The 127,316-nt window shown below is 40.6% G+C and overlaps 2 protein-coding genes and 2 long non-coding RNA genes across 6 annotated transcripts in view; 2 read left to right on the top strand and 2 right to left on the bottom strand.

Moving 5' to 3' along the window:
- Positions 1–23,802, top strand: part of LOC111825023 — a 30,190-nt gene extending 6,388 nt beyond the window's left edge. Inside the window, exon 3 of the long non-coding RNA XR_002828130.1 lies at positions 23,556–23,802. This is a non-coding gene — a long non-coding RNA (uncharacterized LOC111825023). The remainder of the gene's footprint in view (positions 1–23,555) is intronic.
- A 14,493-nt stretch (positions 23,803–38,295) lies between these two features.
- Positions 38,296–56,297, bottom strand: IL22RA2 (interleukin 22 receptor subunit alpha 2). 2 transcript variants are annotated; one of them, XM_023750203.1, is made up of 6 exons: positions 55,066–56,297; positions 50,970–51,105; positions 48,468–48,646; positions 40,795–40,964; positions 40,534–40,580; positions 38,296–38,568 (listed from the first exon to the last, which is right to left on the bottom strand). In XM_023750203.1, exons 1-6 carry the CDS (start codon positions 55,124–55,126, stop codon positions 38,517–38,519), a joined length of 645 nt encoding a protein of 214 aa, XP_023605971.1. In that variant the 5' UTR covers positions 55,127–56,297; the 3' UTR covers positions 38,296–38,516. The 2 variants fall into 2 exon arrangements, with proteins under 2 accessions (XP_023605971.1, XP_006084563.1); XM_006084501.3 differs by lacking the exon at positions 40,534–40,580 and having other exon boundaries at positions 55,066–56,286.
- Positions 56,298–68,619: 12,322 nt separating this feature from the next.
- Positions 68,620–94,993, bottom strand: IFNGR1 (interferon gamma receptor 1). Of its 2 annotated transcripts, none has more exons than XM_006084425.3 (7): positions 94,859–94,993; positions 83,185–83,299; positions 81,389–81,552; positions 78,145–78,314; positions 74,679–74,868; positions 71,101–71,228; positions 68,620–69,702 (listed from the first exon to the last, which is right to left on the bottom strand). In XM_006084425.3, the coding sequence occupies exons 1-7, from the start codon at positions 94,941–94,943 to the stop codon at positions 69,130–69,132; spliced, it is 1,425 nt and encodes a 474-aa protein (XP_006084487.1). In that variant the 5' UTR covers positions 94,944–94,993; the 3' UTR covers positions 68,620–69,129. The 2 variants fall into 2 exon arrangements, with proteins under 2 accessions (XP_006084487.1, XP_023605970.1); XM_023750202.1 differs by lacking the exon at positions 94,859–94,993 and adding an exon at positions 85,337–85,355.
- On the top strand, positions 81,510–94,859 carry LOC111825022. The gene is made up of 3 exons (XR_002828129.1): positions 81,510–81,583; positions 93,184–93,271; positions 93,980–94,859. It is a non-coding gene; the product is annotated as an uncharacterized LOC111825022 (long non-coding RNA).
- Positions 94,994–127,316: the final 32,323 nt, after the last annotated feature.

Here is a 127,316-nt window from a genome sequence, read left to right as displayed (position 1 = left end):
CCAAGCCTAATCACCCCTAACCACCTCTGCCTGCCAGCCTGATCGCCCCAACTGCCCACCCCTGCTGGCCTGGTCGCCCCCAACTGCCCCTTCCCTGCTGGCCTGGTCACCCCCAACTGCCCCCTTGCCAGCCTGGTCGCCCTCAACTGCTACCCACCGCTGGCCTGGTCACCCCCAACTGCTCCCCCTGCCAGCCTGGTCGCCCCATGCAGCCTGCTGTTCAGTCGTTTGGTCGTCCTTCACTAACCCCCCTGCCGGCCTGGTCACCCTATGCAGCCTGCTGTTCAGTCGTTTGGTTGTCCCTCACTAACCCCCCTGCCAGCCTTGTAGCCCCATGCAGCCTGCTGTTCGGTCATTACTGTTACTGTGACAGCGCCTGGACAATTTGCATATTCCTCTATTATTAGTATAGATTTCCAGAGGATTCCCTCACTCTCCTTCTCAGACCTCTCTAATATAGGGATCACTATTTTAACTTCCATTACCATTTGATTCATTTTGACTCTTCTTTACCCTCCAATTAATGGAACCATACGGTATGTATTCTTTTGTGTCTGCCTTTTTTGTTTAACAGAATGTCATTGAGGTTTCTTCATGTTGTTACATGTATCAATAGTTTTTATCATTTTTTTTATTGCTGGGAGTGTTCTGTGATATGTTTTCAGTATCGACATTTGTTCATTTTTATGCTGAAAGCAAACATGAGGTTTCTAGGACAGAGATCAGAGTTATACCTTTTTCATCTCATGGCACACATAAACTAATTACTAAAATCCTGTGGCACACCAAAATTTTTTTTTGCCAATCTGACAAAAAATAGGTATAATTTTGATTCAGTCACACCAGACAACTATTGTGTTGGATGTTGTCATTTTTTTTTTTTGTATTTCACAAATGAAAGGAAAAGAGGTCAGTGACTGACTAAGTAGGTATTGCATGTTTTAAAAATTCTCGCAGCACGCCAGTGCAGCACACCAGTTGAGAACTGCTGACATGCAGCAGTAACTGTGTCAGTTCTCCAGGCTCCATTCTTTTCTCTGTGATGTGATGAGAGCCACGTGGATGCTGTGCATGCACCACAGCCGAGGAAGCCCCAAATCAGGAATATGGAAGTTTTTACAGGCCACTCACTGCTTAGCTGCCACTCTCACTTTCTGAGAAAGGGAGGGAAACTGTCTCCCTAATGTCAACAAGTACTTTGGAAAATCAATGAATTCTCATCGCAGGAAGGCAAAGGGGAAAGTCCCTGCCCTGGATTGCAAACATTTGGCTTTGGGGAAGGTTAGTTTTATTATCCTTTGAGTGGGAACATATGACCCAAGTCTAACTCCCTTGCAAATGTGAGGAGCAAGGGAGTCTGGGGAAGACTTGTTATAAAGTTACAGTAAGAAAATGTGATAGACTAAAAGATTAATGAAACAATAGATAGAGTCCGGCATTTATGGACGTTAGGTAAATGACAAAGGGGGTATTTTAGATTAGAGGGCAAAGAATGGGATTTTCAGTGAATTATGGAAAATTGGGTATTTACCTTATTTCACACCACATACAAAAATAAGGTGCATTTAAGAGTTGTTATGGGTTAAACGATGTCCCCTCTCCCTCAAGTTCATATGCTGAGGTCCTAACTCCCAGTTGCTCAGAAAGTGACCTTATTTGGAAATAGAGTTGTTGCAGATGTAATTAGTTAAGTTAGGATGAGGTTATACTGGAGTAGAGTGGGTCTATAATCCATATAACTCGTGTCCTTAAAAAAAGGAAAAATTTGGATGCAAACATGCACATGGGGAGAATGCCATGTGAACAGAAAGGCAGAGATTAGGGTCATGCATCTACAAGCCCAGGAACACAAAGATTGCCAATAAGCACCAGAAGCTAGGGAGAGGCATGGAACAGAGTTCCCCTCACAGCCCTCAGAGGGAACCAGCCCTGCCAACACCCTGACTTCAAATCTCCGGCCTCCAGAACTGTGAGAAAATAAATCCCTGTCAGTTAAGCCACTTCGTTATGGCACCCCTAACACACCGATTCAGGAACTAAATGTGAAGGCAAAACTAGAACAATTTTAGAAGACTATATGTATAGAATATTCTCTCTATATTCTGGATACTAGGCAAATTTTTAAGAAAAAATTTTTAAAAAATATTTTTTATTGATTTCAGAGAGGAAGGGAGAGGAAGAGAGAGATAGAAACATCAATGATGAGAGAGAATCATTGATCAGCTGCCTCCTGCACGCCCCACACTGGGGATCGAGCCAGCAACCCGGGCATGTGCCCTTGACCAGAATCGAACCTGGGACCCTTCAGTCTGCAGGCTGACACTCTATCCACTGAGCCAAACCACTAGGGCAAGAGCATTTTTATTTTTTTAAAATATATTTTATTGATTTTTTACAGAGAGGAAGGGAGAGGGATAGAAAGTTAGAAACATCGATGAGAGAGAAACATCAATCAGCTGCCTCCTGCACACTCCCCACTGGGGATGTGCCCGCAACCAAGGTACATGCCCTTGACCGGAATTGAACCTGGGACCCCTGAGTCCGCAGGCCGATGCTCTATCCACTGAGCCAAACGGGTTAGGGCAAGAGCATTTTTAAGTAAGGGATTTGTGATGTTGTTTTGATCATTTCTTTTGTCTTGTGAGACTGAGAACTACTATGGAAAATGGAAACAACACTCTTAATAAAAACAATGGCTTCTGGAAGGGTTTATAAATAGCCACAGAATTTACTTCAATCAGTACTATAAAGAATAGTGGTAATAAAGAAGATGAAAATCCTTGCAAATGTTGAATGACCTTGGCATGCATGATCACCAAAATAGTTCTCAATGCAACAACTGTTGCTGTAATAATTCAGCTGGTGGTTGCACCTGCCAGACATGCTAATTAGCCAGAGTATGTGAAAAGAAACTAAAGAGTCCTGTTTTCTGGTAAGAAAGACAACACTACATTAATAATCTACTTTGGTCCAAATCTGGAGGTAGTTTGGCTTTACTCTGTTGTAGCATAGTTCCCTCTGCTGGGTAATCTAAGGAATTTAGATCTGAAGAGTATGCTACTATCCACATTCTTGACTCTTTGCTTTTACATTGAAATAAATTATTTGTAAATAGTGGCATTTTGTAATTATATGACACTATTTTTACTTTGGGTCTGAATTTCTAAAGCTTGACCGTAATTAACGTATGCACTCTCCTGTCTAAAGTGTGAAAGTTGAGCTTAGGCTCATAACTTCTTTTCATCTTTAGAAATAGAATTAAATTGCTTTTATATATAACGAGAGGCCCAATGCATGAAATTTGTGCAAGAGTAGGCCTTCGCAGCCCCAGCTTTGTCCGGAAGGTCATCTGAATGATCCTCCCACTGTTCGGCCATTTGGTTGATTTGCATATTATGCTTTTATTATAATAGATAGATTATTTTTATGTAACTACATACAATCTTATTTTTAATTTCCTCTGGAATCTTGATTTCACACAATAGTTATCTTTATCACTTGCATTTCTCTGAGTTTGGAATTTTCATCCCCTGATATATACGTGATCTGACCCCTCAATTCAGGTTTTTGTTCAAATATCCTCAGAGAGACCTTTTAAGATCACCATTCAAAATAGCACCAATCCCTTTGTCAAATTCTATGCCCTTACCTGTTTCACTTTTCTTTTTAGCATTTACCATGACTTGGCATTAAGGGATGTCTATAGGTGTGTGTGCATACATGTTTGTATACATTACTGTTTGTCTTCTCCAATAAGAATGTAACCTCCAAGAGGGTCAGAATACCTCTTTTGCTCACTGCTGGCACCTAGTAGGTACACAATAAACATGTATTGAATGACTGACAAACTTTATTTTTTGAAATAAGAACTTTATTATTTATTTATTTTTAAATTCTTTATTGTTGAAAGTATTACATATGTCTCCTTTTCCCCTCATTGACCTCTCCCAACCCACTTCTGCCTCCCAGCACAGGCCCTCACTCCCCTATTGTCTGTGTCCACTGGTTATGCTTATATGCATGCGTACAAGTCTTTTGGTTGCTCTCTTACCAACCCCCACCCCCACCTTCCCTCTGAACTTTATTTTTAAAACTACAATGTAATTTTGCATTTTCTCAGATGTTGAACATTATCATTTATTAACATTTATGATGCAACTTAAAACAGTGCAACTCTAGAGAGAGATGATTGTCCTGAAAGTAAAAACCCAGGAGAGAATATGGAAGGATATTGGTAGAGCCTGGTTAGTCTGAGTTCAGAATCTTCCTGGAGTTTCTAAGGGTTCCCAGGCTTCGAAGGACAAAAGCAGAAAGTCAGGATCCAGAGCATTGTGAGCTCCATTCATTCTTCATCTGTGTGCCTGGCCCCTCAGAAGTGTGCCCAGCCAGCCACTGGATGTCACTGTTCTCATGCTTCTGAGTCTGGGTGTCCTACAGGGCCTATCCACATATGAGTATGCCATGTCCCAGTTTACAACCCCGACACAGGGTGCAGGCCTCCTCAATAGGGGATCACTTACTTTTCCCCCATAAAATTGATTTTCAGATCTGAGCAGCACAGAAAGGTTTAGAAGAGATGAGTGATCTCAGTTTTAGTCTCCGCCCTAGGACAGTGCTCAGAAGGAACACGGAGCCATTTACCTTTCAGTCAAGAGTGACTGACTCACTCTTCTGCAGGCCCAGACCTGTAAGCAAGGACTGGAAATCATTGGGGTTCCACAGGTGGGTTAGATTACATTCAAAGATAACACCAAAATCCTTCCACTGAAAAAAAAAAAAAAGAAACCAAGAAATGAAAAACAAGGTTTAATGACCAAAACATAAGAGTTGCTGTCATTTTGAAAGAACTTCTTAACCACACAAAATTACAGTTTGACTCAGAATTATATCTTTAGCCAGTCCCTGTAAGATTTTCAACCTAAGGCATTACCTGTTCATCTCCCATACTTAAAATATAAATGTCAATGTAATGAAGTAAGCAAGTTGCCACAGCCTCCTTCCCCATTGCTTCTTCCCTGCCCGCTTTGGGCATGTGCTCACATTTACCATTCATATCAAGGTATGAGTGATCCATAGGAACTCTCTATACTCCCATTAGGAGTACTTCCTTTAAAATTCAATGATTCAACAATTATTTACTGAGTACCACCTTCTAATTACTGAACTCTGCGTTAGGAGCTGGGGACACAGCAGTGCCACACCACATAACATCCCCTTTACTGTGGAGCTCGTATTCTAGTGTTTAAATAGAAATTAAGATTTTAAACTAAAGGGAAAACTCCCACATGGTTTTGGTAGCACGGTGAGTAAATAAGCCTCTAGTGAGTGCCACGGCATCCCCATGCCAGCTCCTGCAGCCGCCTTGAAGAGGCTGTTTGCTGCACGCCCATGTTGGCTCTCCAGTCGGTTCGCAGCTAGCCAAAGAGAATTTTTTTTAAGGCAAATTTACCTTGTAGCTTTCTTGCTACAAGAACTGTGTCTCATTACTCTTATGATAAGAGCCGTAGTCTCCACCATGGCTGTGATTTGGCCCCTGCCTGTTTCTCCAGCCTCACCTGGCACCATCCTTCACCTTGTTTCTTCTCCACTCCCTAGAGATCTATTGGCCATTTCTCAGTTCCTGTGCTTGCCAGCCACTTTTCCTCATCAGAGCTTCTGCAGATGCTGCTTCCTTTGGCTGGAAGCTTCTGTCACCATCCCTTCGTCCCCTTCACATACACACGCACCCTTCATTGTCTGCTTAAACTACAGTCACTTCTGCAGTGAAGCCAGTCCCCTAGATTGATCAGGTTTCCCCTACTCCGTAGCGCTGATAGCAATGATGTCCACTGTACCTCTCAAATGCCTGAGCCTGTGAATTGCTTCATGTTATCCTACCCCACTTCACCATTGTTAAATGTTTTGACACTTGTTCCCTAGAAAATGCCAGCATGTCACTTCTCCACTTAGCACCCTTTGTGGTGTCCTTATTGCAAACTGGTCAGTGGTTAGTCTATCTCCAGAATCCCAGCTTAGAGTCTGCTTGCTAGGACCAAAGCCAGTTCTCAATCAATTGTGTACAATAGGTGGATATCAGTTTATTGTTATGAATTTTTCCATTTGTCCCCCCTCCTTTCTCTTACCTAGTCATCTCTGGAAGTATCCTTTGAAACATTAGGGAAGCAACGAATTATAATTTAACATCTCTTCCTTTTGGCAGTGCACTTTACCTTGTTTCCCATATATGTTTTATTTTATTTTAAAATTTATTTTATTTTTCACCATTTATCCCCTCTGTGCCCCCTTCCACCACCCCCTGCAATCACCACACTATTGTCCAAGTCCATGAGTTCTCTTTTTTCTTTTTTTGCTTAATCCATCCACCCACCCCCAACTCTCCAACCCCCATATTTGTTTTAGGTCAAGAAATCTGAACCTGAAAAAGCATCACTGCTGGTTGTCTATATTTTTCTATATCAATTTTAATCCTTAGGAGGAAGAAATTGATTTGAGGATGCATCTCACAGGTCAGTTCCAGAAGGTCAGGTGGCACAAATGAGCTGAGCTGTTGATTCAGTTGAGGTAATTTTGATGAGCACATGCTTGCATGTGGGTCTGTAATGCAGTTCATCTCAATAAAATCGCAAGCTTTATGGGTTTGAAAGCATTAACTCACATCTTAGGAACATCCCACATCGATTATTATAATTCTTGTTGTGCTGCCTGAACATCTGCTTACCTACAGGAATTACAATCAGATGGAATGGCCCCGCTCAAATCCAGGCTCAGAAAAGAAATATGAGAATATCTGAGTCCTTTTCTGTTTCATTGAAGCAGCACTTTCTTTTTACACCTTGCCTAGCATAATAATAATAAAAAGGATGTTAGTTTCTGACTTTTCTTGCTTCAAATTGATCTTGTTGTTCTATGAGAATATATCCGTGATCTCATGCAGCATGTCTGTAAGTTAATGATATTTAAATGTTTGCTGCCTTGTATTCTATCAAGTTGTCTACTGAGTTTCAGTTTGCAGACTTAGCTAAGTCACAGGAGAAAATATACAGCAGTTTTACTGGGTCACCTAGTCATCTTTAGAGGCAGAAAGGGAAAGTGTGAGGCAGAATGACCAGATTCCCTTTATTTTCCTTGTTCCCTGATAATCTAATTTTTTAATGCACCCTGGTAACTGAATGATAACTGACAGGAAATGCCCATCAGGCCTCTCCCCTCTAGTTCTCCAACAGCCCACCCTAGTTACCTATCAGCATTGTTTAAAGGGGAGAGGCCTTGTGGTGCTGGGGCAAGGCATGTCAAAGTATGGAATGAGTTGGCACAAGCCTCAGGGCCCAGGGTTGGGTGTATGAGATTCTGGTACTCTAAAGTTTGGCTTTGAGGTGTATCTTTGGAATTTATTATCAGTTGTTTTTTTTCTCCCTCATAGTTTATTTATAGAAGTTTCCCCCCAAAAGTATTCTGTAAACGTGGGGTGTTACATGAGGGGAAAACTCAAAACTATCCATGGTCAAATAGGTTTCTTTACTGACAATCTTCTCAGAAATTTTAAAATCCAAGGCACATTGTGCATTACCAAGAGTGGAATCAGACAGTGTGTATTCAAATTTACTTGATGACGAACCTCTTTTTAATAGAACATCTTACAAGAATAGTATTGCTTGGAACAAAGTTTGGGAAACACAGGCTTAGATTAATTTGTAAGTTAATTTATTTTCTTGGGGCTACCAGGGGATGGCAAGGAAGATTTCATATATAGAGAGTAACAGAGAATAAAATGAGTCTGTTAGTAAAGTGTTGCTGTAGATAATTCAGAAAATGGCTAATTTATATGGACAAAATCACTGAGCATTGACAGTTGCTATTATTTAATTTCACAGTGGAATGGTGAAGATGGGCACTAGTATAGTTTTTATATATACTGTGAAATTTGTTAATATAAACCTAGTGCTACGTATTTTAGAATCAATTATGTAAGGTTAGAAGCATCTTAATTTCATTTCTTTTCATCCATCAGAGTTGATTTTTTAGAAATTCTAGACTCACTCATTTCATTTAAATATCACTGTTTTGTGGCATTTCCATCCTTCTTTTACTGGAAGTGAATTTCCTAGTTATGACATGGCTTCGTTGGAGATGAATAAATGTGAACTATAACTGAATGCTGCATGATTTCATAACTCTGTAAAAATATACCGACCAGTTTGAATTGGTCTATGAAGATCCCTTTCTATTTATTTCAATATAAGCTTCCCTAATTATTTTAGCTTCTATGTTCAGTGGGACTTTATGGTGTCTCTTTGGATTCTAGCACATGTTATAATTCAGTGCCAAATTCCATTTCCCAGTTTTTATTGAGAGCTAAAAAGCACAGTTTTTCTCTCTGACATCTGGGGGAAAAGTTTGCCTTCTCTGAAACTAGATTCTTCAATCTATCTTTATCATCTTTTCACTCATTGTCCATATAGTAAGAAACTTAATACAAAGAAGTAGAAACATATTTCAAGTACATAGTACTATTCCTATTTGAAGTTAAAAAGGGGGGGTCCCAGCTCACTCTAAAGAGTGAAGGTGGGGGGTTTCTGAGACAGTAGAATTGAAATGAATGGGTTTTGATTTAGACATCAAAATTTAAAACTGTAAAACCTTGGTCATAAAGTGTTTCTTGGTTATAAAGCATTTGCAAATAATGACACATTGTCTGAACATTAAATAATAATGAAAGAGAAGTGGAGCTTAATATCACCTCTGTCCTCGAATGTTCTCATATCAATCCAGCTCATGGGACACACCTCCTTATTGTCAGATTGGATTTCACAGTCAGTTCAAAAGTGAGATTTCTTCCGTTTATTTATTTATTTAAAAAATAACTATCAGTGGAATATAATTATAATATTTTGACTTTGAGAATGTAAAGAAAATCAGATATTTATTTAACAAATATGGATGGTTGGGTATCTTATACATGGTATTCTCTTCATTTTTCTCTTATCACTGACCCAGGGAAACATCTCCAAACATCCTCTTGGTGTCAGGATAGGCAGGTGGCTGACTGAGTAGATGGTTTAGAACTGTGATTTGGGAGAGCTGTGATTCACAGAAGGTGGGGGCTTAGCTATTGGATATTAATGCCGGTGGTCTTAATCCAGCATCTAGAAGGGTTCAGGAATCTGGAGAAGGCGCTGTGCATAGATTAATCAAGAGTCCAGAGATGAAACATAATTTTGAAAGGCATTTGAGGGGCCAGAGGAGCTTGGCTAAAGAAACCACGTTCTCCCTTGTCTCAGGACCCCTTGCTTTTTATTAACACAAATTGTCCTAAGGCAAGGTAGATACACACATCAAAGGGTAGGGTTAGGTATACAGAATCCATTGTCAGATTGGGGAAACTGCCTACGGCTGTTCAGGTGTTTGGCCAGTAGGAGGCAATAACTGTAGACTGAGATGCCCTTAGCTGTCTGGCAGTAAGCAATTATTTTAATGCATCCTGAGGTTTGGGGAAATGCCCTCAGCCATTTCCAGATGATTCATCCCTGCTGACATGCTGGAACTGGCTTCCGGCAGATATGATTATTAATTCATTCAGTATAAACTGAGCACCAACTACATACAATGTCAGCACCCTAACTAGTGCTAAGTCAAGCTGAGGTTGCAGCTGTTATTCAATGCCAGGAAGCCTGGATGTTGCCTCAAGGGTGGCTTAGAACAATAGAGCTTTTATAATAATGATCTAACTGTTTTAGTTTTCCTTTGTTGTTGGGACTTCTATTTAAAGAGCTGGTACTTTCTGCACTGGGTACACATTCTATTACATTGGGATTATAGTTGCCGTATTTCATGGGCAATTTAGGATAATACTATTTCCTATGGTTGTTGAAACTTTATACTTTAAGAAGAGCTCTCAGGAATTAATTCATTTAACCCATATAATGCTGTAACGTAGAAGGCTGTGACCTACCTTCTTTCAAAAATTACTGATGCAGTATAGAGCAGGAATATCTGACCATGTGACCGTTCTCATTTCTTTCCCCTGCGTGCTTTCTCAACCCTTCGAGAAGGGATCAGCAAACTCTAACTTGTGGACCAAATCTAGTCTCTGGGTACAATCAAGCTATTTTTGACTAGCCCAAGAGCTAAGGATAATATTTGTATTTTTAAACGATTGTAAAAACAAAGATTATGCGCCAGAGGCAGTATGCGGCCTGCAGAGCCTAAAGCATTTCCTATCTTGCTGCCTTAGTCCATTTGAGCTGCCGTAAAAAAACACCACAGACTTGGTGTCTTAGAAACAACAGAAATTTATTTCTCATAGGTTTGGAGGCTGAAAGTCCAAGATCAGAGGTTAACACAGTCAAGTGAGGGCTCTTCCCAGTGGCAGATGTATCCAGGTGTCCTTACATGGTGGAAGGGGTGAGCTAGATTTCACAGCTTCTTTTGTAAGGTCACTGACCCCATTCATGAGGGCAGCACCACCTTCATGACTGATCATCTCCCAAAGGCCCCACTTCCTAATATCATCACCATGGGCATTAGATTTTCAGCATATAAATTTGTTTGGGGGGACATAAGTATTTAGGCCATATAGTACTGGCCCATTACAAAAATGTTTGGCAGCCTTTGACTTAGGGCTTATGTCTGATCTTCATGCTGTCAAAAGACTATCAGTATAACTCACTCTGAAAAATACTTGAAAAAATTATTAGGAATTCAAAAACTTGTCAGATAAAACAAAATTTAAAACAAAACAAAACAAAAAACTTGTCAGAATTCCTATAACATATTTTTAAAATCAAAGCAGTTTAGGCTTACTCAAGAATCTGTAGAATACCAGCTTAAATATGGGTTATACATGACCCTGGACCAGTAATATGTCAGAACCAGTTTGTAAGAGTTGATTGTTCATATATCTTCCCAGATCCAGGTTGAGTGATGTCAACCTGGTAGCTTGAAACTGGCCATAATGGAAATAGCTACACCACAGAAATTGGCAAGATCTACAAATTGGGCCTTTTCTCCCAGAAAGCTAGTTTTGAGATATTTACCAGTACACCATTGAATATATGTCATTTCATGTCTAAAGTCATTTATTACCCAAACTGATGTACTTATTCTAGTTAATAAAGATAACTAAAGTTTGTAATTTCATAGAAGATAATTTTTGACATTGTATTGATAGCTTTTCTTAGAACCCAAAGCCAAGGGCATATATGGATACATATTATCTGTATAAGGGGAATAATGAAATTAACTACATTATTGGGTTGTTGTGAGAATTCAATGTTAATACTTGTAAATTGTCAGTAAATTTTCAAAGGTAAAACATTTAAAGCAGTGTCAGGACATGATAGTTATTCTATCATTGTTAGTCTTTGTATACTCATAACCAGATTCAAGTTCTATGGAGCAGAGCACATTCAAACCTAGGTCCCATCTGGAGATAACTGGGGGCCTGGAGTCAGAATAATGAACTGTCCACCCTTTCTTGCTCCGCCCTTTACCACTTTGCATCTTAGGCAAGTCAACCTCAGTGTGCCTGACCATCCCCATAGAAGAAGCTTAATGTCACCCACCTTGCCAGTTAGTGGGAGGATGAGACAAGATAATAAATGGGAAGACACTTTGCTAATGGTAGCACACCACACAAACATAAGGTCTTATTATCTTACAACAAGATGATCTTGAAATATATGTGGTAAGACTCGGGCTGACATTCTGTTGAAAAGAAGAAATGAGTCACATTTCCCTTTGCTTCTCACCCTATTCTGTCAAATGTGGTGAATCATGGCCAAAAACGTAAATGAGACTCTCATAAAGACTCATAGGAAAGTGTTTATTCCACTTGGAGGAGCGTTGATGACCCTCTGTGTTCAGCAAAACTAAACTATGAACTGGAAACCAAGATACTGTAGAAAACAAACATAAATTTGTTCAATATAATTTATCTATTTTTCTATTATGTAAAGTATTTTGCTGTCCTTTTAAAATGCAAGTTGTGCTATGAACTTACACAATTGTTTTATATTTATACAATTTTATTACTATTGCAAAAGTTCGCAGAGAAATTTGTTGTAAGGTACAATCCAAAACATAATTCATAAGTTAATTAAAATGATTTTAAAAAACAATGAAATAACTACAAATTAAACTTATAATGTAACATTGAATTGGGAGAAAGCAATGCTTGCTCTTGTTAATATTTGCTACTAGCTCTCTAGAACAGGGATCCTCAAACTATGGCCCGCGGGCCACATGCAAATACAAATATTGTATTTGTTCCCGTTTTGTTTTTTTACTTCAAAATAAGATATGTGCAGTGTGCATAGGAATTTGTTCATAGCTTTTTTTTAAACTATAGTTCGGCCTTCCAACGGTCTGAGGGACAGTGAACTGGCCCCCTGTTTAAAAAGTTTGAGGACCCCTGCTCTAGAGCCTTGCTACCCAAACTTTAATGTATGTATGAATCACCTCTGGGTCCTATTGAAATGCAGATTCCACTGCAGTTAGTGTGGTTGGAGCCCAATGTGGTGCACATGTCACAAGCACCAGGTAATAGGCACGCTGCTATTCTGCAGACCATATTCTGAGCAGCGGCAGAGGCTGTGCGGTATTCAGCAAGAGGGAAAAACCTTCTTTGAGACTCTGCTGATTGCAGATTCTATTTAGGCTGCCAGTTGGTGAGGTCCTCAAAAGATAATGCCCTCTTTTTGTATAAGTTCTAAATTAGTTGAAAAGGAAACCAGAAGGCAAATATTGAAGTAAAAGTAACACCTTCATTACCGATGAGTCTAAAGTGGAGGGTGTAGCATCATCTGGGAGCCAAATGGGCTCACTATGAACCCACAGGCAGGCTAACTTCCCCATGGCCTGAGCAATGCTGGACGGTGGCAGACTCCTAGGAGCCAGAAGCCGAGCTGAGTTCCTGCTCTCAGACTGACTCACTCCCAAGAGGAAGAAAGGCAGAGTGCGACTGAGAATGTCTAGTTATTCTTCCTAGATTGACCAGTTAAAGGGACAGAGAACAGCCTGCTTCACAGGAAGTAAAGAAATAGTTCCCATTAATATCAGAGACTGCGTCAACTCTTTTTGTAAAAAAGAGTTATTTACTCCGCCCCTCCCCTCCCACCCCCCAGTTTACTACAATCATCAAATTTCTTTTACTCTAGAGTGACCCACAAAAGTTTGAATCAGGGCTTGATCCAGGTAATAAGTAGAATTTAAATCACATCAGAAAGAAAAGAATTATGGGGGAAAAATCCAGAAGAGATGCTCAGAGAGTCATGAGAATTAAATGGAATTGATAGATCAGAGATTGAAAGTAAGATATACCAAAGAAGATGCAGCAAATAAGCATGTACAAACACACTCAGCATCATTAATCATTAGGGAGATGCAATCTAAAGACACAAGGTACAACTACACATCCATTAGAATGGCTACAATAGAAAAAATGGCACTGTCAGCTATTCCTGAGGAGGATATGGGACAACCAGAACTCTCTCACACTCTTGGTTGAAATGTGTAAAGTTATATCACTATGGAAAATAGTTTGGCAGTTCCTTTAAAAGTTAAACATATACTTACCATAAACTCAGACATTCTACTACTCCTAAGAGAAATGAAAACATATGTGCATACAAAGACATATGGTCATGGCAGATATATTTGTCATAGCTCCAAACTGGAAATAATCCAGTGTCTATTAAAGGATATTTAGGAGACTAATGTATTTAGAAGAAATATTAGTTTATATATTTGGACACACAGTGTATAAAGATTTAATTTCGTAGCATCAACAATCAGAAGGGGTGGGGATAGAACTGTAAAGGAACAGTTTTTATGTGTTATTGAAGTTAAACTGGTATAAATTTAAATTAGAATGTTATAATAACTTTAAATGTTAAATGTAATTTCCATGGTAACTACAAACAAAATAGTTATAGAATACACACAAGAAGAAATGAGAAAGAAAAGTGTTTCACTGCCAAAAATAAAGACGAAATAAGACAGTTATATAAGAAATGAGGGACAAAAAAATTATAGGTGTATAGTACACAAATAGGGAAGTGACAGAAGTAAGTTCCTCCTTATCAGTAGCTACTTCAATGCGAATGGATTAAAATCTCCAATAAACAGATTAAAATCTTCATACAGAGATTGGCAGAATGGATAAAAACATACCATCCAACACTATGCTATCTATAAGAGACTCACTTTAAATCCAGACACAAATAAATTGAAAGTGAAAGGATGGAAAAAGATGTTCCATACAAATAGTAACAAAAGAGAGCAGGGGTAGTGCCACAACCTTTTGCAGCAAGGATTCAGAATCTGGAGAAGGGGCCACACGCAAATGGATATACTAGATAAGAAACATAAATTTGGAAGGCATTGGGGGAACCATGACGAGGCCCTTCTCTAGTGAAATGGCTCTCTGAATCTCCTGACCCATAGCTTTTTATTTACTAGAATATACATTTGCCCTTTAGCAAAGCAAACAGACATCAATGGTAAGGTTTGGTAAACAATAAAGGATTATCAGGTTAGGGGATTTCCTTCAGTCATTCAGCCAGCAGCAGGGTAATACAATGCTGATTCTCAGCCCTTGCTGAATATCAAAGTCCATCAGCCTTCTGACAGACTGCTCCCATTTATATGTTAATTACTTGTTGGTCTTTGCCTCCAGCAGGGTAGCTATGCTAATATCAGATGAAATAGACTTTACATCAGTACAAAGAGACAAAGAAGAACATTATTTTGTCATCTAACCTAGATGAAATGAAGAAATTCCAAAAACAAACAAACAAAACAAAACAAACAAACAAAAAGCACCACACAAACCTATCAGGACTGAATCACAAAGAAATAGAAAATCTGAATAGTAAGATTGAATCAGTAATCAAAATTCTCAGATGAATTCCACCAAACATTTAAAGAATGAGTATCAGTCCTTCTCAAACATTAAAAAAAATTGAAAAGGAGGGAATGCTTATTCATTCTATGAGTCCAGCATTGCTCTGCTGCCAAAGACAGACACTTTAAGAAAGAAAACCACAGACTTATATCCCTTACAAACATTGATGCAAAAATCCTTAACAAAATACTAACAAATTGAATTTAGCAGCATATTAAAAGGATTAAACACTGCCCAGTCAGTGTGGCTCAGTGGTTGAGCGTCAACCCGTGATCCAGGAGGTCAAGGTTGGATTTCCTGTCAGGGCACATACCGAGTTGCGGCTCAATCCCTAGAAGGGGGCATGCAGGAGGCAGCTGATCAATGATTCTCTCTCATCGATTTTCTATCTCTCCCTCTCCCTTCCTCTCTGAAATCAATAAAAATATTTTTTTTAAAAAAGAATTGAACACCATGAACAAATGCATTTTATTTCTATAGTGCAAGGATATTTCTATCCATGTAATAATACAGGCATACCTTGGAGATATTGTGGGTTCAGTTCCAGACCACTGTACTACAGTGGGTATCAAAATAATAAAGTAAGTTGTAATCTTTTTATTGGTGGAAGGTCTTGCCTTCAATTTGTAGAAAATGCAATATATGTAAAGTGTAATGAAGTAAAGTGCAATAAAACGAGGAATGCCTGTTCACCACATTAACAGAATAAAGAAAAAAGCCCACATGATCATCTCAATGGGTGCAGGAAAGCATTTGACAAAATTCAACAGCCTTTAATGATAAAATCACTCAAACTAGAAATAGAAGGAAATTACCTCACCATAATAAAAGCCATTTAGGAAAAAACCCATAGCAAATATACTCAATAGTGAAAGCTTTTCCTCTAAGATCAGGAACAAAACAAGGATGCTCACTCTTGCCACTTTATTAATCATAGAAACTAGGCAATAACAATAAATAGTATCCAGTTGGAAAGGAAGAGTTAAAATAATCTGTTCACAGGACTGTGAGAGAGGATCTGTTTCATGACTCTCTCCTAGCTTCTTGTGGTTTTCTGTCAATCTTTGGTGTTCCTTGGTAGCAACATAATGCCAGTCTTTACATGCTATGCAACGTGTGTGTGTGTGTGTGTGTGTGTGTGTGTGTGTGTGTGTGTGTCTTCACAATGTGTTCTTTCTATAGGGACACACTCATAATGGATGAGTGGCCCACCTTCCTGCAGTATAACCCCCATCTTAACAAATTACATCAGCAATGACCCTATTTCCAAATAAGATCACATTCTGATATATTGGTTGTTAAGACTTCAACATGTGAATATTTTGGAGACACAATTCAACCCATAATGACTTTTAATTAACTGCTCAGTGCCTTAGTTTCACCTGTAAAACAGGGATATTAATAATACCTACATACCTACATTGTGGGGTTGGTATAAAGATTCAAACAGTAGAACATGTAAAGCATTTGAGATGTCCCATCCCCAATACACAGTGAGCAATTGGCAACTTTCAGCCATCACTATTGTCCTCTCCTACATGTGCAGATTCAGCCCCTGGAAGATGATCTGTTCCGGATTTACAGACCCACACCCCTCCTATCCAGACACCACCCAAAGTTCTTACCAGACACGTAAAAATAATACGAAGCAGAATATGCTGAGTACTAACGTTCTGAGTGGGTGTGGTTTCTGTATGCCAGGCAGTTATGAAACCTTCATGGAGATGTTAGCAGACCTTGAAGATGGGGAAGAAGATGTGAATTATTTTTTCAAAATCCCTTTTTACGTTCTTTGAACTTCAATTATCTCATTTATAACATGGGGATAACAATTATTGCAATGATTAAATGAGACAATTTAGGTTAAACATCTGTCAGAACACCCAAATATATATAATAGGTGCTCAATGAATGTAAACAAACAAAATACAGAGGTTGTGCTGTGGGTGAAGGATTGGGCAACTCAAAAGATGTGGACTGTGGCTTTCAAGCAGAGCAAAGCTGGGCTTATTAGCTCAGCACTTCCACATTCAAGTACAATGACTGCCAGCTTCCCAAAGATGACACAGGGGCACAGGGAACATCCTGCTCAGGGACCTCTCCAGCAGTTGCTGTTTGACCCTCAAAGGAAGCTGGTGTTAAGTGAAGATGGCACCTTGAAATACAGCCACGGGAGGTCAGTAGTGCGCTGTGTGTCTACAAAGAGGCAAAAACTGAGCCCCCTTTGCTACCTTCAGTCCATAAATTCCTTATTCTAAGCCAGGAGTGCTGTATTCCTTCCATACACTCAGATAAATTGACAGGTTAGCTTGAATAAAGTATGTCTGCAGCTTACAAAATAGAATAGGCACCATTGTGTCTGGAGAAACGCTATTTTTACTCAACATGTTTTGGTTAACACCCTCGTGTTACCATATTTAGACCTCATATTGAGATCACAACTTTTCAAGGAAAATACGCTCAAACACATCTATCATTAGAATGATAGTAAGCTTAATTTCATATTTCTTAGCTCTTCAGGATGGCACTTCAGTTCAGAGGAGTTGGCTGGGCCCTGGGTGGCTTTTTCTTCCAGTTTGAGAGGTTGCACCCAAGCTCAGTTTCCCATGGGACCAGTGACTTCCTCTCTCATTCCCTAACCCCCTCCAGACCTAAATGAGATTAAATGGAAATCCCTGCCCTGACTGGTTTGGCTCAGTGGGTAGAACATCGGCCTGCAGACTGAAGGGTCCCAGGTTCGATTCCGGGCAAGGGCATGTACCTTGGTTGTGGGAACATCCCTAGCAGGGGGTGTGCAGGAGGCAGCTGATCAATGTTTCTCTCTCATCGATGTTTCTAACTCTCTATCCCTCTCCCTTCCTCTCTGTAAAAACTCAATAAAATATATTTTTTTAAAAAATGGAAATCCCTCTGAAATCCTGGTAAGAGAGCAGCAGAAACATTGCATATGCTTGTACACATGTGTACATGTGCATGTGATCGTGTCTGCATGTGTAGGTAGATGTGTTTCAGTATTAATCACAGATTCCTATGTGTAAATCACATAACAATAGCATATGGTCACTAGCCTTGTATCAGAAGGTAGTATTTTCTCTTCAGATGATATTAGAAAGATCATTTGTTTAGTTTGAAAAGTCAAATGTCATCTATATTTGAAATTTTCATTGTGATTTAAAGCCAGTAACTAAAAACCAACAAAACAGAATAAAACCCAAATCACTGCTCTTGGTGTCTTCAACTGCTCTTACTGCCTGACATCTCACTCATCAGGACAGTTTTCTTGACAGGGGAACTTCCATTTGCCCCTTCCCTCCCTTTCTCTCTTCTGTGTGGCGAGTGTATAATGTTGGGTTTAAAAGCACCCAGCACTTGGAAAGGTGAATTTTTTTTTCTCCTTGTATTACCTGCTCCCCCTTCCCTGCCCTCCCCCCACTACTTTGCCTGGGAATGAGAAGAGGTCAGAGAGAATGATCTCATACATGTTTGATGAAAATGGGTGTGCCACGCCCCATAATACTGGAAGACATTTGTATCATCTGTATTCTAGGTTGATGAGAAAGCCATCTTATACAAGTGGTTAATTATTTAGCAGGGGTTCAACTGTTTATTATGTTGGAAAAGTGGGGTTTTGGTGGAGGAGTGAGGTGAAGAAATTGATGTTAAGGGAAGGCTCAATTTGTAGCTTTTATTAGCAGTAAAATCTGAAGCCTTGCCAAATCTCAACAGTGCCCAATTACATAAAACCTATTTAATGTTTTTTTTTGCACCATCAATATTTAAAAGCCTCTGGGTGGGCCGTGTTGGCACACCTATGTTTTGAAGAATGTGGAGAAACAGCTGTGATGACCTTTATAGTATCCCATTGAATAATGTGCTTCAAATTCAAGATGTGCAGTTTCAAATGTGTCATGTTTACTGACATGCTGGCACACAGAGTACCTAAATGAGGTTAGTATGAGATAAAATCATGGGGAAAAGGAGGCAGCTCATTTCCCTTACCTCCTTTGCATTTTTAAAAACCAAATCTTTGAACTTAATGCCTCTGCATGGTGGTTCTTTCCCTCTAATTCTTAAATATTTTCCAAATCACTTTAAAGTCTTAAATGACTCCTTTCTGTACCAAGCAGACACACACCTTGCAGCAGCCCCATACTGACATAAGCTCCATACTAACATAAGTCTGCAGTGTGGTCAAAGGGATGACGTCTCAAAAATAAAGAAAAAGGGAGGTAACAAAATCTAACAGAGAGAATGCATTTATCATCATGGTTACTTTTTCTTGCATCACTGCTGTTTATAGGTCACTAAGTGAGCGATTTTGAGACACCCCTGTTCGTAGCATGCGGATTTAACAGCTGGGTCACATTTGTAGCATTCCACTCAATGACATGCTTCAGTGTCCAGGTTTAGAGTTTCAGGTTTGCAATTTATAGGCATGTTTGCCTCCAGATATCAGAAGTTTTTTTCAGTTGGATGAAGTCATAGAGAGAAAGGCATAACATTCTACTGCAAATATTTTGGCCCTTTAAAAAAACTCTCCTTTTGCATGTATTGCTATTGCACGATAGTACTTTCTTTTATTGCTTTATTTTGAATAGTCTGAAGATCTTAAACGATCCCCCTTTGTACCAATCAGCGTCATACTTAATTTCCATACCTACCCTGAAGTCCAAAATGCCCCCCTCCATACAACTGAAAACAACTTTTTAATGTAGAATATTGTGTAATTTCATGATGAGTCTTGTTGAATCTTCTGGTCTTGGGATCATAATGTGTTGGGAAGAACGTGGTCTGTGGAGCCTGACCAATCTGTTTAAACAGCAGTTCAGTTAGACACGGGGCTTGACCTCACTGAGCCTTGCTTCCTTTTTTGATGAGATGAGTAAAACAATGCCAACTTCACAGAGTTGTTTCAAGGATTAAAAGAGAATGATGATAATACATAAGAGTCATGAAGGAATTTCTATGTGCCAGAAACTATTGAGCAGGAAAAATTTTCCTCTACCCTCTTATGTTCAGTGTCTGGGGCCTGTGAATTTATCTGACAAAAGACCGATTAACAGGAGTGAAGGAGTACAAATGTATTAATATTTTTACATGCACAGGAGTTCACAGAGAAGAAGTGAAATTCCAAAGAATGGTTAGATTTGGGAGCTTATATAACATTTTAACAAAGAAAAGAGAATTTGGGCTTCAAGGCCTATAAATTGTGGGGAAGTAAATAGGAAATATATGGGAGAACTAACGGAAGAGGAAGTTTATTTGAGTAACATTTGTTTATGCACTTGTCTTGGTGCTGACTCTTGTTTGTGGTGATAAGTGTGCCTTTCTTCATCCTGGTACAGGAGAGCAAGGAAAACTTACACCACTTTCACAAAGGCATTTTTATGCCTGCATGTAGGCAGATAAAGGGAGGGCAGAGAACTCTTCCTGCATCTGTTGATTCTTTTTTAAAAAATATATTTTTATTGATTTCAGAGAGGAAGATGCGAGGGAGAGATAGAAACATTAATGATTAGAGAGAATCATTGATTGGCTGCCTCCTCCACACCCCACACTGAGGATCGAGCCCGCAACTCCTGGTTCATAGGTTGATGCTCAACCACTGAGCCATGCTGACCAGGCTGTCTGTTGATTCTTAATTGCCTTTAGCTCAAAATTATCTTCCTGCCACAGTGGCATGGTTTGGGGTAGCATTTCCTGATCCCTTCAGTTTGATAACGTTACATAGAACAAACACTTCATGCAAATCTAGTGTATGGAAAAGGTGTCACATTAATTAGGCAAGAGAAATGTGAATTTATTCCACCTTCTTATGCATTATAAATTCTTGTAAGAATGACTTTAATGAAAATATAATAGCCTAATGAACACATCCTAATATACTTTACCATTTCTCTATAGTTGAGCATTTAGATTGTTTCCACCCTTTCTTTTGCTATTACTACAGCAAATCTCATTGTGCCTGAATTTATATTTGTGTTTTGAAATTTTCACACTTAGTATAGAGACCCAGTAAAACAATTACTGATTCAAAAGATACAAATACTTTAAAGCCAAATTGGTTGTCCTGATTTATCGACCTCATCCCATTGTTGGTACTACAATTTAATCTTTTTCTAGTTGATGATATAGAATGGTACTTTGTTTTAATTTAAGATTTTAACTTTACTAATGAGTTGAACAATAAAACAATTTACTGACAATTTGTATTTCCTCTTTTGAGAACTGTATATTTCTGTCTTTTTCCTATTTATCAGTTGCTTTGGTGTTTTTCGTGTTGATCCCTAAGAGCTCTTTCATCTATTAAGGTTATTAACTCTTCATTATCTGTTGCAAAAAAAAAAAAATTACACCTTGCCTTTTTGGTTTTTAATTCAGTTTATGCTAAATTTGAAGATTTAAAATTTTATGGGGTAAAATCTATCAGTCTTTTTCTATGACAACTACTTCCATTGTTTTTATCATCTAAAACTTTTCACCACCCAGAGATCAGAAAAAAAATTGGTAAAGCATTTTCTCCTAAGTTTCTTTTTGGTTTGAGTTTTTCAATTTAATTCTTTGATTAATCTAAAATTTGTTTTGATGTGTGTGGTGAGAGGAAGATCAGAGTATCCTTTTGACTGTACCACAAAGAAGGGCCCACATGACTTGGGTCCCATGGAAAAGAAACGAATAAAGACATCTAAAGCAAAACATCCAAAGGCAAGAAATCAATGAATGGATTTTCTTCTTGGAAAAGATGCCTTTACAAAGGAAAGAAACTTAGAAAACTTGTATGTATCCTCAGGTTAAGGCCAAGATTTTTAAAACACAGGGAAATCTTTTTTCTTTTTATCTTAATTAACCAAGACATATAAGACATTACATCTACCTTATTCTAGAGTACAGGTATCTGGTTCTCTTGGTATATAAAGACTTTGAGAATTTTGTATCTATATCTTTATGTGTGTGTGCATGCGTGTGTGCATGTGCGTGTGTATGTTTGTGTATTCCCCATTTGGCCGCTACTTACCTCCTATGCCTTGTGAAAATAAAAGGATCTTCCAGGGGAATGAGGAACTTACAGTTGCAACACAAAGGACTTGCTGGGTTTTTCTCTGCCACACTGCAAGTCCAGACCTCAGGGGGGTATTCTGATTGAGATTGAATCGTATACATAAATAAATCCCCAGCCAATGCTTGATTTGAATAGATATATGGAAGTTTGGGACAGAATTGACCAGATGCTGGACCATATGATAAACACAGTGGGTCATGGTGTGGTATAAAAACTGGGCATTTATATGGTACAGCTGTCCATGCATAATCTCCTACTAATTTATAAGGCAGGAGCATCTGCTCTCTAGCTGCCACTCTTTCCAATTTTCTAACGGCCTTCTCCTTGAGTTTCTTGTTTAATGGAGCAAACCCCACCCCATGCTGTGGAAAAGAAGGGGCGTCACCATGAGGGACAATGACATGGGCCAGAATCCTGCCTTTCAGGGAAGAAAGAGAGAAATACCTCCAGGAAGATTATTAGTCTCATTCTGAATAAATTTCTTTTAAAAATATATATTTTATTTCAGAGAGGGAGGGAGAGAGGGAGAGAGAGATAAAAACATCAATGATGAGAGAGAATCATTGATCAGTCGCCTCCTGCATGCTCCCTACTTGAGATCGAGCCTGCAACCCGGGCATATGCCCTGACCAGGAATCGAACTGTGACCTGCTGGTCGATGCTCAACCACTGAGTTCTGCTGGCCGAGCCTGAATAAACTTCTTTATTGGATGGTAGCATTTTGAAAATGCTCTTCTAAATGGGGCATCTTGGGATGCCATCACTGGCTGAGATCTTTCTCTATAAGGAGAGATTTCTTTTTGCCCCTTAATTTATCTAAGAGGAGAATGTAGGCCAAAATTAAAGCCTCACTTTGCTTCCTTTTTTTAATTTTTATTTTTCAGTTTGCTTTCAGCCAGAACTAACATTAGTTTCTGTTTATTTCGAACAAGCTAGCATGGCTGGGGGCCACACGGGTAAAACTGAGAGGTGGAATTATGATGCCCTCCTCGCCCTACAACTCCCCTCAACGAAAACCTTTGAGAGGGCCCATCTCCCTACTCACTGGTCTTTCCTTCCATTACCATTTTATGGCATGCCCTTCGTTACCTACTCGACTAGGCCTAGCTTTCTACTACCCCTTTGTTTAGCCCCACTGATGTATTAGTTGAAAGAGGCTTAGAATATTTTGATTTTAAAAGGGACTCATATCACTGATATTAAAAGATGAAAAGGAATGAACATCTTAATAACAAAATTTTATTTTCTGGGACATGTCGATAATATAGTTTAAAGAGAAGGACCACTTCACCTTCAAATAATACCGTTTTGGAAGAAACCCATTGGGCTATGGTTTAGAAGAGGTTCCTATTCTGCCTCTAAGAGCTTTGTGATATTGGTCAGGTCACTTTGCCTCTCTGAGCCTATGTTTCCAAAACTGCACACTGGGTATAATGACCTCTAACTTACTTTATAGAAATACCTTTTAATGTATAAGATATTAAACAAAAATAATAAGTGACTGTGATTATATATCCATGGACATGTGAAATGTTAGAGCTGTAAGTAATTTATCTATTTTACATACATAATACAATTTATCATCCAAACTAGGATACTTCTGAGAGAGAATGGGGGTGAGGACTGCATAGGAAGCTGGGATAGTAGTGAATTATCTGGAAAACCTGGACATATGGTCTCCTTGGCCATTACAAGCTCTAGAAGCCATATGCTCTAGTTACTCATCAGACCAGCTTTGTCCCTGAATGCTATATATGTAAGAGAGGATGTAAAAATTAATAAAGGCCTTTCCACTGATATGTTGATATGTGTTTGGGGAAACCAAGTACATTCAAAACAATAAATGAATGAAACATTTGATGACCTTCTATTATTTCCCTTTGACCTTCTGCCCTCCCTCGATAGTATTGATAATGTATAAGGAAGCATGCTAAGCGATTGAGATGATTTCTGCAGTGCTTTGCACATAGTGGGCAAGGGTCAAGACAAGACTGTGACCCTGATGATCCCTTCGCACCCCCTCCAGCTTTACCCATTTCTCCTGGGGCTTTCATGCTACCCATCAATGTCCATGATCTCCCCATCATGTCCTGTTCTAACCTGAGACCATATGTACTGATTGTACACTAAGTTTTGATGTAATAAAGTTTCCCAAACTCCTCTGGTCACGAGAATAACCTGAAGTGCTCTCCTTTTGATTCTGAGTCAGTGGAGCCTGATCCTTGGGGTGGGGCCTGCTTATCTGTATATTTAACCAAATTCGTAGGTAATTCTTATGATCACATGAGTCTTAGTTACATGGGTTTGAAAAATATGAAAACAGAAAGATGCCCTCGAGGTCTTTTAAACCAGTGGTTCTCAAAGTGTGGCTCTCCAACCAGCAGCATCAGCAGTATTTGGGGACTTATTACACATGTAAATTATTGACCCTATATTGCACTGGAACTCAAGAGTTGGGTCCAGTGACCTGTGTTGTAACAAGCCCTCCAGATGATTCTCATATAAAGACCCAGACCACTAATATACACCAACTCTTTCTTGTCGTCCTTCATTTATAGATGAGGAATATTGGCACTCTCTTCTCTCACTTTGGAATCTTGGATTTGAAGTTAGAAAGGGACAAGTGCTACAACCCCTAGATGATTGGGAACAGGCTGGAAGACAAACGGTAGGGGGCCTTCGAGGTTGTGGCATCAGTGGGCACGGTCCGCAATTCCGTCTCCCTACTTCTACGGTGAGGGGTCTTGTCTGTGTAGATAAGGGCTCAAGTATGCTAAGGGGACTGCTGAAAGACACAGGCTTCTGAAGAGCCACACCCCTGTGGTAAACCAGAGTCTGGGTGTTAATAGTGACTTCTCACCAAAGAAATCCCCTGAGAACCCAGACACCAAGAAACCCCAGTTTCCTCCAGAGAAAGAAGTTTCAGCTCTGCTTTTGGTGGTTAGACTCTGCTTATTCTCAGGGTGGTGATGAAAGACTCTTCTAGTTAGTGCTGCATAAGGATCATCTGAAATTGTAACCTACAGGGCGAGACTGCTGTGGTTGGATCACACGTCTTCCCCTCGCACTGGTGGGGAAGAATGCGTGCTCAGCAGATAGTTCAGATGTTCCTCGTTATACTCAAAACCAGTGTTCCCAAATTTCAGTCATTGACTACAGTTTTCCCAATGTTTTCAATATTCAACTACAACATGTACTATCACTTATTCAATATTTTTCATTTACTCAACTTAAAAAATACTCTATATATTAAAATATTTTTAAATTTACCAAACATTTTTTGAAGATAGTACAGAGATTTCCTGTATATCCCATACCTAGTTTCATCTATTATTAACATCTTACATTAGTAGGGTATACTTGTCACAATTAATGAACCAATATTGATACATTATTATTAACTGAAGTCTATACTTTATTCAAATTTTTTTAGTTTTTACCTAATGTCCTGTTTTCTGTTTCTGGATCCCATCCAAGACACCACATTAAATTTAATCATCACACTATGTTTGGGTCTTAACCAGACCCATTGAACAGTGAACCAATGCAACATGATGGTACTCTGGCTGCTGCTGTTGCTGTGAGTATTAAAGGCCTTTGTCTCTCACCTAGAAGTCTCTTGTCTTCTGCTAAGGGCTAAGAAACTTTTACAGGCTAACTTATCAGCTTCCAAGGAGGATAAAATACCAGGCCCCTTACAGCTCTTAATAATTGTTTATTGTACAGTTGAAGTACTCAAAGATAATAGGGAATATATTAAATTCATAAATATTTAAAATAATTCAATTAAATTATAAAAGCCCTTTTAAACATGATTGTTAAAAGTTTCCAGATTTATAAACACAGTAATGAAGCTTATGAGTTGAATTAAAAAAAAACTCAATGAATTTGAATTTGTAGTTTTCATTAATTATCAATTGAAAAAAATGACAACATTCCCTGAATAAATTTTTTTCTGGCACAAAAGCTATTGTTAAGGATGTTGTATGTTCTTGAGCAGAACTCACAAGTTCTTGGGTTGCACAGTCCAAGACAATTCAAATCTAAGTTTTGATCATAGGCCGAGGCCACTTCATAAAATCATTTTCACTTGTTTCATCATGGGACTCTCAGATCCCTGCCTCTTAGGCAGACTCTCAGTTTTTGACACATTCTTCAAATTTTGTAGCCTTCAAGTTTTGTGACACTGGCTGTCCATTTTGTTATATAGACATTGACTACTGACATTTTTTAAATGTAAGTATTTACCACTATCTTATTACTATCATTAGTAGTTTTCCCCTCCTAGAAAAGGAGAGATTGAGTTTGCCTGGGTAGCATTCCTCATAGAACATTTGGTGAGTTTATCCTTTTGCAAGCTTCTCTCCAACCATCTTTGTAATTGATCTCCCTGGGTAAGTACTGGAGCTAATGGCTGCCAGGCCCCGCACCGCCCTGACTGTTGTGAAATCAGCAGAGCTGATCAGTCCTTTCTATTCTTGGTACAGTTCCTGCTTCTCTAGAACTGTTTGGCTGGCTGACATGTTTTTATTCACCCTTTCCTGCTTGTGAAGATAGAAACAAATACATATGTATACTTTGAAACGTATAGCAATAAAAGAAAAACTCCATGAATGTCAACATTTGCCTACATTTAAATGTCAAGAAAAATGAAAATAACCTATTTTTTTCTTTCTTAGTATTACAACTATCTTTTGTGTGTTTTTTTATACCATCTTCTCCCTTCAGAGCTTTGTTTTGAAGTTAATCTCAAATAGCTTGGCTGTAGGGAACCCTGCTGCCTTCCACTTCATTCTTCTATCTCTGACCCTGATGTTTTATAACAAAAATGGGGTGTTCCAGACCCATCCTGATATTTTGGGGGGTATATCTACTTGATATCCCAAAAGAGATATCAAGTAGACACTTGGCTATATTTACTCCTTTCCCTGTAAAAAGAGTTCTTTGGTCAGAACAGTGTTGTGTGGTAAAATATGGTGGTGAATAAGACATTTAGTAAATCCATAGGTGCTGGACAAGCCAGAAGCATGACGGGTAGGAGAGACAACCTAAATCTAGATGTGGAGGGAGGAGGGAGATAAGGAACTCCATGGGGGACAAATCACTGCCCCCTCCAAGATGTGTGTACAGCTCGCTTGCTGCTGTTGCTCTAGGGAACTCAGATTGGCAGTAGCCAGGTCAGCCTCAGTCAGAGGAAGCTTGAAAGCACAAGCTGTCCTACTGAATGGACAGCTGCTCATGAGCACATTCAGAAAAACTGTTGTGTCTGGGAAAGCGGCTGAGAGGTCACATGTTCCAAGAGTGGGTCATCTTCTCTGTTGATTCCAGAGGTCCTACAGTTTATTTGTGCTATAAGAAAACGTTTGGGTCCAGTCTTGATTCTGTCCCTCTTGCCTCATGGCTTGAAATGGTCCAAGAGAACACCCATTTGTGATTGGAAGCTCTCAAACCCAGAGACCCTGGCTGTGTTCTATTATTAAGGCTTGTCGCAGACTTCCTTCTTGGTCTCCTATCAAGTGTTGCCTTCTCCCATGCATTGCTCATGTGATAGCCAGAGTGGTATCTCTAAAACTAAAATCTGATTACAGCTTTTGCTTTTAAAAAATCATTAGTTAGCCCTAACCGGTTTGGCTCAGTGGATAGAGCATCGGCCTGCGGACTCAAGGGTCCCAGGTTTGATTCCGGTCAAGGGCATGTACCTTGGTTGCAGGCACATCCCCAGTAGGGAGTGTGCAGGAGGCAGCTGATCGATGTTTCTCTCTCATCAATGTTTCTAACTCTCTATCCCTCTCCCTTCCTCTCTGTAAAAAATCAATAAAATATATTTTTTAAAAATCATTAGTTAGCTCAATCGCAGTGCTTTAGCTCATGTACAATGAACACCAATTATGTGCCCATTCTAGGTCATGAGGAATCAGCAAAGACCAAGATAGAGGGTCCTTGCTTGTGGTATTGCTGAATCTAGTGGAGGATGAGGAGAATTGAAAATAATGTAAACAAACAAAATAGTGAAAAATGAGAAATAAATAAAGTCTTGTGATACATATTAATGTAGGGGTGGGGAGACTTATTCTAGATGGAATAATGAGGGAAGGCCTTTTGAGGAGACAGCATTAAGCTGAAACCTGCAGGACAGGAAGCCGGCAAAGTGAAAAGGGAGGAAGGACATTCCAGGGAGAGGGAACACAGTGACTCCCGTTCTCTCATTCTGCAGGCTGGGAGATCAAGTCAAATAGACCATGTGACACAAACACGGTCTTGTTTTATAAGCTGGGGATTGTGTTCCGCTATGAGGAAAAGGAACCCAACTCCAATGGCTTAAACAGATTGGAAACTGAAACTGCTATCTAGAAATTTAGGTTCCTCATGCTACAGTGTGAGCCTTTCAAATGGGCTATGGTTGCCTGAAGTAACTGATTCTGACCTTCAAGAATAAATATAATTGTTCTTTCCGATGCAATCATGGATTAATATATCTGGTACCCAAGACATTCTCTGGGGTTTCTCCCAATACTTCCATGTTCAGTGGTAAATGTTAAAGAACAGCTACTGGAAGGTCTGGTCAATCACCTGTTACTCGTCCTCAACAATTTCAGAAGATAAAAACAAAGAGAACATGGAATGGGTATTAGAGGAGGGAAATCATGATTACCTACTACTGTCTCATCTCCAATGTCAAAAAGATAATTGTGGAGTCTTTTTCTGAGTTTTGCCTTCTGTGTCATCAAAGTTGATAAAGTTGAAAAGTTACAATTACCAACACTTTTTAACCTATAAAAAGTGGTGAGGAAAGGAATAGAAAAGAAAGAAAATGTAAAAAATAAACATATGCACATGTATTTATTAGACATAAATATACATATATATTTATTTTTTAAATTTCCTTTTTTCTTCTATACCTTTCCTTACTGCTTCTTGTAAGGTGCATTGGCAATTGTTAGTTTTTAGCTTTGTCCACAAAAATGCAATGAATTGCTTATTCTGGGTCATAATAGCCAATTAGCCGAGCTGCTTGTATTATGGCTTGAATTGGCTAGAAAGCCATCTCCTGTTTTAGGCAAACTGAAACTTTTCAATTTATCTAGTAAGCTAGAGGCACGGTGCACGAAATTGTGCACAGGTGGGGTCCCTTGGCATAGCCAGTGATCGAGGCCTATCAGGGGGCTGGCCAGCCAGGGGGAGGGGCCGTGGGAGGTTGGCTGTGGGAGCACACTGACCACCAGGGGGCAGCTCCCGTGTTGAGTGTCTGCCTCCTGGTGGTCAGTGTGCATCATAGCGACTGGTCGACTGGTTGTTCCACTCGTTCCAGTCGTTTGGTGTTTGGTTGTGCGGTTGCTTAGGCTTTTATATATATACATGCTGAGGAACAGTGAACTGCAAGTCTTTTCATTGTCAAGCAGGCTCATTCTTGATGAACTAATTACTACTTATTACGATATTTTAGAACTGCAGATAGTTGTTTACTTCTAGAAAATTGAATGATGTAAATTATTCTCTCTAGAGTAAGGCAAATGATATTTTTCCTGTAGAGATAAAAATGATTTCCAATAGAAAAGATAACCCTGAAAGTTATAGTTTTATTGACCCGTAGGACATTAACCACATTTGTATCTAAATTAACATTCTTTCTTTCAATGACTCTAAATACTTCTCATGCTCCTATAATTCTTTGTGTAAGTTTTACCATTCTTTTGGTTCCCTCATTAATGAGTTAAATCTTAATACATGCTCACTTAAACACACACACATATACACACATGCACACACCACAATGAAATATGACTGTATAGCTACCAGTATGGCTAAAATTGAAAATAACAACAATACCAAATAGTTATAAGGATGTAGAACAACTAGAATTCTCTTACATTACTGATAGAAATGTAAATTGAGACAATTATTTTAAAAATGGATTTGTTAATATCTACTAAAGCTAAACATATCTACTCCTGGGTATATAGCCAACAGAAATCCTTAGTATTTCTACCAAAAACATACATAAAAAAGTTTATAGAAACTTTATTTGTGATAGCCCCAAACTGGAAGCAACCCAATGTCCATAAATGAAATAGATAAATTATAATATAAATATACAATAGAAATCTACACACTAATTTTTAAAAACGAACAACTGATACATGCCACCACATAGACCTAACATTAAAGGAAAGAAGCCAGGTACAGAAAACTATACAATGTATGATTTCATTTATATGAAGTTCAAAAACAGGAAACGCTTGTCTCTGGGATAGAAATCAGGATTGTAGTTACCCTTGGTCGATACTAAAAGGGAGAATGGACTCACAAAGAAGTGTTCAGCATGTTGGAACTATTCTGTATCTTGATCTGGAATACATACAGAATACACATGTTAAAAAAGTATTGACCTATATATGTAAGACTTGTGTACTTTTCTGTATCTTATAACAATTTTAAAAGAAAAAATAAATGGATTTTGGATAACTCACAGGCTCTCCAGGGGGTTGGGGGTGGGGCGGGAAAGAGAACCAGATTTGAGGCTGTAAAGCCAGGAACAGTGTCCCAGTTGAGTCACAGACTGGTCCATTAAAGACTCTTGTGCTACCACTGGGCACAGCCACCATAGCTTATGTATCTTAGAGCTCTAACGCTAGACATTGAATACTGCCAGCAAAACCACAGCCACACCTGCCTCTATACCACCTTGCCAGTACCCTGGCCAGAATGGATTAGGCAAGACTGCCCATTTATGACCAAGCTTACAGTTCAAAGTCTGGGGCAGGGTATCAGATCGGCAGAGCCTCAGTACTTACCCCTTAGTTGCAAGGGAGGTTTAGAGAGAGGGCACCTGCTATTATTTCATAAACTGGGAGATTCCTCAGATATAAGATGGGGATTCCAATATGAAGCATCCTGAAGCATAACACATGTCTGTCATAACACATGTGAAGCATAACACATGTCTGCACAAGGTAAGTAATTCAATTTGTCCACAAATACTTGCAGTGTGTGCATGTGTAGAAGCCATTGTGTTACTGAAGGAAATCCTTGGGTTGTCTTTCTATTAGATGGTTGTTTTTCTCACTTAATTGCAGGAAGGGAAGGAATTTGTGCTCATTCAGGGTGAAGCTGCTGAGAGACTAGGTTCAGATCTTAAATAGTACACTAGTTTTTTTTCTTTTCAGACCAACATGAGTTCACTTTTCTTTTTATAGGTTTATGAAAGGCAAGAGTAATGATCTTAACTACCTATTTCTTATAAGAAAATGATTTATTACTTTTAATAATGAAATTGAACCATCAGAATACTTAATAATGACAGTAGGTTCCAGCTTGTGGATGTCTTGGCAGACCATTAGTGTCTTGCCTCCACAGCTCCATTCTTGCCACATGGCCCAAGTTCTATGCCCTGGGGTATAGCTCAACAACAAAAACAAGAACAAAATGAACTTGGAGGCTGTTGTGCTGATGAGGAGTTGACAAGCCGTTGGTTCTGGAAACATTCCTCTTTGATAAAGTTAGTTTGAGAAAACAAAAAAATGACAGATTAATTTTAAACAATGCAAAATATTGTTTTTCATGCAAAGATGGAAGATAGCGGTGAAGTCAGGTACTGGTTGGAATTTAGCCAGAATTACAAAGCACCTTTTCAAAACACTGGAGATGACATGCTAGGAGCCTATAATAATGGCAGAGAGCCGGGGGGGGGGGGTAGGGCAGGCACTATAAGCATTTGAAACAAGTTCTGAAGGCATTGTAGATGTGGTTTATGGAATCGAGCCACTAGCACTGCCCTGGGTATATATTAAGATGTCAGCAAGTACTTGTGCCTGAACTTAGAGCATTCTAAAAGGACTTTCCTACCTTGAATATTATATTAATAGAACAAGAAGAAGAGATTGGCTCTTTGGTTATAGTATTCATACAGCTTTATGCTTTCTGTAGAATATTGAATGGGACCTGGATTTGTTGTAAAACTGAGTACTCATAAAATTCCACATGTATTTAGAACCAGTATAGCAGTGAATTGAACCAAGGGATATAGCCAAGATGAGAATTCTCTGAATGCACAAGGTCTTGGCTAACAACATCTCTGATAAAGCCCTGACCAGAATCACGGACACATTTCTGTAGGGCTTTTCTGAGCTCAAACTGCATTAATTGTATCATCTGTAGATATAGAGACTTTCTAGCAATGTTCTTCTCAATATTTAGAGGTTATAGTAGGCACAAAAAGTTTACTTTTGTTAATACTGCACACAATTCATGCCACACACTTTTTTTTATTCTGTTAGTCAAGGATCTTTTGGTTGAAAGTGATAGAGAGTCCAGTCAAAGTAAAATAAGGAGGAAGGCAAATAATTTGCTCACTTAAAGTGGAAGTTGAGAAGCTAGGCTAGTTTTCAGCACAGCTGGATTTACCAGAAGACATCTGTCTTTTTCCATCTCTGCTCTCCTTTCCTTTGTGTTCCTCCTCTAATGGGTTTTCTCTAGCTGGTGGGAATATTGGCTGGTTTAGCTCCAAGCTTAGTTGGTCCTTATAACGCATAATCCCAGAAAGAGCAGAGAGAGCAGACTTCTTTCTTCTACTCTCAGTATCAATATTTGAAAAGAACTCTGACTGACCTAGCTGAGTCAAATCTCATCAGGTGATTGTGCTGTACATGTGTGTTGGGGAGGTGGGGATCCCTTCGATAAAGTGACAAAAGGGAAAAAGAAGGGAGACAGTGAGCAGAGCTCTGGGGGCTGTCATATGGGAATCCCGGGCTTGGTGAGTGAAATGAGGGGTTAGTGTGAGGAAAGAATAAATGGTGCAGAGGCCACATTAGCTGCCATTACTGCCTCTTCTCCCGCCTTCCTAGACTTCCTAGATGAAACACACACATCTCCCAGATCATTGGCCTTGGACAGAGTATGATTTGGGGGGCAGGGTAAAAGACCTTTCTGTTTAAAATATTTATTTCCAGTGGCACAGTGTGTGTGGAGTGAGTTTCACTCATGGCAAAGCAATTCAGTCTAGGTTAATCTGTTACAAGTTTTAAAAAAAAAGCCCCAAATGCAAATAGTCTAATTCGTGGGAATATCAGTCAAGCATAACTGACTGCTTTCTGTAACCTTCTGGAGGTCAGAAAGGAGGAAGGCCCAGGGCTCCTGAGAGGGGGAAGGAATACCCAGTGGACTAGCCCCTGCCCACATTGGGCAGAGGAGCTATGGGTTAAGAGAGACTAGCTGTTGTTGAAGAAATACTGAAAGGAATTGAGGTCTTAGCTTAAAAGAAAAAAGTCCACTTAGGGGCACTGGGGTCAAGGTCTTTGTCATTGGACTTCCCCTATTCTGTAGAGATCAATTTCAGTAGTTCGGTCTGGGCAACGAGCACTTGGCTGTGTAGTGAGTTTTTTCATTATTTAGACTCAAAGGCCTACTTTCCTTTCCAGGGAACACGGTCTCAATTTGCAGGATAAAATAAACAAAAGAAAATTCATTGTTCTATTCTCCAAGTTCACTTATGTCTCCGGGTAAATGGCACAGAAGTAAAGGGAACCCTATAGTGTGATGGAAAAATTTAAAAATGCTTATAATTTTAAAAAGGTTGTCTAGAGCTCATCCTAAAGCAGATAACAACTTATCAGGGTTTTTTGTTTGTTTTTTTGCTGATGCTGTGTTGTTGTCGTTGTTTACCTTGAAAACATTGGGGGTTCAGTTACAAAATACATTTCTGAATTTTTGCTTGAAAATCACGATACCATAGAAATGAATGACACTAGCTTTCAGAGCAACTTGGAGGTAGAACTTATCAGTTAATGAATGTTTGCCAATAAATGCATGGAGTTAGGGGATCTTTCAGTGACTAGGGACCTCCCAACCATGCAGGACAAATACATATTGTTGGTCACTGCTCCTATTTGTCCCTGAAAGCAGTAGCCACCTGCCATCTGCCTAGCTGTCCTGTCAGATTTGCCTGCCCTTATGCTGTCTTGTTTCAAAGGTCAACACTTGCCCTTCAATATCTTGAGTGACATTAAAGAGAAAAAGAAGTCCCGAAACTCAGCATGGCAAAACTAATATTTATGAAAGGAATTTTACTAAGGGACTGAAGGGACAGCCATAGGTACAAAAACCCAGAGGAATTTCTGGAGGGTCTGATAATGTGCTTAAGCTACAACATTAGACTGATGTGGTTTCTGACCTTGACAAGTCACAACCTCTCTGAGGCTAATCTAATAGAATAGGTGACTACCTTTCATGATAATCATAACTACTTTGTGGGCAAGTCTGAGGGTTAAAGAAATAATGTCTGTGCAAGTGTAGACCTCAGACAGGCTGAAGCCTGGACCTGCTGAGGGATGTGCCTGAAGAAATAACCATCTCTTCGCCCAATCTCACGGCCAGTCCTCAGGATTGGACTGAGCTAATTTGTCACTATTTGCTTGTTCCTTGTGATCAGGCTGAATTCTAGCCTGGCTTCTCAAAATATAGATGAAAGGGGAACCTGGGAGGGTGTCAAATCCCTGTGAGAATGGCAAAGAAGGCCTCTCGCCTAGGAGAGTCTTGTTCTGAGCAGTTGGCAGTAGCTACAGTCTGTGTCAGTGTGGGGCAATGTAAGACTCTGGGGAGTTAATGCCATTCTGGTAGCCCTGTGTTACCCTTCAGTGTTTAACCACTTCCCAGATTTCCTTATCATTTGACATTGAAGAAGCTTTCAACCTTGTGTGTCCATTGGAATGTTTCCTCTTTTCTCATCACTATCATATGGACACCCTCAATGTATAAATGCTTGGCAAATCCAGAAGCACAATGGAAGTTTGTTTCTTTCTGTAGCCCACTCTGTCAGACACTTACCCAAGCCTAAGTGAAGTGGGTTCACCTGCAGAAAGGGTATCCTAGTTTCTCATGGCTTCTTTCACTTACCTCAACCTTGTCTTGAGAACACTCTCTAAAATCCCTTCTCATCAATGTGGATGTATCCTTTTCACATTCCCAATTTCAGTCCCTCTCTCCTTTTATTTTTTTATTTTTTATTTTTTTTTCAAATATATTCTATTGATTTCCTACAGAGAGGAAGGGAGAGAGATAGAGAGCCAGAAACATCAATGAGAGAGATACATCGATCAGCTGCCTCCTGCACACCTCCCACTGGTTCTCATGGCTTCTTTCACTTACCTCAACCCTGTCTTGAGAACACTCTCTAAAATCCCTTCTCATCAATGTGGATGTATCCACCGAGCCAAACCGGCTTCGGCTCTCTCTCCTTTTAAAGAAAATCTGAGACGGGACTTCTGGGCTTGACCAGCAGCAAGGAAAACAAATGATGCCTAGGAAGCGAGACTCAGTTGGAGGAAGAAACAGTTATTCTGGAGTAGCTAGCTCTCTGCTTTGGTGTCAGAATTGTCCGAGATCTGGTCTCCACTCAACTCCATCTCTGCATCTCCATACTCACCTGCCGAGGAAGATGCAGCAGCAGGTTGTGCAAAATAATAGGAAAAACCTCCCATCCAGTCCTCCTCACTCATCCCTCCCATGTCCTCTTGATTCACCAATTTATACAATAAATGTTGAGTGTCTGCTATGTACTGGTACACTTCTAGATAATGTGGGGGGAAAAGGGGACAGACCTGCCTTTACATTCTAGTCAAAGAGGGAAGGACAAATGATAAACAAGATAAACAAGTAACTGTAGTGTGTCAGGTGGTCTCAGTGCTATGGAGAAAAATGAGGAGTAGAGAGAGTTGCAGGGGATAGTCTGCAATTTTAAATCAAATTTAAAACAAGCCTATGGATATCTAGGGGCACAACTTCCTGGAAAGCAGCCAGTACAAAGGCCCAGAGGCCAGAGCATTTGTATGTGAGAGCCAAGCAAAGGGGCCAATGTGCTGAAGTAAAGTGAGCAGACCAGAATTAGGGAATGAGGTCTGAGAGATCGGGAGCAAAGGGATGAGATTATGCAGTGCCTTGGAGGCCACAATAAAGATTTGGGTTTTTAATCCATATGAGCTGGAAAGCTAGGAGCACAGGAGTGTCATGATCTGATTTGTGTTCAAAGGGTTCGCCCTGGCTACCCTGCTGAGACTAGATTAGGGGGAGGCAAGGGCAGGGCGGGGAGACCTGTAAGATTGCCATAACCATTATCCAGATGAGAAATGATGTTGGCTGGGAATAAGGTAGCTGTGAGAAATGTCATATTTTCAAACTCGATCCGGTAGGATTTATTGATGGATTAAATATATGATGTGAGGGAAAAGATGGAGATAGAGATGGCCCCAAAGCTTTTGGCCTGAGAAACTGTAACAGTGGAATTGCCATTCGATCATAGAACAAGATCACTGAATGCTTGGAGTCCTGCTAAACACTGCTCCTTATGGCTGGATGTATGGTGGGTCTAAAAAGTCTAATTTCATCTGAGAGACTTACCAATTTTATCCTCCTCTTAAATAAACCAAATTACAAATATGTCAAATTGCAAAGCAAAAGATTTATTGAAATAGGATGACCGCATATGCCTAACACAACGAAGAATGTGACAATTCTTATTTTTTACAAAGTATTTCATTCTTGCCTAAGCGTGTCTAAGTGACTTGCCTAAGCATGAAAGCAAAACAAATAAACCCAAAACTTGCTGCTACCTATTAACTTTCATGAGGCAACCATAGCTGTTTTTAAATCGAGCTTCAGAACTGCTGAATTGCACAAACTTAAGTGCTCTTCGCCAGATGCAATCCCTATCCCTCACAAAAGGCAAAAAAGATAATAAGGAGGAAAAAGCATAATTCAAAAATATAGGGTAAAGGAATTTTTTGTCTCTAGGTCTATGCTCACATTCATCTTTTTCTGACCATAGGGCAAAGCAATGGAACCAGTTCTCTAGCTCTTGTGTCTCTTGCTCTCTCCCTCCATACATTTTTAAATAATTTTTAATCCATTTATCATTGTGTATAACTGTATGTGACCAGAAGCATTGAATATATTTTTATCACATTTTGGAACAATTTTCATGAGGAATTGTGCAAATGTTCTCCAAAATATACCTCCTCACAAGAAAGACAACCTTAAAAATGTAAGATAAAGCCAAAAGTGAAGAAAGCAGCTTTCTGTTGATTACACTGAGCCTTAGGCTGCGTACCTTTACTGGGGGGCAGTGGAGCTGCTAGGAACTTGTTGGGGGGCTTTAGCTGGCCCTATGATCTCTGCCAACACCAGGCCCTCTCCCGAGTTAACCTGTCACCCACTGAGTGCTCTCAGCTTCAAGCCAACATCTCCACCTGGTTCTCAGCCATCCCACATGTCTCCAAACTGTAATTCATAAGATCCTTGTACATAGGAGTTCCTAATGTGCAACTGGCAAGAGACCCTTCATCGGGAAGGTAGACTAGTGAGGGCGGTATAAATTGGAGTTAAGGTTTCTTTTTTATTTTGTTGCTGAAATATATTATACCTGATTTTGAGAATAAGGTTGAATTCTTCTAAGGCAACATTAAGAAACAAAATAAAAACAGAAAAGAAAACCTTAATATGAGTATGTGCTAAATGAGAAAAATTGTATTGAGTAGACATCCTTCAGTATTTAGATGTTATTGTGGATAATCTTAATCTAGATATTCCTCCAGAGATCTTGAGGTTCTTTGCAAGTACTATTGTTATTTACCTAGGTTAAAAAATTGGTTCACTAAGTGGAAATAATTTATATAGAAAATAAATGTATGCAAAAATATCCTATATAATAAAAGGGTGATATGCAAATAAACTGGCAGAACGACCACCAATGGGCAGACGCTCAATGCAGGAGCTGCCCCGTGGTGGTAAATGTGCTCTCACAGAGGGACCACTGCTCAGCCAGAAGCCAGGGAGCCTCTCCCGCCTCTGCTGCAGCGCTAAGGATGTCCGACTGCTGGACACCCCTGAGGGCTCCCAGACTGTGAAAAAGGCACAGGCCAGACTGAGGGACCACCCTCCCCCACCCCCTAGTGCATGAATGTCGTGCACCAGGCCTCTAGTATTTATATAAAATAGAAATATATGGGAATATATTCATTCATATAAAATATTCATTCATATAAAAGTTGGTACATCTATCTCAAATTGTCTCAATAGAGAGTGAAAAAGGTTGCTTGTCTATAATGCTATTTGTCAAAATTAATTCAACAACAGTTTGTTAAATTCCTACTATTCCTTGGTTCTTACATTTTTCAGAACAGTGGAGATTGTTGTCAGGGATGTTACATTCAGAAGTAAAGCTCTATATTTCATAGAGCCCTTATTCTCTGCGTCTTTAAATTCTAATGTGTTGGAAGTGGACATGTTCCTTAAATTCAGTTTACAAATGAAATATAAAGGAAGAAATAATGGATAAACAAAGAAGTCCCAAAAGTGTGACATTGCTTTAAGAAGAATAAAAACAATTTTCAATGAGATACTTCAAGCACGAGCCATCCCATTCCCAGAGAGCTTTTGATTTCCATGTTGCAGAGCACACCACACCACTTCAAGGACATTTCACACATCTCTCTTCACTTCTCTGACTTCTTCTGTCTAGCATGGGCTGATATATTTCAGCCACTACACAGTAACCAGTGTGAGGTGTTACAGCTCCAATTTCAACCACTCTGTGAGTTCCTTCATATACCTTTCGTTCCTATATACAAGGGAAAAGAGAAGACATGATAAATGGTTTTCAGTAAGTCACTGGTTTGCTCTATTTTTGATACAATTAATAAGTTGTTCCTGGTCACAGTAGTAGATGGGCTGTAGGGTTTCTTCCTAGACACAGCCTCTTTCTCCAGAGTCCTGGAACACAGCCTAATACAGAGGCAGGTCAAGTGACTGTGTAGGTACTACATGAGGGCTGCTGATTGACCCAGTGGTCAGTCTCTTTGTCAAGAATTTAAATTGTGCAGTGAGGAGAATTGAGTAGATTTGGAGACAGCTGTAAACATGCAACATGTGACCACAGAGAGGCAGAATAGGGTTCTTGAAGACTTGCTTCTCCATTTCTCCTTCCCAGCCATTACAAAGCTGAGCAGCACTTTACTCTTGCTTCTGGCTGTCCCTAAGATTGCTTGTTATTTCCTAACTAGAGGCCCGGTGCACAAAAATTTGTGCACTCGGGGGTAGGGGGTCCCTCAGCCCGGCCTGTGCCCTCTCACAGTCTGGGACCCCTCGGGGGTGACCACTTGCTGGCTTAGGCCTGCTCCCCGGGGGATTGGGCCTAAGATGGAAATTAGACATCCCTCTGGCAGCCCGGCAGCCCTCGGGGGATGTCCATTTGCCAGCGGGGAGCAGACCTAAGCTGCAGTTAGACATCCTTAGTGCTGCTGAGGAGGCAGGAGAGGCTCCCACCACCACCGCTGTACTGGCAGCCATCAGCCTGGCTTGTGGCTGAGCAGAGCTCCCCCCTGTGAGAGTGCACTGACCACCAGGGGGCAGCTCCTGCATTGAGCATCTGTCCCCTGGTGGTCAGTGTGTGTCACAGTGACCAGTCATTCCCAGTCATTCTGCTGTTAGGGTCAGTTTGCATATTACCCTTTTACTATATAGGATAGAGGCCTGGTGCACGGGTGGGGGCCAGCTGGTTTGCCCTGAGGGTGTCCTGGATCAGGGTGGGGGTCCCGCTTGGGTGCCTGGCCAGCCTGGATGATGGGCTGATGGCTGTTTGCAGCTGGTCACACCCCCTTCCGGGTAGGGGTCCCCACTGGGGTGCCTGGCCAGCCTGGATGAGGGGCTGAGGGCCGTTTTCAGGCTGAAAGGCGACTGAAAGCTCCCAACCTCTTTTTTTTTTCTTTTTTTTTTAAATTCTGAGATTTATTTACCTTCTATAGCTGTCACTGGAGCTGAGAGCCTGCTCCAGCTCTAAGGCCCAGCTCCAGCTCTGAGGCCATGGCTGGCTGAAAGCAAGTATCTGGGGTTTGTTTAGCTTCTATAATTGAAACATTGTTGCTGTCCTGCTCACTCCAGCTCTAAGGCCGCGGCTAGCTGAAAGCAGGTATCTGGGTTTGTTTAGCTTCTATAATTGAAACTCTGTTGCCATCACTGGCGCTCTAAGCTCTGAGGCCCCGGCTGGCTGAAAGCAGGTATCTGGGGTTTGTTTAGCTTCTATAATTGAAACATTGTTGCTTCCGGAGCTCAGAGCTGGGCTGCGGCAGGCGGGGAACCTTGGCTTCCTCCATCACTGGAGCAAGCAAGCCTCATGTTCACTTCAGCTGCGTGGCTGCCAGCCGCCATCTTTATTGGCAGTTAATTTGCATATCCTGCTGATTAGCCAATGGGAAGCGCAGCGGAGGTATAGTTAATTACCATGTTTGTCTATTATTAGATAGGATTAAACTCCTCCCCTCCACTAACCTACTTTCTACTTAACCAGTTTGAATGGGGTTCTGTTCCTTAGAACTTAAGGAACCCTGTCTTAGAAGGCCACACAAAAGAAGGAACATTCAATTAACCACCAAATCAAAATAAAGGCACTGACAATGAATTAAAATATCATAGCAAAATGACACAAATATATAATGCTCTGACTCAAAAGCCACTTAAAAACAAGATCTGCAAAGTCTATAAAAATGAATATTTGTGGCAGTCAAATGGAATTAAATATTGTTAATACCAATCTTTAGATGTGCAGGGAAGATCAAGTGGAGACAAGCTGAGTGACTGAAAATATACAAACACACATGCACAGATTCTTAATTTAATGCCAAGCACTAATTCCTCATCAATAAGGGTGAAGGTGAGAAGGAACTAAAAAAAAATCTCAGGAAAAATGAAAAGGAATAGAATAACAAGAGAGAAGACATATTTTATGACTGAAATGTGAGTCAAATGAACAACAACAACAAAACAGACTTATCTATTCATCTGAACTTACCTTTTCTAGTGAGTTTTTAATTATAAAGACTCGGTATACTAGCTCATAGTAATTTTCCATTGATACATTTTTTCCTTTTTGGTTTCTATATGGTATCTTTGGAGGATGGAGAATCACCAACAAGGATCCATTGACTTGGGTTATATTCATGCTTGGAGGACCTATTTTTGCTGGAGAAAGAATAGGAAATTTTGATAAGTCATTTAAAAAATGTAATATTCCACATGGATACATTATGCATAATAAATAATTATTAAATTTAGATATCTGGCAAAAATCATTATGAAGAGATACTGTTGATACCTAAAATATAAATATCTGAGAAATATCTTTGAAGATAATTTTTTATTCTCAAAGACTAATAGATTCTATTTCAGCTATAAGAATACATTTATCAATCATTTCCACATGCAGTGATTGTTTAGGAAAATGAAGTCTAAAGTTTTGTTTATTATTTTTTTTTTTAAATATATTTTATTGATTTTTTACAGAGAGGAAGGGAGAGAGATAGAGAGTTAGAAACATCGATGAGAGAGAAACATCGATCAGCTGCCTCCTGCACATCTCCCACTGGGGATGTGCCCGCAACCCAGGTACATGCCCTTGACCGGAATCGAACCTGGGACCTTTCAGTCCGCAGGCCGACGCTCTATCCACTGAGCCAAACCGGTTTCGGCAAGTTTTGTTTATTGGTTATGTTTTTATTCCCTTTGTTATGTCATTTAACTTATTTTAGCTGCTTTCAATATTACAATACTTGAAGTGCTGAATGGGTCAATGTTTGTTGCTTCCAAACTTGCTTCTGTCCATCTGCTTCCTTGTGCTTTTATTGTGAGCACACGTTTAAAAGTTGATACGTTCTTTTTGTTGATTTGGTTTGAATTTTGTAATTTTAAATAAACTTTTTATTGACCTATAAAATAGATCTAGACAAAAAATAAATCATAAGGCTACAGCTCAACAAATTGTCTAGGTACCACTCAGATCAAGAAACAGGACATTACTAGCACTCAGAAACCGCCTCCATGTTCCCTCTAAGTAATTAACCCCAGAAGATAACCACTATTGTCCTGACTTCTATTTACATATACATTAATTTTTAGAATCATGTCATATATACTTTTTTGTGTGCCTGGCTTCTTTTACTATATACATATATAAAATTATGGGCTGAATTATGTTACCCGCAAATTCATGCGTTGAAGTCCTAACCCCTAGTACCTCAGAATATGACTGTAGTTGGGGATGACATGACTTTAAAGAGGAAATTAAGGTAAAATGAAATCACATGGATGGTATGGATAGGCCCTAATCCAAAATGACTGGTGTCCTTATCAGAAGATGTGGACATGTGCAAGCACAGAGGGATGACTATGTGAGAACACAGCAAGAAGATAGCGAGCTATAAGCCAAGGAGAAGTATCAGAAGAAACCAACCCTCTGACACCTTGATCTTCAGAACTGTGGGAAAATAAATCTGTTGTTTAAGACCAAGTCTGTGGTATTTTGCTATGGCAGCCCTAGCAAATATAATTATAATATAATATAATATAATAATATAATATAATATAATATCTACACTAATAAAAGACAAACATGCAAATTGACCACACCTTCGCTACTCCTTAAGCCACGCCCACCAGCCAATCAGAGCGACTATATGCAAATTAACCCAACCAAGATGGCGGTCGGCAGCCATGGAGCTGGAGCAAGCAGGAGGCTTGGTTGCCCCAATGATGGAGGAAGCCAAGCTTCCCACCTGCCACAGCGGCTCTGAGCTCCACTCAAAGCAACAAAGTTTCAATTATAGAAGATAAAATAAACCCCAGATACCTGCTTTCAGCCAGCCATGGCCACGGAGCTGGAGTGAGCAGGAGGCTTGGGTTGCCCCTGGCGATGGAGGAAGCCAAGCTTCCCTCCTGCCCACCCTGGCCAGCTCTGAGCTCCTCTCAAGGCTACAAAGTTTCAATTATAGAAGGTAAATAAATCCCAGAATAAAAAAAAGAAAGAAAAAAAGGAGACGCTGGGAGCTTCCATCCATCTCCCGGGGGGGCTTGGCCAGCCTGAAAATGGCCCTCAGCCCCTCACCCAGGCTGGCCAGGCACCCCAGTGGGGACCCCCACCCTGAAGGGGGTGTGACCAGCCTGCAAACACCCATCAGCCCCTCACCCAGGCTGGCCAGGCACCCCAGTGGGACCCCCACCCTTATCCAGGACGCCCTTCAGGGCAAACCAGCTGGCCCCCACCCGTGCACCAGGCCTCTATCCTACATAATAAAAGGGTAATATGCAAATTGACCCTAACAGCAGAACGACTGGGAATGACTGGTCACTATGACACACACTGACCACCATGGGCAGATGCTCAATGCAGGAGTTGTCTCCTGGTGGTCAGTGCACTCCCACAGGGGAGCTCTGCTCAGCCACAAGCCAGGCTGATGGCTGCCAGCACAGTGGTGGTGGCGGGAGCCTCTCCTGCCTCCTCAGCAGCACTAAGGATGTCCGACTGCAGCTTAGGTCTGCTCCCTGCTGGTAGTGGACATCCCCCAAGGGCTCCAAGGCTGCTAGAGGGATGTCTAACTGCCAACTTGGGCCCGATCCCCCAGGAAGCGGCCTAAGCCAGCAGGTGGACATCCTCCGAGGGGTCCCAGACTGCAAGAGGGCATAGGCCGGGCTGAGGGACCAACCGAGTGCACAAATTTGTGTGCACCGGGCCTCTAGTAATATAATATATATGTAGTTCTTTTGGTTGCTGTGTGGTATTTAATTGTATGAGTATCACAGTTTATTGTGTTATTCACTAGGTTGTTTCTAGTTTTTTAATATTATGAGTAAAGTTGCTATGAGCATTCTTGTACATGTCATTGGGGAAATATGCATTTTGTTGGGAATATAACTAAGAATAGACTTGCTGGGTGATAGATGTTGCCAGTTTTCACAGTGGATACACCAATTTATATTCCCTTCAGTATATGAAAGTTCCAGTTCTTTACATTCTCTCTAACACTTAGCTTTATTATCTTAACATTTTTTAATTTTAGCCATTCTGGTAAGTGTGTGCACTTATTCTTTGTGTTTTTAAATTACATTTCCTGATGACTAATGGAATTTAATGTTCATTGCATATTTGGATATTTTTGTGAAGAGTCTGATCAAACTTCTTGCCCATTTTTAATCTGTTGTCTTTTTATTATTAATTTGTACGAGTTCTTTTTACATTCTAGACATAGTCCTTTGTCAAATATGTGCATTGTTTATATCTTCTGTCTGTAGGTTGCCTTTTCATCACTTTCATGGTATATTTTTAAAAATAGAAGTTTGTAATTTTAGTGTAATCCTATTTATTAGTTATTTCCTTCATCACTAGTACTTTTGAACTCTGGTTTAAGTATTTGGCTCTGTAACCTGGTACAACCTCAAGTTGATGTTTACTGAAACATGAAAGTTGAATATATTTGAATCTCAGACCTTTTTGAACTTAGAAAATTCTTGATTCCTAACTGAGTCAAAACTGTAACATACACCTTTCATTGTTGTTTCTCTTCTTTGATGGCAAGGCTTTCCCGAGTCAGCTCTTTTATAGAGAACTGTTGGTGCAGTGGATTGGGGTTGAATTTCAAGTTATTCCAAAAAAATATGTGCTGGATACCATGGATTGGTTTGCTTAGTTTTCATTCCGCTCCTGCTAGTTGAAGAATTAGAAAACTAAACATCTAGCATTTTGGCCATGATCCAATTAGTTTGGCTCTAATGGGACATAGCACCATCTAGATCATTAGGCAAGTGAGGTAATAATGCTGCAAGTTGTAAGATACATCTTTTATACTTCCCTGAGGGTAACTGCAAACTGGAGAAAGATAAGCACAGTACAGACCATTTGGCCAATAATGGACCCTGATTCTGAGCTGATAGTAATCGTTGGGGACTCAGAATGCACTGTGGGTTCTTGTAGCTGTCAGGTAATAAAAGCAGATTCAATGAGCTATACATACCGACAGGATCAATGCCCATTTTGGTTTTCTGAGCTGTGGCATGAAAGTTATTATGGGATGAAAGGCCAAATGGAAGCCAGTGGAATTCCTCCTCTGAACAAAATTGAAAATCAAAAGTACTATTGTATCCCAGGGGATACAGCAGAGATTTGTGCATCAAAGGAACACCTTGGCTCTAGCTGGTTTGGCTCAGTGGATAGAGCTTTGGTTTGCGGATTGAAGGGTCCCAGGTTTGATTCCAGTCAAGGGCACATGCCCAGGTTGCGGGCTTGATCCCCAGTAGGGGGCGTGCAGGAGGCAGCCAATCAATGATTCTCTCTCATAGATACTTCTATCTCTCTCTCCCTCTCCCTTCCTCTCTGAAATCAATAAAAATATATTTTAAAAAACACTTTGAATGATGCAGAGGTAGTAAGATGTATTACTTCCCCCATTTAACTCATTTTTTTGAATTATATCCTCTTTTTTGCCCCCCACTCCCCCCAAAAAAGATGGAATAATAAAAGGGATAATTGTAAATGCACTCAGGTGGTGACCATGGTGTGACTCATTATAGTAACCGTTCTGGAGCCAATCAACACAGCCTTTAATATACAGTTACTACTTTAGAGAATGACTCTTTTCCTTCCTTTGTCCAATAGTTAGAAAGTATCAGAAAAGTTCTCTTTCACTTGGCTTCCTTTCATTTTACTAAAATGTTTTATTTTTATTTTTATTGATTTCAGAGAGGAAGGGAGAGGGAGAGAGAGATCGAAACATTAATGATGAGAATCATTGATAGGCTGTCTCCAGCATGCCCCCTACTGGGGATCAAGCCCACAACCTGGGCATGTGCCCTGACCAATAAGTCATACTGGCCAGGCTCACTTGACTTTCATTGTCATCCTGGCTGTCTGTCACAAATAATCTGCAGTCATTGATCTTTTCACAGGATATCCTGTTGGTCCACTAAATTGATCTTGTGATACTGATTACATTTGGTGTGCCTAAAGTACTAGGCACTCTAGATGCTTTAGTAAGATACATAGAAGCAGAACATTGTCATTAAATTTCCTCTGCGGTTTGTTGGAGACATTTCCTCTCAAGTGAAGGACAAGTTGCTTTACTTTTCACCCCTTATTACTAAGAAACATTCGCTGGGCTTGCTAGATGAATGAAACATACCACATTTACTTGTGCTATGCATTTTCAAAATACCCCATGAAATTTTGAACTTTTGAGCTTTGATTTCTCCACATTCTCCACATGTTTTGTAATAAAAAAAAGTCAGGTAAGTGTTTCTGAGAATGTGGATAAATCAGAACCTCATACACTGCTGAGGGAACTGTAAAATGGTACAGTTGCTTTGGAAAACAGTCTGGCAGTTCCTCAAATGACTAAACATAGAGTTACTATGTAACCCAGCAATTCCATTCCTAAGGTATGTGCCACAAAGAAATAAAAACATATGTCTACACAAAAACTGGTACATGAATTCCTATAGAAGCACTATTCATAATGGCCAACAGGGGAAAACAACTCAAATGTTCATCAGCTGAGAAATGGATAAACAAAGTGTGGTCTATCCATATACTAGAATATGATTCTGTCACAAAAAGACAGGAAGTACTAAAATATGATGCAATAAGAAGAACCTTGAAAACATTATACTAAGTGAAAGAGGCCAGTCACCAAAGACCACATATTATATTATTCCATTCATATGAAATGCCAAGCACAGGGTACTTTGTAGAGACAGAAGTAGATTAGTGGTTGCGTAGGGCTGAAAGGCTGGAGAAGTAGAGGAATAGGATGGTGATAGCCAATGTGTATGGAATTTCTTTTTGAGATGGTGAAAATGTTCTAAAATTGAGTGTGGATGATGGTTATACATATTTGTGAATATACAAAAAATTGAATTGTACACGTTATAAGGAGTGTGAATTATATCTCAATAAAGCTGCTTAAAAATCTAGGTGCAGGCAGTGAAGGCCCACTTCCCTAGTGTCCCATACTTGCTTGATAGGCTCATGAATAAAATGGTTGTGTGAAATGGATGGAGGCTATAGACTCAACCATATGGACTTCCTCTTGCCAAGGCTGGACTGACACTGCTGAGTCCAATTTCCCAGTAAGATGAACCAACCCTAGTACATAATTCATTTTATATAGTAGATATTTTTATCTCTTTCCATGGGGGTGGGGGCAAGTGGCATTGGAATAGAAGCTGTAGTTATCAGCAGTCCCCCTGGTCACCCCCCACCATGGAGGTAATCATGAATGCCTCATGCATGAGCATGGTACCCCACTCTACATTGCTTATGACAGAAGAGCTAAGTTAATGTGGAAGAAGTGAAGCCTTACCATATATTCTATCTCAGCGATGGGGCTTTATATGAAGTAAAGTGGATAATTGAAAACTCAGTTTGGGAGACGACACCTTGGGAACTTGTCTAGGAATCCATATTTGCTCTAATCTTGAGACCAATATATGGCACTATACCTTCCATAGACAGAATTCACTGGGTTAAGATACAAGACATGGTGGTAGGAGAAGCAATTCTCATAGCAACTGACTCATGAAATGGTTGTTTCCCATACACTTGATCCTTAATCCTTCTGAATAATAACAACAATAGTTTCCAATACTTAAAAGTTAAGGCTGCCTCCTAACTGTTTGAAGCTCTTGGTGCCATTTAACCAACAAGGCGAAAATAAGGTCCATGTGTTGTCTGGGACGATTGGTTCTGATTATCAAGAGGAAATAGAATTGTTATAGATACACCGGGGTCAGGGAGAAGTATGTCTGATATCCCTTGAGGTGCCTCCTAGAACTCTCTATTCTGTGATAAAAAATGAATGTAAGATTATGTCTAGCTTATACAAGAAAGACCAAAAGAACTCAAACTCCTCATGACTGAAGAGCTGAGTTGCTGGCTGGAAAGAAAGTGAACATTGAATTAATAATGAGAGAAGAAATTAAAAATATTAACTACAGCTTCATGACTAGTTGCAATTATGAGAACTATAATATGTAACACATTTTCTTTCTTGTTTTATTATACATATCTTTGTATATATGCATTAAACACTCTTTTTTCTTTCCCCTTTGTCTACTCCTTTATATAAGGTCTGTTGGTAATGATTTATTTCATAATTTACATATTTGATTATAATATTATTCTTGGATTATGATTAAATTAGGAAAAGAATATACATCATGGAGATATGGATAAGAGAGCGAACTTTTTGTCTCCCCTTTGGGGAGGTAGCAAAAGTCTTAATTTCCTCAACAGAAAATTCTTCTAATGAGTATTTTCAGGAATTTAACCCCCATTATTAGGAGGGGTCTAGGGTGGTACAACTCTTTTCTGCTATCTAAAACTCTTTTTTTAATTATTATTACCTAGGAGGTAACAATCTGGCAGAGCGACAGAGTGTCGACTCTGCAGTCAGATGCAGCAGAATTTGAATCCTGATCTGGTTATACAAGGCTGAGCAACTACTGAAGCCTCCGTGCCTTGATTTCCTGGGCTGTGAAGTAAGGGTAGTGACCGCCATCTTCTGGTGTTGTTCTGAGTATTTGATCAAGTGAGATGATGGTGTGGACCTCTGCAAAGCACAGGGCCTCGCAACTAGACATACTCTAGGAAGGCTACTCAAGGGCAGGAAAAGCAAATGCAAAGAAACTCCATGGACTCACTTTCCCACCAGGGAGTGAACCGCCGTGTCATGGTCCAGGCCGAGTGGGTCCCAGCCACAGCCGTCTTCACCCTTCCGTAATAAGCCTCCTGAACATCTGAAGTTTCATTGGTAAGGTCACAAAATAATTCCGGAATACCCCAACAGTCCTCTTTATTTTTCCATTGTCTCTGTCCATAGCTATAAAAGGGAAAAGACAAATTTGAGTGTCTTCTTTCTGTTGAAGGAGTGCGCAGTTTTCTCAGTCTATTAATATTTTAGACTGGTTGGAAATTGTTCTCCAATATCAGTACTACTATAAAGGCTTATGGCTACTCTTAAGTATCCTTAAAAAGATTTCTTCTTGTCAACCAAAGTATTCTCTTGATAAAACATAAACTCAAGCCTGACACCTTCTGTATCACTAACCTAGAGCTTGTTTTATTAAACATACTTTGTGAAGTTTTTCTTCTGGTCTATGGACCAACTTTTATTTTTGAGAACTGGCTCTCCACATCCTTAATGCTTCTGAGGATTCAACTCTGTGGTTTTCTTCACTTCTCATCAGCTTGCTGTTGAGTAATGTGGCTGATTCTGAGAATTTGCTACTACTTTTTATCTCAGGTGATGCTTACCCAGCACATACCAATTTCTTTATTGGAAATAGAGTGGGGGTTGTAGTGAGTGCTATGTGAGGAGCTGGAAAAGAGAGAGGGGTAGCCATAAAATTGTTCAAAAGGTAGCAAGGCAGAGACAGATAGGCTGATTCATCCTGAGACTAGGGGATGGTGTAACAGCAAAGGGGAAGATCAGTGCTTACTTCCTTACCCGTCATAAATCAGAGAAAATGCAATAAGACAACAGTGGGAGCAGAGCACGAATTAGAGGCCAGGAGAAAGGCTTCACCGTATTTGTTGAAGGACTTGAAATCTGTGACTTTCTAGCCATAGGAATGTTGCTGATATCTTTACTTTGTAAACTATATGACAGCAGCTTCACTATATCAGAAGATACCATAAAAAAAAAGAACCAACATCATAGATTAAGCACGATTTAATGTTTTTTAATTGTTATTTATTGATGAGAAATTGTCTTTGCTCGCTGAATTTAGCTGTAATGACTGGCCTCTCTATTAATGTGATACCTTATTTTTTGTCCTACCCCAAATGGGACAGATATCACTTATAGACCCATGTGAACTGGATAGAACCAAAAGGAATGATTTCAAAAATATAAATCTGCATTGTGCTGTTGAAAATACCACAGAGCTAAGAAGGGATCCAGGTAGTCTGAATTTTATACACGTTTGGGAGCCTTCGTTAAGAAAAAGAATTACAAATATAAAATTCTTCTATGTTGCCTTTAAGTTTAACCTTCATTAGTATCATGATAAAAGAACTCCTAATCCACCTTTTATATTGGACCACAAATAGGCCCACTTTGGACCTGTTTATACTGCCTAAGGAGGAAGGGCAAGAACACTCCTCCCAACTCCCTACATGCTGGAAGCATCTCCAGCTACTCATCTGTTTTTGAAATGGAGGAATCTTTATAGTAAAGCTTTGTAAATTTTACCCAAATGTAAGAAAAGCTGCGGTAGTTACAGACTGAAAAAATTCCAGAAATATTTCTTCTGAAGTTAGTGAGAGGTTAATGAGTGGAAACATTGGACCTTGGACCTACTCCATGCTGGAGAGACATGAATTTACGGAATAAAAATTGTTATTTTGGTCCAGAGCTACACCTGGTTTCTAAATTTATGATGAAAAACCTTCAAAATAAAGGGTCGTATTTCCTGTCTCACGCTCAGTCAGCACTGCAAACTATGTAAGAGAGGAAAGAGCCTCAAAAATACCCCCAGGAAATGCTTGAGTGGGAAACCTGCCATGTGCAAATCAGGAACCTCTGTTCCAGGCCTCGGTCCAGGAAAGGAGCTGATCCTATCTGAGGTTTGGCAACGATCCCGCAGAACTAGCTTGAAGCTCACACGAGAGGAACATGCAGCAGCACGTTCCAATTCGTGTTCATGCTTACAGGAGTCATTAATTTTTGAAATGCATTTTCTAAATAGCAAACACACTCTAAAAAATGACTTTTACATTAAAAATATATTTCACACACTGACCTCCATGTGACCCACAACTTCTTTTTCAGTATGAATAGTGTCAACTTAGTGAAGTGACTGCTGTATGCTAAGCAAGCTGTTTCCAACACTCGCTTGACAAATAGTTATTTGAGTGCCCACTGTGTGCCAGACTGCTGTGACGCCAAAGGCTGAGCCTGCAAGGTCTTGGTGCTGGTTTTTACGGGATGACATATGTCCCCAGCATTTTGCACCACATCATCCATTTTGTGTCACCAGGCGGCCTTCAGGGGAGACAAGACAATCCTGTCCCTTACCTCTGCTTTTTCTCAGTCTCTCTGACACTGAAATAATGCTCAGATTCTTACATTCCATTGCAATTCTAGAAAATGTTCTCCCCGTGGCCATGTCTATCAGTTGGAGGAAGCTCAAATCACTTACATTTTATATTGTACAAAGTAGATACTGCTGCTGCTGGCAGAAGCCCTCCCAGGCTGCCAGTGCAAAACGTTGTGAAAGTTCCGGGACTGAAAATGTACTCTCTGAGGCTTCAGAGACTCATGGGCTGGATGAGTTTCTAAAATAATAGAGAAGGGAAAACACTGAACATTATTAATATGCGCACCATTGTTATTTTTTAAATATATTTAATTGATTTTTTACAGAGAGGAGAGGGATAGAGAGTTAGAAACATCGATGAGAGAGAAACATCGATCAGCTGCCTCCTGCACACCTACTGGGGATGTGCCCGCAACCAAGGTACATGCCCTTGACCAGAATCGAACCTGGGACCCTTCAGTCCACAGGTCGATGCTCTATCCACTGAGCCAAACTGGTTAGGGCACGCACCATTGTTATTAATGTAGTTTTCAAGGTAATACCTGAGGTGGGATTCCCTAAAGAAGTTGCTGTCAGTGCAGATAATGGAAGTGGAGCCCAGAAATCATCATTTTGAATCTTTGATGTGATGATTTTTATGCATGCTGAAGTTTCAGGACCATTGTGTTTCAGACTATCAACACCTAACTGATATCCTCCCATCCCATTCCCAAACCGTAGAGGAAGTAAAGAGCAGTGGGTAAATACTGTCCTTAGTCCCTTCCCTGAGGGTCATGGAATGTAAGGACTGAGATGAAAGACCCATGCCAAGGCCACTCTCCCACCTTCTTAGGAGCCCTGTATTACGGCTCCTCTGATAGAACATTTTGCCTTGGATCAATTTTGGCTCTAGGACCTCAGCCCAGCACTCAGTTCTTCCTTTCTCAGGTTCTTGCTCAATCTCTGGGTCCTGCCTCAGTGTCCTCCACCTCTCCCAGAGGACCCACCTATATTCCAGGTAGGCCGGCTTTGCTGTCCCACTCCTGAAGGTCTGCACTGATTGGCCTGCGTCCTGGCTTCAAGTGTAAGTGCTCAGCTAAACTGGCCCATGCTATGAAGGGAGACCGCCCAAGACCCTGCCATGGGCCCAGTGTCCCTGAGAAGGCTCTCAACAGCAACCATGGCAGGAAAGGATAACTTTGCCCTGACATGGCTTGTACTTTCCACCTCAGGTCATGTGACATGGGTGGTGCAGTCTCGCCTGTTCTTAGTCCCATGGAGGCAAGAGACCTTTGACAATATTTTATTCTAGAGTCTGAAGAAAGCCAGAATGTGTCACCCCAAAATATGCCTCTTTTGACATAAAAAACTTATTTTGAGCTGAAAGCAAGTAAGCAATGCAGGCAGGAAAAGCCCCCCCCCCCCCCCGGCCGCTTTTTCTGACTAAAGGCAGTCTATAAATTCTTCTTTTACCGAGACTGACTCTTACCCGCCCAGAGATGGCACCAGAAGAATCTGCCAACAAATCGCACTCCATTAGTTTCCTCTCATATATTTACTTTTCCATAGTTTCCCACCCTTGCAAGCCTAAAATTGCTTTCATTTGTCCTGCCATGTCTCTACAAATGTATTTTTATTTATTTTTTTGCTGAAGATGCTACATAAGCTCGAATTCTAACCCACCGTTTTGCGGTACTCTGTTTAGGTTTCTCATTTGTGATATGCTCTGTATGCATTAATAAGCTGTTTTTCTCTTGTTAATCTTTCTTTCTATTAAAGAGCTATGAAACTAAGATGGGCAGAGGAAGAGCTTCACCTCCTGAGCAGGTTCAAGGTTTCTGAAAAGGGCTAGGACAGTGGTCGGCAAACCGTGGCTCGCGAGCCACATGCGGCTCTTTGGCCTCTTGAGTGTGGCCCTTCCACAAAACTCCAGGTTCAAGGTTTCTGAAAAGGGCTAGGACAGTGGTCGGCAAACCGTGGCTCGCGAGCCACATGCGGCTCTTTGGCCTCTTGAGTGTGGCCCTTCCACAAAACTCCAGGTGCGGGCGCGCACGTACAGTGCGATTGAAACTTCGTGGCCCATACGCAGAAGTCGGTTTTCGGAAAGGAGATAGGCGAAACAAGTATACAAGACGAGTGTGGATAGGAGAGTTGGAAAGGGTTGACCTCAGCGAACGTACCTCAATCAGATTGAGGACGTTTTTAGCAAAGGCCAGCTTAGGAGTACCCTAATTAAGTTAATAACAATGTATCTACCATATAGTTTAAGTTTAAAAAATTTGGCTCTCAAAAGAAATTTCAATCGTTGTACTGATGATATTTGGCTTTGTTGACTAATGAGTTTGCCGACCACTGGGCTAGGAAGTTGGGCAGATGGAGGAGTCAGGAAGCGTAGCCCCTATTTTCTCTGACCTCATTTTCTTTCTCCTGCTCCACCTGTGGGTGTGGTCCCCACTGAAGGTCTTTCTCTTTTCCTGACTGCTCCTCCCTGGATTTCCACATACATCAAGTCTTTGCTCAAATATCATTGAGGTGGAAGCAAGTAATCCTAAACCCATAATCTCAGCTCTGAACATTCAAGATGTGTTATTTTCTAATGTTTGTTTATTTTTACCACCCAAATAGTGTTAATACTCTTATTAAGGGGGAGGGGGTGTTTTTATTTTTTTGACCTCCTTCAGTGCATCAAATGGTGGTGTGTACTTGGAAAGAATCTATTGCCACCATTAATTTTGCTCACTAAAATGCTGCGTAATCACTCATATTTAGTACATAAAACTCCCCTGAGTTTTTGGGAGATGACAGGCAGAGTCCTGAAGCCCTTGCCTGGAGTTGATTTGCTGCCCTGAAGATAGATGATTTGGGTTCGCTTATCTGTCTGTGGATTTCTTCTCTAATTTTTGTAAGACAATCATCAAAATAATAGCAAATCACTCTGTACCAGACACTGAGGGGCTTTTATCTGCATTAACTCATTTAATCTGCCCCACTTTTCTATGAAAAGTGGACTATTGTCATCTTCCTCTCACAGACTAAAAAACTAAGCCTTGTTGAGCAGAAGGAACTTGTGCAGCAGCAAACTCCAGAGCCTGCCTGTCACCATGGAAAACCAAGTACAAAGCCTCAGGAGAGAAGAGCTAATGGAGAAAACCAAACAACAACAGGCTGGAGATATTCCTCCTCCTCCTCCTACCCTTCCTCTTCCCAGCTGACATTCATTGAACATGAATGTCTATGAACATTAAACATGTATCAGGCACGGTGCCCAAAGCTTTACATCTTATTTCATTCCCAAATCACCAAATAAAGCAGGTATTTTTATTACTATATTTACAGTAGGGAAGCAGAGACTTAAAGAAGTTGCCTATCTTGCCCAAGGTTACAGACCCGGTAAGATGCAGAGCCAGGATCATTTGGGTAGCACTGAATTCCTGCCATATTTTGCTAAGTTAGTCCTTGGTGTTACAAGGAGCAAAGGCATAGTCTACACAATTGCACACATTTCTGGGAGATGGAGGCTTGAACTGTTTTTATATAATCAGTCACTGGGCAACTGTGTAGTTTTGGGAAATTTACTTGAGTCACTCACATTGAGAGGTACCCATCTGTTAACTGGGGGTCCTAATGGCCTTGCTCAGAGGTATGTTGGGGTGATGATGGTTTCTGCTCTGGAAGAGTTCTCTGTGAATACCGAGAGCAAATTCGCACATGTTCTTTACTGTCTCTATTCTGTGCCAGGCATTGCTCCAAGCACTTGGCATATATTAATTCATTTAATCCTCACAATACGTACAATTCCCATTCTACAGATGAAGACATTGAGGCATGGGAACGTTAAGTCAATTGCCCAAGTCTTCCTAAAGAGTAAATGGCAGAGCTGAAATCCAGACTCAGACAATCTGGCTTAGAAGACTTTTTCTACCCACTAAGCTGTCATGTCCCCTGAAGGCAAAAGAAATGCTAAGGAGACAGAGGTGGATGTGCGTTGGTCCTGTATGAATTTTGCACCCACTAGAGTAGCTACTCAATAAGTCCACGTGGAGTTAGTTATTCAGGTTGCAGATAAAAACTGACCCCACATCTGTTCTGATTATTTCAAGACAGAAGAAAGCTGGAATTTTTACAAAGCCCGGAAAAGCAGCATTGCCATTTCTAATAATCCCTCAAGCACACTCAGATGACAAAACTGTGAGCAATTAGAAAGAAATGAAGCACTTACCTGCAGCACCAGTCAGGAAGAGAGTGACGAGGAAGCCTAGAAGGCAATGTTTAGGCGTCATGGTTGCGCGTGTGACTGGTCAGGCAACCAGCGATCCCCTGAATGAGAGCACAGCTCTGATCAGAAGAGGAAATTGGAATCCTCATGCAGAGCACCCTCTTCTGAGTTTAACAGTGGTTCCGTGAATGCGTTTTATTAGGGAAATTATGCAAGTAAAGAATTGCTTCAAAACACATTTGCTGTAAGTCACTTTGATGGGGAAGCTCAATTTTGTAGGGATTGAGGCTTCATTAACTGTGAAAAGGGAAAAAAATTCACTGAGGATTGGCGGACTGGAGGGCAGGGTAGGGCAGGAATTGTGCAAGGTGCTCGCAGGTGAGTGAATGGAGCCACTCATGAAATCTTAAAGGAACTTGGGCCCTGGAGGCAAAGAAGCTTATAGTGGGCGTGAGTTTGAGTGATGTGCTTGGCAGTTACAGCTATCAGAGCCCCTGGCAGTGGTTCAAAGCAGGTGGGGTCTCTGACTGTTTTTCCTTTTCCTCCCTTATTGGAAGCTCTCTGAGTAAACTTCTTGGTACATCTCGTACCCTCCACACCCTCTGGCTCCCTGCCACGCTCCTGCCATACTCGTTGGTCTGATCCCCACTCAAGTAATGCCTGTTCCTTTCTATTCCCAACCTCAGTTCTTATGAATCTGATATTTTGAGTGATTTCTGAGTAAGTCAAACCGAATGAGTCTTTAAAAGTGAATCTGGAGAAATCATTTTGAGCTACATTAGATCTTTTTGGAAATTTGATTGAACTAGGTTATCTGTTCCTTGTCCATGGTTTATTATGTCATCTTTCTTGCCCAAACAATTTTTATCACATGTTTTTAGAGACACTAAATTAAAGCACAAAAAAGTCAAAGGTGTTTTTTTTTTTAAGAGGCTTAAAAGAGGAAATAGATTCTGGCTTCCTTTTCCTTTTATGTAGTTTCAAGTTCTTGGTGGAATGGTCTGTTTAGTAAGTAATAGTGATGGTTGCTGAGCAGTACTCATTCATTTGTTTGTTCTTTCATTCATTCAATAATTTAACATGTATTTACTGCACTGTCATGTGCTAAGCATTGTTCTCAGAAGCAAGGCTGCAGCCCCTACCTTCCCAAAGCCAACTTCTAAAAGAGAAAGCAGACACTGCAGTATCTATATATATAAAAGCCAAGTGACCGGAACGACCGGTTGCTATGACACACACTGCAGTGGCCAACTGGCCTGATCGGCTCCCCCAACCACCTGCGGCCCCTCCCCATGGCCGGCCCCAATCGGCCCCCTTCACCCTGATCAGGGGCAGGGCCGACTGACCTCCAACGCCACCCCCTCTCCCGCGGCCGGCCCGGCCCCAATCAGCCCCCCTTACCCCAATGGGGGATGGGGCCAGCTGACCAACCTCCTGTGTCCCCTTCCCCCACACTGGCCCAGCCTGATGGCCCCCATTGGGCTGGGCCAGCCGGACCCCACCTATGCACGAATTTGTGCACTGGGCCTCTAGTGTGAGGATAACACTGTTACCGATTGGGGTAACAACACCAGCTTTTCCAGTGCTTCCACACTGTCACACTTCTGAATCTACACTCCTTGTCTCCTTCTTCAAGTTAAATTTCTATTGCTTATAAGCTAACTTAGCTCTCCAAAAAGGGAATTTGCATCACATAATAGATTCGTTCCCTTTGCACCTTCTTGGTGCTCCTTGTCTTCTAGTCTTCTCAGCATCATCCTTCACTCACTGGCTGACATTATCCTCTGAACTCTAGACTTTGCAAAAATGTTGGTATTTAAAGGGGGGATGATTATGTGAGTTTGCACTATTTTTTTTTAAATATGTTTTTATTGATTTTTTATAGAGAGAAAGGGAGAGATAGAAACATCAATGTGAGAAACATCGATTGGCTGCCTCCTACACACCCCCTACTGGGGATAGAGCCTGAAACCTGGGCATGTGCCCTGACCTGAAATTGAACTGGTGACCTCTTGGTTCATGGGATGATGCTCAATCCACTGAGCCACACTGGCAGAGCTGGATTTATACTATTGATGTTCAATAATTTAAACACCAATATCTCTTGTTTTGAAGCAATCAAATTGCTCCAAATTCCAGTTAAGAAAAAAAGAAAAATATTTGAATTCAAAGTTTAAAAAGCAGAGCAGCAGAGAATAAAATTGGGGTTTCTGCTGGGTTACTGACTTTGTAGAACAAATAAAGGGAAATTAGGAGGGAAAGGGAAGAAAGCATAGACTATATTAAAACCTGAATTCTCTCAAATGTGTGAACTTTTGTGCTATGTTAAATTTCAGAAACCTAACCAGTTCTGTGAGCATTCAGTGAGCTCTCTAACTGTGTGATATCATACCTGCATTAAAAGCCAACACTGACAGCAATGCCTCAAAGTAGATGAAAAGATAAAATTAAATTATAAAATTCTACCAATTTGGAAGCAGAAGAATTTTACAGAATTGTTTCAAGTGAAATGACATTTGCTTTGGGAAGTAAAAACATTAAAGAAAATGGGGGACCCCTGCTCTTCTTTGGTCCAGCCATGAAATGCTGGCTTCAAACTCATTCCCTAGCTGTCCCCCTCTGTCCCTTCCCCTCCCCAACCCACTTCCCCTCTCCCGTCCCCAACCCTCAGTAGGAAGAGTCCACCTTGACAGTGAGAGTGGATTCCTCCATTGTGTTGGTTTGGAGAGAACTTGCCTAAACTTTGGCCTTGGACAGACTTTATTCTCTTCCTCTTTTCTCCTTGTGGCTTCCAGCGGGCCAATAATTCATCTAATTAATGGTTCATTATTGATTATTTTTAAGTGTGATATGGGATTTGGGTTATAACTTTTTGTTGTTATTTTTAGAGATGCATATAGAAGTATTACAGATAATATGAATGATGTTTGGGATTTGCTTCAAAACAATCTAAGAGGTTGGGGAAGTGGGCTGTGAGCTGATAATTGTTGAAACTGGGTATTGAGTACATGGAAGTTCATTATGCTTTCTATTTGTGTGTGTGTGTGTGTGTATATATATATATATAATATTTGGAAATTTTCATAACAAAAGAAAAATACAAGTTTATAAAGATGCCATCTTTATAAAACTCCTTTTGATGATTTTAAATGCCATTGTATTGTCAATAGTAAGTTAATAAAATTATGGAGCACTGGATTAATTTCTTTCCATGCATTATCTATAATAATAAAAGCATAATATGCTAATTAGACAGCCAAATGACCTTCCAGATGTCATTTTGGACATCATTCCAGGTGGTTAGGGGCGATCAAGCCAAGGCAGAGGTGGTTAGGGGCGATCAAGCAGACAGGCGAGCAGTTAGGGGTGATCAGGCAGGCAGAGTGGTTAGGGGCCATCAGGCAGGCAGGCAGAGTGGTTAGGGGTGATCAGGCAGGCAGGCAGAGTGGTTAGGGGCGGTCAGGCAGTCAGGCAGGCAAGCAGTTAGGAGCCAGTGGTCCCAGATTGCGAGAGGGATGTCCAACTGCCAGTTTAGGTAGTTTAGGCCAGATCCTGCAGGGATCCTGGATTGTGAGAGAGTGCAGACCAGGCTGAGGAACCCCCTCCCCCCGCCCTCCTGTGCACAAATTTCGTGCACTGGGCCTCTAGTCTTAGATAATCGTCACAACAAGCCCAGGAGGTTGTTATTATTACCCTGATATTACTGATAAAAAAACTGAAATATAGAGAGGCTAAGAGAAACTGACCAGGCTCTATAGCCCATGTAATGACAGAGTGAGGGGTGAATTCAGGTCTGGCTGACCTCAGGCCCTGATACCTATTATAAAATCACTATGTATTGTTCTTCATTTGTAATATTCATTCCATAAAGTGATAGACTGATGTCAAAGAAGATTCGGCCATGTATTCCTTTAGTTGATGTTTACTGAGGATGTGCTGTATGCCAGGCATTGTGCCAGGCATACAGCAATGAGCAAGATGGCAAAGCCAGTCCTCATGGAGCCAACATCATTTTCATCAGCCAGGTCTTGGTAGTGAAAGGCCACATGGTTCTTATTCACCTTCAGAAAAGTGTTTAAAAACTGGTCTTCTGGACTACTTCATCAGGGTTTTATTCAGTGGTCAGTGGACTAGGTTTCTGCTCCAGGCCCTTTCCCTTGTTCTGTGATTTGATTAGCAGATAGCTTTTTAAAATTCTATAATGAATCATAACTTAAACACCACCCTTCTCCCACTCTGACCAATAGACAACCATAGCACCAATAACTGGGAAACTATTTCCTCTTTCTTTTCTGCTGGACACTCAGTAACTCTTTGGAGTAATACTTATGACCTTTAAGCAGTTCTGCATTCTGGAAATAATTGTCATGCATTTCAAAATAGTTTATGAACTTGAATTAAAAAAAGGAACCTCATTGTCAAAACAGGCAATAAGCACAATGACCAATCCGATCAAGTTTAATTTTAATTGATTTCTAGACTATGAACAGTAATATATTATTTTAAATCTCCATTCATAGGACTTAGGGCTTCATTAAGATAACTTTCTCTCCTCTTCATTCATATTGTTATGGATAAAAGATGCTCTTAATATTGTTTTTGATTGTCCTTGACCAGGATCTTTCACTGATCTTGAAAACCCTATTAGATGATTAATCCTTGAGCCTCTACCCCATATGCCTATATATTGTTTTGACTTTAGAAAGATTTTTATGGCATAATCTGGTTCCAACCAGTTGCCAGCCCCTCCGCTGCAAGCACTTGGGTCATCACTACCATCATCTCTTTTCTGATTTGTGGTTACAGCCTCCTTTCCATTTTCCCTGCCTCTGTTCACTGCTTTAGTTAGGATGGTGCTGGGCACAGAATAAACACTTAATGCATATCTGGTGAATTGATGAAAAGGAATGATATTAGCAGTGGGTATGAATTTACAAGACTTAAGCTAAAAGAACAGGAAGATGCTTCTCTGCTTTTTTTATGGTCTGAGATGGTTGTCCCGAGGGGATTCTCTAATCTGTGAGGTCAGTAGGGTTCAGTCAGACACACACGGGCAACACTGGCCTATGCGACATTGTGTAGTGCCACTGCCAAGTCTTCAGTTGGACGAGTTAATCTGTGTGACCTGGGAATTAGCTGCTTCCCTAAGATATTTCCTATGTGCTTTTCTGGGGCCACATGGGCATGGCATTTCTTTGGCAGTTTTCTAATTCTAATTCTCCTATGATCATTTGTCTGTTTAGATTTTCTATCTCTTCCAGGTTCAGTTTCTACAAAATATACTGTCTTTAGAAGAGTGTGCATTTCATTCATGCTTTTAAATTGATTTTCCGAGTTGAGCAAGTTATTCCCTTACAAGGTATTCAATTTTCCCTGCTTCTGTGGTTTCCCTTTTATAATTTCCCATTTTGAGTAATAACGTTATCTCCCTTGTTTTCTTACTTTTTTAGTTAAGTTAGTTAGTTATCTTTCATTTTATTCAAGGAATCAGATTTTTAAAAAAAATATTTTATTGATTTTTCACAGAGAGGAAGGGAGAGACAGAGAGTTAGAAACATCGAGAGAGAAACATTGATCAGCCACCTCCTGCACATCTCCTACTGGGATGTGCCCGCAACCAAGGTACATGCCCTTGACCGGAATCGAACCCGGGACCTTTCAGTCCACAGGCCGACACTCTATCCACTGAGCCAAACTGGTTTCGGTGAGGAATCAGATTTTATAATTAGTTATATATTCTACTTTAAATTTTTTTTTGTCTCTTTTCAGATCTTCTTTTACTTTTTCTTTCTGTCTTTATTGAATTTGAGAAGAACTCTTGAGTCAGATGTTTATTTTACTATTTATCTTATATTCATACAAGTATTTACACTAGGAATTTACTCTGAAATGTATACCATAGGCTCCCCCTTTGGCTCTTAAATGAGATATTTTCCTTATTTTTTTCTTCAACAATTTGCAGTTTAGATTACTTTTCTGATCCAAGTGTTTTTAAAAGAGAGAATTTTAAAAATAACATTTCCAAGTGGAAAGGAGTTTTAATTTTAATTCTCAATTTGCTTTTTCATGCTTTCCAGATAAGGAAAAGATGCTGACTTATGCAACCATGCACCATGTAGAAATCCCCTCTCTTACAGCTTTGCTTTTTGGGAGTTGAAGGGCAGGCAGAGAGATAGATTAGTATTAATTTATTCATGAACAAAGACAAACATGGCCAGACAATGTCATATCAGTCCAACAAGATGTACATCTCTAAGCAAAATTTTAAAATCCTCATGAAACTGAGAGTAAGGGAAATACCTTTTGCATTTTAAAATAATGACTTTTGGGGGGGTCTTCTTTTACTGTATCATTTTGTGTAACCATCATAGTAACTCATTAGAGTGTATTTCCAGCTTCATTGAAGGCTATTTTTGGAGGTAGTTGCCAGGATGTCAAAGTTAAAGTATGCCATATATTCAGAGAAGTGGTGACTAGAGTTAATAATATCTATACTAATAAAAGGATAATATGCTAATTAGACTGGGTCGACCGGCCATCTTCCGGACATCCAACTTCCTTCCGGACAAAGCCATGGTGGTAGGGGCTGAGGCAGAGGTAGTTAGGGGCAAACAGGCCAGCAGGAGAGGGTAGTTGGGGGAGAGATCAGGACAGCATTGGAGGGCAGTTGGGGGCGAGATCAGGCTGGCAGGGGAGGGCAGCTAGGGGTGATCAGGCAGGCAGAGGCAGGGGTGATCAGGCAGGCAGGCAGAGAAGTTAGGGGTGATCAGGCATGCAGGCAGAGGGATTAGGGACAATCAGGCAGGCAGGCAGAGGCAGATAGGGGCGATCAGGCAGGCAGGCATGTGAGCGGTTAGGAGCCTGTGGTCCCAGATTGAGAGAGGAATGCCCGATTGGAGAGGGTGCAGGCTGGGCTAAGGGACCCCCCTCCCCCGTGCACAAATTTCATGCACTGGGCCACTAGTGTATTGTATATTTGAAAGTTGCTAAGAAAGTAGATCTTACGTGTTCTCATCACAAGACAAAAAAAGTTACTATATGAGGTGATGGGTGTTAAGTAGACTTATTGTGGTGATCATTTTGCAAATGTGCTATGCCAGTTATATTTCAAGTTTTTTAAAAAAATCCTATATTCCCAAGAGTAGGGGCTCTACCTTAATACTGCAGAGGGGAAGTATTGGGTTGGGAACATAAACTGGAAGCTGTAACATCTCTGTTTAGGTTGTTCCTTATCTGGGTCAGTGCAAAACAAAGCCATTTATCTTTTGCCTGTAAGTGGCAATACTCCTGAACTGTGAGGATGAAAGGACAGTTTGAAATGGGAGAGAAAGAAATGGAATTACAGTAATATCCTTATGTACATTAAGATATGAAAAAATTTTTGCAGCTCAGGATCCTACATTCATTGTTCCTTAGGTTTGGAAGTTCCTTCCCAACTCACTCTCTCGCAGCCACCATTTAATTTATGCTTAAATGCCACTTCCTCAGGAGGCCAACCTGATTCCCAATCTCAATTAGGTCCCCTTGTTATGCTCCAGCTCCAACCCATGCTTTTCCTTCCTTACATTTGTTAGTTTTGTAATTAAGAACTTGATGATTTGTTGTTTCCTTCCCACACTTATGGTAACTAATTTATTAAGTGCTTCCACTGGCCAAATATTATGTTAAGGGCTCTCTGAGATTATCTCATAATCATATTATAAGTAAAGTCCTGTTATTACCCTTGCTTCATAGTAAACTGAAGGGAAGTAACTGGCTCCAAATCACTTGGTGAGGAGCAAAGTTGGGGTTCTAACCCAGGGCCTGACTTCAGAGCCCCTACTCTTAATTAACCACTGCACTGCACATACTCGGAATCAGGACCACCAGTGTGTGCTTGGCTCTTACTAGGTGCTGAATAAATGCTGACTGAAAGAAGAGATTTCTTAGACCACATAATCATTTCGAATTGATCCATCTTTGAGGTTTTGAATTTAAAGCACCCCTTCTCCAGCTATGATCTTTACATTTGGGTGTTTAGTGAAGTCTTGTTGCTCAGGCTCACAGGCTTCTCCCCACTTTTGTGTGCGACATGCCCTTCTTGATCTCTTATCAGCAGGAGAAAGGGGCCAAGCCAACCTACTCAGTGGTGCTCTAGATTTCCTCTCCTTCCAACTTCTGGCAATCCCCAATCACATCCCTCATTTTGAAAAAGTGGCTTTGCACTGACCAGTTGTGTGACATGATGGAAGTTACTCTTCGCCTACAAGCCTTAGTTTCTTCACTTATAAAAAACAGGCAATATGGAGTTTTAGCCATGAGGTAGCACAAGTGAAGCTCTTAGCATAATGCCTGCACACAGTAAGGACTCAATAAATGTTAGCATTATTTACTCCTCAGCTCCCTGGTTTCAGAGCTTACTAGAGAATATCAAAGTATCTCCCAAACGTAAGCATTAATCTTCAGTGGGGCACTCAGTGCAACCCAGCAAGCAATCCTTCTTCTATCTCCTGTTGGCATGGATAATCATCAGATAGCTATCGCTGGCTTTATCTTCCTCTATCTGCTTACTTCCTCCCCCCTTTCCTTTGGTTTTTAACTATCTCTGAAATATTTCTACTTCTATAATCTTTTACCACAGCTTAAGCATCCTGGAATACATTCTCTAAGATCTCTTTACCACCAAAGATGCAAATTAAGACCAACAGGCAGCTGATATTTACTGGAAAAAAGCAATGAGGCAGAATCCTCATTCCATTACTCATTGAGCAAGTCACTTAACTTGCTGACTCATGGTTTCCTCGTCTAAATGGGAATAATAATTCCTCTTCACAGGGTGTTGTAAAGATGAAGTGAGATGGAGTATTTTTAAAAACAGTTTAATAATTATATATTTGTTCTTTTGTTTGTTCATTCATTCCTGATTGGTAGTTCTCATAGAAAGTGGCCAAGAGTCCAAGATCCAGAACATAGAGGCACAGAAAGGGAAAATTTGTACAGTAAGTATGGCACCTCATAGGTGAGGCTAATCACCCTACAAAGTTGGAGTTTATTATCTAACTTATCCACTAAAAACCAGTATCTTAAGTGTGTTACAGCCAGTATTCTTAGACAATTTATCTTGGCATGGAATGATGGTGCAATGACTCCAGTATTTGGTAACCAGTAATAATTTAGGGAAAATATTTAATAAGCAGGACTGTTAGGAAGAGGATCCCTTTGTTAGGGATAACTTCCTCCTAGAGCGAACAGATAGAGGTTTAATGCAACTCCTATGAGGCTAAGTGATTTACCCACAGTCACCATCTTTTGACTAATTTAGTAGGTATAAACTGAGTGGCCAGATTATGACCACCTGACGTTTGTAGGCAAATTAGCTATAATTTTGTGCTGACGTTGCTAGATGGCCAGACCATTATAAATAGGGAAGCAGGTTGTTTACGACGACAGAACTGATTTTTTTCTGAAGATATGGGTAAACAACGCGATTTAACAGCCTTTGAACATGGGATATATATACACTGAGTGGCCAGATTATTTTACCACCCCATCAGTACTTCGTTGGGCCACCTTTTGCCTTCAATACTGCGGCGATTCTTCTTGGCATTAACTCCACGAGATGTTGAAAGATGATGCGAGGAATCTGACACCATGCCTGATGAATAGCACTGTCCAGTTCTGTGAGATTTGATGGTTGTGGAACCAGGTGCCTGATGGCTCTTTTAACTTCGTCTCACAAATGCTCAATTGGATTGAGATCTGGTGATTGTGGGGGCCACCTAAGCAAGGTAAAGTCTCCCTCATGTTCTTGAAAGCACTCCTGCACAATATGAACACCGTGGCATGGCGCATTGTCTTGTTGGAAGAAGCCATCTCCATTGGGATACGCCATCAACATGATAGGATGAATCTGATCAGCAATAATACTTAGGTATGTTGTGCTATTCAGACGTTGTTCCACACAAATTAAAGGGTCCAAATCATGCCAGGAAAACATGCCCCAAACCATAACACTGCCCCACCAGCTTACAGGGTCGGACTCATGCATGTGGGGTGCATGCTTCCATGCTGTTTCCGCCAAATTCTCACTCTGCCATCTGCATGATGCAACTGGAAACGTGATTCATTGGACCACATGACTGTTTTCCAATGCTCAACTGTCCAATACTTGTGTTCCTGTGCAAATTGGAGACGTTTTACCTTGGTAACTGCAGACAGCAAAGGTGTTCGAACAGGCCTTTGGCTTCCATATCCCATACAATGCAGTGTACGGCTAATTTGCCTACAAATGTCAGGTGGTCATAATGTGGCCACTTATGTTCAAATATATCCCACGTTCAAAGGCTGTTAAATCGTGTTGTTTACCAATATCTTCAGAAAAAAAATCACTTCTACTGTGGCAAACAACCTGCTTCCCTATTTATAATGGTCTGGCCCTCTAGCAACTTCAGCGCGAAATTATAGCTAATTTGCCTAACACATCAGGTGGTCATAATAATCTGGCCACTCAGGAAATTCTACAACTAGAAGGAAAGAGAAAAGCATACCGAGACTCAGAGGAGGCGCAGTGCGGAAGTAAAATACTAAGGTGCGGAGGTGCATGTGGAGCGGGCTGGCAGCTGAGGGCGTGGTTGTCGTTTTCAATCGGGAGGGAGTCTCAGGCTCTGAGCTCCAGTTCCGGGCGAGTCTCTGGGGACCCAGACTCATACGGGAGAAGCAGGACTGTCTGGCATCGGTCAGAACCCGAGGGCAGCTTTCTCTCCAAGGGGCCTGCAGCGATTACCAGGACACAGAGAAGCAGAGCCTCTGAGGGCAAGACTGAGAGCAGCCATAACTGCTAGCCCTGCCCTGTTGATCCCTTGGGACCCGCCCCGCCCAAGCCCTGCAGGGAGGCTTTTGCTGGATAGCCTCAGGCAAAGGCTAGATTAGCACCTCCCTAGAAATCCAGGAGCCAGGAAACCCAGAAGTCAGAGTGGGACCATCCAGTTTGCAGCTCCGTGGAAACATAAAGGACACACTCAGGGGGCAGACTCAGTGAGCACCAAAGCCCCATCGAAGCAAGTCTTGCCCCAGAGGGGTGTCTCCAGCACAGAAGTTCTCCCACTGCAGACACAGCTGATTCTCACAGCCAATTGGCCTGGAGGTCAATTCCTCCCAGTGATAACTACAACAATCAAGGCTTAACTACAACAAGACTGTGCACAAAGCCCACAAGGTGGTGCACCAAGAGTGTCCTCCTCAGGTAATTGGGAAGGCTGAACCACTGGGTCCTAGAGGACACTCAGCACAGAAAACCACTTTAATCAACACAGGGAAGCATAAAAAATGCCAAGACAAAGAAACAGGACACAAATGACAGAAATGGAGGAAAGCAAACTGCTGGATATAGAGTTCAAAACCATACTTTTTTAAAGGTCTTTAAAGAACTGTCTAGAAGCTGCTTATAAATTTAGGAAGGCCCTCGAAAAGACTGGTGAGACCACCGATAAATGTAGTGAGTTCCTCAAGAAATCTAGTGAGACCCTATGTTGTGATAAAGAACCAACTAGAAATTAAGCATACACTGACTGAAATAAAGAATATTATACAGACTCCCAACAGCAGACCAGAGGATCACAAGAATCAAGTGAAAGATTTGAAATACAAAGAAGCAAAAAACACCCAACCAGAAAAGCAAAATGAAAAAAGAATCCAAAAATGCGAAGATAGTGTAAGGAGCCTCTGGGACAGCTTCAAGTGTACCAACATCCGAATTATAGGGGTACCAGAAGAAGAGAGAGAGCAAGATATTGAAAACCTATGTGAAGAAATAATGACAGAAAACTTCCCCTACCTGGTGAAAGAAATAGATTTCCCAGTCCAGGAAGCGCATAGAACCCCAAACAAAAGGAATCCAAAGAGGACCACACCAAGACACATCATAATTAAAATGCCAAGAGCAAAAGACAAAGAGAGTATCCTAAAAGCAGCAAGAGAAAGACAGTCAGTTACCTACAAGGGAGTACCTATACAACTGTCAGCTCATTTCTCAACAGAAACTTTGCAGGCCAGAAGGGAGTGGCAAGAAATATTCAAAGTGCTGAATACCAAGAACCTACAACCAAGATTACTTTATCCAGCAAAACTATCATTCAGAATTGAAGGTCAGATAAAGAGCTTCACAGATAAGGAAAAGCTAAAGGAGTTAATCACCACCAAACCAGTATTAAATGAAATGCTGAAAGGTATCCTTTAAGAAGAGGAAGAAGAAAAAGGTAAAGATACAAATTATGAACAACAAATACACATCTATCAACAAGTGAATCTAAAAATCAAGTGAATAATCAATCTGATGAACAGTATGAACTGGTGATTATAATAGAATCAGGGACATAGAAAGGGAATGGACTGACTATTCTTGGGGGGGAAAGGGGTGTGGGGGTACGGGAAAAGACTGGACAATAATCGTGCACCTATGGATGAGGACAGTGGTGGGGAGTGAGGGTGGAGGGTGGGGTGGGAACTGGGTAGAGGGGAGTTATGGTGGGGAAAAAAGAGTAACTAATGTAATAATCTGAACAATAAAGATTTAATTAAAAAAAAATAATCTGGCCACTCAGTGTATTGCTTGAAATGGAGAGCCTCAAAAGTTAAAATACATTCCAGTATAAAACTATAATAATTAAAAGAGTGTGATATAGTACTGAGAATTTGGCGTATGATGTGACATTTGAAATCAGCACAGAAAAGTGGGATAATTTAATACTATTGGAGCAACTGATTTATCAGATGAAAATATATTATGAAATTGAATTGTGTCCCCTAAGAAGATAGGTTGAAGTCCTAATCTCTGGCACCAATGAATGTGATCTTATTTGGAAATAGTGTTTTTGAAGATCTAATCAATTAAGGTCAGGTCAATACTGGGTTAGTGTGACCTAATCTGATGATTAGTGTCTTTACAGAGAGAGATTTGGACACAGGAGACACACAGGGAAGAATGCCATGTGACAAGAGAGATTGGAATGATGCAGCTGCTGTCAAGGAAGACAAAAATAGCACCTCATTTTAATTTGAACTTTTAAGTGAGAAGAAAAAGTTTTCCATAATCGTTAATCTACTCATGTAAATTATATTTTAAAAAAATTTTAGTCAGTTAATTAATTTGAATCTTAAAATTCCTACCCTTAGTATTCCCAAGAGTTCCTTGTGTAATATAGATAGATATCAACTAATTCTTGGTTTGCCCCTCACTGGGAATTCTCTCTTCACATCTGATGCTTCTGAGGGCTCCCTCACCCATTCCCATGGCTTTGACCACCATCTTTATGGTTCTTCAGTCCACATGCTCTAGAAATCAATCTGCTCCCATGCCACCCCACCCCCAAACAGCTTGGAACAGTGTTCTGCACACTGGGTGATAAATATAGGCATAAAAGAACCGTTTTTTAAGGATTAGACTACTTTTAGAACTATTTTAAAGATTAGTTATGAATAATTAGAAAATAATTCTATAGCATTAATTCATAAAAATAAGCAAATGGATAAAAAATATTCTAGTTAACTGCCAAAGTGCTCGAATAAATGAATACAAAAATGAATTTAAAAAATTCTTTATTTAAAAATCTCTAAATGCAGCATTCTATAAAAATTGTTTCTATTTACATACTCTTTACTAATCCTATTGGTATGAATTCAATTTTAAATGCAATTTTGAAAAGCTTCCAGGATTTCTTCTGAAAGTAAACATTTAAAAATATTTTTTACAGAAACTTAAAAAAAAAAAAAAAGAAAGGACCCTGGGAAATCACTTACTGTCGCAGGAAGCAGGGTTAATAGAGAGTATTGACTGTTTCTCAGAGCCTATGTAAATGGAAAAGTTCACGTGCAACAACTGTGTCCCCTAAGAAGGGAGACACAGTTTGTTTTTTCAGTCTTTGCAGTTTTCAGACCAAATGTGACAGTGCCAGACTCTTTACACTGTTACCTAAACCAAGGTATTCCATTTGGTTAATATAAAAAAAAGACACCATTTCTGAAATCATGATCTTTTCATGAAATCAAAGCAGAAAAACTGTTCAGGATAAGCAGATCCTTCAAGTTGGCACATTATGAAAACTCTTCAGAATCTGCTGTGACTCTATAACCAATCAGGGACTCTTTAACACCTTCATCCACAGGCAGATCCACTAGCACATGGGGCTTATCGTAACCAAACGAGGTAGTAGTGTTTCTCAGCGTTATGGGCTCTGGTTCTCCTGTCTTCATTCCAGTTTTGTTACTTGGAGGAGATTCTGAGTCCGATAAGAAGATGCCTGATTCCACAAGGCCACTATCAGAACCATTTCTGGAGTGATAACAGTTTAAAGCAACGATGCAGGGTTCAGACTGGTTACTGCCTGAATGGACAGAATCCCCTCTCCTTACCGGGGTCAAAGGGCTACCAGGGGCCATGTCAGGAGTATTTTCTTCAGTGGTCCCTACTTGTGTTCCACTAGAAAGATCTCCATGTTCTACTTCTCCTGGATGGTCCTCAGTCTGCATACTGGAAATTATTGCTGAAGACAACTGCTCTTCCCAGATCACTTTCTCATTTTCAGGGACAATTGGTTCATAGATGACGGGTGATATATATTTTGATTCAGCTTTTGCCTCTGAAGAGGCATTTTTTACCACAGATACCTAAGGGAAGAAAAATCAATGAATAAAAATAACATATTATTAAACTTAAAGAGCTACCTCAAAAAAAATGGTCTAAGGCTAATGGACAATTAAATATACCACTAAACAGCATATTTAGAACAGTATAATAAAAGCTAGTGGTAGCACTGCCTTTATTTTTAATGAAAATATACTATATTAAGATTAGAAACAATTTTTAAAAGTTAATATCTCACCAATATATGCTGTATTTTGTGCATTACGTTTCATACATATGAATGTTAAATTTGTAATGGGAGTCCAGCTACTTTATAAAATGTTTTTACCATTTTCCTTCATAATTATAATTTTCATTGGCTCATATAAGTTCTTTATATGCCAATGATTAAATAATTTCTCTAATAGATGTTAGCAGTGTTAACAATTTTTACTATTGATAGAATATGTTTAAATAAATATTCTTACCTGTCTTTTTACTTTAGGAATAAAAAAAATAGAATGACTAAGTTCAAGGGAGGGGCATGTTTATGGAACTATGACACTTCGTACTCATTGTACGCTTATCTTCCCACCAGGGCTATATGACCAGTTTTACTACAGCAACTCCCAGATATTCAAGTTTATTTTTTCTTCTCTGGTGGGTATAAAATGGCATACTGTGAGATTGCTTTGTGCTTAATTAATAGTAAGGATGAGTGCTATAATATGTGAATTGTCTACTATTTGTTCATAGTTCTTATCCACTTTACTTAAATGTAATGTATTCATAACAAATTTAAATAGGCCCCTTGCATATCACAGATGTTATTCCTATCATATGTGATTCAAAAAGCTGTAGTTATTACCCTTTAAATGTTTTTATCATCATACAAAGAATCTTAAATGTTAGACATTAAAATGTCAAACTTCTAGTTTAGTCTCACTTTTGGCCATCTTTCCTTCTGCACTCCAACCACAGTGGAGTGTTTCTGTATTTTCCTATTTTCAAAAGCCATGGTTTCTCTTGATGCTGGACCTTAGCACATATGGTCCCTTAGTACTTGGAAAAACTCAAATCTGTCCCTCAGGACTGCTCAGGCTTCACTGCCTCTAAACAAAGTCCTCTTTGGCACGTATATAAACCTCTACTTTTAAACCTGTCACACAGTACACCCACTGAATACTTATCTTTTTCTCCCATTAGACTTTAAGCTTCTTAACAGATTTGTCTAACTGTACTTTTGCCACATGCATAAAAAAGGCACCTGGTGTGTAGTAAAAAATATGTCATTTTGGATGTGTGGTAGATCTGAGTGATTTATGGTAGGTAGGTGACATGCTGCTGAACATCATTCTACTTTTTAAAAAGTTTCAAGTATAAAAAGGTTCAAATCAGCACTTTAGTGTATATAATTAAAGAAGTATATTTAAATAGATTACCAAGGACTTGGGTAACATGATGCTTTCTCTCTTAAATGGATTTATCTTCTTAAAGTTCCAACATACAACTACCAGGATAAGTACTAGAAAGAGTAGGAGAGCAGCAACAACTGGAATCCAAACAGAATCTGAAAGAAAGAAAAATCACAAATTAGAACTAAGGATGGAACACTGGTATAATTAAATAGTTATAAAGTCTTTGAACTATTCTTTTTTTAAATATGTTTTTATTGATTTGAGAGAGAGAGGAAGAGTGAAAGAAACATCTATGTGAAAAAGAAGCAAAGATCGACTACCTTTTGCAAGCCCCCTATGGGGATTGAGTCCATAACCCCGGGCATGGGCCCTGACCAGGAATCGAACCAGCAACCTCTAGGGCAGCAGTTCTCAACCTGGGGGTAGAACGACCCTTTCACAGAGGTCACCTAAGACCATCAGAAAACACATATATAATTACATATTGTTTTTGTGATTAATCACTATGCTTTAATTATGCTCAATTTGTAACAATGAAATTGGGGGTCACCACAACATGAAGAACTGTATTAAAGGGTCATGGCATTAGGAAGGTTGAGAACCATTGCTCTAGGGGCATGGGACAATACCCAAATAACTGACCCACACTGGCTAGGGCTGAACTATTATTCATATAGATTACATCAGGTAATACGATCAGGGTGTTAAGAAACACTGCCACCAAAGTCAGGAGAGATGAGTAAAAAATTATGTCCTTGTCCTAGATAGCAACATACTCTTCCCAGCTCTACAATTCTTAACTTTCTGTGACTATCCTGTCATGACATAATGTGGCTAAAATAGCTTTTCCCTAACCATTTCCTTACAGCACCAAATATAAGAGGTATATAGAGCTATGCTTTTCTCTCAATTAAAGAGGCAAAAGAAGAATTTTAAAAATATTTAAATAATACAGTCCCACTCCATAGAATTTTGTTACATTTTGTATTTATTTCAAGATTGCAAATACTTATAAAGATACATAGACACGCATACACACACACACAAACACACAAAGCTGCAAAGGAATAAAGTCTCCTTGACTTTTGTTTCAGAACACATACATCTATCATCACTGGTGTGATTTTTCTCTTATGCTGCTTTTTATTTTCACAGTACAATTGTCAGTACTTTTCCCCACAGTCCTCTGTTCCTAATTAACAATACTTTACATATCGTGGTGGAATTTGGCTTCTTTCAAGGGCATTTCATTACCTTTAATTTCTATTCCAAAGTTACTTCTTTGGAATAGTAATTCTGGAAGTTACTACAAAATGAATGCTTGTGTCATACCTGTTACATTGTGTCGAGCCAGCTCAGCCAAGGGTTCACAAGCCTGAGTGAGGGCGGCGAATGGATGAAGAAAAGACATACAAAGAGAATAAGCTGGGTCTAGGTGATCTTCCTGTGCCTGGCTGAGGCCACAGAGAGAGAGATCCAGAGGCAAGCTGAGCCTTTATTTTATAGCCAGAAGTAAACAAGGTAGTGGTCACCATAGTTACAATGTTCTTGTGAGTTTCACTTGTTTTGGCAGCACTTGCTACATCTCCTCAGCCCATTAGCTTACCCAGATTAAGATCTAGGGAGCATCATAAGGTCAAGCCTAATTATGCTAAGAGGACTGTGCCCTCTAAGCTAGTACTTGTTTGTGGCTTTGCCAAAGGTCAGTCTGAGGCTTAACTCTATAGCCGTGCCTTACATCTCGCCCTTTTTTAAAATTTTTAAGCTACTATAATGAAAGTAAAACTTAAGCATCAAGAACAAAACTCTGGCTATTAAAACAATAAAAAAACAATGCCAATGCAAAACCCAAACTACATGTTAACATTTAAAAACTTAAACATAAAGCTCTGGCTATTAACAAAACAATGCCAATGTGTTAACATTTTTAAAACTAGTAAGAATAACAAAACAATACCAATGCAAAACAGCAATAAGTGAGAAATCAAACTACAGTAGCATTTTTCTACTAAATGAAAGTTTCTTTTGCTGATTTACTCAAGAGTCCTTGGACTTGGCTGCTCAAGACTTTGCAGAAGACTGGCAGCTAACCAATGCTAGCATAGCCGGAAACATGATTGAGGGAGTAGCTTCCACATCTTGTTTTTCTACCATCTACTGGGCCTCAGTTGTTAACTTCTTCAGCTGACCCCATGTTGGCACTTCAGTCCCTTGTGTAGCCTTCGTCATCTTCCTTTTCCATATTGCTGTTATCAGGGCAACTCTCAGTCTTTTGAGCGAAGGGACAAGGAGCTTCTCTGGGTCCATTGTGGTGACACACATAATGCTCTGGCACCAAAATTGGCTGCGCTGCTCCTTCTTCCTTTTTGTTTTCTGCACGTGCTTCACTGGAGCATCCTTTCACCTGACAACTGTAGTTCCTCTGAACTCAGGCCCCGTGTTGGACGCCACATGTGCTGAACCAGCTCAGCTAAGGGTTCACAAGCCTGAGTGAGGGCGGCGAATGGATGAAGAAAAGACATACAAAAAGAATAAGCTGGGTCTAGGTGGATCTTTCTGTGCCTGGCTGAGGCCATAGAGAGAGATCCAGAGGCAAGCTGAGCCTTTATTTTATAGCCAGAGGTAAACAAGGTAGTGGTCACCATAGTTACAATGTTCTTGTGAGTTTCACTTGTTTTGGCAGCACTTGCTACATTTCCCTCAGCCCATTAGCTACCCAGATTAAGATCTAGGGAGCATCATAAGGTCAAGCCTAATTATGCCAAGAGGCCTGTGCCCTCTAAGCTGGGACTTGTTTGTGGCTTTGCCAACAGGTCAGTCCAAGGCTTAACCCTATAGCAGAGCCCTACATTACAGGATGTGAAAACAAATTATTACAATAGTAAAAGGTAAAATGAACTACATAATGGAACCAGCACTGGGCTCAGAAGCACTGGACAGGCAAGCAGGGAAGCTGCTATGAGCCACAGTGGTGGCACAGTGTGGCCACAATATCAGCACAGTTTATAATTTAGGCATCTTTTTTGTGTTTGTTTTTTTAAGTAAATCTAGGTTATTTGCATTCTTTTCTCTTTTTATTTTCCTCATTGGTCCAGAAAAGATGATAAAATAAAAATAATTATTTTAAAATGTTAATAATCCATTAAGGCAATCTACATTTATTTTTTAATATTAATTTCCAGTACTTGTGCAGTTCATGTCACAAAATTTTAATCAATTAACATTTCTGCTATTCAGTTTTTAAACTTACTGTCCTCATAAAAAACATACATGAATACATATCTTGAAAATATATCATCTTGCTGTATTGAATAAACTGATTTATATTATTATGCATAATCCTGAAATGCAGATATTTATAAACAGTTTTATGTGTTTTTATATTTTTCTTTCTGCACGAAAAGGTTTTCATATGGCGTCCCAACCTGATTGTTTCGTATCTTGTAAGGTCTGAGATGTGGCCTTACTTGTAATTTTGAACTTCCCTGAGGAATGGAACTATTTTTAAAAGAGCAGTGATTACTGAAATTGCAAATGTCCTTTTTTCACATTACCCTATGTTATCACTCTTTATATTTAGGAAAAAAATGGTAAGAACTTACCTTTTATGCTCTTACTGTCAGAAATGGTAATACAAAGTTCTTTGGACATTTCAGTTTTAAAGGATCTTAAATTTGAGATTCCTTCTGCTGAAATACAGTACTCAGAATTCAGTGAGGACACTGGAATACTAAAGTTGCACTGAGTCTCGTCACAATCATCTTCATTCTCTCCGAAAATTCTATCTATGATCTATATGAGAAAACAAAACACAATGAAAATTCATGGCTCCTTTTAATCTGCCAAAAAACAACAACAAAAACAATCACCATATTTACACTGGCCATACACCTAGAGAAAGCATATATGTGATGAATGTTGTACATGTCTGAAAAGACTGTTCATATCAAGTAATAAGTCAGTTTGTTACTTCAACAGAGCATGATGTAGCCATCAAAATTTTCTTTATAGGGATTAGGAATTTAAAACCACAAATAGCAGGAATGTTTTATTAGTCCTATTTCTGTAATGCTAGAAACTTAGCTGGTGAGAAATAAAAGCATTTTCTAGGAGAATAATAGCAATATTATACAAAGGCTGTAGAATCTCTTGGTAGTAATATGTAGAAGGGACTGAAGCAATCTCTGGAAATTTATAATTCACTCCACCAGTCGAAGTGCGTGGATCACTGTGCTAAGGCCTGAAAACTCAAGGGCAGGAGAGTGGTGCTGACCTCAAAGAACTTACTGTAGGGAGTAGAAGAGAGGTAAGAATTAAATGTAAGAAATGTAATGAGTATTGCAAGAGGACATGTATAAGGAACTAGGAATAACTAGACCATAAAAGAGGAAATAGTCTACTGTATCAGAAAATAATTCAAAGGCGAGATGATATGCCAGTTGAATACTGAAGAATGAGTAGAAATTTGCCAAAGGAGAAAGATGAAGAACATTCTATGAAAGAGCATATTACTTACAGGAATTAAGAACAGCAAGCAGTTCACCAAAGCATGAATGAAAATAAGGTTGGAAGGAATGGGGAGACTGGGTGCTGGAAAGGATATAAGAGGCCAATTCTCGAAGGCCTTGTAGGCCATGCAGGAAAGAGAATTTAGATATTATTTTGTAGCTGATGGGGATTTGTTAAAGAGTTTTAAGCAGTGAAGTAATATGGTTCTAGAAACAACTCTGCTAGCAACCGAAATGATGTCTTAAAATCTAAACCACATGTCACTCTTCTGTTTAAATTTTTCCAGGTGTGCAATATCTCACTTAGAAAAAAAAAATCAAATTCCTCTACTGCCCTAAGAGATGTGGCCCCAGGGACCTCTCTAACTTCATCTGTTTCCATACTCTGCGGCCTTGCTGCTCCCTTCATGTGCCTGGTGTCCTTTGGCCACACTCTGCCTGAAACACTCCCCTATCATGATCCATGGAGCTCACTCCTCCTCCTCCAGCCCTGGCTGTAGTAACATCTCGTCCAGCAGGTGAGGTCTGCTCTGACCACCCTCCTGAAAGTCACTACCACCCGTACCCCACTGCCCAACCCTCTTCCCTGCTTTTTCTCCATAGTACTTATCACTTGAGTTTTGTTTGTACTGTTCATTGCTTTCTCCTGGTGCCTAGAAGGCACAGAGCACATGCTTGACAAATATCTATATACTAGAGGCTCAGTGCAGAAAAATTCGTGGGAGAGAATCCCTCAGCCTGGCTTGCCCCCTCTCACAGTCCAGGAGCTCTCAGAGGATGTCCTATTGACTCCTGGGGAGCGGGCCTAGGCTCAATCTGTCCTCCCTCTGTGGGAGGCAGCGGCTGATCAGGGGAAGGTACTCCCCCATCACCCTGCAGCTGCTGCCACTGCTGGCTACCTTGGCTGCGAGGCCTGAGCCCTGGGCCGTGCAGCCGCCGGGCTCACAGCTCACTGAGCCCCGTGCTTCGCATCCGCTGGGGCTCACGGCTGCCTGAGCCCCGGGCCTCACAGCCGCCAGGCCTCACGGGTCACTGAGGACCCCCCACCCGTACACTGGGCCCCCATCAGAGCAGGCCAGCTGACCCCTACCCGTGTACCAGGCCTCTATCCTATACAATAAAATGGTAATATACAAATTGACCCTAAAGGCGGATGACCAGAATGAGCGCTGGACCAGTCACTTTGAGGTGCACTGACCACCTCTCAGTTTCTTCCTCGGCTGGCAAGCTCCAATTGCCTGATGGAGAACAGGGAATTGGGGGTGGGTGGCGGGGGATGTGGGCGGCGCCATGCCAAGGCCACCACCACCGCCCGTCCCCCCCCGCCCCCCCCCCGCCAGTCGCCCCACACACAGAGGGCAACCCGTGACAGGGGTGGGGCCGTCGAGTCCCTTCCTCCAACCATCAGGCACTGAACACCCGATGGCAAAACGGGAACAGGGGGTGGGTGGCGGTGGGGGGCGGGGCCGGCTGTGGGCAGCCGGGGAAGATGGCCCTGATCGCAGGCCAGGCCTAGGGACCGTACCCGGCACAAATTTCGTGCAGCAGACCTCTAGTTGTTAAATAAAGGAATGGTAGTACTGTGGCAAATGGATGGAATAGAATAATTCGTGATCTGCACACCAGTGCTAGAATGTAATTATATGCCCACAGTACTACTGTTAGCTTTTTCTCTCATAAACAATGACTCCAATTGCAGCTTTGTGTAATTTTACATTACTACCAATGAGGAAGAAAAGAATAAATTTATTCTCATCTTACCAGTGAAGGAATGAAAATATACAGGTTAATATCCTAGATTAGGGCTATTCTGTTATACAAGACAAAGAAAAAACTTAAATGTGTTCACCTGGCCAGTGCTAGTGATTAACTATGCCACCAATTCCACTCAATAACATTTATATATGTATTTCATTTTTTTTACCCAAACCTAGGATTGGTAAGTCTTGGCTGAATATTCATAAGCATTTTTTGTTGTTGTTAATCCTCATCTGAGGATATTTTTTTCTATTGATTTTTAGAGAAAGAGTGGAAAGGAGGGGGAGAGACACAGAGAGAGAAACATTGATGTGAGAGGGACACATCGATTAGTTGCCTCCCATACCCACCCCGACTGGGGCCAGGGACCAAGGCTGCAACCCAGATACATGCCCTTGACCAGAATCAAGCCCGAGACCATTTAGTCCATGGGCTGATGCTCTAACCCAGTGATGGTGAACCTTTGGAACTCGGCGTGTCAACATTTTGAAAAACCCTAACTTAACTCTGGTGCCGTGTCACATATAGAAATTTTTTGATATTTGCAACCATAGTAAAACAAAGACTTATATTTTTGATATTTACTTTATATATTTAAATGCCATTTAACAAAGAAAAATCAACCAAAAAAATGAGTTCACGTGTCACCTCTAACATGCATGTCATAGGTTTGCCATCACTGCTCTAACCTCTGAGCCAAACTGGCTAGGGCAAGCGTTCTACTTTCTTACATGACACAGGAAAAAACTTGTTGGTGACAGAAAATTTTCCATTTTGAAAAAGATGAAATAGAAACACATACCAGACTTCCATTTATTCTCTCATGCACCTTGTACATGAATGTGTAACAAGTTTCGTCTCCATAAATGGCTCCTAGCACTTTTCCATTTACCGTAATTAAAGGATGAAATATATTAATAATGATTTGGTCTTCCTTGTGACTAATATGCAGATTTGGTGGTCCAACTTTCCCTGGGTGGGAGGAAGGCAAAAAAGAAGTAGAATTAGTTGGCCCTGGAACTTTATAGTACACTAGAGGCCCGGTGCACGAATTCGTGCAGAGTGGGGTCCTTCTGGGTGGCCTGCAGGGATCAGGCTGAAACCCACAGTCCAATGCCACCTGCACCTCCTACCTGCTGCTCCCAATCATCCCAGCCCCATTGTGTCTGCTGCAGGCTTGTGCCCAATCAGTCCAGATCAGGAGAGGCTCATGCTGCCACAGCAGCACTCCCCAGCCATGAGTCCTGCATCTGGCACCCTCCCAAGGGGAGTGGCCTGTGGGATAGGGCTAAAACCGGCTTACATCCTCCGAGGGGTTCTGGATTTCGAGGTCGCAGGACAGGCTGAAGGACCCCACCAGTGCACAATCGAGCCTGGTAGGGACTATGGGAGGACTCCAGGGCGTGTCTGGCCCATCTCACTCATTCCCAATCAGCTGAACCCCAACAGCAAGCTAACCTACCAGTCGGAGCATCTGCCCCCTGGTGGTCAATGCATGTCATAGCGAGTGGTTGAGCAGCCTTAGCATATCATTAGCATATTATGCTTTGATTGGTTGTTTGGTTGTTCTGCCGTTTGGTCTATTTGAATATTACCCTATTATTATATAAGATTGTATAAAATTACCAAAATCAAACAACCTACTTTTTTTGCAGAGCCATATTTAAACCATTCCAAAAAGATCTAGAAGATTTGAAGTGTACTTAATAAAGAAATGTTTATAATATATCTTCTCAGTCAAGAAGTATTCTTATCTAATCTAAACTCCTCTTTAACAGTTTAAATTCATTTCAAGTCCTAAAGAAAAATAGGTGGTCATGAATCCCGGTAAAAAAACTTTGATATAATAGAAGTTATTTTTTCTTTACCTTTGGTTCTGTAGATTTAAAAAAACCAAAAAACAAAACACACACAACTGTTTTCACCTGGCCAGTATGGCTCAGTGGTTGAGTGTTGACCCATGAACCTGGAGGTCACTGTTCAATTCCTGGTCAGGGCACATTGCTCAGGTTTCAGGCTCAATCCCCAGTAGGGAGGTGTGCAGGAGGCAGCCAATCAATGATTCTCTCTCATCATTGATGTTTCTATCTCTCTCTCCCTGTCCCTTCCTCTCACTGAAATCAATAAAAACGTATTTTTAAAAATGGTTTTCTAAAAACATGATTTAGAAAAGGTGTTCTAGTTATCTTTAAACCTTTGCAGTAACTCTTTATATTTCCACACTATGGATATCTGGCATGAAAGCTCTATAAAAGTCTGCTGAATATATTCAGTTTTTACTGTGAAAATCAGAACTAGATATTCATTCATTCCAGAAATATTTATGATGTGTCTTTGATGTTGGGGACTTTGTTGGTGAACCATTTAACTATTTTTCACAGATTTATTATATACCTACTGTGTGCCAGGCAGGTCTGTTTTTACTCACCCATGTATCCTCAGGGCCTACCATACTTTCTGGCATAAAGTATGCCTTTGATAAGTCTTTCTGGGAAAAATCTGACATACAGAGGGTATAGGTGTTGATGACAAAGGCATCATAATCTCTGGGGAATAAAACTATTTCAAGGGCAGGTAGAGAATGGGTGTGGAGAAGAACAAGTAAGCACAATCCAGAATGTAGGAACAGAAGGAGGTGGTGGTTGAGGTAATGCAGCATGAAGCTGAACAGGAAGGAAGTAAAGCTGGAAGGCAAGGCACTGAAGGACTGGAAGCCTAGGGAGCAGTCAAGTGACTAAAGATTTCTTTTAACCAGAAGTGAGGGTATAAGAGCTACAAGGGAGGACATTAGTCAGAAAAGGAACTGGCATTGAAGATTCTGGAGCTTAATGTGATAGTAAAGATCAGGTAAACTATGGCAACACAATGCTGGAAGCATGAAGAGCTGAAAATCATTGGGGTTAAAGAGATTACAGAATTCTGGTATTTTTTAAAGTATGAAGTTGGTATTATAATTCCCACAACCTTGAGGACTTAAGGTAGGCAAGTAAGATAAAGAAGCTGCCAAAGCCCTCAGTGAATGTAACTTATAAAGGAATGACCAAGACAGGGAGGGGCAGGGCAGTGCAGAGTCTAGTTGGACAGCACTAATCCACATATTTATTTATTAAAATATATTTTATTGATTTTTCACAGAGAGGAAGGGAGAGGGATAGAGAGTTAGAAACATCGATGAGAAAGAAACATTGATCAGTTGCCTCCTGCACACCTCCTACTGGGGATGTGCCCGCAACCAAGGCACATGCCCCCGGCCGGAATCGAACCCGGGACCCTTCAGTCCGCAGGCCGACGCTCTATCCACTGAGCCAAACCGGTTAGGGCTACTAATCCACCTTTTTAAGTAGAATAGAAATATAATAGTTTAGCCCTAACCGGGTTTGGTTCAGTGAATAGAGCAGGGGTGGGCAAACTTTTTGACTCGAGGGCCACAATGGGTTCTTAAACTGGACCGGAGGGCCGGAACAAAAGCATGGATGGAGTGTTTGTGTGAACTATATAAATTTCAAAGTAAACATCCTTACATAAAAGGGTACGGTCTTTTTTTTTTTTTTTTTAGTTTTATTCATTTCAAACGGGCCACATCCGGCCCTCGGGCCGTAGTTTGCCCATGGCTGGAATAGAGCGTCAGCCTGCGGACTGAAGGGTCCCAGGTTCGATTCCGGTCAAGGGCATGTACCTTGGTTGCGGGCACATCCCCAGTAGGGGGTGCGCAGGAGGCAGCTGATGGATGTTTCTCTCTCATGGATGTTTCTAACTCTCTATCCCTCTCCCTCCCTCTCTGTAAAAAAAAAAAAAAAAAAAAAAAAATCAATAAAATATATTAAAAAAGAAATATAATAGTTTATTAGGGGCAAAGTGATGGGCACCTCAGCCCTATTTTATGGGACTTGGGAGAAGAGGAAGACACGAATTCCCTAAATTGCTCCAAATGTTTCTTGGGCATTGTAATAGTTTTTAGCAACTGCTAATAAAAGCAAATATATATATAGAAGACACGTGTAAACACTCTCAAATTTAAAATTTAGATATGTATACGTTCTACTCACCCTGTTGGCACAAAATAAATTCTTCTGACTCTGCATAGGCTGATTCTTCTTGTCCAAGCCTCGCTTTAACTCTGGCCCAGAGAGAAACGTCTGGAAGCTTAATCATGGAAAAGATGTTACAGTGATGATGAGAGGTATTGCAGGCATCAAGCCATTCATCCTCCCTAAAATGAAGAGGAATAAAGAAACACAAAGGTAACTTTTATTAGTATATAAACCTGAACCATCTCTGGCTTTGCTTTGCTTTTCATTCACAGCATGGAGCTGGTAGAAGGAGCTAAATAAGAATACGATAGCCCTGGCCGGTGTGGCTCAGTTGGTTGGGAATTATTCTGTGCACCAAGAGGTTGCTGGTTCAATTCCCTGTCAGGGCACATGCCAGGGTTGCAGGCTCGATTCCCAATAGGAGGTGTGCAGGAGGCAGCCAATTGATGTTATGCTGTCACATCGATGTTTCTCTCTTCTCCCTTCCTCTCTCTCTAAAAAAATCAATAAACTATTCTTTAAAAAAAAGAAAAAAGAATATGATGAAGAATCTAGACAAAGTAGGAAGGAAGCCCTTGCTCTTTGGTCAAAAGTACTATAATTTACAATAAAGAAGCTCAATTCAAATTACAAGATCTGTACAAATCATATTCCACATGCAATTTTAAAAAATCTGCTCTTTAAACAACTCGTTTCCATTAACATAATCATTACTCACTTACAGAATCAACCCATTACAAAGACTCCTAACACTTGTAAAAAAGTTTTTTGAAATTTTTCTTTTACTGAACAATACATGTACACTATAGGAAGTAAGATGACATTATTTTTAATAGAGAACTGAAAGCTTTATTTATTTATCGTGCCTTAAAATCTGGGAAGTCAGCCTGGCTGGACTGGCTCAGTTGGCTGAGTTTTGTCCTATACTAGTGACGGCGAACCTATGACACGCGTGTCACTTTTTTTGGTTGATTTTTCTTTGTTAAATGGCATTTAATTATATAAAATAAATATCAAAAATATAAATCTTTTGTTTTACTATAGTTGCAAATATCAAAAAATTTCTATATGTGACATGGCACCAGAGTTAAGTTAGGGTTTTTCAAAATGCTGACACACCGAGCTCAAAAGGTTCGCCATCACTGGCCTATACACCAAAAGGTTGCCTGTTCGATTTGAGATCAGGGCACATAACCTGGGTTCGATCCCCAGTCAGGGCACATGCAGAAGGCATCTGATCAATGTTTCTCTCTCACATTGATGTTTCTTCCCTGCCCCTTCCTCTTTCTAAGCATGTCGTCAGGTGAGGATTTAAAAAATAAATTAACCCCAGCTGGTGTGGCTCAGTGGTTGGGTGTCAACCTATGAACCAGGAGATCATGGTTTGATTCCTAGTCAGGGCGCATGCCGGGTTGTGGGTTCAACCCCCCACTGGGGGCATGCAGGAGGCAGACGATCAATGAGTCTCTCTCATCTTTGATGTTTCTATCTCTTTCCCTCTTCCTTCCTCTCTGAAATTAATAAAAATATACTTAAGAAAAATAACAACATAAATAAGTAAAAAATTTTTGAAAAGGTAAAAAGAAATCTGGGAAGTTAGTGATACTTGTCTACTTCAATTCTGACAGAAGGACTAAGAGGTAGGAAGTTTTCTGATAAGAACTAATTTGCATCGTTAGCTCTCTGGAATCTACAAGCAGTTCAGGAAGTTTTGCCACAACAGAAGGAAGGATAATGGAAGAGAACACAGTTATGAACTATGCAAGGACATGGACAAAACAGAGTAAAAAGGATAAAAGAGTAACACTCACCCATAGACTTTTACCTGTACGGTAAAAACAGGCTTCTGCGCCATGATTGGGTAATTCCAAAATAGGACAGTATCGAAGTTATAGGCCTCAATTGTAAGATTGGTTGGTATAGGCACTGTAAGAGATTTAAAAAGTAAAATGGACATGAGGAAGAAATTAATTAACATTATAAAATCTTGCCCTAACCAGTTTGGCTCAGTGGATAGACGCAGCCGTGGGCAAACTACGGCCCGTGGGCCGGATCCAGCCCGTTTGAAATGAATAAAACTAAAAAAAAAAAAAAGACCGTACCCTTTTATGTAATGATGTTTACTTTGAATTTATATTAGTTCACACAAACACTCCATCCATGCTTTTGTTCCGGCCCTCCGGTCCAATTTAAGAACCCATTGTGGCCCTCGAGTCAAAAAGTTTGCCCACCCTTGGATAGAGCATCGGCCTGCGGACTGAAGGGTCCCGGGTTCGATTCTGATCAAGGGCATGTACCTTGGTTGTGGGCACATCCCCAGTAGGGGGCGTGCAGGAGGCAACTGATCGATGTTTCTAACTCTATCCCTCTCCCTTCCTCTCTGTAAAAAATCAATAAAATATATTTTTTTAAATCTTATAATAAGAAGCCATGTTAACCAAATATAAAAATATATTTTTAAAAAGCATAATTCATAAGAATAAAATTATTTAAATTAGGCGATTTCTAAAAATAATTTTATTGTAAAATGTATAGGAAAGTTCTGATTCATTTTAAATTACTGAAGCAATATTGTGATATAAGGGAAACACAAATATAACAGAAGCAATAAATTCCTATGTTTTAGGAGTTTTTTAAATAAATGCACTGCCTGTTGTAATAATAATCCTCAATTCATTTAATAGTGGAATTTTCTATATATACTACAGATTGTATTCAATATCTAGAGAAGAACTGGCTACAACAGAGATGATGAATTGATGAATTTCACTCTCAAATACCACTACCCCAGTTCTCAACTCTACACCCAGCAGTATGACACATCTTTAGTACCTTTCCTGTAGCACAAGAGCAGGTGCCATTGACCATTCCAATCTCATCAACAGTTTGCTCTCTGTAGTGTGCAAGGTTCTTTACAAAACAAACCCAATATTTCTTCTGGCCTTTGCTGTTTTAAATCATTTCATAAAACTTTTGTTGATGTGAGCCACATGACGTCACTTTAACATCTTCTCATCAGACATAACCAAAACTGCAACCTAGTTATTAAAAGTAGTCATTTCTCCCATGGTCAATATAAAAGGTGGCGTCCACCATCCCTTGGAAAATTAAACACACACCACACACACATACACCCTCCCTTCTTTCCCCTTTGTCGCCCTTCTGTCTCCCCTCCCCTCTTTCTCTTCGTTATGAATAAACATGAAGGTATTAAATACAATTAGCAATATAATCCCAAATGGAAAATTCTATTAAACATGATTTACTCATACAATTAAAAAATAAATGAATGGCAATGTGGCCAAGGTTCAGTGGCTTCCTAACATAACTTATCATCTTCAAAAATTCTGAGAGCTACAAGAATACTTTTTAAAGCACCTCAGATAATAATGATGATCACTCAGGTTTATATCAAGCAGACTACTCTAATAAAAAGAATATTCCTTGGGTTGGACATTAAGAATGCTGGGTTTGCCCGGCTGGCAGGCTCAGTGATTGATCGGTTAGATTCCTGGTCAGGGTACATGCCCGGGTTGCGGGCTCGATCCCTAGAAGAGGGTGTCCAGAAGACAGCCAATCAGTGATTCTCTCTCATCACTGATGTTTCTCTCTCTCTTTCCCTCTCCCTTCCTCTCTGAAATCAATAGAAATATTTTAAAAGAAATCTGGGTTCTTTCCTGCTGTACTACTACCTAGTTATTTCAGATTTCCTCATTTGTCAAGTGAGGTGTTAATTTCACACACATAGGACATTTACTTTCTGTTGAAGGAACACCTACTCTATAGCATATAGCAGGATAGACTGAGGCTTCCTTAATAGGGTTCCTTGACTTTCTGAAATAGCTTACAATCCAGGATTGAGGCAGAAATAAAAGGTACAATCCTGGGTTCAATTCAATGTGAACATCAAATAACAATCAACATATAAACATAATTTTGCAACTAGATAAGAAAGAGAGGTACCTGATACTAAGAAAACTCATAATGAATCTGAACTTCCTTCAAAAGCTATTCTTAATTTTAGCATCTTTTGCCTCTCCAGAGGCGAAGAATTTTCAAACCATCAGGTCCTAGTTTCTTTTTGTTTAACAGTCTTTTCCTCTTGATTACTCTCTCTAGTTTTGCATTTACTAGAAGCAAGAAGAAACTACATGGCACCTTCAACACTTTGCTTGGAAACCTCCTTAGTTAGGTCATGCAGATCACTAGGCACCTTTCATAGTGTAGCCAAGCTTTAAGCTTTCTGCCACTACATATCAAGGATCTGCCTTCCTGCAGTTTCCAATAATGGCAGGTTTTTCCCTTCCTTTCAAGCCCCTGCTAAAATACTACTCCCAATGGGAATGACTTTTTAACTGTATATACTCAATTTGAAATTTCTGAGTTTGAAAAGAAAAGGCAGCCCTGACTGGTTTGGCTCAGTGGATAGAGCATCGGCCTGAGGACTGAAGGGTCCCAGGTTTGATTCCGGTTGGGGGCATGTGCCTTGGTTGCGGGCACATCCCTGGGGGTGGGGAGTGTGGTAGGCAGCTGATCTATGTTTCTCTCTCATTGATGTTTCGGACTCTCTATCCCTCTTCCTTCCTCTCTGTAGAAAATCAATGGAATATATTTTTAAAAAATTTAAAAAAAGGCATATAGAAGTCAATCTATATACTAGAATAGCAAATAAACTCCATTTATATTTAAGAGGTTACTGAATCATATAAAACCACAAAAAGCCCAGCTGGTGTGGCTCAGTTGTTTGAACACTGTCAAGGCTGCTGGATCAATTCCCGGTCAGGGTACATACCGGGGTTGCGGGCCTCATCCCCAGTATGGGGCCTGCAGGAGGCAGCTGATCAATGTTCCTCTCATATTGATGTTTCTACCTCTCTCTCCCTATCCCTTTCTCTCTCTCTAAAGATCAATAAAAACATTTAAAATAATAAAAACTAATTTAAAAACCCCCCACAAACATTATTTTTTTAATGTTAGTTTTTAATGTGAATCAAACTGTGTTTCCCATAATTTAAGTAAAACCTGAACATGGTTAGACTAGGACAAGGTCTTAAAATCATAGCTTTCAAAGTAATCAAAACAGGTGGCAGGAGGAAGAGGTTTTGATGGATTACAGCAGACAGAAATTACTAGATTAAAGGAGAAACTGTTAAATATTTACACAAAAGGATATCACTTGTGGTTTTAATGCTACAAGAAGAGAAACCATGCGGTTATTAGATACCTGCCTTTGTCATCTGCTAAAATTACAGCAGGCATGAGTTTTCTCATTCAAACTCAGAATTTTGTAGCCTAAAGTTAAAATTGTTACATATCCTGATTGATATAATTAAGGCTTCCAACAAACTTCAATTCATAATAAATTTATCTTATGTAAATAAGACATGTATATATATAGCAAGAGAGTATAGCATAGCATAGAGGTTAAGGAAAGATCCTACCAGATCACATAAAATAAAATAATCTTACAGATTTCCCCATCTCTTCAAAATGCCCAAATAGACAGTTTCTATAACTGATGTTATTTTTGGATATGGATTCCGAGTTATTTAGTGCATATGTACACTCTACCCAGAGTAATCTAGATTATTTTACAGGAGTTCTTCCAAGAACTCCTCTAGAAACTAGCAGCTGAAGATTTAACCAAACCAAACACAAGAGAGAAGATTCAGATTTTCCTAACACTCAATTACAATTGGGGGGGAGGGGGGCAGGGGGGAGGGGAGAGTTCTGGTTACAGCCAAGTGTTTCCTTGTGATAAACTAGCAGAGACAGAATATGAAAAAAGAGCAAGGGAGGGGATGGAAAATACTGATGAAGATCACATCAACAAGTCATGAAGTAGTGCCACTAGATCAGGGTGGGCAACCCCTGGCACGCGTGCCAAACATGGCATGCCAGTAACTTTTGTTGGCACGCGAAACCCTCTCTTATAATCTTCCATTTACAATTTTTGTGAACACTTGAATGACTTAAATGTTAAATTACAAGGAACTTGCAAGACACTTGATGTTATGTTTGGTTACATAAAGGCTTTTGAAAAGAAACTGGAAGTCTTTAAGAGGGATGTGGATGGTGAGAGATTTAGATATTTCCCAAATCTCAAGAGGCACATCAAAGACCTCCCAAAAGATGACAGAACAGACTGTCAAAGCCTTCAAAAGCTGTTTTTAAACATCATCGAGTCAACTATTGAGCAGTTCTTCTCAAGATTTGCGAAATTCAGAGAACTGGAAGAGACAGCAAAATTCATGAGGTTTCCAGACAGCATGAAACTGGAGGAAATAAACTTACAAATGTTTTCATGGATAGACATGGCTGACTTTGAAATGCAGTTGATTGAATTTCAGAGTAGCTCAATTTGGAAGCAGAAATTTATTGACCTTAGAGTTGACTTGGAAAACATTGAAAAAAAAGCGATTAGAGACAGGAGTACCAGAGAGAAGTGTCAAAAACGAACTATTGGGGATTTGGAATGCCATTCCAGAAATTTTTTTCTGTTTAAAAAACTTTGCAACAGCGTTACTCTCCATGTTTTCATCCACATACCCTTGTGAATCTTTGTTCTCAGTGATGAATTTTGTTAAGTCTCGTAATAGGAGTAGCCTGACGGATGAAAGTAGTAGCTCGTGCATATCTCTGAAGGTCACGAAATATAAACCTGATGTAAAATCTCTGTCATCAGTGATGCAGCAGCAAAAGTACCACTGATAATATCAAACAGAGTCATAAAGTTTTCTGTCGGACTATCAGTGTACATGTATACATTAAAAAATAAATGTATTTTTCATCATCATATACTGTGTTTTTGTCGCTCGGATTAATTTTATTATTTCTTCAAGGTTCTTCACATACGTACACCTTAAGAGATATCAAGTAGGCATAACATGTTCTCAAAAAATTAGGGTTGGCATGCAGAAGAATTTTGAGTCAGAGATTTTGGTTTTGGCACGCACTCACAAAAAGGTTGCTCACCCCTGCACTAGATGGACAATGGGGTTGTCACCAAAGACCAAAATACAGCAATACAGTGGCCAGAACAGTTCTGGGAACTGTTCATTTCTGGAGAAGGTAGGGTGGAGGGGTAAGCAGAGAGCCACAGACATCTGATTTCTGCTGTATGGATGGTGACAGACAGAAGTAAGGCTAGCTGCTACCAGTGCTGCATCCCACTACTGCGAAAAGCACCTGTTGCCTTTACTCAAAGAGGAACAGCCACAGGAGTTCTTCACTAATTTTAACAACAGCGGTCGCCAACCTGTGGTCCATGAGGTCCGAAAGGTTGGCGACCGCTGGTCTAGAAGATGTGTACATCTGTGCGGAACAGAGCTCCATACTCTGTAGACACCATTCCACAATCTGCTTACCTACCTCTCTATGGGAAGGACAACTGAGCAGCAAAGAGAAGTGAAAATACAGGAGTCAATAAGTTGTTTTTGTGGATTTGAAGTCACCTGACACCACCACTCAAAAACAAATGCTCCATGTTAAAGCATCCAGACCCTTTCCTAAATGAGCAACTCTCAGACAAAAGATCTAACTAACACCCTCTCCACACTGAAGGGGCAGGGCCATGGGTATTTTCACAATCATTTCTTCTTACACTGCAAGCTGAGAAATGTTGAGAAATATGATGAAAAAAGTGAAAAATATCAAATCAAGACTTTTGCACTTTTTTAGAATATATTTTTCCCCAATTTTCCTCCTGAATGGTTTTATGATGTTGATAAAATGGCTATTATTCTTAATGCTTTTCCAACATTTTTTCTTTTTATTTTTTCTTGTGTTTTATTGGGATATAGCTGACACACAAGTTTAAAGTATACCACAGAACTTGACTTATGTTGCAAAATGATAACTACAATAAGTTTAATTAACATTCATCATCCCAAATAGATACAAGAAGGAAAATAAAAGAGAAGCCAAATGTCTTTTTCCTTGTGATGAGAACTTCTGGGATCTGCTCTCTTAGACAATTTTTTAAAAACAGGTTTGTTTGTTTGTTTGTTTGTTTGTTTTTAAATATATTTTATTGATTTTTTACAGAGAGGAAGGGAGAGAGATAGAGAGCTAGAAACATCGATGAGAGAGAGACATCGATCAGCTGCCTCCTGCACATCTCCTACTGGGGATGTGCCCGCAACCCAGGTACATGCCCTCGACCGGAATCGAACCTGGGACCTTTCAGTCCACAGGCCGACGCTCTATCCACTGAGCCAAACCGGTTCCGGCTGTTTGTTTGTTTTATTGATTTCAGAGAGGAAGGGATAAGGAGAGAGAGAAACATCAATGATGAGAGAGAATCAGTGATTGGCTGCCTCCTGCACGCCCCCTACTGAGATCGAGCCTGAAACCCAGGCATATGTCCTGACCAAGAATTAACTGCCATCTCCTGGTTCATGGGTTGATGCTCTACCACTGAGCCACACTGGCTGGACTTAGCAATTTTAGAATATACCATATAGCAGTGTTAGCTATAGTCATCATGTTGTACATTACATCTCTATATTATTTTCTTGTATCTGCAGAAGTTTCAGAACTAAGCGTTCGAGTGAGGACACCTAAAATACTTAAAGTCTATTTTACCTTTTATGTAATAGTTCCTCAGCTGGGTCAAGACCCCTAGTATCCCTGCAGTCTTCTTTTTTATTCCTGTCTGTCTTGGGAACTATTCTGGTTTTATCACTCACTCTGTCTCTTAAAACATGGAGCCCAGAAGTGATGTAATAGATGTGAATGAAATACTTTCTTCTCTTTTTTAAAGAAATGAACATATGGAATAGTGGCATATACTAAACTTGCAATTAACTAAAATCCCCCAAATCTTTCTCTCAAACCACCACCACATGAGGGCCCATCCACTTTTCTGACCTGAAACATAGGATTTTATTCTTGCCCATTTACCCAATTTCATCTAATGCCAATGAATTCCAACTAGAAGAGACTCCTTAGTCACTGACTGTAGTCATTTCTCAAGAATAATTCCCCTCTGGACTAAGTCATTCTAAGTTCAAAAATAATTTAGGAACTGGAAAATAAAAAAAGGCCATTTTAGTCTATGGAAGGAAAAAAAGTAGAAGAGCAAATTAGCTGCTGAACCTATTTTAAGTTTCTTCAATTCTGCATGAGTTTTATTTTTTTTAAGGCAACACAATTTCTCATATATAACTAAAAATTTTACTATTTTTAAATATATTTGTTGCCAGGCTGGTGTGGCTCAATGGTTGAGTGTCGACCCATGAACCATAGGTCACCAGTTCAATTCCTGGTCAGGGCACATGCCCAGTTTTTGGGTTCGATCCCCAGTATGGGGCGTGCAGGAGGCAGCTGATCAATGTTGATGTTTCTCTCTCATGGATGTTTCTATCTCTCTATCCCTCTCACCTCCTCTTTCTCTCAAAAAAAGCAATAAAACAAGTTGATATATATATATATTATATATATATATATATAATATATATTTGTTATAATGATGATGCACATTATTGAATGACAATCATTAATATATATCAAACATTTTCTACAGGACAAGGAACATGCTCAACTTTTTTATGCATTATCTCAGTTAAGCACAACCATCCTATGAAGGAAGTAATAATATTATACATATTTTTACCAATGACAAAACAAAGGTTTAGAGAAATTATCTAAAGACTTGACAATATATGAAGTTTTGTTGATTTTAAGAAAAGATGTTTAAGTGTCATTTTTGTGATATAGTTTAATAAAATAAGGGGGAAATAACCTCCATATATAAATAGGAATTGGAAATGGTTATTTTCTGATGATTTCACAAGCACCTGCTTCAAGTAATTTTGCCCAATTTATTATACTATCACAATTATACTAGCCACTGTTAAGTAATGGCTACTGCAAAATCTGAACAATGTATTAAGGTAAATCATTTCTGTTACATGGACACACATGTATTTGGGACACCATGTATTTGGGTTACTATGCATTAGGATAATCTAAAATAAAGACACTCCCTTAATAAGAATATTACAAGTAAACTGATTCCTTCCTGTCAGAAATTCACTTAATTCTGGTTCAACTCTCATTCTGATTCATTAAAATGGAACCATTAATTATTGATCGAGTTCATCAAGCAACTGCAATTTTGCTGTGTGCAGCCAAATTTTATAAGGTAGCTCTTTAAATGGGTTATTTTTCTCTTCAATTCTGTACATATTCTTTTATGTAGAACTGAAATGTGGAACTTGCAACATCCATATAAATCATGAATCAGAATAAAATGAAAAAGAAAATTATTATTAACACTTGTCCAATAAGTATAATTAAAGTGCATGATCTTAAATATCTGGAATCTCTGAAATAAATAAAAACAGAATCCAAAGAAAATAATGAAAAAATTAAACACACCCAGAGCATTATCCTAAAGTCAGACTGAGTAGAAGCATGGTTGAAAAAGTGGAGGTCAATTAAAAAGCTCCACATCTATGCTAAAGTACAGTGTGTTCTTCAGATAACATCCAGAGTGGAAGAACAAACCAGAAGGAGGTAGCCACTAGCAGGCACTGATTCACTTAAAAATATATATTATTTTTATATGTAAAAGTGTCTGAAAAGTGAAACACTACTAATTATTAGATGACACACACAGGTTATTTTTGCCTATAAATTCACTTGAGAAATATTAACAAAAGCCCATAGCTGTAATATATTCCCAACCACTTGGATTTTTCTAATCCCTTGCCTGTTTTCTGTTCCTACCAGGTCCTCTCATCTAATATAAACTTCCTAATACACAGTTAAAGCCACCACTAATAAGAACTAACACACTGAGTGTGTATTAAGTGCCAGATACTGGAGAGTCAGAGAAGCTAACCAAGAGCCAGAGCAGGTTGTCTTTGTGGGTTTTCCTCCTACACTCTTAGAGATTGCATTTTAAACTAATCTTAAAAGCATAGGGAACACAACAAAATCTAGAGAAATGCATTGAAAAAACTGGACAACTAACTGTGTTTAAAATGCACTGAAAATAGGGGGTATCACTGACACTTGTGTTTACAAAATGCTGGTATACAGAAGGCCACAGAAGATCTTTCTATAGGGGACGGGCAGGCAATTCTACTCCCAAGGCCTCCCAAGGATGTGCAAATTCTGCAGTCACAAGAGAATCCATGTTCAGGAGGGCCCTGTACTCAGAAGGTAGAGTCTTGGCACTTGGTTGAATCCTCTGCTTGAGCCAGGAACCTGCCACATCTCTTCTCTTCCACATCCAGTCAGTCACAGGTCCTGCTGACTCTGCCTTCTAAATATTCGTCCAACTGTGTCCACCCTTCTCCATTTCAACTGCCACTTTTTGTCAACTCCTCCCAGACTTAACCAGCAACCTAACTGGCCTCCCTCCTTTAATTCTACCCCCAAACTAGTTTATAAAATGAATAATTTTTCTAAATGGCATATGTAATCCAGCATAAAATCATTTCTCCTCTTAAAATAATCTAATGGCTGCCTGGCCGGTGTTACTCAATGGTTGAGCATCGACCCATGCACCAAGAGGTCACAGGTTCGAACCCTGGTCAGGGCACATGCGGGGTTTCTCGCTTGATCCCTGGTATGAGGCATGCAGGAGGCAGCTGATCAGTGTTGATGTTTCTCTCTCATCAATGTTTCTATCTCTCTCTCCCTCTCCCTTCCTCTCTCTCTAAAATCAATAAAAACATATTTAAAAAAATCAGTGGCTGCCCACTGACTTGAGCAAGATATAGTGAGATTATTTTTCTCTTTAATTCTTTAAAAATTTATATGGATGTTTCTTAGTTCAGCATCTGTACTTCTTTCAGGAACATTATTTCTCTTCTGGGAACTCCCCTACTGCCATCCCCTGAAATGATATACTTACCATGTGAGCTGGCACCTGACCCACGCTGGGTGAGTCAAAGCCTTCCCTTGATATTTTGTTAGGTTGGAGGAAGCTGCAAACTGTCAAAACCCAAAAGCTGTCAACATCCATGATTCCTGCCAACTAGGGAAAGTGCTCAACGCTAAGAGAGTATTAGGAAATGAAGAGCCTTGGCAGTTTGACTTTCTGGCCCAGCTCTCTGAGGCCCACCTTTCTATTTAACTCTTGCTTAGACTCTTGAGGAGCTGATCAACTCCTCTTTTTGCCCAAGTCAGGCGAAGCTGTGTTTCTATCCTTTGCTGTTACACACGACCATCTCAAGGCACTTTATTAATTAGTTCCTACTTCTCCACTCATCCTATCTCTCCTTGTACCTCACACACATATTTTAAAATAAAATGCGTAATAGTCCACTAATTCAACATGCTATTTCACGCGTCTTCCTCTGCACACACAATTGTCTCTGCATCTCCAGTTCCAATTCTGGAGTCATCTTCTCATCTTTCCTAACTCTCTGGTCAGAGCCAAGTAACCACATGTTGCTTTCCAGCAGCCTGTGCAGTAAGTTCACGCTCTTACTTTATAGGGTTGCTGTGACATCAAAATGTGATGAGAATTTAACAACAGTGTCTAGCGCTTGATAACTGTCAGCTGTATAATCATGATCCGTGAAAACAGAAACGAAGTAAACTCCTTTTTTTTTTTTTTTGCATTCCCAACACCTGGTACAACGTCAGTCCCAGAGAATACGACCCAGGATTTGTTTGCTTGACTTTTAAAGAACAAGCCAAGGAGAGCTGGACAGGAACGCAGCACTCCTCCCATGAGCTCATGGCGTAAGTCACAGCACAGAGCATCGGACCACGCGTTCGCCAGGCTGACGGGGCCGGGCCGCCCTGGCCCCTTGCAGGCCGCCCTGGCCGTGGGCAGGAAGGAGGCACTCGGACTAACGGGGTTTCCGGTCACTGGAGTTTACCCGCCTTGCAGACGAGGGGTAAGCCTACTAGGAAATGACCGCATCGGAGTTCCGAGTGGCCATTACCCCGAGCTCTGGAAACGCGCCTTCTCAGCACGTTTCCCGGGAAATCTCCACCAGCGGGCGGAAGCCGGACGCTCCCAGGGCGCCAGCGCCCACCGCCGGCCACTCTGGCAGGACACCCACTGCCCCTCCCGGACGGGGACGCAAGATGGCCAATCGCTGCTCAGTTCTCCGCGGGCCCAAGAACAACTTCGCGCCCACCCTGAGGATGCGGGGCCCACCCCGCGGGGATCGCGGTAAGCCAGGAGCTGTGGCCAGTGTCCAGGTGCCGGCCAGGACACTCACTTATTTAAACATGAATGAGAAGAACTGAGGGACTGGGAGGCGCGCCGTGTTCTGCGGCAGCAGCGGAGGTGGCAAGAGAAAGGGAACTGAAGTGTGCAAACCGCAGAAACCCGAGCCGCCTTCCCCAACGGCCGCCCCCGCAGCGCCTGACGCCCCAGAGCGTCCGAGAACCGACCGCCCCGGGCGGCTGCGGCGCGGCCCCTCCCGCCGGCTTCCCGGCCGCGGCGGCCTCCTCTCTTCCCTCCCTCCCCTCCCTCCCCTCCCGTCTCCACCCGGCTGCGGCCGACTGTACCCGAGGATGGCTTCGGATCCGCCGCGCTCCTCTCAGCCCAGCTCGCGGCCTGCGTGAGGAGGACGAGGAGAAGGAGGCGAGCCATGCTGCTGCGGACGGACGGGGTGCGGCCCCGAGCGGCTGCGGGCGTCTCCCGCCGGCCCCGCGGCCCGGGCCTCCTCTTACTTCCGCCACCGCGGACCGAGCTCTAGGAGGCAGGGAGTGGACAGTGCGAGATGAGAACCAGAGGCGGGGCCAGACGGCGGGAAGGGGCGGGGCCATGGGCGGGGCCACGGGGCGGGGCGGGGCCAAGGGTGGGCCCTGGACGTGAGCTGCGAGGCTGGAGACCGCCCAGGACTGGATCCAGGGCTGGGAAGCGGAATTGGCACAAAAAGGCAAGGAGAGGCCGATTTCGAGGTATCAAGGCGTCAGGGGCAAGACCGTCTGGGGTCGCCACCTGGGTTTCTCAGGAACCTGGGTACAAAGGTTACTGTTTGTTGTTGTTTTCCTTGCTTGGCACCACCCCCCACGATTCTACTTCCTATTTTCTCAGTATCCTGGGGTTGAAAGCTTTGCCCTAGGCCACAACCCAGCCACATCACTGTATCCTATTAGACTTCCCGTCATGGCGTCTGGGAACTTGAGCTTTTAGAACTGAAAGAGCCCTTAAGTGCCTTCTCTAATCCCTACGTTTGTATTTGACGAATCTGAAGTTACGCTGGTGAAATGTTTTATGGAAACTTCCACAGCCCAAATCGATTTGGTTTGGCCAAGAAATACACTGTTCTTGAGGGAAGTAGCTTGTATTACCTTTTCAGCAATTAAATGTCAATTATCAATTTATTAAATGGCCTCTCATCATGAGATCTACCCGCTTTCACATCTGCTGTTACTCCTCACCTCTCCCATCCCACTCCAGCCACACGGGGTGTGCATAAAGCTAACTACCTCACCTGCTTCAAGTCTCTGCTTAGCATGGCCTTTTGCACAAATTTGAAATTTCAGCCCACCTTCCCTTCTTTTTATCTTGACCTACTATATTTTCATGGCACTTAGCACCTTCACCCCACACTCTGCAATATGCATATTGTTATTTATTTTCTCAAATTCCATAGGGCTGAAACCTTTGGCACTCAGTAAGTACTTGTTGACTGAAAGAATACACGATTACACTACAGTTAAGCAAAATTTTAGAGAAAAACCATATGAAATAGTGTACAAACTTGAGAGGAATTGCTAGCTAGGTCATTTTATTTATATGAATAAATCCCTTAGCTCAGTACTTCTCCAACTTTAATGTACAGGTGAATCACCTGGGGTGAGGGGGGCTTGTTACAGTGCAGATTCAAATTCAGGAGCTCTGATTCAGGTTGGGGCTTGAGATGTTATATTCCTAATGAGATACGCAGGGAATGCCAATGCCACTGGCTCTTGGGCCACAGTGAATAGGATGGCTTTAGCTCCATCTAGTCTGTGTTTTGGAGAATATTTTGTTTGATGTGTTTATGATGGCACTCTCTTAGTACATTCAGGCTGCAATAATACTATGGCATGGCTTATGAAAAACAATTTTATTTCTCACAGTTCTGAAAACAGGAAGGCTGAGGTGAGGGTGCCCATCATGGACCACTGAGGGCTCTTTTCTGGGTAACAGACTTCTTGTAACCTCACATGATGGAAGAGGTAGGGATCTCTCAGGAACCTGTTGTACTAGTATCAAGGCACTAATCCCGTTCATGAGGGTTCTACCCTTGTGACTTAAGCACCTCACAAAGGCCCAGCCTCCTAATATCAAACCTTCGAGAGTAAGAATTCAAACATGTGAATTTTGGGTGGACATAGGAAAGGGACCTTCTAGTCACTGTAAGGATGCATGGTTAAATAAGAACCGATCTTTGTTGTTTAGGAGTCTATGGAGTAGAACAGAACATAATATTCAGTTCAGTAAACATAATTGTGGTAGCCATCACAGGTTGGGTTACCCAGGAAGTAGAGTCTGAGGGGGAGATTAGCATGCAAGACATGCTCTTGTATGGTCCTGGGATCAATCCCTGTGAAAGGGAGGTGAGCAGAGGGAGAAGCTGATCTGTAATGCCATCCCAACAAAGGCTTCAGAGACCGCTTGGGTCTGGGATGGCCTTTTAGAGGTGTCTTAAATTGATATGAATGGCTGGGCCTTCAACTGCCAGCGTTGATTAGACATTGGATGCAAACCAATGATTTGGGGCTGTCCATTTCTTTAACTTAGGCTTCTCCAAAGAGTGCTGAGAGCTGAGGGTTTCTGCCAGGATTAGGGAGGGAGCAGATGGGGCTAAGTCTTCTATTCCTGAAGGGGATTGGGCCGAGCTTCACAATCAGTGTCTACCATAGAAGACTAGCCTTTTGAAGCACTGTGCTAGTCACTTGTAGACTGAAGATATTGATTAATTCACTAATATTATTGAGTGCCACTGTGTATGTCCAGCACTGCTGCACAGTGAGATATAGACTTGAGCAAGGCAGATATGGCCCCTGCCCTCATGGAGCTTACAGTCTGCTAAGGGATTAAGCAAACATTAATTAGCCCTAGCTGGCTTGGTTTGGTGGATAAAACGTTGGCCTGCGGACTGAAGAGTCCTGGGTTTGGTTCCAGTCAAGGGCACATGAGAGTGAAAGTAAATCACAATGGAAGGGAAGATGGCTGGGGGTAAGGGGAGCAAAAATAAAAAAAGAAGAAATAACCAGCTCAAGGACAGAAAGTAGAATACTAGAATAATAAGCAAAGATCCCTGGTGAGGAGAGAACAAGAGGCCCAGGTCTTGGAGCTGCAGCTGTAGCCAGAAGCTTGGTGGCGCTTTGTATGCCCGTAACAATGTTCCCTCTCTGTGGCCCCTGAGGACCAGATCACTGGGGACTATTTCCTCTTTGTCCCACACATCTTCACCAGAATCACTTGTCACTAAAGGTAATCTGAGTGTCTTTGTCTCTTGCAACTAAAAGAGCGCACCTAATAATTTCAGGCCATGTGTGGTCAGTCCCATAAAGGACAGCTACCTTGTTCTTTTAGAAAACACTTCTCAACATCACATAAAACATTGGTCTAGATAAACTTGCTAAAAAAAGAACTAGCAATGTAAAGACGTAGTCAATTTGTCTCCAGTACCTTATGCTTCCTCTTTCAGGGCTTCTTCCTCTTTGTCTAAGTGCTTTCGTTCACTGCACCGATGCCCAGTGCCGTCTTGCTGGTTTTTAGATATGGGCAGTCCTGCTTTGAGAACCTGGAACTGCTCTGGTTCACAAGGCTTCAGCTTAAGGACTCTTTCCATCTTGATCTTTGGTCAACATTTCAGTACACAATTCTGTAATCTGCAGGCAGATGCAAAAGGAAAAGGATCCTGGCTTCTTGCCCTTTGGGTTGTAAATTAATTTTTCCACAGGGAAGACAAGACTAGAGTATCCAGCTTGACATTCCAGGAAATATCTATCTCCATTTTTCTGGGGTGGGGGTCATTGCTCCTTGACATAAAAAAACAACAACACACACAACCTGGCCTGAGTGGGTCAGTGGTTGAGTGTCGACCTAGGAGCCAGGAAGTCACAGTTCAATTTCTGGTCAGGGCACATGCCCAGGTTTCAGGCTCAATCCCCAGTGTGGGGGGTGCAAAAGGCAACCGATCAATGATTCACTCTCATCATTGGTGTTTCTATCTCTCTCTCCCTCTCCCTTCCTCTCTGAAATCAATAAAAATATATTAAAACAAAACGCACAGCTCCGGGGAGATAAATCTCTCTGGATTATTAGGTAATCACATATAAATTCACTTCCATGGTTGTTCTTTTTGCTTAGATCCCAAGTGTCAGTAAAATTTTCTCAGAAAATTTAACTGTACAGAAATAAAAGTTTTTTCTACAGCCCACAGTTCCCAGGTTGAACCATCGGCCCACTGTCTTGATCACCACACACACTGCTTAATTGATTCTTGGTCCTGTAGGCATTTGAGTTCGGGACCACTACCTCATATCATCCTTTAAGTAAAGTTAACCTTTGAGAACATTTTAGATGTTGCTTCCTGTCACATGTCATAGGTGAGGACATCCCTTCTTGCTTCCCCACACTTGGCATGCCCTTTGCCCCGTGCCAGCTTTAACCTTCTCTGAAGCACTCCAGATGGCATTCTACACATTGTTTAAAGTCTGCCTCACATCTGGAACAGATGCTCCATGAGGGAACAATCTCTCTAATGACCAGCACATAATTGGTGCTTAATAAATATACTGAATGAAGAAATAAGTGAGTGTGTGATTGAGAGAATGGCGTTAAAAAAAAGTTAACCTTGCCCTGACTGGCTTGGCTCAGTGGATAGAGCGTCGGCCTGCTGACTGAAGGGTCCCAGGTTCGATTCTGGTCAAGGGTAAGAAAAAAAAAGTTAACCTTTAGTGATAGCTTGGTGGCAAGCTGTCATAATCAATACTTTGATCAAAGAATATATATGTGCTACCATCCAGACCTTTAAAAGAGAGTTGAAATATATTAAGTTTGTATGAGTGAAGAATTTATAAGATGATTTTTTTGGACTAGAAATCAAACCAAAAATGAAATGATAATTTCTTACTACTTGCTATAGACTGAATGTCTGTGTCTCCCAAAATTCATATGTTAAATCCTAACTCCCAATATTATGGTATTTGGTGATGGGGCCTTTGAGAGGTGGGAGCCCTCACGAATGGAATTAAAACCCTTATAAAAGAGACCCCAGAGAGCTCCCTTGTCCCTTCACCATGTGAGAAGAAGACAGCTGGCCCTAGCTGGTTTGGCTTAGTGGATAGAGTGTCAGCCTGCAGACTGAAGGGACTTGGGTTCAATTCTGGTCAAGGGCACATACCTTGGTTGCATGTTAGATCCCCAGTCCTGGTTGGGGTATGTGTGGGAGGCAACCAATTGATACGTCTCTCTCACATCAATGTTTCTCTCTCTCTGTCTCTCACCCTCCCTTCCACTTTCTCTCTCTCTCAAAAAAAAAAAAGAAGAAGAAGAAGAAGAGGAAGAAAACAGCTAGCTATGAACCAGGAAGTGGGCCCTCACCAGACAGCAAATCTGCTGGCGCCTTGATCTTGGACTTCCCAGCCTCTAGAACTGTGAGAAATAAATTTCTGTTGTTTAAAAGCTGCCCTGTCTATGGTATTGTATAGTATTCTGTGTTATTCAGCCTGAACAGACTAAGACACTATTCCCAATTATGTAGAGAAAATTTTTGCCTACATGGAAATGTATAATGTGGATCTGTGTCTTAATCTTGTCACAGAATCCTAGCTAGTGGTTAGGAGTGAGCAAGACAGTCTTTGCTATAGTCAGTCCATCATCAGACATTTTATGAAACAGTATTATTGTACCATGATATAATAATCAAGCACGAAGCCTCTGAAACTGGACTACCTGCGTTCAGTGTGTCCATCGCTGCTGATTATAATCTCGGGGGTTACCTAACTTCTCTGTTCCTGCCTCTCATTACCTGTAAAGTGGAGATAGAATAATGTATACCTCATGGGATCATTGTGAAGGTTAAATGAGATAATTATGAGCAGTGCTTAACCCCATCCCCTGTTAGGTAAGTATATAAACATTAGCTGTGTATTATTATTTGCTAGATCACCCCTATCACAGCAATTTAAAGAAAATAAGCTATCACTTCCTCTCTGAAGGAATTTATGAGAGAGATTAAAAATAGCAATACAACCTTGTCTTGCAACAGAAGTTGTGCCAGCTTGGTAAGAACACAGCAGGGAGTGGTCAGTTCTATTTGAAAGGGTGGAGAGTAATCGGGAAATTGTTTACAAAAGGAGAGGGAAGATCTTTGAACAAATTCTTGAAACCAGTTTCTATTCTCACCTTGGGCTCCTAGCAACCACCAAATAGTGGTGAAGAAAAAAAAGTTAACAGCATGTCTTTTTCTATAGACGAATACGAAATGACTATATATTTGACAAAAAAATGCCTACTACCTTAGATTTCAGTGATTGCAAGTAACAAATCTGTCAGCATCATCAGCTTGCATTTCCCTCATTTTTGCCTTTTATAGCTTCTGACTTAGAGACTCACAAACTCTGCACCTCCGCTGCACTCATTCCTCAGTCATTCATGTCAGCTTTAAGTACATCAGCAGTCTGAGAGAAGACCGCAAACAAGATTATATTAATTTCAGGTGTAGAATATAATGACTCAGTATTTGTATATATTGTGAAATGATCATCACAATAAATTTAGTTAACATCCATTCCCATACAGAGTTACAATTTTTTTTCTTGTGATAGAACTTTTCAGGTGTACTCTCTTAGCAATTTTCAAACATGCAATAGACTATTATTAACTATTAGAGACTCGGTGCACAAAATTCGTGCACTCTAAGGGGGGGTCCCTCAGCCTGGCCTGTGCTCTCTCACAGTCCGGGACCCCTTGCTCCTTACCGCTCGGCTTGCTGCTCCTTAGTGCTGCCATGGAGGCAGGAGAGGCTTCTGCCACTGCCGCTGCGCTCACCAGCTGTAAACCCCGCTCTGGCTGAGCGCGCTCCACTGTGGAAGTGCACTGACCACCAGGGGGCAGCTCCTGCATTGAGAATGCCCCCTGGTGGTCAGTGTGCATCATAGCGACCGGTCATTCCACCATTCAGTCAATTTGCATATTAGCCTTTTATTATATAGGATAGCCACCATGCTGTACATTATACCCCAATGATTTATTTATCTTATAACTAAAAGTTTATACCTTTGACCCTTTTACCAATTTTGCCTACTCCTCACCAATCTATTTCCTGTATCTATAAAGGAGCTTGCTTATTAAAATCAAGATATAATGAAGCCAATACTATCCCTTAGGCCAGTGGTCAGCAAACCGCAGCTCGCTAGCCACATGCAGCTCTTTGGCCCCTTGAGTGTGTGCTCTTCCACAAAATACCACGTGCGGGCGTGCATGTACAGTTCGATTGAAACTTCATGGCCCATGCGCAGAAGTCGGTTTTCGGCCTGGGCGAGTTTATTTTGAAGAAGTGGCGTTAGAAGAAGTGGGGGGGGTGGGTCGGTCGGGCGATGGGAGACATGGCGCAGGTGGGCCACGGGATACAAAGCCCAAGGGAGGCACGCGCGATTCATGCACGAGTTGAGTGAGCCAGTCAGTCAGCAGTCTCATTGTGTGCAGTGGTTAGTGCTAGTGATAGACGAAACAAGTATACAAGACGAGTGTGGATGGGAGAGTTGGAAGGGGTCGACCTTAGTGAACGTACCTCAATCAGATTGAGGACATTTTTAGCAAAGAGTACCCTAATTAAGTTAATAACAATGTACCTACCTATATAGTTTAAGTTTAAAAAATTTGGCTCCCAAAAGAAATTTCAGTTGTTGTACTGTTGATATTTGGCTCTGTTGACTAATGAGTTTGCTGACCACTGCCTTAGACCAAAAGAGGGAGGAATGAGTTCATCATGACCTAAGTGGAGACATTATCATCTTTTAAAAAAATTACATCAAAAGAAAAGGAATGGTTATGATGGAAACACAGAAAAAAAACCGTGGAGTTCAGGGATGCAAATTGCTCAGTGTGTCTCCAGAGAAGTCCCAGGAAAGATGTCCTTTCCTAATTATGCACATACTGAGTTTCTTTGCCAGAGAATACAGGAGTTAATTAAAGAAATGGGCAGCCCCATCATTTAATAGCTCTGGGACTTTGAATAATTCTTACACCTCTGTGTGCCTCACTTTTCTCATCTGTGAAATGTGGATAATGATCAGACTCATCTCATAGGGCAGATGTGAGAATTCACTGAGTATGTGTAAAAGTATAATGCAGTGCCTGGCATAGAGAAAGTGCTTAAGAAGTCATAGCCAGAATTTCTCTTTTCTCAGCATCATTTGCTCACAGTTTTATTCTCTTTTCTCTGACCCTCAGTCCCAACACACTCTGTACCCTTGCTCACTCTATTTTGACATTCCTGCCACTAACTTTCATCATTTAGTGGGGCTGAAGTGGAGATTCTGGAGGGTGGTGTTAGGTGAAACCACCTACTACAACTCCTCAGAGTGATGAAACAAACAAGTCTTAGATAGTCACAGGATATTGGGACTTGCTGACTGTCATGAAATGTTCAGGAGCCTTAAACAGGTGCCAAAGGACCCATGATAAGTAGCAGGGCCAGGCCATTGGTGGTGCCTCATTCAATCAGTTGAGAATCTTAATAGAACAATGACTGACTGCCCCCTACAAGAAGGAATTCTACCAGCAAAGAGCCTTTGGACTTGAATTGAAATATTGACTCTTCCTTGGGTCTCCAGACTGCCAGCTGTCCACAGATTTTAGACTTGCCAGAATCCATAATCACATGAGCCAATTCCTTAAAACCAATCTCTCTCTCTCCCTCTCCCTACTTCTCTGCCCCACTTCCCCCCCGCCACACACACACACTCTATTGGTTCTGTTATATGGTGAATACTTACTTATACAATCATGTTTAATGTTTCACAATTTAGTTGGTGATTTAATAGACTATGATGCTAGCTCTTTCTGACCAAGCCTAGGAAAGTGTGAGGATCTGCTTTGAACATATGGTTGTTTCTTGTAATGTCTACCCCAGCCCTCCCATGCTGCATAGCAGTTGCGGGTTTTGGGTAGAGTGGACAGGACTCCTCACTCTAGGCCCATCTACATTATGCAGGTCAAGTTGCTTTACTCAAAGTCTGACAATTTAAATGTAAATCTCATCAAAAAACATCCTCACAGAAATGTCCAGAATAATGTTTGACTAACTAACTGAGCACGGTGGCCCAACCAAATTGATACATAAACAGCCATCACAACTATCCTGTTTGTTCAGCAAAAGTGAAAAAGATGCTCTCTTTTTTTGGTCAAGATAGATACTAAATGTAAAGATAGATTCTGAGCACTTTCTCAGGATAATACAATCCATGGGCACATAGATTTTTCCCACTCACTCAGGTGTTGGTTTTTGACATTAGTCTTCCTATTTAGTTAGGGAGTACTTGTTTCTGAGAAGGCTGAGGAAAGAGGTAGAGCCTGACACAGAACCAAGTTCCCAGCAGCAGGCCTGGGATAGTAAGAAAAAGCCTGATAGTAAGAAAAGACCTGAAAGTTGTGTTGTCGGAGTATTGGGTTGCTGAGATTCCTCCCTCACTAGTGGGAGTGGGGTTCTTGCAATATATTTAGAAAAGGAATTTATAAAACTCAAATGGAATAAAGAATAGCTTTTATTGGTGTGGATTTATATTTCTTGGGTTGCAAAGTCCCATGTCCCTTAATCCAGTCCTGAAAAAGGTGTAGCTGTGGGTTTAGTAGAGTTAAAAGCAGGACCAGAGTCCAGAGTTTCCATTCCATAGTGGAGCTGAGTCCAACGTGGCATTAGGCTAGATTTACTCCATCAGTCCATGGTGTGGGCAAATGCAGGGGAGCTTGCCCCCTGCAACAGGAGTCCCAAAGACCAAGAGAGAAAACTCCCTTTGTTCAGGAGCTTAAATATCAAATCTTCCCGTGCTTGAGTGGCCTCTGACTTGTTCTCAGGTGTGACTGACAAGTAAGCATCTTCCCAAGTCACCCTGACCTTATTGGGCAAGCATCTATTGTCCAGTCCCTTCCCCAGGGATCTGATCTGTGAGGAGACACTTGGAGAATGTCAGCTGTAACTTCCTGGCAAAGTGCATAGATGACATGCCTATATTATATAGTCTCCCCTATACTCCTTTCCTGTTAATTAATAACCAGATTGTTATAACTGGTATCAGTTGAACTTGGCCCCAATGACCTCTGGAAGCAAAACATTCAGCAAAAAGCATATTAATATCATCTGCTTCAGGAAGGAGACAATTGGTGTCTAGGATTGTTTTCACATACATTCTGGGTGTGATCCCACAGGAAAATTGGAAATCTGAGACAGAGGAGAAATTAGGGAGGTGAATGGTGTCCTGATCTTGCCTTGCAGGACCTGGGCCCCATTTCTGACTGGGTGAGGATGAAGAACACCCCCACCCCCAATCCGTAAGCCACTGTTGGCTATGCTCAACCTCATGGGGAACAGAGTCTGAGTTTATGTCTTATTGCCCTAAAATTTTCAACAAGTCAGAATTTCATTATAAAAATGGTTATTGAAATGTGATTGTGTTAAATTTAAGTTATCTAGCTCTGGCCGGTGTGGTTCAGTTGGTTGGGCATCATCCCGTGTATTGAAATGTTGTCTGTCTGATTCTGGGTCAGGGTATGTTCCTGGGTTTTGGGCTCAATCCTGGTAGGGAGGCAACAGATTGATGTTTCACATCAATGTTTCTCTCTCTCCTTCTCCCTTCCTCTCTCTCTAAGAAAATCAATTAAAGAATCTTAAAAAAAGAAATTTAAGTTATCTATATAGTATTTCTTTTAGAAAAATGGACACAAAGACAGAAGTAATATTCTGATGGCAAAAATTGTGCTCATTTTCTGTCAAAAAAAAAAAATTAGGGAGGTTTCGAATTAGAGCCTAGAAGTTTAAATAGCTATAGTGATGAGTTTCATTTTTAGAAGGTGTTAAATTCTAATCATTACTTCATTATCACTTCAAAAGATTTGCTTTTTCAACTTTGGAGCTTAGAATGTGTTTGTTAAAGTGTCAGCAGTGAAGAGGAGCCAGGGAGTTGGTTGAGGTGTAATTGTAGTTTTTAGCTGGAACACTCACTGTAAACATTGCTTTAGTCCAAATTTATGTGCACAGACTCTTCTCTTTTAAAATAAAAAACAGACCGAGCATGCAATCTTGTAAAAACTTATGAACCCAGTCCAGTTTGGAGGTTAGGAAATGAGAAAGAGTAAAACATCTAAAGAGGTTTTTACAGTCTAGACTTGCCACTAGCTACATATGGTCACAAAACACTTTTAATGTGGCTTGTCCAAACAGAGATATGCTGTGAGTGCAAAATACACATTGAATCTGGAAGACTTAGTATTAAAAAAAGTAAAACACATCACTAGTGTTTGTTTTTATATTGATTACATACTGAATGATTATATTTTGAATATAATGAATTAAATGAAATGCACTATCAAAATTAATTTCACTTGTTTCTTTATACCTTTTTATACTTAACTAGAGGCCCAGTGCATGAAAATTCATGCACTGGAGGCGGGGGTCCCTCAGCCCGGCCTGCCTCCTCTCACAGTCCGGGAGCCCTCAGGGGCGGGAGGTGACCCAGCCATCAGGGGAAGGCAACACCCCCATCACACCTCTGCTGCTGCCACTGCTGGCAGCACAAGCCTCAGCCAGCCCTGGTTACCTGAGCCTCGGGCAGCCCTGGGCGGCTGGGGGGCTGAGGGCGGGTCCGGCTGCATCGTGCACCTGCCACCCCCAGCGGGGCTGAAAGGACTGGGGGACTCCAGCGGGGCTGAGGGAACTGGACGTCGCCATCTTGTGGCTATGGGTGCCGCCATATTTGTGACAGTATGATGGTCAATTTGCATATTCCGTCTTTATTAGATAGGATGTGGCTAAGAGAAAGTAAAATGGTACATGAACTCATTCAAATCTACTGGACTAGAAAATGATGTCCTTCATTTCTGCCATCTTCTCTACATATATGTGGTCACTATGTTGGTCTCAGCCTGTTTTTGGTACTGCAACAGCCTGCCATCTGCCACCACATTCATTCCCACCTCGCTCCATTATAGAGGAGGAAGAATAATTTTCTTTCTATCCTTCTAAATTCTTCTGGCTGGTCTAATCAAATTGACATATGACAGATTAATATGAGAAAATAAAATTTGTTATATATGTACATATGGGGATTCCCTAAAAATATAAGACCTAATGAACAAATCTGGCAGTTGAGGCATATATGCTATTCTGGGCTAAGCAGAGGAATTAGGGGGCTCAGACTTCAAAGGGAAAGGAGGCAATTCACAGGTAGATGAGAAGGAGCAAACATTTGGTGAATGAATTCTTGCTGGGCCACTAAGAGACAACGGGACATAGAAGACAGTCTAGCAAACAGACTTTGCTAGATTCTTCCCTGTCTGCCATGCTTAGTTCATTTTATGAGCTTCCTTCCTTAGCCTCCCTAACAGGTTTTCTGTCTGAATTTCTTTAGAGAAGTAAGGAGGGAGGTTCAAAGGTGTGTTTATTTTTTGTTGTTGTTTTTTAATTCTGAGTCTTTCCTTTCCTTAAAATGAGCAGCTTAAAAGAATCAGTATCACAGAAGGAATATTTTGGGGTAGCAAACAACTCTACTTCCTCATGGAGACCACTGGATGGCTTCTGATTTTTACTCATGAGTCTGCTCCAGCTGTAGGTGGAGAAGTACACCTCTTACAGTCTGATTCTAAAATGGAGATGTTTAACTGGGATCATGATCTAGTAACTGTATTTAATATTTCTTTAATCTTTCACATTGCAGTTTACTTGAGCATATATACCACCCCTAATGGACTAACCTGATACTGACTGATATAACAATAGAAACAGGAACATATTGTTTGCTTTACAGCTTAGGAAGCACTTTTATTTTTATTTTATTTTTTTATTTTTTTTTTTTTTAAATATATATTTTATTGATTTTTTACAGAGAGGAAGGGAGAGGGATAGAGAGTTAGAAACATCCATGAGAGAGAAACATCGATCAGCCACCTCCTGCACACCTCCCACTGGGGATTGCCGGCAACCAAGGTACATGCCCTTGACTGGAATCGAACCTGGGACCCTTCAGTCCGCAGGCTGACGCTCTATCCACTGAGCCAAACCAGTTAAGGCAGGAAGCACTTTTAAATAGCCATGATATTATTGGAATCCCACAGTTGTAAGCTGCAGATAGCACCATTATTGGTTATTATCATTTTATATATGTAATGTGGGGACTAAAACAATTAATACTTCCTCCCACCTTCTAAGTTCTTCTAGCTGGACTAACAATCAAATTACAGAGATTAACAAGAGAAATTACATTTTAATACGTGCATATGGGGAATTCACATAGACATGAAAATTCCAAAGACAGTGGGGTAAACATTGGGTATATATGACATTTTGGGCAAAGGCAAAAAGGGGGTGAGTGGGGTGTTAGATTTTAGAAGCAAGAATGATTTACAGGTAGTTGAGGAAGAGCAGAAGATACATAGCAGGTAAATTCTTGCTAGGTAGCTCAGAAACAATGGAACCCAGAAGGTATCTAATCAATAGGCCTTTGCCTGAAGCCACACTATCATACTTAAGTCAAATTAGGCTAGTGAACATGATGCCATAGTAATTAACCTAGTTATTAATAATGATAAAGGAGCAAAGGGAAGGCCAAATATTATAGGCCTGTCATTTGGGCAGCTTTTCCAGGAAGCTAATTTAACACTTCCCAGGGAGCCACCAGTCCATTCCTGCAGATCTTTGGGGGAAGGGACTGAACAGGGGGGAGATAGATGCATGTCTAGTAAAGTTGGATGGCCTAGCAAAGGTGCTTGTTGTCAGTCACACCTGGAAACAGAGGTCATTGGCCAGAATGGGTGTGGCCACTGCAGGCTTGGGAAGATTTGGAATATCTGATTGCCTGAACAAAGGAGTTCCCTCTCTAGGTCCTCTGTGCTCTTGGCCTGTTGCTCTTGGTTGACTCCTGGCTTCCGTGGCTCTGGCTCCTGCTTACCTCTCACACAGTGGACTAATGGACTAACCTGATACTGAACTGGACCCAGCTGCAACATGGAACAGAAACTCTGGACACTGGCTTTGCTTCTAGCTCTACTTAATCCCCAGCTACACTTCTTCCAGGACTGGATTAAGGGAAATGGGATTTTGGAAACAGAGATGTAATTCTGTGTGAATGTCAGAAATTCTTTTTCTCTCGATATTATAAGGACACTACCCCCAACACTCAGTGGGAACAGGAATATTCCACTTCCACTGATAACAAACATCCTAAGATCTCCTTCCTGGAGGAGGCCTTTCCATCTGAATCTCCGAGGTCCCAAGGGAAAGGGTCAAAAGTTCTTTCTGAGTCTTTTGTTTCTTAATAAACAGCTTAAAAATCAATATCCATAAAAGGCAGCTTCAGGGTGCCAAAACTTTGGTTCCCTTCAGTGGTAACAGGTGTAGATGAATTAACTGACCTTACCAAAGTCCCAACTCGGTTGGCTTATCCTGAAGGCTGGGCTCTTGACCAAGCATCCAGGACTTTCCACTCTTGCAGGCTTCCTACTGCTGTCTTCTTCCAGGAAAATCCCCTCGGCCCTGACCTCTGAAAGAAAGCATACCTTTAAAAGTTTCCAAACAACCCGGTCTACGTTCTATCCAAGGCTCCTTGCACTGTGGGAAGAGGAAAGTGGTAAACTGTGATAAATAGCTTAGCCATTGTTTCAAGATTCAGGAAGCCAAGATTTTATCCTGGGGACTTTTGAGGAGAATGATGAAAGTTTCCTGATATTAAAAACAAGTACGCAGAAGAAAGAAGGAAAGTAGACCCCAAGTTTTTATTTTCCCTTCTTCCTTTTGATGCACATGCTTCCTAGTACATTTCCCACTGGCCATATTTCTTACTAATTTTAACAACTGTTTGTTAAAAATTATTTTTATTTCCCAACACTGTAGTTTACATTCTATACCATGTCCTTGAAGAAGACTAAAGTTTTGCCACCCTGAAGCTGCCTTTTGGGATATTGATATTAATATTTTTATTAAGAAACAAAGACTCAGAAAGCAACTTTGACCCTCCCCCCTTTCCTGCCCAAGAGATTCAGAGAAACCTGTTTTAGGAAGGGAGCCTTGGCTTAATCACCTTAAGAATATTCATCCTAGCATAGGTCAAGAAGACTCCAAGCCCGCTACCCCATGTCCCAGTGTTTCTAAGTTGCCTAGTAAAGACTTTTCCTGCCATGAATGTTCTACTCTTCCTCAACTACCTGTAAACTGCCCATTCTCACTTCTGAAATCTAATACCCTGTGCCCACCTCCCTTTCCTTTGTCCAAAAATGTCCTATGTACCCAATGTTGCCTCACTGCCTTAGAATTTTCATGCTTATGTGAATTCCTCATGAGCATGTATTAAAAATTGTATTTTCTCCTATTAGTCTGTCTCTATTAATTTGGTTATTAGCCCAGACAGAAGAACTTAGAAGGTGGGAAGAAAAGTATTAATTTTTTTTAGCCCCACATTCTTAATTAACTACTCTGTATAGGTATTGATACATATCCTTGACCAGGTAGTTTTTCAAGAAACCTTTTCTAACACTCAGGTGTGACCTTACTTGTCTCTTTTCTTTCTTTTTTGTTTGGCTGTCCTCCTCCTCCAGCATTTTACTCATTTGCAAAAATGGATTATGAAAGGTGTCCTTACTTCCTTGCCAGGAAGGAAAGAGCCATGAATTTTATTCCCAGTAGACACACATAGATGAGACACATTCATAGCATAACTCTTTTCAGTATATGTATAATTCTTAAACATTTTCTTGCCAGCCTTTAACTGCTTTGGGGGGTATTTAATATTATATGTGAAAGTCTGGAGGGCTAGTTAGTATTAAGGTATAAACTTTTCTTTTTAACTATGTTGCTTATTGTAGTGGGATGAATTAAGTTCTCTACTGAGAAAATAAATTCACGGGACAGTGTTTTCTTTTGTTGTTGTTTTTCAATTACAGTTTGTGTTAAGCATTTAGACAGACCTGAGCAGAGCAAGGACAATGGGCCAGGTACAGAAAGTCACCAGGGTAAGCCCCCAGTGCCTAGCAATGGGCGAAACTGGGAAAACAAGGACCTCGCCTTCAGGCGAATCTTTCCTTCCCTAGCATATGGCTGGTCAGACAGTTTAGACCCCCTGACCTTTCTATTTCTGGTCATATGTTTCAGACCCTCCCCTGACCTTTCCTCTCTTGTCATATGCAAGGGGGCCAGAGAATAGCCCTAAGCATTAAGCCCCCAATGCAATGAAGTTCTAACTGCATCAAATACATCTAGGCCTTAGTTGTGTTTAAGCTCCAGGCCCAGAAAAGCAGCAAAACCAGGCAAACAATTCCATAGCTGACTTCAGGATCAGCTGCATTGACTAATGACTACCTGCCCTGGTGCCCACCAATCAGTAGAGTCCACAACTCTGAAAGTGTTACCAGAAAGGGGACCTGGCCCTTGACAGGTCTGCCTAGAGCCAGCTGGTAGTGTATGGTGTTTGACTTTGTGCAGGAAAAATTTCACAACACGAGTCCAGGTGAATTTTAGAGGACATTAATTAAAGCTAGGAACAGTGAAACAAGAAAGGGCTGGGGAAATGAGCCCAGGCTGGTCTGCTCACAAAGAAGTCAGAGAAAAGGGAGCCTTGGGGACAGGCTCCGGGCGTTTGCCTGGGATGAACTGCCATTGCCCACTGCCACCGTGGTGGAAGCTTAGTGGGGTCCCTTAGAGTTTAGGAGATGCATGCCTGAGGGGAAAGAAGGGGGGAGGGGCATGCGTGTGCTCTTGGGAAGAAGACTAGGTGCTGGTACTTTTGTTTTGAAGGATTTTAAAGGCTGGGTGTTTGGGGGACATCTTAGGAGAGTATTTCAATAGAATATTCACCAGCTTTATGCTGATGTACCAAAATGAGATTTATTCTCTTAATTTCATCTGTCCTTGGGTTTGGTCTGCAAATCGAACCAATCGGTTATCTGCTATCTGTCTCTCTGAATAGGGTGGTTTAAGCTATTTACCCTCTGGCTGGGGAGAAGTGCTAACCATTTCCTCTTAAGTGTCCCTGTTTTGGGGAAGATAGGATTTACTAGATGGCTGCAACTGCTTGGCATCGTGATTTTCTACATGGCTGCAAACTGCTGTACAGCTGTCTGGTCTCAGTTTTCCTACTCTGCTTGTCCTGGCTTCCTGGCCTGTCTCAAAAGGACACACCTGGAAAGCTGATGAATATCATGTTGAGATCCTCCCCTGAGACCTCCAGGAAAATACCCTCAAGAGGGAGGACCCAGTGTGTTCTGCTCTCTCTACAGAGCACACTTGTGCCTACTTCCCCCTCCACGCCCCCCCCCCCCCGCCCCCGCCTTACCCCAGGCTCCTTTTCCTTGCCTCTCTCTTTAGCCTAAGCTATGAGGGCCCTTCTCTTGCCTCTGTAACTTGTTTCCTGAGACCATTTCTTCTTCTATGGCTCACTTCTGTTGCCAGTGGGAAACAGGCTCTAGAGAAAGGCATTTTAATAATCCACGTGACAAGGTGGTTTATTGGTGATGGTCGCCCCTGCCCCTGGGCTTCTAATGTCCCACCTCCCTCCATTCTGCCATGGAAAAAATCCAACCATGTCTTCAGCAGGGCCAAAGTAAAACCAGTGTCCAGAGTTTCTGCTTCATAGTCCTTGGGAGCCTGAGTGGTCTGCAGGCCCCAGATGGCCACTAGACCCACATGGCCATGAGCTCCCCAGCAGGAGAGAATGCATGATGGCACTGATGGGTGAGGGGGGGGGGGGAGAGAGAGAGAGAGAGAGAGAAAGAGAGAGAGAGAGAATATGCTTTGTCTCCTCGGGTTTTAACCAGGAGCATTTTCAAAATAGCCAATTAACTTCTCAAGATTTCACATGCTTGCATTGGGATCTATCCCCCTAGCAAAAGATCTTTTTCCCAGGTTAGAATGACAAGTATCTATGGTCCAGCACCTCCCCTGCACTATTTTGACTTTATTGCACATGTGATTATCTCCACCTTTGTTCTTTCCTTTCCCCCCAGTGATCTGCCTGAAATGGACCAGTGGTTCCCTGGGTTGGGGTGGTGTGTGTGTGTGTGTGTGTGTGTGTGTGTAGCTGTAGCTTTCTGGTGAAGCAAACAGGCCTTTGCTTCCCAGCTGACCATGCTCAACAGTGTCTCCCCATGTGCTTCTTCTCCCATCAATAACTTGCTAATGACAGTAACACTTTTACCTCTGTGACTTTCTAAATAAACTTTCTCTATAGTTTGAGTCTTGACTATGAATTCTTTCCTAGCCAGAACTCATATACCGAGGTTGCTGAACCAAGGCCTCATCTGACTCCACTGGTCTAATACCCCGTGTTGTTTCACTGCCAACCACTTTATTTTGTATTGGTTTCAGATATACAGCATAGTAGTTAGACAATCATATGCTTTACAAAGTTTCCCCCCTATATTTTTAGCACCTACCTGGTACTGTTTGGCTTTTTTCTTTTTAAAAATATATTTTATTGATTTTTTACAGAGAGAAAGGGAGAGGGATAGAGAGTTAGAAACATCAATCAGCTGTCTCCTGCACACCCACTACTGGGAATGTGCCCGCAACCTAGGTACATGTCCTTGACCGGAATCTAACCTGGGACCCTGGAGTCCGCAAGCTGACGCTTTATCCACTGAGCCAAACCGGTTAGGGCTTGTCTGGCTTTTTTTCACTTAGCAATGTGCACTTGAAATTCATCCAGGTTGCTGCATGCATCAAGACTTCATTCTTTTTATTCCTTTGTAGGATTCTGTTTTATGGATGTACAACAATTTGTTTATCTGCTCACCATTTGATGGCCATTTGGGTTATTTTCAGTTTGGGGTGGTTATGAATAAAATTGTATAACTATTCACTTACAGTTATTGTTGTTTTGGTGTGTGGTCTTATGTTTTAGTGTCTTTTGAGAAAATAACTAGGAGTGGGACTCCTGAGTCATATGTTAAATATTTAAATTTTGAAGGAACTGTCAAACAATTTTCCAGAGTGCATTCCCACCAGCAGTGAATGAGAGTTCCAGCTGCAACTTGTCCTTGCCAGTGCAGTATTTGATGGTTTAGGTTTTTTAAGAATATTTTTTATTTATTTACTTTAACTATTTTAATAGGTGTGTGAGGTTATATTTTATTAGAAAGCATTAGTCCTTGGCCCAATTTAATCAGTATTGGTATTTTTTTAATCACCCATGCTTCTTAAATTAAGAGAGACTAAATTATTTCATCAAATCACTACAAATAGAGGGGCCCAATTATTCTAGCTGCTGGCTCTAATCATGGTTCTTTTCTGTGGAGTTCAGGCAGACCTTTGTGGTTCAGTTGGGTATCAAGGAGGGCATGTTTGTGCATTGGTCTTGGAAAGTGGGTGAGAGAAGCCTCTTATTGGTATGTTCTGCTGAAAGCCACAGGGCCTGGGAAATCCCTGAAAAATGTTTTCTTCCAGGATGACTAATCAGGATGGATTGCTAGTGAGGAGACTAGAAACCAGTGGACAGTTTAGCAGGGCACTCAGCAATCTAGTCCTGAGGTAACAGGGGCCTGAATTAGGTTGTGCTATTGGTAAAGGCTGGATATGATTTTTTTTAAATGAAATGATGGATATAATAAAAGGAGAATCTAAGTATTGGTATGAAGGTAAGTAAGGAGTTGATATGCTTGAAGTCTTACATTTAGATGATAGGCGAGGATCTCAATAGCAAAGTGAAACAGCATTTTACAAAATCTCTCTCTTGAAAAATCCAATGGCCAGTAAATTAATTCTCCAGCACATTTTACTTATCAGGAATATTGATATAAGTCCCTTGGACACACTAGACACTCCCTTCTTTTTCTCTTAATCTAAGGATGTACCTTCCTGAGTCTCCTTCTTAACACTGCCTGCTCCTTATTCTCCTTTATTGGTTCCTCCTCATCTCCACCTCTGAATACTTGTATCTCTAGCTTGAACCTTTTACTTGAATCCCACACTTTTATATCTAACTACCTACTCAGCACCTGATTTGATGAAGTAATTCAGTCTCTCTTAACTTAAGAAGCATGGGAGATTGAAAAATACCAACACTGATTAAATTGGGCCACGGACTAATGCTTTCTAATAAAATATAACCTCACACACCTATTAAAACAGAGTAAATAAATAAATAAGCATCTCAAGCTCAGCATATGCACAACCAAACTCCTGGCCTCCACAACCCCAGGCTGGAGTCTCCTTTAATCTGCCTCTCTTCTTCCCAATGCTCAGGCCCCGAACCCTGAAATCATCTCTGACTTCTCTTTCTCTCACCTTTACATCATATCCATCACCATATGCTTTTGGCTTTACCTTCAAAATATGCCTAGAATCTGACCATTTCTCCCTGCCTCTACTGCTACCAGCATGGGCCGAATCACCATTATCTCCAACTAGATTGTTTTGGGTCTCCCAGTTTTCACCCTAGATCCCTTAGATCTGCCCTAAAAGTAGTGATTTGAAAGAAAAACAGTCAGATCTTGTTATTCTTCCATTTAGCATCCTTCAGTGGCTTCTTATCTCATTCAGAGGCTCCTTACAAGGCTTAATGGCTACAACACACTACAGCAATCAAGTCTTGCTACTGCTCTGACCCAGGACCAGATACATGATTTGCAAGGCCTGGTACGAAATGAAAATGCAGAGCTCCTTGTTAAAAATAATAATTCCGAGGTGCCGACCTCAGAGCATTCAACAAAGTACATGGCCACTCTAAGCACAGAGCCTAGTCCATGAGCTGGCCCTTCTCTGACCTCATCTTCTCTTGCTCTTGCTCTTGTTTACTCGGCTCCAGCTACAATAGCTTCTGAGAGTTTCTTCAACATGCCAGTCAGGCTGAACCTCACATCCTGTTTGCTCTGCTTGACTTGCTCCGTCCTAGAGATCTAAGTGGCTCCTCTCCTCCTTTCCTTTAGGCCTCTGCTCAAATGTCTATTCAGAGACATAGGCAAATTCAGAAGGAGAGGTTTGGAGAATAATGTGATGATTTTTAATCCTATATATAGAATCACAGAACTATACAGTTTAGACATAAGGGATCATTTAAATGTAGTTCTTTCTAGGTGTAAAAAACAACCAAAACAATTGAGGACCAAAAAATAAAATTAAAATTAAATGCTTCTCTATCTCTGACTGGCTTATTTCACTTAGCGTAGTATTTTCCAGGTCCCCTTCATTCTGTCTCAAAGGGTAAGAGATCCTTCTGTTTTTACTGCTGCATAGTATTCCATGGTGTAAATGTACCACAGCTTTTTTATCCACACAGATCTTAGCTATTGTAATGTGATATGTGGAATCTAATGAAGCAAAATAAATTGATTAACAAAATAGATCCAGAGGCATAGAACCATGGAACAGACTGTTGAATCTCAGAGGGAAGGCAGGGGTGGGTGGGTAGGTGGGTGGGATGAGATCAACCAGAGAACTTATATGCATACTAGTATATGCATAACCCAAGGACATAGACAATTGTGTAGTGAAGGCCTGGAGCTGGGGGTGGGTGTGGGCTAGAAGTGGCCAATGGGGGGGCGGGGGGGGGGAAAGAGGACATATGTAATACTTTCAATAATAAAGATTTAAAATTAAAAATAAAAATGCTTGTATATACTTACACAATTACCTGTTGAGTTTAGAGTGAGACATTTAGAATAGACACCCCCAGCTAGAATTTAAGGAAACACAGAGGAATGGTGCAGAATAAGTCAGACCTCACCAATCTGCAAAGTTTTACAGGTAAGAAGTGTCCTGATTCTAAGGTACTAATTTTGGCGAAATTAGTTAAAGGCAACAGTTAAAATAAATGAAAGAATATATGTAGTGGAAAGAGCAAGGGCTTTGGACCTGAAAATACCTATAATTAGTGGGAAAGAGAATTTGCTAAAAAAGGAAATAAATAGAAGCACTGATTCTGGAATCAGACAAATCTGATTTTGATTTTTGGTCAATTCATTTATTAACTATGCAACCAATCAAGCCTTATTTTCCTTGCCTGTGAAAAGAGGGTAATAATAATAATAATGTCTTTTTCATAGAATTTTTGGAAGAATATATGAGATAAGCCACATAAAGTAATATAGTGTTGTGTGCATAATAAACATTAATTAACTACTGTTCTTTATCTCTATAATTTATGGGAAGAAGTACTCTACCAGAAAATACATAAAGCTACATTTCAAAAAAAATTGTCCTTTTTCCATAGTCCCAACTTTGAATCTATTCTTTTCAACTGCTCCATTTTAAGGGCATCACTGTTTATGCTGAGACTGTTTGTGGTTTGGTTGAAGGGAAGTTGCACAATGTTCTGTATTTATGCTGACCATTTGAGAAATTTCTCTGTTATTATAAGGAGTTGAACACTTCTGAGTAACCTAAAGCATTGTTTTAAAATGGGAATTTCTGGGTATTGAGAATAACTAGCATGTTTCTAAATTGTTGTCAGCTGTTCTTTCTGTTTATAATAGAATGAGAAGTGCTTTTAGATTGGTAGTCCTTTCTTACTGTAGAGACCAGAACACACACTTTTCTTGTCCTTTTTACCTCTAATCCTTACAATGAATGCTCATTTATCAAAAATTGGAGGATGGTTTTATTCTCTACTAGAGGCCCGATGCACAAAAATTTGTGCAAGAGTAGGCCTTCCTTCCCCTGGCTGCCGGCACTGGTTTTACTCTGGCAACCAAGACCCACACTTCCCTCCGTTGGCCGGCAGGCACCCAGGACCCTAGCGGCTTCCCTCCAGCCCCGCCTTCGTCCGGAAGGATGTCTGGAATGATGTCCAGAAGGATGTCTGATCTAATTAGCATATTACCCTTTTATTATTATAGATTATTTGCTAGAAAGACTTATTAGGGAGAACTTTTTTGTTTTAAAATCAGCCATAGTTATTGAGAAAGAAAGACTAAAAGTGCTCTTATTCAGACTTTCTTAACTTTTTCATTCCAAAAGGTAAGAGGTTTAGATTTTGGAAAAATGTCCCAAATAAATGTTCTGTGGGCCACTAAAGAAGTCTTTATTGACTCATTATCCTGAGGACATAGGTTTCTGGTCATGATTTAAAAAAACAAAAAAGTTTTTCACAGGACTCCTTGTGAAAACTTCCTTCCTGCTAGAAGTGGCTGATTGGGACATGGGACACCCACTGTAGTCACTGAAAGTGAAGCGAGTCGGCAATGATTGCGTTCCCTATCTAGCTGGGGATGGCAATATGGGACTCCTTGTTCTTACAGTGTGCATTCGTCAAATATTTGAAGGAACAAACCATAGAACTGTGGTGGCTTCTTGGAAGTTCTTTTTTGCTTGTAAACTATCCTGACTGGCTATGACCATTGCTATCACTATGTGTTGGCTAGAATTTACCAGCTCAGTGCTGGGAATACATGTATACTGAAATGAGGATGGTGTACCAGAACCAGTTGTGCCTTGGTTCATGGTCCAAATGAGGAGGCATCACATTAGAGCTCAGATTCACATCAAAGTTCTGCCTTTTTCCAGACATGTGTTTCTAAGAAATCATAAAGCCTTGAGTATGAGCATGATTATTGGTCACTATGGTTAAAAATTATAATTAGAACAAGAATTAAAGAAATATACATACTTAAGTATAATTAATGTTCTTTTCCCTGGTTCATAAGTACTGGTTCTTCATTCATCCTTTATTTCTTCATTGTAACAAATACAACTGTATTGCCTTTAGCTTCCTGCTTTGAGTGGAGGCCACTCTAGGAATACACCCAGGAGTAGGATTACCTTTACATGGTCTGTTCATCTGCTGAGGACTACTGGAGTACTCTCCTAAATTGCTAAAACACTACAGTCCTTCCTGAAGTGCATAATCATTCTCATTTCCCTCTGTTTTTACTAAAATCTAACATTTTTTGATTGCCTTTTTGTCTTTCTGATGCTTCGTTTATCTCAATTTACATAAAGTTTAATTTTGTTTAATTTCTCCAACTTATGACAAAGTTGAGCATGTTTTTATACTTGTTAGCATTTTGTATTTCTTGTATATAAATTGCATTTATCCTTTGTTCATTCTTCTATTGTGTTTTCTGTCTTTTATTGATTCATATATATTCCTTCTCTATTCTAGACATAAATCCCTTTTGGACTTTAGGTATCACAAATATTTTCTCCCAATCTGTCACCAATAAGTTTATCTTGTCTGTGGTATTCTTTGTTGGCAAGAAATCCTGAATTTTACTGTAAGTTAGTTTATCTTTTTTTTAAAAAAAAACCTTATGACTTTTAGCATTTGGGTCACATTTAAATTATTCCTTCTTCTCTGAAGTCTGCAAAAATATTCTGCTACATTTTTTTCTGTTAACTTTATGGTAAAACTAATGTGATGAGAAGAAGTAGAATATAGGGAGTAGAACCAGAGGCGATAAGAGTGATCTGTTCAAGGAAAACAATAGATCTTGACAAGAAAAAAAAAATTTTTTTTTTGTTAATCCTCACCTGAGGATATTTTTCCATTGATTTTTAGAGATAGTGGAGGAGAGGGGGAAAGACAGAAACATCAATATGAGAGACCTGTTGATTGTTTGCCTTTGAACATGCCCACCAGGGCCAGGGATTGAGCCTGCAACTGAGGTACATGCCCTTGACTGGAATCAAACCCAGGACCCTTCAGTTCCCAAGCCTAGGCTCTTTCCACTGAGCCAAACCAGCTAGGGCAAGAAAATTTAAAGAGAAAAAATAAACATAAACACAAATATGCATATTAGTAAATAAAAGGTGTTCACTGGACAGATTTAAAATGTGTAAATTTATGACAAGGAAGTTTGAACTATCTAATGAAAAGTATAACAGGGGGGGAAAAAAATACCAGAAAGTATGGTCAATGGAAAATATAAAATACAATCACAGAAGAAGTCCTAATACAGTAGTAATTATATTCTGTTTAAAAGGCTCAAACTTATTTATCAAAATGCACAAATTTTGTAGAAAAAAAGAATATAGAAAAGTTGAAAGGAATAAATGGGAAGACATATGCCAGGAAAACATGAATCCAACAGTAGCAATTTTAGGTTAAGTAAGAATTTAAAGTAACAAACATCTTGAGAGTCAAAAGAAGGACATTACACATGGGAAAAGAAACTTTAGCTCAAGAAGATATAAATTATACATGTACCAATCAACTGGGGAGAAGGGCTTCAGGCTCATCAGCCCTTTTGTTACTTATTTGCCGTTAGCTGGTTGTGTGCACCTGGGAAGGGGACAAGGGCTCAGTTCCTAGCTTTTGCCCTTCCAAGTGCATTTAAGGAGTGAGCACGGGGAGATTTTCCTCAGCATGGAGAGTTCTGAGTGAGATTCTGTTTATTGTGTTCCCAATTCCCATTACCTCATCTCTCAGGTGACCTCCTGGGACATCAGCCCGGCATTGCTCTGTCCCAAAAGCTGCCTCCTGGGTTGTCAATCCCTAGCTCCCATGGGTAGCCTCTGCTGGGCTGAGGGACAAGGATGGGAAGGCAGCTGGTCTTCACTATGTCCTTTTGGGGCCCAGTGGTGGAGTGATGGCATCAACATTAGTAGATCATCTTGTGAGGAACTAGAACACCTTATGCATCTTTATTCCTTACAGATAGTAGATGCTTAAGCTATGTTTGCAGCCACATTGATCTGAACTGTCTCACCTACCTTCCAAGTTCATTATGAGGAATAATCACAGTTGAAAATTATAAATAGAAACATATAATACAGTGCACTTAAAATAGTATGACTTTACATATAATAACCACTTAGTAAATAACCACTAAATAAATGTTAATTTGGATGAGCAATTAGAGTAGGCTATATGCCCCTATGACAGCATTGTTTCCTATCACTACAGCTGTTACGCTTTGATTGGAGAAAAGAAAAGATTACTTCAGGTCAATGTGAGCCAAATCTTTTAACACAATTAGTACTTGTTTGGGATGTCATTTCAAAAAATTTTTAACTTCCCAATTTTGACCAAAATACCACCAATTGTTTGTGAATGAGCTTTGCAAAATTGAATACAGAAGTTTTGATTGTGAAGCGAAAGCTCTCTCTCACCCATGTTAAAGAAAATGTACATGTCGTTCTTGCTGATATTTTAGGAAGAAAAAGGAGAAGTGTTCTCCAGGAGAGAATTTTCACTACCCTTGTTTTCCACCTCCTTGCAAGAGTGGAATAAGTCCCCATTTATTTGACAAGCAAAACTACTCCATAATTTCCAAATAAGGAGTAAAGTTTTCCATGTGCACATCTGGTACTTCAAATCTGTGGATCCAGTCTCAGTAAACAACAAAGAATACTTGTATTCTATGAAGTCACCAGAAAGTTCAGTTTGGAGTTTACCTAATTAATTCATGCAAAAAAAAAATGCAGCTGATGTAACTGGTGTTTGACAACAGTGTAAGTAAAATATTAACCATTTGCCCTTTGTGAGATTTCAGTTCTAGGCTTTTATCATATTAGGTCACCATAAATTAAACTATCTGGTCTGAATTAGTGTAACTGTGTAAAATTAAAATGTCCTTTACTAATGTAGCTTTATTGCTGTCTTTGGCATTCTTGAATGTTGATGCTAAAAGAAATGGTCCTGTGGAATTAAGATCTCTGCACCATTTTGGATGCCTCCATTGCAAAGATTAATAATCTAGCAAGACCTACCATTCAGAGAGTACACCGTATGTTTCAGGCACATGCGTTAATGAATTTCATTCTCAATATAATCTTGCTAAATGGATATTATAATCTTCCTATAATAGATGAGGAAACCGAATCCAACTGAAACAACTTGTCTACAGCTAATAACTCAAACCATAGAATTCAAACTCAGGTCTGTTTGATTTCAAAGTCTGTGGCCTTAAAGAATGCTTTGCATTGTTATAATGCTACCCAGTTCCTTAAGATAAGGACCCCAGTAATCAATTATTCTTATATTAGAGGCCCGGTGCACGAAATTCACACACAGGTATGGTCCCTAGGCCTGGCTGGCGATCAGGGCTGATGGGGGCCTTCTGGCTGTCGGCTGGGGCCTTCCTTCATTTTATGCCGCCCCTTGGTGGTCAGCGCACATCATAGCAAGCGACAGAACTCCTGGTGGAACTCCTGTGGGGACACTTTGCATATTAGCCTTTTATATGTATAGACTAGAGGCCCGATGCATGAAAATTTGTGCAAGAGTAGACCTTCCTTCCCCTGGCTGCCAGCACCGGCTTCCCTCTGGCACCTGGGACCCAGGCTGGCTTCCCTTGGGCCGCCCACAGGCATCTGGGACCCGGGCTGGCTTCCCTAGGGCTGCCTGCAGGCACCCAGGACCCAGGATAGCTTCCCTCTGGCCCTGGCTTCATCAGGAAGGATGTTTGGAATGACGTCCAGAAGACATCTAGTCTAATTAGCATATTACCCTTTTGTTATAATGACAAGAGGTGATCTGCAGAAGGGAAGAACTACATTCTAGAGCCACAATTCTGGTTGAAGTGGCATGCCACAACCAGGCTGATCTGTGACACATGTAGGATTGCCTGTAGATTCCCAGATTCCTTTTGCCAGGCAGCTAGAAAAAACTGGACTTTGGTTAGCCAAGCATGCTGGGTGACATGGACACCCAAGCCTTTGTGACTGGACATTGAAAGGAAATTTGATTTCACAGGCAAAGACATCTGGGACATTTAGATGACCTATATGCACAAGAGTTTACCTTTGATTTTAGTGTCTTCATGAACTACAAAGTATAAGAACTCCTGATCTAAACCATGGCATTTCCCAGTTTTTCTTAGTTTTAAGGGGACTTATATTAACTGAAATACTCAATTCTAATATTCCCCCAAATATTCTTTTTTTTTTAAAATATATTTTATTGATTTTTTACAGAGAGGAAGGGAGAGGGATAGAGAGCCAGAAACATAGATGAGAGAGAAACATCGATCAGCTGCCTCCTGCACGCCCCCCACTGGGGATGTGCCCGCAACCCAGGTACATGCCCTTGACTGGAATCGAACCCAGGACCCTTGAGTCCGCAGGCCGACGCTCTATCCACTGAGCCAAACCGGTTCTGGCTCCCCCAAATATTCTTATGTGTTTCCCACTCTCTAAGTTGGTAGATTTCAAATTGTGTTTTGTGTAGACCTAGGGATTCCACAGTCTCTCTTGAGGGGTGCCCCATTGCTAGGGGGGAAGAAGGCAGGGATGGGGCTCTGGCTAGGCATCACCACACCTCAACTGAAGCAAATCCTTGGACACATTTGTAAAGAACATAAGTTTTAGCTCCACTTTCAGGTGATTTGATTTCTTTTTTATTTTTATTTTATTTTTCGCTATGATTTGATTTCTTTATGCTCAATGTCCTCATCTGTAAAAGGATACTAATGATTCTACCCTATAGATTTCCAGTAATGATTAAATGACTTAATATGTATATGGAGCACTCAGTAATTTTTGGTTATTGCTATTACTATCTTAGTTATTACTACTGCTTAATTATGCTTCTGTATATAATCTATAATAATAAAAGCATAATATGCTAATTAGACCAGACATCCTTCTGGACGACCTTCCAAATGAAGCCAGGGCTGCGAGGGAAGCCCAGGTCCCGGGTGCCAGAGGGAAGCCGGTGCCAGCAGCTGGGGGAAGGAAGGCCTACTCTTGCACAAATTTCGTGCATCAGGCCTCTAGTTGTGTTATAATAGAGAGTGTTGAAAAATTTTTAAATCACTATCTTATGATCACCGAACTTCTTTTATTGTGTTTAAACTCTTTTTCTGTTTATTTAATTTTTATTTATATGTTATTTTCTCAGTAAATGGGATTAACTTATTCCCAGAATACCACTTATGAGGCAGTAAACTGTCCTTCCTGAAAATGACCAGTTATTTCTGTGAGAAACTTGAAAATCAGCTTTATTTCTTGACTAGATGATTTGATAAAAATGAGATTATGACAACTTAAAATTTTTAGTGGTCCTTTCTGCAAATGAGGGAAAATAGAAGTAAAGGAGTTGGCTAACAGCAAAGGAAAAATAATGCCTATTACTAGTCATTTTGATGTTTCTTACTTTCCTTGCTCCTCATTTCTCTGTTTGAAACATCTGTAAAGTAATTTTTTAAGATGAAAAAAAAATCCCATTATTTTTATTGTGCCTTTCCCCATTTTTGAGTGGTAAAATGTATCATACATACAAACTCGTATAAATAACATAATTTACTGATTTAAAAGGAGAATTAAATGAGCCCACTGTGTGGATATCTTTGTTTTTCCCTTCACCTTGGCCCCCTTGCTCCATTCTGCCAATGTTCTGTGCTCTGTATGATCTCTACCTCCAGCCTCCTTTGCCTTCTGACTTCCAGTTAGCTTTGACCAGTGTAGCACTGCATGAACTTATTTTTCTACACAGTGCCCCTACCTTTGTAAGTAATTGCCTTAGTAACTTCCCTTCAAATTAATTTGAGTGCACCATCTGTTTCCTTTAAAGACCCAACCAGCTCCCCAGGATTGCTGCAGCTATTTGGGGTCTTTTTTATTCCAGATGAATTTTTGGAGAGTTCTTTCTAGGTCTGTGAAATATGCTGTTGGTATTTTAATAAAGAGTACATTGAATCTATAGATTGCTTTGGGTAGTATGGACATCTTGATGATGTTGATTCTACCACTCCATGAACATGATATGTTCTTCCATCTGTTTATGCCTTCCTCTATCTCTTTTTTCAGTGTCCTGTAGTTTTCTGAGTACAGGTCTTTTACCTCCTTAGTTAAGTTTATTCCTAGGTATCTTAATTTTTTTGGTGTGATGGTAAAATGGGATTGTTTTTTAGTCTCTCTTTCTGTAAGTTCACTGTTGGTATATAAAAATGCCATAGATTTCTTGGTGTTAATTTTGTATCCTGCTACATTGCCAAATTCATTTATTAAGTCTAATAATTTTTTTATGGAGTCTTTAGGGTTTTCTATGTATAGTATCATGTCATCTGCAAATAATGACAGTTTTACATCTTCTTTTCCAATTTGGATATCTTTTATCATTCCTTCTTTCCTTTTCCATTCTGGCTCAGCACCTTTGCATGTGCTGTTGCTGCTGCCTGGTATGGTTTCCCAGGTGCCTCATTTGGTTAAGCACCATTCTTCTTCAGATTTCAGCTCAAAGTATCACTTCCCCATTGACATCTTCTTGGACCTCCCAGTTAGGTACATGCCCTTATTAGGCATTCATAGCTGCACGCACCTTGCCTTTAGACAAATCACAAATGTAATTATTCTGTTTCTGTGGTATTTTGATTAATGTCTGTGCTGCTGGTAGTAACCTGGAAGTTCCATGAGGGAAAGGTTCATGCATATTTGGCCTCTTGTCGTACTCCTGCTGACTCACACAGTGCCCTGCATAGAGGCACTTTAACGTCTATTTGTTGAATGAATGAATAAAGATACTCAACAAATATTTATTCAGTACCTAGTAGGTGCTCTGTGATAGGCACTATGACTACCTATAAGGGCCCATGAGAAAGGTCCTCTGCCTGAAGTAGTACACTGTGCAGTGGGGGAGAAAAAAAAATACAATGCTCAGCTAGAGGTTACATACACAGTTCTGGGGAGTAAAGAAGATTTTATGCTGGACATGAAAGATGTATTTCAAAATCTGCCTTTGAAACTCTACTCTCCATTACCTAAGATGGTATTTGCATTAGGTGCAAGGTCTGGTTTTTAAAATTTGAGATATAATTGATATACAACATTATATTAATTTCTGTATACAACATAGTGATTTAATAATTGTATATGTTGTGAAATGATCACCACAATAAATCTAGTTAACAACTGTCATCACACATAGTTACAATTGTTTTTCTTGTGATGAGAACTTTTAAGATCTAAGCAACTTGCAAATATACTCTTCAGTATTATTAATTCTAGTTACCATGCTGTACATTATATTTCCAGGACTTACTTTATTTTACTTTGTGAATTTTCAAGGTATTTATATCCTTTCATTGTGATTTAATTGCACAACGTATGAATAATCACTCAAAAATATTTGAATCCCACCTCTACCATTTGTAAGCATTGTTATCTGGGTAAATTAAGTGACTTAACGTCTCTAAGCTTTAGACTTTCCACTATAAAATGTGATAGTAGTTCGCACCACAGGACTGTGGTAAAGATTAAATTCAGTAATGGGTATAAAGGGCTTCTCACAGTTGCTAGCACTGAAGAAGCGATGACTGCTGACTGTTATTATGCCGAGTGTAGCTTCATTGATGACTATTCATCAGTGCCGCCCCAGTCAGCAGCTCTAATCCGGGGCCATCTGACTGCCAATTGGAGGCTCTACCAGGGCACACTGGCACCCTGTGGCTCAACCTGTCCACAATCAAGCTTTTCCTGTCTCAGTGGTATCCTCACCTTCCTGTCATTCAGACAGAAACCTTTCCCTTGCTCTCCCTGATAACCAAATTCTGAGGCTTTTCCCCATCTAGCTACACCTTGTTAACATCCCTAGCATGTGACTTCTCTTCATCTACAGTGAATTTCAGTATCACTGACAGAATTGCCTCGTATTACCACCTAGCCTTCTCTTGAGTGCATGACTGCCACTGTGTCTTTTCTAACTTGCAAATTTAATCATGTTGCTTCTTTCTTGAAACCCTTCAGGGGGTCTTGATTGCAGGCTGGGATGCAGGGTCCCTCTCAGACTTCTCCTGGCTTTCCTTCCAGAGCACTCTCCTCACCTCCCTCCCTCCCTTCACTTGCACTCTTACCCTACAGAGTGGGATGGCCGCAGGTTCCTGAATCAGCCACACCTAGAATGTGACTCAGGGGGATATCCTTTATACTCCTAGAGCCAACCCTGCTTCACCTTCTTCACCAGCAGACACCTACTTATCTTTCAAGATTTGGTTTAATCATTACCTCCTCTGGAAATTTTCTTCCAGGGTAGAGGTGACCATGGTGACTATCATGCCCTCATTTCTGTCAGGACACCTCCCCCTAGCACTTTACAGCTCTGGCCTCATTGCTAGACTGTGACTAGGTTTTTCATCTTTGCATCCAAAGGAATGGTTTGGAAAAGAAGGTAGTTGTTAGATGAATGCTTTAAAAATATCAAACCACTGAAAACGATTCAATTCATATTGAAACTCTGACTAGGAAATAGGTGGTCTATATTTACAGCTTCTCTGAACAGAGTGATCTCCATTGCATGTGTAGATATAGTAATAACACAACTTTGTGCTGCACAAAAAATGTCCACTGTGCTTGTGAAGCTATCCAGTGTCTTTCACATGTCACACTGTAAATATTTGCTTAATTTATGCAATGTGCTAGATACTTGTGGGCTTTAAAAAAGTATTTGGTCTTTTTCTGTTCTCTGAAAGAGGATGAAGTCTAGACTAGGTGTTGGCACCACTGGGTCGGCCAAGAGACTCTGTCTTCCTGTCTGTACTAAGCTCACCAGCTCATGGGGACCATGTTCAAGTCCAGGACACATCCTCCCCACCTTGGGGTCTATGATAATGTCTCTGCTCTGCTGCACTGGGTCTTTGCCCTTCACTGGACCCCAGGGGCCCAGCACTTAGAAGTCCCCTAGCTGAGCATATTTTCTTTCTGAACTAACACCCTTCCCTTCAATACTCTACTGTATTGATCTAACAAATTACTACAAGCACAGCAGCTCCAAACAACACAGATATATTATTGTACAGTTCTGGAGGTCAGCAGTCTGAAATGGGTCTCAGTTGGTTAAAAGAAGGGGAAAGCAGGTTGTGTTCCTTTGGGAGGCTCTATGGGCGAATCTGTTTATGCTTTTCCAACTTTTGAGGCCACTCACATTCCTTGGCTCGTGACCTGCG

The sequence above is a fragment of the Myotis lucifugus genome, unplaced genomic scaffold, assembly GCF_000147115.1.
Source record: "Myotis lucifugus unplaced genomic scaffold, Myoluc2.0 scaffold_11, whole genome shotgun sequence".
NCBI classification, from domain to species: domain Eukaryota; kingdom Metazoa; phylum Chordata; class Mammalia; order Chiroptera; family Vespertilionidae; genus Myotis; species Myotis lucifugus.
This window is presented reverse-complemented; position numbering and strand designations above follow the sequence as displayed.

What these genes read in the sequence shown, in the direction of transcription:
- IL22RA2 (XM_006084501.3), bottom strand. Translation starts at nt 55,126, where the DNA reads ATGACGCCTAAACATTGCCTTCTAGGCTTCCTCGTCACTCTCTTCCTG. An exon ending in CTTCCTGACTGGTGCTGCAG is followed by an intron (nt 51,106 to 55,065) that starts GTAAGTGCTTCA and finishes CTATTATTTTAG; the next exon opens with AAACTCATCCAGCCCATGAG. An exon ending in TTAAAAACTCACTAGAAAAG is followed by an intron (nt 38,569 to 40,794) that starts GTAAGTTCAGAT and finishes CCTTGTATATAG; the next exon opens with GAACGAAAGGTATATGAAGG.
- IFNGR1 (XM_006084425.3), bottom strand. Translation starts at nt 94,943, where the DNA reads ATGGCTCGCCTCCTTCTCCTCGTCCTCCTCACGCAGGCCGCGAGCTGG. An exon ending in GGATCCGAAGCCATCCTCGG is followed by an intron (nt 83,300 to 94,858) that starts GTACAGTCGGCC and finishes AATCTCTTACAG; the next exon opens with TGCCTATACCAACCAATCTT. An exon ending in TCATGTTACCCAAGTCCTTG is followed by an intron (nt 69,703 to 71,100) that starts GTAATCTATTTA and finishes TTCTTCCCTTAG; the next exon opens with GTATCTGTGGTAAAAAATGC.